At 34.8% G+C, this 114809-nt stretch overlaps 1 protein-coding gene across 2 annotated transcripts; it reads right to left on the bottom strand.

Moving 5' to 3' along the window:
* Positions 1-733: 733 nt before the first annotated feature.
* Positions 734-84782, bottom strand: LOC111050739 (tyrosine-protein kinase CSK). Of its 2 annotated transcripts, XM_039435398.1 has the most exons (12): positions 84619-84778; positions 63154-63223; positions 45943-46118; positions 45158-45318; positions 41903-42122; positions 39687-39821; positions 38656-38792; positions 21617-21778; positions 18663-18858; positions 15153-15239; positions 13329-13421; positions 734-7534 (listed from the first exon to the last, which is right to left on the bottom strand). In XM_039435398.1, exons 3-12 carry the CDS (start codon positions 45982-45984, stop codon positions 7451-7453), a joined length of 1317 nt encoding a protein of 438 aa, XP_039291332.1. In that variant the 5' UTR covers positions 45985-46118; positions 63154-63223; positions 84619-84778; the 3' UTR covers positions 734-7450. The 2 variants fall into 2 exon arrangements, with proteins under 2 accessions (XP_039291332.1, XP_039291333.1); XM_039435399.1 differs by lacking the exon at positions 63154-63223 and having other exon boundaries at positions 84619-84782.
* Positions 84783-114809: the final 30027 nt, after the last annotated feature.

Raw genomic sequence — 114809 nt, 5'->3', positions numbered from 1 at the left:
CTTTTTTGCGAGATGAAGGATATGAAGAATACAATAAACGTAATTTTTGGAAAATATTGTCACGCATTTGCGTCAAGTAAGTTTCTTCAATATGAGTATATGTGTGTATATGTGACCATTTCATACGGGATGAATGAATACATGATTAATTATTGAAATATCTTCATAAACCAACACAAATTTTTATTTACATTTAATTATATGAGTATGCGTATGGTGTATGAGTATGACTCATACTGGTATGAGTCCGTACATCTCCGTATACTACACCGGGTGTTAGTCAACTCCATCCACTACCTCGTACGTTTGTAGCCTACCAGGGGTTGGTGATGAAGGATCACAGCCAGAAGCAGTATTATCTGTAACAATACGTTTCTTTCCCACTTTCCTATTTTGAGTCCTTTTCTAGATTGATACGGTACGTATTTCCATCTATCTTTTTTGCTTCAAAGTATTTCGGGAGATATTCCTTATTCTGAATACTTCTTACATATCTTACATCATCTGGATTTCTCCTGTAACTCTGGTAACTGAGAGAAGAGTATCAGTGCCAGTTTCACTAAAGCCGGTTAAATAAATAAATAACATACATGATTATTTTATATAATCATGAAATAATAAAATAAGGAAATATTAAATAAATAAATACATTATTAATTATTGAAACTTCCGCATCCCACCTGTACAAACCGGATTTCTCGAAAATCAAATTTCAAATTAAAAACAAAATTTATTTAGAATTAATCTGATTATTTTATTTACATTCACAATTTTCAACAATTTTGGAAAGGTCTACATTAAAAATCATATATATAATATTAGAATTCACAATAAAAACAATACTGTATTAAAATCAATTCTATTGCACATTTTTAACCATGATAAACAAACAATACATACCAAGATAAAAATCTGGGAAATATCTTCATAAACTAATACAAAGTTTCACTAGTTGAAATAAAATCAAACACTATTATTAATAATACAATGCAAAATATTTTTATTTATGTATGGTAGGAATCAGTCCATTAAGCACTCATATTTTTTTATTAATTAATATATATATATATAATATATATATATATATATATATATATATATATATATATATATGTGGACATTTTAATAGCGGGGGGGAGGGAATGAATGTTGAGTCATTGTTTGGAAAGCGAAATAAAATTTCTTTCAAATATATAGAATTCTATTCATAAAGTCATAGGCTAGTATTATATTCTCATTTGGACAAGTGTTATGAGTAAGAGTAAATATAAACTTAAATTTAATATCTAAAAATAAAATTCTTTATAGTATTGAGTGATCGAAGATAATACTTCAACTCAGCACAGTACAATGCATAGCTTTTTCAACTGCGCATTTCGTATTGTTCCAAAAAAATTGACAATTTTTTCAATTCGAAGATTTTATGAATAAAATACTAGTATTGTAACAGAATCGGATGAAGAAGCCAAATTGCAATTAGCAGAAAATATCAGAGAGGTACTAAGTTCCAGTGTTTCAGGCGATAAAGCTGGAATTCAACATATCAGCATCAGTGCAAGTGAAAGTAACCGGCACCGAGTACGAATAGTCCTATTGGAACCCATGGCAATTTTAGTCTGATATGTGAGAATCCAGTTTTATACTTGAAACCAATAGTTACTAGTTATACAGAACCTGCATAAAAACCTGACGATTTGTGAGGTATAATAACTAAAGTGTGTTTTGTACAATTAAATCATATATCAAATTAAAGATCAAATTTTGCAATTTATAGTGAATTACATAGATTTCTCAAAAAGTTGTTTATTGGTAGATTATGTCATCCAAATGATTTCCGTTACTTTTCACACACTCACCTAACCTAATTCTAAAATTTGCCATTGCTCGCTCAATCATCACTTGTGAAATTGCTTCAATTTCTCGTTGAATGACTTCCTTTAGTTCTGTAGATTATTGGCTGCTCAATAACGGTAATTTTGTTTATTCACAAATCCCGAAAAATGAAAATGTTATATAGTAACTTGAAAGAATAACGGCATCCTGGTGGACATTTTCGAGAATGATCTCACAAGCGGTTTTGCAATGTGCCCAATAATTTGAATTGAGTTGTTGCACTTGTACTAACATTATCCTATACGGATGGAATTTTAGGTCGGAATGAAGAATTCGTCGTACACTTCGATCAGAAATGGGTAGCGCAACAGCATGTTTCACTGCTGAACGTCGTGGAGACCGTCTAGCAGCTACTCAGGCGTTTTCAGGCGTTCTCACGGTTCGTTTTCGTCCTGTTGGTTTAGTTTTTAAAGCGGACAACGGGTTCCTGAAATTATTTACCCACAACAAGATCGTATTCTTACTGGGGAAACAGGCGCGTGTCGATTTAAATTATTGAAATGTCTGCGACATAAACGCTGGTTAGAATAACTGAGTCATTATTTTAAAAATAAGCTTCGATCACAATCGCTTCATGTTCACTTCACCAAAACATACTGGCTACTGAAATGACAAGAATAGAACTGTCGATGTACAACATTTCCCCCGTTTCAATGACAGTGGTTCGAACATAACAATTACTACAAAATCGTCAGATTAATATGCCGGTCTCTGTATTTATAGTTGATATTTTCACTTGAATGACCAATAATATTGTTGCATTGTCATGTTGATTAGCTTCAAAACACACGCCTCAACCCCACGCCGCAAAAATATGATTTGGTCCTTAGCAATCTCAAATACTTATAACCAAAGAATTTCAGATAACGTTCTCTTAAATCATGACTCTGAAAATTTGTACCTCGAATATTGATGAAGACTAGAAAATTATAATTGGAGACTGACATGATCAAAGTGAATTAAAAAATGGAAATTGATTATATTGAATTGTATTGACCATTTAAATTAGAATTTAATAATATTCTAATCCAGGTAATATCTAAATATCCAGAAAGTTTCTAACTTATTAAACCGTTAGTTCCACGGACGAATATCAATCCTCTTGGAGAAAAAAAATGGAAGACCTAATCCAATATAAAAATACATTGTACGTATGTAAATAGTATGTAAATTATAAAATGTAAAATACATACATGTATTTTTTATTCAGCGGAATCAGTCATGAGTCTCTTCAAATATTGACACAATTAAAAGATTTACACAAGACTTATAAGATTTACACAAACAGTAATTTGGCATTTCAATAAATGCTGAAGAAAGCACGAAAAAGTCTGATGAGTTTAAGGAAAAAAAGTATTAATAATTATTATCTATATAAGTAGATTCATGCTTCTTTGTACAATGTCAACCCTTCCTTTCAACAATGAAAGGTTATTCAGAGTATAATAAAATCTACCCTATTTACATAATAGTATTAATATACATCTTTACACTGTTAATTCATGAGTAAATCTCTGTGTAGTAATTGAAGTGATTAAAGTTTTAAAAAATTGAAATTTTTGAAGTCAAGAGAAATTAATACCTTTGTATCAATTTCGATGCCAATATATTTTATTGTTTTGAGAAAATTGATGAATTATACATTATGAAAGTGCACAAAACAGAATTGCTATGATATTGCCTCTCAATTGAATTACAAAATTCGACAAATTACTTTTCATAGAATGTATTGATTTGAAAAATCTTATATCAATGATTAATCGAAACTTCGACTAACAATAATTTTTTTACAGTGCTTTCATGACTATGCGTGAAAAAATCTTACAAACAGTGGAATAGTACTGAGTTATGAGAATTACAACTCAATAATATTAAAGACTTTGATAGTCTACAATAATTATCTATCAATTCGACATTAATTTCAAAAGTTGACTTGATATAACATTAATTCCATGTCACACTCTATTAATGGCTCATACAAACATTCACGCATTTAAAATAAAAACGAAGGTTTCATGATGAACTCTCATATTTAACACAACTTCTGAACTGGGCAAATTATTGTGCAATTTTTGCCCATTGAATTGCAAGCGAATGTTAACGAGCTCAAGGAACAGGAAAACTCATAACAAAAATGTAATAGCTCTGATCGAGATACAACAATTTAATATACGGTAATTGATTTTCATAATCACTTATATTTCTCAAAAAATATACTAGCAAATGCTGCCTAGCCTAGTTAAGAAAAATTATTAAAAATCTCCAATACCGTAAAACAAATAATATGTTTTACAGTATAGAAAAGTGTTTTCAAGAATAAATTCTTGTATTCGTCACTTGGTTGTAGTGAAAACAGGCTTTAAGGCATGTTTAAGATTACAAAATAACTCTTATAATTGTATTAGTTTTTATAGTCGACCACGATTTATGGAACGAATTGTATGGATTCACGTTACACAGTCTGTGGAAATGATGGGAATGCATTGATGTCACTTTCCCGGTTCCACCGCCTGCTAAAGACCATAGTCGACCAGTGATTCAAGTTATCCCGATCTAATATTAATGATTGATTTCTGTTAATAATAATCGATTCTATCTCAAACTATATTCTATTTACCAAGAAAATATATATTTTTGAAATTGAATATTTTCTTGGTTCATTATATTTCTTCATACAAACAATTTGGCAACGTTGTAAAGTTGGAGAAGGATAGTGTAATCTACTTTCTCTAATGACAGCCAAGGATAGCAAAACAATGTTGATCAGATACTTACTTTATAATATGAATCTCACTATAGTGTGTGTGAGCAGCATAGTCATCTGCTCTATATTTGCGAAAAAAATAAATAACATTTTATAATCCAAACCCCGGTAGACCTATACAACAATCATCATCAATCAATCAATACAATATACAATACACATTATTTAAACTATTGAAAATAGATATATCATCATTCAACTTCAGTTAAATTCAGTCAACTGTTATTGTAATTGGCATAACTTTAAATATAATAATATAATTTCATATTGTAAACGATTTTGTACTGTACGTTATCCATTTTATTGGGAAGAAGCTAGTTCAATAGAATAATCGATCAATTTATTTATTCATTTATAAATTCTTCTATTCATCCTTTGTTATGATGTGATGTAGCCATGAAATAATGGAACAGAAATCTCAGCGAATTTTGCCCATAAAGGACGGGGCTTAGAATCAAATATCGTTCGTTCGCAATTCGCAATCGATAGTTTTCGTTGACTGTTATGAAATCAGAAATGTTATTATTTTTTATTAAATTCCATTGTTGATTAGGAACTTGTTAACAACTGGTATCACTGGAGATCTCTTCTCGGGTGCTTATCGCTATATCAATCTATATCTATAAAGATAGCGCCCTATCTATAGTGGCTGATGTCTACCGCTATATCAATAGTGGCTATATATAGATATAGCGCCCCCCCTATCTACGGTGGCTGGTGCTAATCGCTATTTCTATATATATATATAGCGTCTTAGCGTCCCTAATAGCGGACGTTTTATATCTATTACTTTTCCTCTCACTTCACTGAACGTTTGCAGGCTGTCAATTCCCTAACATTGGCTTAAAAACAAGAGCAATATTAACGAACGGCTAAGAATGCAGGTGTGGTCATCATTTTAAATGAAATTAGAAGGCCAGATAGCCGAGTTGACTCAGGCGTTGCACCCTTCAGTCTGCTAATGCTACCTGGTCGCGGGTTCGAATCCCACCGAAATTCATCGATTAGGCATGGACGTTTGATCATATCATACATAACATACTCTCGCACTCCCCATTACCCACGGACGCACAAGCAAAAAAGTTCATGTGGACATCATCCGCAATTAAAAAAAAGGATTATGGTTGGGGAGACCTTAGTTAAAGGCTAGGTTGGTGTTTTGCTTTTAAACTTCAATTATAATAATTATGCTCAGTTATTTGATAATTTTAGAATCAGGAATTTTGTAATATTAGTTGACTATAAAACGCCCACTGTAGCGCTGAAGTCTGTTCCCCATTTCAAAGCAGACAACACATTTAAATATACAATCTAATTCGAACACTCTCATTTCTGAGGAACCTGAATAGTCTAATTAACTTATTACAATTTCGAGGTGAGCAGTGATCAGTGGACCAAAATAGAAAGTAAACTGACTTCAAAAGAAGACTCAATATGCCATATTGAGGCAAATTGCTGTAATGCATCATGGGAACGTGTCTTGACCTTGCTCCAATTGGATTACAATTTTATGAGCTTGCAATCTCATACGGTCGGCATTTCAACTCTTATAAATTGACTTCACTTAGTCAATGCATAAAATACTTTTTAATTACATTAACTCAATAAAATGACTTTAATAAAAATAAAAACTTACATAAACATCAATAACTATTCTTCCAGAAGGAAGCACTTTCTAATAATGTGATGTTATTAGTTTGGATTAGGTAGCCTATAGAACAATAATTACTACAGTATATCATCTTATCCACTATCATAACCTTGATAAGATGCAGTGGGTATTGAAAATTGTAAGGTTCAGCCAACTTTGATCCATCTTTGCATTTCAATTTTAAATTTCAGCAACTAAATAAAACAAACTCTAGTCAAAATTGAAGTAATGAATTCGCGGTTGAATTTGGGTTGCTATTAATTGGACGTTGTGTATATTTAATATAAAGAGAAGAAACATCAACGTATATAAAGAGATAACAGGTATTTTAGGATTGAAATACATTTATGAATTAGGATTGTTACAAAGGCCATTGCCACCTGACCATCTAATGAGCATGCTTACTGACCATCTTACTAGCCCCTGGAAAGTTTCCCACGTTGCTGTATTTGGCAAGCCGAAAACCATTTTCCAGGCATTTATATTTATAGTGACTCCAACTCCCCACTATAAAAATACTACTGAAAAAGTTCGGTAATTGAACTAAAAAGTTCATTTTCATCAATATATTGACTGTATATCTGCTGTGTTGACTGTGTTTGAAACAACAAAATAGAAAGTTCAATTTCGTATCAGGTTTTCTACGGACAAATTATGAAAGTGCGAAACATTTCCAAATATGTAGTCAGCGTCTAATCTAGGTCTCAAACGAAGAACTTTCTTCTACAATTAGACAATTATGCACCATCTCAGTTCAAATGAAAATAGATCAACTATTAAACTCGGATTGAAAAACATAATGATAAACGCGACCATTTAATTGTCGTTTCATTTGGTTGGTGCAAATGGTCGTAAAAATAAAGAATAAAATAAAATATGTTATTTATTTGTAAAAATGACTCAAAATGTTAATAAAATTGGAAATAATAGGGCAATCCTTGTGAAACTACCCTACGGAAAACCTATCCATCTAGAAACAGTGCAAGCTCTGAATGAATCATCCTGTACAGAATGGTTATTTACATTGAACAACTGTGTTGTTCGCACCAAGCAGTAATGCCACTCACTCAACATGACAGTCTCTGTAGCAACATGACAATGTTCGAGTAACATAGAGTCCGTTATGTTGCAACATGAAAGTCTCACAGTGTTGTCGCCTTCAACTGGACCAGTTTAGACTTGACGTCTTTGAAGTTCGGTCGTTTTTCTGGCAATAGATCCCATGCCTAAAAACAAAAAAATATATTCAACATCTCTAAGGCCCTGTTGCACAAAAGCCGGTTAAATTTTAACCATGATTAATTTCACAAGAACCAATCAGAGAAGATATTTTTGATAAGACGGCTTCTCTGATTGGTTCTCGTGGGATTAATCACGATTAAAATTCAACAGGCTTTTATGCAACCGGCACTAACTGTTTGCCAAGTTCAAATGAAATAACTTGGAATTCAAGTTGACATGCCTGAAAAAATAGAAGACTCCTTTTCGTACTTGGGGCGGTCTGCTATAGTGAGGTTCACGTTATAATAGCAGTGGAGAAAGATAGAAGAACAGCGTTGCCAATTCTCTACCATCAACAGAATATAACTGATACCGGATATCTGATGTAGTATTAACTGTTCAGTCTTGTTTAGAATCGTCAAGAAAATTTATTTTTCAATGATTAAATAATGAATATTTGAAATTGAGATTAAATATTTTGTTAATTATACTTCTACGTTATTTTAAAACGATCTGGCAACGTTGCGGAGATAGAAGAGGATAGCGCTATCTGCTTTGTCGAATGATAGACAAGGATAGCAGCAACCCCAATGTTAATCAAATACTGCCATTATAAAGTGGACCTCAATATAGTGCTTGCCGCAGAGTATAGGCCTACACTACCTTACAATATTGAACCTTCACAAGTTACTATAATAAGAATAGACAAGCAGTTATCAACAGATTTGTGACTAATTGAAGATTATATAATAATTTTGAACGAAACCAAAAATTAATTGCTGCAAACTATACCGAAGTCTTCTGCTACTGCAAGTAGATATATGTTGTTAAATATTATTATATAGGCTGATCCAATGCAACTCTAATTTCTAAAACAATGCAACATGTCACGCCTACTTTCAAAGTGTCTGAACAATATTTATTTTGCGTTTTACAAAGTTTCATTTTCTTTGGCTTGATTATTTATAGCAACAGTAAGCACATTAATAAAATTCTAATCATACAGAATAATATAAATACTATCAAACTCTAGTTATCTTGATCATCGAAGGTCTTTGTTCCAAATAATATTATGAAGATACTGACAAAAAATAATTTGTATAATTGAAAATATTCAATGTGATACTGTACTATAGGTTGGAAAAACATCAGCATTAAGGCTCAACTCACACTTACGCGACTCAAGTCGAGAAGAGACTGCGGCTCTAGTCTCTTCTCGACGCAGCATGTGTTTTCAAATGGTGACACTCAGACAAGACGACTTTAGTCTCCGCGACCTCGCGACTGTGAGACAGAGTCGAGCTTCGACTCGACATGTTGGTCGAGCCTCGACTTTAGTTGCGTAGTACCGTGCATTTTTAATGAAAGTGAGGTTATGTTTAATGAAAGTGATGTTTTATCATCTTAGATAAGACAATAATACGAATTAGATAAGACAATATATTCATAATAGTTATTATAATGTTACTTGCAAATTGGTGACGAGTTGGATCTTATATTTTTAATAAAGTATGCTTAGAAAATAGAGTAGCATGGAACTGAATTAGTGACAATAAGCGAAAAAGTCGTAAGGTCGAGAGACTGGTGTATCCTCGACTGGAGTCGTACGATTCAAGTCGAGGTAGTGTGAGTTGAGCCTAACAGTGTAGAAAAACACTCACACTCACAGACTTACTTCACGTTTATTTTTCAACAATTGATATTATTAATGATTTTCAGAACTAAGACTGTTGAACCACCTACCTGAGTATTAATACAAATTTACCATAGTTTAGTTCGGTTTCAAAAATAACATTATGACTGGCTGGTTCTAAAGCCACCTGTACACTGGGCTATTGTTCCAAAAAGGTACATCCTCGAACTCTTGACTACCATACTTTATTGTCCTCTGATCCCGCTTCATTACACTCTCATTAGAGGCCCCGTGTGCTTTCTTGAAGGCAATTCTAGCTGGTAGCTGGTAGCACCAACTTATCTATTACTTTTCACCATACATCTGTTACTTGAATTTTCTTGCTCACAAGCTGTATACAGACTAACTTGAGTTACATACAATTCGATACTTATTGAACGTACAATTTTTTGGCGTCCTTTCAAATTCTATTAGATTGCACACAACTTGGCAAACATATGATGTGTATGTCAAGTCCCATTCAATATCGTAGAATTTTCAAGGACGGCTAACAAATGTACGTCCAAAAATCGACGTGGGCTTTACACATCACGTACGTTTGACTAAATTTTTATTTATCATCAATAGTAATATGTGTGTTTATTCAATCACTATGCTACCACTAGTTTACAGCTGAAAGTGCCTTCAAGTAACCACACTGGTCCACCAATATATTGCTCGGAGTGGTAAATCTAACCACGTGGTAAATCTAACCACGTGGTAAATCTAACCACGTGGTAAATAGACCATGAAAATGTCGAAATTCAATAACAATAGGTGACCACTGAAGGGTCTCTAGAACTTCTACCTGTCCATCCATTGTTTTCGGCGGCCCCGTCTTATTTCTTCAACCCGTTAAAGAATTCTTCGAAACTAAATTCAGATTCATGGACATTTTCTGCAGATTTGTCATTAGCCAAGTTTCTGTGAATTATATCTATAGATTTAATGTTCCACTTGATTTAATAAGTGATTTGATTTGAACACCGGACCTTGATGTACGTTTACTAGTTACTGTATTGTATTTTCTTATAACTGTTTTGGTTGCCTATTAATAAATTTTTAGTTGGTTATTCATTTTATTCTAGTTCCTATAGTGAGGTCCACGTTATAATGGCAATGTTTGATTAGCAATGGTATTGCTATCCTTGGGTATTGCATTGACATGCTGAAGGAAACTTCAAGTAGCTTTGAGTTTACTAATTTGACGAATTCCTATAATCTTGACTTTATTTTGAAGGAGTCCTCTCGATTAACATTACAAACATCCACTTGTATTGATAATGTTATAACTGATAACATGTTAGATGGTGTCAATGGTAGTACAGTTGACTTGGGAATGTCCGATCACTCGGCCCAGATAATCCAGCTCAAGCAAAAATTAGAACCCACTCAAAAAAACATTTATCTGTCCAAACGAGTCATAAATAAAGCATCAATTGAAACATTTTTGAAATTATTGAGAAACAAAAATGGCATTCTTGCTTTAATGCTTCAACTGCTAAAACTGCATTCAATATTTTCTTTTCGGAATTTCATTCATCCTTCTTATCAGCTTTCCCTGTTAAACATTTCAAAAAGAACAAATCTCATTTGAAAAAGCAGTGGTTAACTCAGGGTATAAGAACGTAATGTGATATGAAGAGAAAGCTGTTTATTGAGGCCAAAACTAATAGGAGTCCGTCTTTTTTAGAGTATTTTCAGGCTTACAAGAAAATTCTTAGAAAGGTTATATCTGTAGCTAAACAACGGAATAACGAGGAATTCATCACCAAATCGTCCAATTTGAATGCTGGTACATGGGCAGTTGTCAAAAATGAGCTAGGATTACAAAAAAACACTAACATAAATATTGAATTGAATGAGGGAGGCAAGGTCATTTCTGATTCTAAGGATGTAGCTACACTTTTCAACAATCATTTTCTGCGGTCTGATAATGAAGTTTCTCGACCAATGTTGTTGAGAGAAAGTATAAATCTTCTGAGAAATGCTCAAGGACAAGGTAGACAGTTTTGTTTCAGGAGATTAAGCAGAGGTGAGGTTGAGAAAATTATTCTGGGATTGAAGAATACCAAATCGACCGGGTGGGAGATATTCCAAGCTCAGTAATAAAAGCTGCATGCCCAATAATTGCTGAACCTCTGAGGCATGCTATCAACTTGTGTCTTATGAATGGTGAATTCCCCGAAAAACTCAAATTTGCAATTATCAAACCATTGTATAAGAAAGAGGATAAAAAAGATGTTAAAAATTATCGCCCTGTTGCCCTGCTGACTGTTTTCTCTAAGATTTTTGAAAGGGCTGTTTTTAACCAGATTACCAGATTTTTAGTAAGTAACTCCATACTTCATGAGAAACAATATGGTTTCAGAAAGGGTTTCTCAACAAAGTCCGCAATTTTTGGTGTGGTAACGAGCGTGTTGAGGGCTCTGGATGGGTCTCAGGGTGCCATTGGCCTCTTCTGTGACCTCTCCCTGGCCTTCGACATGGTCGACCATGAATTGTTGCTGAAAAAGTTAGAATTTTATGGATTTACGGGAAAAGCAGCCAGGTTTTTCAATTCATATCTCTCGGGGAGATTTCAGGCCGTCAGACTTACAAACGGATGTGGCGGGGTAGAAACATCTGATTGGAAAAGAAATCTATGTGGGGTTCCTCAGGGGTCGATCTTGGGTCCTGTACTTTTCAATATTTTTATTAATGACCTCCCTCATAGTATTAGCTCTGACCTCATTCTCTATGCAGATGATACCACTGTGATTGTGAGGGGTGAAGATGATGATGAAGTACAGCGGAAATCAGTACAGGCTCTTAACCAGCTTAGCCATTGGTTCAGCTGTAATCTTCTAAAATTAAATTTGAAGAAAACCCATCATCTCAAATTTTCTACTGGGGGCTCTGGAAGTCTCGCACATACTCTTTACTCAACAACAGGAGAGGAATGTTGCGCTGCTGAGATGATTAGATTTCTTGGTGTTGACCTGCAGGGAAATGTTAAGTGGGATAGCCACGTAAAAGCATTGGATGTCAGAGTGGCAAATAGAAAAACAGCACTAACTGTCTATCATGGCTATTTCATGTCTCACATCAGATACAGTATCTTATTCTGGGGCAGCAACCAGACAAACCTTCAGAATATGTTCCGCAAAAGAAAGCAATCAGGGTTATTGAGGGAGCCGAAACTAGGGTTTCATGTAGGCCAATTTTCAAAAAACTCAAATTATTAACAATTCCAGGCCTTTATTTTTTGGATATTGCATCTTTTGTTTACAGTAATAAGCAGAAATTCATGGAGGATAACATTTCACACAGATACCCCACAAAACATAAAATGTTTACCCTCCAGTACCCCACTCATAGACTTTCGCTCTTGGAGGGGGACCACATTATGCTGGGCTCAGAATTTTCAACTGTTTGACGGACGAACTTAAGAGTGTTGACAGTCATGGTAAATTTTATACATCTCTCAAAGATATACTGACTGAATGCTGACCGTATTCATTAAGAGAATGTTATGAGATTTTCTCATTGAAATCCTAGAGATCAGAAGTTATCCAGACGATTTTGTAAAATGAAAAACTTTCCCTCAATGGAGGGAAACCATATACTTGATATATTTGACATGTCGTACACCGTTTGAGCTGTGCTCATCATATGCGGTTTTATACGATGAAATAACAATAACAATAACTTGTCTTTCATTCAACAAATCGGATAGTGCTAACAATGAAGAATTGATAATTAACAAAATATTTCATCTTAATGTAAATTCATTATGAAATTATTAAAAAAATATAATGTATTGCTTAATAGAATATAATTGATTATTTTAAACGAGAATGAAAAGTTGATATTACATCAATCAACCTGTATCTGCTACCGTCTATAGAAGGCATTGACAAGACAGAGGTTCGACAACGTTTTTCTCCTATCTTCAATGCCATCATAACGTGGACCTTACTATAGTTTGAAATTTATGTAACCGATTTGTTCTCAAAATGATGTGTTCTTCAAAAATATTCGGTGTTTTGAGTGATTCTTTGGAAATAGACGGTTATCAACGATAATCGTTAGATCGGATAGCTTATAATAGATTATAAGATTGGATAGCAAATATTTCAACTGACCGATCTCATAATTTCGTAGACTTCAGGTGGGCAGCCTTCAGGAGCCTCCATTTTGTACCCTTTTTCAACATGTTTTACAACGTCCGCCAGTGGCTAAAGTTTGAACAAATTCAACAATTCATTACAAATTAACATGGATGCATTATGATAGTACAGAGACGACAAAAAATCTAAATACAATATTGAAGAAAATAACTGGCTTATACATGTACGGGATAGGAAATAAAGGAATGACGCATCATCACGTCTCAACTACTCAACTTATTAACTTGAAATCTTGCATAAAGATGATTCACCAAGGATGGTTGTCGGCCTATTTTTAATTCTTCAAGATTTCATTTCGTCAAGTTTCCAATTAGACCCTTGCTAAGCACGGGCTAACTGCTAGTCTATCTATATAAATGAATGTCTATGTGGTTTTTTGTTTATTACCTATAGACTTGAAAACTACTTGACAGAACGGCATGAAACTGTGGGAATATGTTGTGTGAATATTGGGGATGGTTTCTGACCAGAAATTTTAATAGAGGGCTAATAATAACTAGTAGTTCTGCGAACAGTAGACCTCGATCATGAATAGCCTACAACTTTCAAACTAATGAGAAGGGCCATTAAGAAAGTACAGTATATTGTGAAGATTTATCCATGTCATCTATTATTTTCTCCATTGAAAGTGCTAAAGACATTGTTTCCAGGGACACCGGACTTATAAATGTCTCTCAAGGAGGTACCTTTATATCGTCCCCATATTTACAATACTACAACTTTTCTAATAATTAATTACAAGAAATCGGTCAACTGACAGAAAAATGGAATATGCAGTTGGCAATATCTCACAGACGATAGTGAGACGGAAAATGGACCATCTATTGACAATCAACAACTATGAAAACATCAAATTCATCTTTGAAACACTGATTTAACCTATATATTTTTATTAATTCAACACTTTACTGATAGATATTACTACCAATTGATTGAGAAGAATGTTTTCGGAAAAATAAATGCTGGAAGCACATAGGAAGTCCGTATTGAGGTGTAAATGAAAATATTGTCAATTGTCAGATAAATTTCATGATTCACCTAATTAAGTCAAGTGTGACATGAGATACATTGATTTTTGTACTGGTTGCAAAAATTTACATGAATTAATTATTTGATGAAACCCAAGTTCGTAATGAAAACAACTCCCTTCAAAAAATAATTTATAATAATACGTTTCGAGGGGAAAAAATTAAGAACAAAAACAATTAGAACAATCGGGATTCGATCCGAGAAGCATTCGCACCGAAGCCGAGTGTTTTACCACTACACCACAACTACGCTCTAAATTGAATGTCTTGTAACAACGTTATAGCCTCCTCATAAACAATCACATTTTACAACAATGTATGCCATATGAAACTTCATGTCGCATGAATGAAATTTGAACATTAATTCTGAGAAATCTAGAGGGAAAATTGAAATTTGGGCTTCGAAGTGCACGAGATTGATATTTTTAGAATCTATTTGAATAATTTGGAGATCTGAATCATAGCCGTTTTTCCGGTATGCAATCCACAAGTTGACATGTTTTGATGCGAACAAACACAACCCTACTCTCTCTTATTATATAGAAAGCAATGGCTCATATCAGAATCTTATGATGTTTATTTATTTATGCAATGATACATTAAACACTAATCATCAAACTGATTGAAGAAGGACCAACAAGCACAGCCCAAAACTTTTTTTCTTGAATTATTGTTGAGAGTTTCTCTTCAATGAATTAATTTTTAAAACATAATTAATGAAGCTAAATTAAATTTTGATCACCCAACTTACAATTCTCGGGTAAGGCACTCGTCCAAAGGAATAAATTTCCCACAATAGGATTCCAAAACTCCACATGTCCGACTTGTTCGAAAATACCTGCAAACAGACATTTTTATTGATCACCTCAAAAATTACATCAGGGGCGTGCATCTTTTTGAAAGCAGTGGGCCTCATACCGACCCAAAAAATCTGATCTGGCACAACACACTATTTTCCTTCCAATGATTAGTTATCTATTTGTTAAAGCCGGTCCAGACGCTCAATTTTACCATCAGTCTTTTGCTCAAGCAATAGTCGGAGCATAGAAGTCATTGCGTGTGGACGGTGAAACGGATGGGTCGTCAAGCTTAAAAAGTATCGGCCGGGAATCTTTTTCCAACCGACCGTCCATCTTTTGCCTATCCACCAAAACCTAAATCGCTTTAAAATGGATATAGAGAAATTGTGATTTCAGATTCGGATACAGCGCCCTCGAATTAATAAAATGCCTCACGAATACTTGGAAATAAGCAAGTTTTATTTCTCGATTGGATATAACGCCATTTAACATTTTTTTATTTTTCTTGATTCTCATGATACTCTCAGAATTTGATATTTAATATTGTTATTGAATTTGATGTACTATCATGATATATTAAGATGCACTATATAGTTGATATTGAAAATACTATCTACAAAATTTCAATCCATTTACAAACACTGTGTCTCGAGATATGGCATGTAAACAAAGCAATGCAACATGTGGAAAATTTTTTTTTCAACAGCCAGTCCTACTCAAATGAGAACGATGAACTCTACCTTTCTTCCTATTTTTCTCACTCAAAACAAGAATGGCCAAGAGTACTAGTTCTCCCGTAGTAATTGATGACGAACTGAGCTTGTGAGCACAAACATAGGAAAACGGACCGACAAAAGAAGAAGCGTGCGGACGCAATTTTGCATCCTTTTGCTTGAAAGGAACGATCCGTCTTTTGCTTGAGTGGAAGACTGACGGTAAAGTAGAGCGTCTGGACCGGCCTTTAAGAGAGTAAAACACGACTTTATTAACATATATCGCACGAAACGTAGCTAATAATTTAGCAAAGCAATAAATAAGTTTTATGCTCTAAATTCGTTCTACACAACTGTAGTATGGAACTACAAAAATTACAATAATACACCTGATATTGTCGCCATAGTTGATTTTGATTTGAACTTAACCATAATGGAACTTCGATGATTATAATCATAAAGGAAAGATAGCATAATAAGATATCCCATTATATGTTCCAAATATTTCAAGCCGTTTTTTTTTTGTTAACTCAAGCCAATTACTGTCGACTATTATCTATTATTAAGCCTAGTTAATACAATGCCAATTGGCGAAAAAATTGTCCGAGGACAATTGTCATCACCTGGTTGCCAATTGTCCAAGGCCAGTTCAGCTGAGCGAAAAGATGGGGCTAACTATTGCCACGACAGTCGATAACTGTAAGGCAAAAACATGGCCGAATGCTTGTCGTCTGTTGTGTCTCGTGAGGATTGTGTGATCACAATCCACATGATTAAACAAAGCGTGAGAATGCATTTGTAAAGAAAAGGTTTGAACTGGTTGACCTATTTCAGTAGGAGAAAACGTCATAAATTTAGTCTTCTTCAGGTTCATGGTGAGTAGGCCTACATGTCTATCAAACCATGATTTTACAATTCTCGAGCCCTCATTCGCATTGTTATATACATCCCCCCATGACACACCAGAAAAAACAAGAGCCGTGTCATCAGCAAATTAAATTACTCTGCAGTTAGGTATTTTCAGATTCAAAAGGTCATTAACATAAATCAAAAAGAGCAATGGTGAAAGGACTGTGCCTTGAGGAAGACCAAATACAGAACGATTTTTCAAACTTGTTTTACCATTAATTGTCAAATATTGAGAGCGATCCGTTAGATAACTCGCAAACAGATCGTTTGCTACGCCCCTAACTCCACAATTATATAATTTTTGCAATAGTATTTTGTGTGGTATGGAATCAAACGCCTAAACGCTCAAACGACCAATATTGTTTGAAATGATCTAAAATAGCTTACAAATGACATGCAAAGCAGACAGAGACTGTTGCATTGTTGTGGCAGACTTTAGCCGCATGCCTTGGCATGCACTGCAACTAACCCCCAGCGGTCACCTATCACTAGAGCTTCCATATCTCAGTTAATATTGGCCCAATCTTAAAACATCAGGTACCAATCGATAGGTAATTAAATTTACTAAAAAAGTTTTGTATGTTTAACCGTTATTTAGGAAAAAAAGTGAAAAAGCAAAATGGCCGCTGTGTAAGTAACTGAAAACTTCCGGACAATTTAAATATCATATTCAGATATGTTTCTTACCCAGGGACAATGCCCTAGAGAATTGGTTGGGAGTTCGTAAACACTCTGTATTAAGGTGCGTACAGACTTCCGCTCTGCTCCGCAATCGAACGTCACTCGATCAGATCGATTGATGATCAACCGGGGAGCAAGAGTGGAACGCGAGAAGAGCTAACATCTCCCGTAACGTTCATGATCGGAGCGATTGCGGAGCGTGTTGGAGGCGCGTACGCACCTTTATATTCTATTCCAATTTTATACCATTAAACAAGTTTCATCAAAATAAGCCTTTAATAGCACGATTTGAAAAAGTCAAGTCAAAAGGTTTGAAAACCTGGTATCCGTGACTGGAGTCATAAGATTTAGTCGCATTGCCCTATGCACAAACGAAACTTTTTAAGCATGAAACATGATTATTAATATTCTAAACAAACCCCGATTGTGTCCAACCGAGGGGTTTTCATGGTTTTTCGTGATACAGAGGTAATAACACGCCAATTATATTATATAAAAGCCGATGTTGGATACTTGATAAAATATAAATCCCATTTTGCTCGCACTTTCAACGTGTATTGTCTATATTATCATTTGAGGCCCATTGTAAACATATATGTCACATGTCAGCACCAACATTGTATGTGTTTAAGGAGACAGTTGATTTATATAATAAATAATACAATTAATGAATATTATATACATTTAATTCTCTTGACAATACTCTCATGCAAGGGAAGCTTCCCTGTACGCATGGAGGAGTTGCTGCAGACCCTAGAAACTCTCTTATAGTAAAAAAATCAATTTGTTTATCGAATTCCTTACATAATGCATCCAGTAATTAGAACTAGGAAACGAATTACAAGGCTTTCAGAAACAAAAAATAAAAGTCATACAACAAATAAAGAATAAGATGAAAGCTATCAAAAGAAAAAATAGTAAGAAAAATAACTTTTAGAATTTGAGAAATGAGATCTCTCACTGAACAAAAAAAAAAAAACATAGCTTCGACCGCCTCCGGAAGAAGACCGAGGTACTAAAATTAAACCTTATTCTCGACCACTTTCTTACAGACTCTAAGGTCTGTATGCAGATACTCGGTTTAAACGGAGAAATGAGAGCAGGAGGAGGAGGAGGAGGAGAAAGAGAAGGAGGAGGGGTTAAGTTGTGTGAACTCACAGCCTGCCTGAGGGCCTCGGGTGCCGTCCACTTGATGGGCAGTTTGCCGGCGTCCAGCGTGAAGTTCTCCTCCCTGGCCAGCCCGAAGTCGGCCACTTTGGCGGCACCCGACTCTGCGATCAGCACATTTCTGGCTGCCAGGTCGCGGTGCACCACCCGCCGCCACTCCAGGTACTCCATGCCCGCGCACGTATCCCTACAAACCATATTCATCCAATATTTTTACTTGTATAGCCTAGCTACAGTCAAAAATACTTACTACTACTATTTATATTTATGACAGACTGGCACACTGTCAAACGAGAGAAAGAGGGCATTTCGAGCATCTTTTGAAATGAAATGTAGATAGTAGTGAACAGATTACTAAATAAATAACCAGTTTAACCATTTATTTCGTTATTCATTCAAAAAGTCTTGTTTTAAGTTTCATTACTTTACCAATCATTTCCTTAAAAACTAAAACTGCAATCAGCTGTGATTTGGATAAACTAGCATAGAACATTTCTATTAATGTCATCTTTGTTGTTTTGAAAAGTCCTTTGGAATGATTTACCACACAATGGGTGATTACATCTAAAATATTACAAACCCTAAGTCACCCCCTTATGAGGGGTTGAAATCCAGTTGTACGTCAAAAGGTAGAATATTCTTTGAATAACCTATCCTGAAGTTACAGTATTATACCTAAAACAGTCTAAAGCTTATTGAAGGGTTCCCATACATATGCCTCACTCTGTATATGAAATCCATATAGACTATCTCATGATTATTTATTTATGAAAAACATGGAAGCATACAGGATTTCTCCCAAAAATTGCTTCCATAACAACACAATTACAATAGTTCATTATACATAATAAGAGTACAGAAAAAAAAGAATATTGAAAATAAAATTAAATTCCAGTAAAAATTAAATACTACTGTTGAGCGATACCACAAAATAATAATAATAATAATAATATAATAATAATAATAGAAATATGTAGAATACAAAGTACATCATTACAAGTTGTAATATAGCAATAAATTCTAATAAATGACAAAAACTATATATACTGAAGGTAATAATGTGGTGTAGATATCAAACTAAAGAATATTATGATATGGATACTCAACAATATTAGAAACCCAATTATATAAGGAAAATTACCATGATACAAAAATGAAGCTTGCTGATATGTACAACTTATAGCATCCGACAAACTTTAAATTATTTCTAAGGCAGAAAAATTACAATGAAAGAAGAGGAAAAAATATAGAAAAAAATGAAATGAACAAAAATATATATAAAAAAAACAGAATCAGTACTAATCATATCCTCGAGGACTAGTGCAAAAGTGGATTCAATAAACATACAACATCAACTCAACAGACAAGAGACACATTAAAACACTCGACAGTCACACTTGCAGAAGTCGCCTACAATCCCTACGGAAGCGACTGTAACCGAATGACAAGTCAAGATGATCCGAGAAGCAATTGAAAATGAATGATGATACTATACATGGGAGAGTTCTGATGATTCAAAGTGTTGCAATATATAATTTAAAACTGGAACGGCGAGGCACTGCATAAATGTACACATTTAACTAGGAAAGCAAAAACACTGAGCTGATTCTGCCATTGAATACATTAAAGCGAACAAAAGCATACTAAAATCACGTCTCAATTTTAATTATTCCTCACCGAACATCGTTCTGAGTTGTGATGTGGGAAAGTCGAAGGGGCATGTATTGTTGAACTTTTTAAAATATAAATATCTAAGGAATCTGTTTTGAACACACTCCAAAGGATTATCTAGATATCTGAGACTCAAGCTGCGACACCTTTGAAAAAACATGATTGCCTACAATTTCTTGCTCGTTTTGATTTCATACCTTTTAAATTATTGATGGAGAAAATCCATGCTGATAATGAGATTAGAGATCATTGAAATTCTCTTCAATTTTGTGTATTATTCCTTTATTTTAAGCATTTCCCCACGACCGTTGCAGCAGTTTTATTGTTGAGTGTGAAAACTTAACTTTTGCAACTATAGATCAATTCACAAAGGACTTTGAAGGGATTGGTTAGAACTTAATTTTTGACCGCTGCTTTGCTTGGACTAGTTAGGAGGTGAACATATCAAAAATCCCCATCCCTACCCCTGGTGCCGAAGGGATGAGGGTGGTTTTTTCATTTTTTTCTTCCACGATTATATTTTGGGAGCAATGCATTCAACTGACATGACTAACCATTCGAAAATGAAGCTTGATAAGTTGTGTCTTGTAAAGTTTGGTGATATATTCAAAAGTATTCCCAATATATACTCTTGAAAGTGTAACATTTTCAAAAACAATGGATTTCATCCAACGTGTTTGCAGTTTCAGGGCTTATCCTAACAATGAATCGAAAAAATTAATACCAATCGTGAGATTAAAGAGCATTCTTTTCAACTTGATGTATATTTCATGGTTTCCTCAAATTTATATAGAAGCCAAAAATTGTCCTCCAAACGTCACCCTCTATAACTCTTCAGTGACTGGACTATTGAGCATTACGATGCAGTATTTCTATCGTTCATCACCCTTTCATCAGGCTTTCAATGCCAACATTACAGAAACATAATTCTTTACTTCCCTCTTATTTATTGCTTCAAGTCCTGGACTCAAATAGGTCTAGGACTCATAGATCCTGGAGTTTCGAAGATGAGATAAAATCGAATATTTTGAATTTGAATTTGAATAAATCCGTGACTCTGAAAGACTATTTTTAGACCCGAGGGCTTATTTGAGACCTTGACTCTGTAAGTCCCGAACTTATAGAACCAGAGCTCGGAAACCGGCAATCAATGTCAGAAAATCACTAAAGAAGTTTGTCTGCCTAATTCTAGATAGAAACAATCTGTATAGTTTTCATTGTTGTAAATTCCTATTGGAGTTTATTATTAGTGAGTTGTTAATTAGCAGACTTACACGGCAAAATTGATCTGATCCTTTTTGGTGACGTGGAGGCGTCCGCGAGATCTGAGGTAGTCGACAAGACTGCCTTTGCTCATGAACTCCGTGACCAGGTAGATGTGTTTGTTATTGAACACCAGACCCAACAGTTGCACCAGATTCTCGTGTCTCAGCGATCTGTTAATTTACAACAATTCAAGTGAATTAGGTAATAGGGATCAGTTGAAGTCAATTTATCATTGCTTGGTAGAGTTACAAATTATCAATGTATCATTCCTGTGAGGAACTAGAGGAAGTAAACGTCAGCAATTCTTCTTCGTACATACACCGATTGCGCCCAGCGGTCGAATGAGAGTGATACATGGCTCCTATACACAAGTACACTGTTTGCATAGTGACGTCACCACTGCTAGTAACATTATTTGTCCCGCGCTCCCTCTGTCTCTATCTGTAGAACAGATAACGGTATTATATAGTTTCCAATAACCATCTGCTTTATAACGACCATTCCTTCCTAAACGAATTTGGATCCGTGTATAGACATGTTCTAGAGATCTTCATTGTTCAGGGGGTCATTACAAAGTCTTATATGTATTTACTAAGCGGCAAATATAATTCTTATTATGCAGATACTATGTAAATGAAATTCAATTCTATTTTGAGTGAGCAAACGCTCGTTCAACTACCAATAACTTCTTATTTATGAGGTATATGCTTGATAAGCTATCTTCAATATCCAATTTCATGGTATCTTGATACATAACTCGTATTTTATTAATTTTTGTTCAATCACTCGAAAATAACATTAAAAGTCGGAAAATGCTGTGAGAAATTGAATAAGTTATAAACATCTCAATTTCATTTTTAATTTTCATGTAAATATTTGATTCCCTAATGACTATCAAATACTTTTTTTATTACAATAAATAATCAAATTTTCAAAATCATTTGTGATTCATTAATGACAATATCCTTTTTGGTTCTAGCTCAATATTTTAATATCAATTAGGATGGAATTATAAGATGGAAATCTGTATCTCATTAACTAGGCTAATAATGTTGTCATAATACCTAATGTCAGCTGTTTGTGAGAGCGAAATGACGTCATTCGTGGTGACGTCACGGACGTTCACTTTGTTCCGTTCAATATGCGAGTGGCCTAACATATTCTGACCGCTGGGCGCAGTCGGCAGATTCCCAATTTTTCATTTGCCAAAAGAAAGCACTGCGCACTATGTTGAGGTTGCTTACATAAACGATTTGTAAGGATAATTTTGTGTAAATCGAGATACTCAGTGTTCCCTGTCTCTACATTCTTGTAATGTGTGTCTATGCTAGAAGATTCTCACTCCAGATTATTAATAGAAAGCATGGATGTGGTACTCGGAGTGAAGGTGAAATTCTTTAGCGGCGTCTCAAGACGCGCAGCTGTAAGCAGGCGTCTCATGACATAACCTATAAATTCATAACATATGAATCGTAAAAGCATTATAAACTTAGTATCCAACACTTCTAATTCATCTGCCGCCATAACGTTTATACATAGAAATCCTATCAGTCATCGAATTTCATAAATTTATAAGATAAGATATGATCTTTATTCGTCACATTTGTTTGCATAAATACAATATTTATCAAGCCATGACATGTCAATAATAAGAATACAATAAAACAATTACAAACATTACAATCATAACACATAGAAACATGTCAAAAACTATGAAAAGTTTCATAATAGGATGAAATTTACATAATATTATGAAATTTACATAATAGGATGAAAGTTACTTGAGTCAAGAAACAGTTGGGCATAAAAAACGAGAGTTATGTGATCTATCCGCGGCGGCTCTAAACACGTTTCTTGAGCATGTGCAGTAGTCTGTTTCTTCTTTTATAACTATTGTATTGTTTGCTCTATCCAATGAATAAATAAATCAATACAATTTATATTTGATCATTTCCTATTGTGATTAAACGTACGAAGAAGGGCCCCACACAGGATTATCTTTGGAGATTTATTTGGACTTTGGTGATGAGCATGGGGTTAAATAAATGAGACGGGGCCGCCGAAAACAATGGATGGACAGGTAGAAGTTCTAAAGACCCTTCAGTGGTTACATATTGTTATGGAATTTCGACATTTTCGTGGTCTATTGTCAAGGTTTCCACTCCGAGCAATATATTGCTGGACCAGTGTGGTTACTTGAAGGCACTTCCAGCTGTAAACCAGTGGTAGCCTACAGTGAATGGATAAACACACATTACTATCGATGACAAGTACAAATTTAGTCAAACGTATGACAATATGTGAGGTGTATAAAGCCCACATCGATTTTGTTAGCAGTCCTTATAAATTCTATGAGATTGAATGGGACTTGACAAACACATGATACACATCATATGTTTGCCAAGTTGTGTGCAATCAAATAGAATTCGAAATGACACCAACAAATCGTACGTTCAATAAGTATTGAATTGTATGTAACTCAATTTAGTCTGTATACAGCTTGTGAGCAAGTTGAGTTTCATCAAATGAACAATTAGGAATGACACAATAATTACAAGTACTCGATCACTGATTCACATTCAATAATTGCAGAAAATACAAGTAACAGAGGTGAGGTGCAAAGTAATAGATAAGTTGGTGTGTCCACCTACCAGCTAGAATTGCCTTCAAGAAAGCACGACACGGGGCTACTAATGAGAGTAATGAAGCGGGATCAAAGGACAATAACGTACGCTAGTCAGGGAGTAGAGTTAGAGGGCAAGTACAGTTAGAGGGTGCACCTTTTTGGAACAATAGCTCAGTGCACAGGTAGCGCAGCCCCGTCTCCTTTCTTTTACCTTAAACATGCATTGGGCATGCGTGGGTGTTTGCTACACCAGTTATGTTATTTTATTTCAATTTGTTTGTATACAATGATCGTTTTTGGTCGAATAAATTATCATTGTTATAAACAATAAACTCATTAACATGAACCTGAACACTTTCTAGTGGAAAATATTAATAATTAGAAATATATAGTTGAATGCATAAAATCTGTTGATGTATCTCACCTCATTCATGATTGATCTCATCTTTTGTCACCTCCATTTAGATTTTAATTTAGTTTTGTATCCCTATAGTACAGCACTAGGCAGCACTACTGTTCTTTCTATTTTTCAATATTGATCTATCGATGGAATAGTGCCATAGTACTATAGTACTATAGTGATATAGTAGTATAGTATGATATAGTTTACTTTCCTTGCCCTATTACCAAGGTAAATGAAAGGAAAGGAAAATATTATTTACCAAGATAAGGAAAGTATTGCTTTCCAAAAAAAATTAAGGTTTGCCCAATTTCTAAATTACTATACGTTTCAAGGCCCCTTGAGTCCAAAAAAGTGTTTTTTTTTTGGGGTATTGGCCTGTGTATGGTGTAAAGTCGTATTTTGACTTGTACGTGCCCAGCTAGCTTTAGTCGATATATAACAATTGAACTTCAGGGAATTTATATATTCGCCCTTGATGAAATAATAATAGCACAATGTTCTTACCCGCTCTCTATGGAGCTTATACAAAATTCCGCTCCAATATGTTGCAATCTGCTGCGGCTGTGTCAGTTTAAGAATTTCTGAACTTGATATCAGCTTAATCTGGTTTATACAGATAGTCATTATCTACAGTTGTCGACCTGATAACGGTGCGACTGGAAATATAGATTTTAACTTTCGTTCACTGAGACCATAAAATTATCATTTAAAGTATTTCAAAGGTGTATCAAAACACATTGTCACAGTGGGTATGAGTGTATGTATGTCTGTGTACACGATATCTCATCTGCCAATTAACGGAATGCCTTAAAATTTGAAACTGAAGGTCCTTACACTGTAATGATCCGACACGAACAATTTCGATTAAATACAATTTAAGATGGCGGGGCTAAAATAAATAAGTGGGATGAGGATGATAAAATCTTGTATTTACCCCTCTACCTCAAGAAAACAGCATTGGCAATTTTCGACATATTTTCGGATAAAAATGAAAACGCGACATTTCTTGATGCAGTAGGCCACTTAAAAAGTAAACTTGTAGACCCTGTTCATGAAGAGACAACCAGACAAAAACTCGAAAACAGAAACAAATTACCAACAGAAACATACACAGAATACACAGCAGATATAATAAAACTTTGTCACATTCTTGAGCCTCAAATGTCAGAGAAAAGAATAGTAGGATATGTTTTGAGAGGCTTAGACGTAGGAGCATTGCAACATGTTGCTTTCATGGACAATGCATCAGTTGAAGATTTAGAGAAAAATCTCGCCAAATATGAAAGATCTCGCTTCCTTCTAGACAAAAAGTTAGGAATGCATAATGCTTCAATCGAACAGCCTGTCCAAAAAATAAATGTAGTAGATACTTTAGAGAAGAAATTGAACGATCTGAGTATTGTGGTGAAAAATTTGAGTAGAAATGTAGGTCAATCACAAAATCCCAATCCTAATAGACAGTTTGGAAATAGGAGCGGAAACTTTTCCCCACACGAAACAAATCAGAACAACTTCCAAAGACAACCTTATTCAAACAATAATAATTACAATGATCGCGACAGAAACACACAATCACATAATCCTAATCCTAATAGACAGTTTGGAAATAGGAGCGGAAACGTCTTCCCACACGAAACAAATCAGAACAATTTCCAAAGACAACCTTATACAAACAATAATTACACACAATCAACATCAGTCAATTACAGGACACCAATCAACCCTAATAGGACTAGATTCTGTACATACTGTAAGAGGAATAATCACTGGAAAGACGATTGTTTTTTCTTATCAAAAAACTCGAATACAGGATCCCGAGCCTAGACGAATCGGATATGAACTTGGGATCCGGATTTGAAAAACAAAGCGCTGAATTTCCATTTGATAATTATTCTCCAAATTCAATTGATAAAGAAGAAATCACATGTAATATAATATCTTCTGTATCAATGAAAGATGAACAATCCAAAGCGATAGAATTTGTCAGGCAGTTTTTTCTCAATGCCAATAATAATCAGTTATACTCAAATGAAAGTGAAATTAATTGCTCTAACGAAATAGAAAGTGAAACCAACTTCAAACAGCTATTGTCTTCCGAAATGCATGCTCAGCACGAACTTGGAATGAATGGATCATTGACTAAAGAGAGAAGAATTCAAGTCCCAGTACTTACTATTAATGGAAAATTCAAAGGAAAAGATGTATCAATTACCATTGACACCGGTACGAACGTAAACATAGTTCAAAAAAATCTTTTAAGTAGCGATGATCTAAAACATTTGAAAAATAGTAGTATTGCTTTATCGGTAGCTAATGGTTCATTAATGCCGATCACAGGAATGATCTCGAGTGAAATTCAAATACATGACAGGAAATTCGAAGTAAATTTAGTAATTTCTGAAGACTTACAGGCTGATATTATTGTTGGAAATTCCTTCTTCTCAAAATATAAAATGAAATTAGATTATGAGAATAACATCATTTCAATGACCGATAATGGTAAAATAGTCGAATTAGACATGGATAAAGAGTGGATTTGTACATTAAATAGATTACACAACGATTCTGAAACAAATATTACAAAAGAAGTCTGCATACCCAATCCCGTAAATTTCGTCAAATGTGCTCTTGAAACAATAATCCCCGCTCAAAAAGACGTGAATGTCAAAGTCAATCTAACACAAAAATTGCTCAAAGTATCCCATTTTACTCCAAATGAATCGTTATTACATAATAAAAAATTGCATGTGCTTTGGAATGAGGATGATTTTGAAACAAACATGAGTGAAATTAGAATTTTGAATCTAGGAAGGCAAGATATAAGATTGTTGCATGAAACTATTATTGGTGAAATTGAAGGAGAAGTTTGTAATTACGACGAATCTGTTTCATTAGTAGACTCTGTTCTATTCGATGGAGGGGGTTGTGAAATAGATATTAATAAAGATCTTACACCAGAGCAAAATTCCAAAGCGAAAAGACTCATCAATAAATACAAACACCTATTTTCAACAAACGAAATTGATTTCGAGGAAGCGAAATTACCCGAATACAAGTTCAAACTTACAGATTACACACCCATTGCTAAGTCACCGTACAGATTACCTATCGCTCAAAGAACAGAAATAGACAGACAAGTAGAGTTATTGATAAAAGCAGGAATAGTTTGTGAAACCCAGAGTCATTATGCTTCTCCCGCATTTTTAGTTACTAAAAAAGACGGTGGATTCAGATTGGTTGTAGACTATAAAATGTTGAACGAGAAAATATTACCGGATAGATATCCCCTTCCCCTTCTTCAAACAATTTTTGATTCTCTTGACAATTCGGATTACTTTTCCACCCTAGATATCAGACAAGCATTTTTCCAACAGCCATTACACGAAGATTGTCGAAAATATGTAGCATTTGCAACTCATAAAGGGCTGTACACGTTCAAAAGACTACCTTTTGGTCTTAGAACATCTCCAAATGCTTTCCAACGAGCAATCAACCAAGTATTCAATGATTATTTGTATAGAGGAGTTTTGATTTACTTGGACGATATCATTAGCTATGGAGAATCATTTGATAAGCAATATCAACAGCTCGAGAAAACCTTGAAAAGATTGCAAGACGTAGGACTAAAATTGAATACATCTAAATGTCACTTCTTCTACCGAAAAATTAAAGTACTTGGACACACTGTCTCAAAGGAAGGGATACAACCCGCTTCCGAAACCTTGGAAGCTATCGAAAAATACCCTATACCCAAAACTGTCAAAGATGTCAGAGCATTTCTTGGTCTTAGTGGATTTTACCGAAAATTCATTCAAAACTACGCTATAATTGCAAGACCCTTAACAAATCTGATATCTAAAAATAACGAGAATAAACCAATCACTTGGGAAGAAGATCAGCAGAACGCATTCTCGGAAATAAAAAGCAAACTTTTATCACAACCCGTACTTCATCATTTTAATAATGATAAGGAGGTAGTGGTACACACAGATGCTTCTCGAGTTGGAATAGGGGGCATTATCTCGCAGCCTGATGACAATGGAAAATTACATCCAGTAGCTTTTGTTTCCAGAAAACTGACAAAACATGAAGAAAATTGGGCAGTAGGAGAGATTGAACTTCTATCAATAGTGTATTGTGTAAATTATTTCAGACAATACTTAATTGGCCGATTGTTTACAATCTACACAGATCATGCTAGTTTACAATACTATAAAACTTGGAAAAACCCCAGTATTCGAGTCAGTAAGTTACTTATGAAATTAACGGAGTTCACGTTCGATTTGAAATATAAACCAGGAGCCCAAATGCACGTACCTGATGCCCTGAGTAGATATCCACTAGAGAAGGATATAACTGATCTCACAAAGGACGAAAACTACAATATATTCGAAATAGAAGAAATAGACATAAAGACTTTACAGAAAAATGATGAGAGTATAAGAAAAATATATGATGCAATACGAAACCCTAATCATAGTGATACAGCTACGATTAGAAAGGCGAGAAAATACACGATCGAAAAAGACATTGTCTATCTGAAGAAATTTGATGGGCATACCAATCAATTGAAACTTCTCGTACCCGATCTCTTATCAATAAAATCCTTGAAACATTCCATGATGATTCCTTAACAGGTGGACATACCGGCATTTATAAAACCCATGAGAAAATATCATCGAAATATTATTGGGAAAATATGTATGAAAACATTGCGAATTATGTAAGATCATGTAAAAATTGCCAAGAGAGAAAAACCCCTACTACGAAGCCTCAAGGTTTCTTATCACCCATCAAGTGTGATAGTAAGCCTTTCTCAAGTATCATGATGGACTACATCGGTCCGTTAGAGAGCTCAATGGGCTATTCATACATTCTAACGATTGTTGACTTAACGACCCGATATATTTTAGCTGAACCTTGTAAACACGCCGACGCAAATAATACCACTAAATGCTTATGGAAATTAATATACCGATTTGGCGTTCCAAAAGAAATTCGATCCGATAGAGGTACACATTTTGTAAATAAAAAAGTCGACGACCTTATGGTTGAGCTTGGAATCAAACACATATTAGGATCATCAAGTCACCACCAGTCATGGTCTGGCCGAAAGAGCCAACCGGACAATTCAAGAGATGCTAACAGCTTACGTAGCCGATAATAGGAAATTGTGGGTACAAATGCTGCCGAAAGTTTTATTCGCATACAATACTTCGAAACAATGCTCTTTGAAATATACACCTTTTTTCTTATTGCACGGTTTTGAAGCCACTACTCCTTTAGATTTGAAAATCTTTCCCGAAAATGACGACGTCACTTATCATTTAGACGCGAGATTAGCAAATCTTAAAGAAGTGCGAGAACAGATACCATCAATCTTATCAGATGCACAAGAAAAACAGAAATACTATTACGATAGGAATAGAACAGATTGCATTTTTGAACCAGGAGATTTAGTTATGGTCCACGATCCTGATGTAAGACAAGGACAGTCTAGGAAATTAGTCAAAAAATATTCAGGCCCATATGAAGTAGTAAAGAAAGTAACAGATGAAGTCTATGAGATATTTTTTCCGCTACGAGGTACTTATAAAAATGTAGCTTTTCATGTAGATAAATTGAAAAAATATTTCATACGAGATCCCATCAATTAAGTGTTTATTGTTTTATTGTCTAACTGTATTCTTTATTCCAGCACTTTTCTTTATGCTAGCAATTATACCTCGCTCATCCTAAATCTTTGCCTTTCATTAATTTAAAAGACAATTGATGAGAAGAAATCGAGATGAAACATTCATGTAATTTATTTATTTTCCAAATCATTGAAAAACAATATCATGCTTACAACTGAATTTTTAGAGAATTTTGTTTGCGAGATCAGTATTGACTTGTGAAGCGATCAAATCCATTTTCTCACGACTAGATATCGAGATGATTCTCAAATCACAATAGTATGCAGTTTTCAATCAATCAATTAATTGATTGGATTTCTACTTCGATGAAACAATGAAATATAATTGAGCTCTGATAGACAATTTTACTAGACATTCTAACGATGATTCATTATTAAAAGATGTGAATTGTTCTCACGTTTTTGTTTATGAATGAATGCTATTTGAAAATCATCAAATACGATTTATGTTTGAATATTATTTTCTTGACTCGTATGTAATAAAATGTTTCTCTTTTTCAGAAACGGATGATTCTTGATATAATAATTTATTTATTTATAAGATTATTTATGTGAAAACGTATAATTTAATAACAATATTATCTGTATTGATGTTAATGAAATAATCAATTCCAGTAGGTGATTACGATTGGAATATAAGAAATAGCTATTAATTTGACCATTTACATAATCTATTTGTAGGGTTTTTGGGGATTTTACTAGTAATTATTGTTTATAAAATTGATATCTTATACGAACTGCTCATTGATAGATTAATATAGAGTACTAACTGATATAATATTTTTAAAATGAATACCATAATACTTTGTTCCTTAGCATTTGTAGAAATATGTTGTACGGTATTGTCTCAAGAAATTTCTCTTTTTCACGGAGCTCTATTTAAAGAAATTCACAATGTAGTATTTTACGAGTCCACAGTTCCAATAACATTCAGTATTCCTAGGTCAAATCCTTTATTTGTTATGAGGAACCTTCTGAGTACTCCTTTAAAAATTGACTCATGTCCTTTCCCTTCCTCATCGGAGTGTGCAGTATTTGATCAGATTCATCGAACGGAGCTGCAACTTCTACAACTACAAGACGGCATTTACATTGGCAGCGATGACGACAACACTCCAGCTGAGAGCGAAAATCGACTACCACGCCGCGAACGCTCTATCGATACGATCGGGGCGGTCCTAAACTGGTGTTGCGGAGTAGCTACCGACGAAGAATTGGGCGCATACGTGAAAACCGAAACCGACATCACTTCTCATCTCAGTAATCTTCAAGACTTCGTTCACGCTGAACATGTCGAATTGATAGACAACACACGCAAGATGAACGGCATGGCAGAGAACGTGAAGAAAGTATTGAACAACATGAAGCATGACCTTATTCTTTGGCAAGAATCATTCACCCAACAGAATAAGTTTCAGAAAGGGAATACTACAACCGATGTACTGAAAACACAACTGAGGACTACTATTTTCATGTATATGATGACTCTATCTAACAACTACAATGAAATCGACATGAGATGCTACAATCAACAACTTTCTCATCACGTCATTTCAAAAGAAGACCTAAACAATCGACTTCAAGAACTCGAAAAGAAAATAAACAAGAGAAACTTCACCATATCAACAAAAGACAACGATAAAATTCGAAACTTGAAACTAACATCCTGCAGAAAATCCGACAACGAACTATTGGTTACCCTCAAAATACCAATAAAGAAGAAAAATTCAACTATTTCATTATTCCACCTGCAATCTATCCCGCTTCATTGGAATGGTCATACCTGCCGTTTGACCTCCCAACATCACCTGATACTTAGAGAAGAAAATAAACTGCAAATCCTGTCAGATGACGAAGAAGACGATTGCCAGTTCAAGCAGAAAGGCCTCTGCTTGATTCCGAGGAAAAAGATGTCGAACTCCGCCACCCAAGCCACTTGTCTCCACCTTCTAACATCAGAAGCAGACGTATCGGAGCTACGAGAAGTCTGCAAATTTGATTGTAAAGCAACTGACAATCAAACCCTAATCACTCGCCTACGAGAAGACACCTTCCTATTCCACAACACCGGCAAAAAGACGACAATTCGCTGTAAAAACTCAAAACTGAGGTCCCAAGCAACAGTCCAGGAACCCTATCACTCCACATCCCTTGCAACTGCGAACTTCAAGACGACAACGGCGACGTACTGATAAGCACTCTTTATCCTTGCGACTCCCGTTCCCATCCTTCTCCAGCTATTAATAACTTAATTCCTCACATGTGGACAAATTTATCTAAATTGAGCATCCCAATTTTTAAACATGAGACTCTGCCTCAGTACTTAAACCTTTCGGAAATTTTAAATGAAAATTGGCACTTGAATTTTTCAAAATTTGAAGAGCACAACTCATTCTCAGAAGACATTTTCCATCATGTTGAAATGCCAAATAACTTTGATTTGTTAGGGGTGAACAATAAACTGATCATTTATATTATTATTGTCTGGCAAACACTGATAACTGTTATATTCTTGTATTTATGTCTTCAAAATTATATTAAGAAGAAAGCAAATCAACTGAGAGTCCCGAAACGTACTCCAATTGTGGCTACCCACAGGAGCTTTAAGAATATACTATTGTGTTTTAGTAAAGTAGTATGTAATGAAATCATTAAAATAATGGGTTAGGATATAGGAAACTATGCAAATAATAATTACTTATTCACTATTATTGTATCCATTTACTCTTTTATGCTATCGATTCAAATATTTTCCCAGATTAGAAGATAAACTATTTCAATTATTATTATTATTCTTATTTTCAAGGTCCACAATATTATTTTGCTTACTCGAATACTATTCGGACTTGATGTTTAATTTTTGCATTATGATTCAATTTTATTACTTTCGTAGATTTTGTAGGTTTAATTTTATTCATCAATATAATTGAAATTTTTCCATTCAATTCTTATTCAGATATGAATGTATTGAATTGTGAAGTTGATTGATGTGTTAGGCTAAGTTTGATTTTTTATGAATTAGTTCACTATAATGTAATTTATATCACTTGCATTTAGCTTATGAATTGGCACTCACATAGATTTAAGGTATTCATTGAAAGTTATGTTACATATAAATATCCAATTAGAATAATATTGTGAATAATAATAATAATAATTTTAGCTTGCGGTAATTTTGACTTTAATTTTTGAAATATTATTGAAATGTGTAAAAATTAACTTAGAGAGATGCCGTTTTTTCGATAACTTCGGGTCGAAGTTTAGGGGGACCCGGGGATGTAATAGAACTACATAATTTTTATTATTTGTCATGAATTTTCACAATGAATAGATAAATTGTTGACGACGGTGAAAATTCATGACAAGTAAAATTATGGAAAAATGAGAGGCTCTAGTCAGTCGGTTACGAGGACGGGACCTGGAGCTATCTACAGCAGATAATCGGGCCCGGCTCTACCCTTCTTTTCTGAGACACCATTTTCCTGGTTCAGTGAGTTCAGAGAGCTAATATTATCAATTTTATTATTATATATTATTCATCTTTTTTTATTGAAGGCAAATCCTGTAATTATTCTATTGTTTGTTTAAAAAGTTTTCTCAATATTATTTTTATTTAAGTTTCCAGTTTCTTTTTGAGTTACAATTTGATTAAAACGATTACTTAGTTCTCCAAAATATAACTGTTTTGTTTATTATTTTAAAATATAGTTCCTTTCTCATGAGTTATAGAGTTAGATCAATTTAACCTCTCGCAAGCCAAGCGATTCCCCTATTATAAATTGTTACCATAATGTCTAGGGTTGTTCTCACAACCTTATAATACCATCACAATACCATACGTAATATAACCCCAATATATTACAATTTAAATACCCCATTACAAATGGGACTTGACAAACACATGATACACATCATATGTTTGCCAAGTTGTGTGCAATCAAATAGAATTCGAAATGACACCAACAAATCGTACGTTCAATAAGTATTGAATTGTATGTAACTCAATTTAGTCTGTATACAGCTTGTGAGCAAGTTGAGTTTCATCAAATGAACAATTAGGAATGACACAATACTTACAAGTACTCGATCACTGATTCACATTCAATAATTGCAGAAAATACAAGTAACAGAGGTGAGGTGCAAAGTAATAGATAAGTTGGTGTGTCCACCTACCAGCTAGAATTGCCTTCAAGAAAGCACGACACGGGGCTACTAATGAGAGTAATGAAGCGGGATCAAAGGACAATAACGTACGCTAGTCAGGGAGTAGAGTTAGAGGGCAAGTACAGTTAGAGGGTGCACCTTTTTGGAACAATAGCTCAGTGCACAGGTAGCGCAGCCCCGTCTCCTTTCTTTTACCTTAAACATGCATTGGGCATGCGTGGGTGTTTGCTACACCAGTTATGTTATTTTATTTCAATTTGTTTGTATACAATGATCGTTTTTGGTCGAATAAATTATCATTGTTATAAACAATAAACTCATTAACATGAACCTGAACACTTTCTAGTGGAAAATATTAATAATTAGAAATATATAGTTGAATGCATAAAATCTGTTGATGTATCTCACCTCATTCATGATTGATCTCATCTTTTGTCACCTCCATTTAGATTTTAATTTAGTTTTGTATCCCTATAGTACAGCACTAGGCAGCACTACTGTTCTTTCTATTTTTCAATATTGATCTATCGATGGAATAGTGCCATAGTACTATAGTACTATAGTGATATAGTAGTATAGTATGATATAGTTTACTTTCCTTGCCCTATTACCAAGGTAAATGAAAGGAAAGGAAAATATTATTTACCAAGATAAGGAAAGTATTGCTTTCCAAAAAAATTAAGGTTTGCCCAATTTCTAAATTACTATACGTTTCAAGGCCCCCTGAGTCCAAAAAAGTGTGTTTTTTTGGTATTGGCCTGTGTATGGTGTTGAGTCGTATTTTGACTTGTACGTGCCCAACTAGCTTTAGTCGATATATAACAATTGAGCTTCGGGGAATTTATATATTCGCCCTTGATGAAATAATAATAGCACAATGTTCTTACCCGCTCTCTATGGAGCTTATACAAAATTCCGCTCCAATATGTTGCAATCTGCTGCGGCTGTGTCAGTTTAAGAATTTCTGAACTTGATATCAGCTTAATCTGGTTTATACAGATAGTCATTATCTACAGTTGTCGACCTGATAACGGTGCGACTGGAAATATAGATTTTAACTTTCGTTCACTGAGACCATAAAATTATCATTTAAAGTATTTCAAAGGTGTATCAAAACACATTGTCACAGTGGGTATGAGTGTATGTATGTCTGTGTACACGATATCTCATCTGCCAATTAACGGAATGCCTTAAAATTTGAAACTGAAGGTCCTTACACTGTAATGATCCGACACGAACAATTTCGATTAAATACAATTTAAGATGGCGGGGCTAAAATAGCGAAAATTATGTCAAAAACAGGGTTTTGGCGATTTTCTCAAAAACGGCTTCAACGATTTTGATCAAATTTATACCTAAAATAGTCATTGATAAGCTCTATCAACTGCCACAAGTCTTATATCTGTAAATATTCCAGGAGCTTCGCCCCATCTATGCAAAGTGATTTTAGATTTCCAATCATCAGGCTTCAGATACAATTTAAACGAAAAATTTCAAGTGTAAAAGATTGAGCCTGAAAAACTTTACAATTGGCCAGTAACATTTTCACCTAAAATTGAAAATGACCTTGAAATTCGAGAAAATGTGATTATTCAAATGCTAACTTTTAAAGAGAGGCAACTATTGATTCTATTGAATCGGTTGAGTTCGAAGCCACTGATCGGTGTGTGAACGATGAGATCGGTGAGTGAAAGCGTGGCTCTGAACGAAGCACTGTTTGGTCTAACAAAGGTTAAAGGCTTTGTCAAAGATACATAGACTCACATGCAGCGCTAGTATAGTTGGAATTGAAATCGGCCATTGAGGGGACAACCTGAAAGATTATTACATACTAAAGATCTTTAAGATTTTTGTAATCTATAATATTACAAAAATATATATATTATATAATATCTCGCGCTAAAATACCTCAATGGCAGCCTTCAATTTCAAGTAAGAGCTAGCAATGGGAAGGCATAGCCATTATGAGTTTATACCTCTTCAAGGTCTTTGGTCTAACTGATAAGAAAAAAATACGTCATAACCGGTTCGTTAATTGATCAACTCATTATACTTTTCTAACCGATGGAAAAGAACGTAGAGTAGCTGAACGTAAACAGACATGGCTGAATACGAGGTTGTTTACAATTAAATTATAATGTATTTAGAAACACAGAAATGCATGATTACATAAATTCAATAACATTATTTTAAATATTATCCAAAACATTTTTAACAACTCCAATCACTTGATGGTTTACAATGAGATAGGTTAGGTTCTAGTTTTGTTTACAAAATAAGCAGCAGAGAAAACATCTGTCAGTCATGACTCATTTTTAACAACATTTTAACATTTTTAACAACTCCAATCACTTGATGGTTATACAATGAGATAGGTTAGGTTCTAGTTTTGTTTACAAAATAAACAGCAGAGAAAACATCTGTCAGTCATGACTCATGAGCAACCGTTCAGCCACAGAATACATACAGAATGGAAGGTATCAATCTAACCAAGACTTGAGTACACCAAGACACATGACTGCATCATCTTGTTAGAAATTAAAACTACCGCTATATTACAATGCTACACTTTCTTTCTAGATGGTGGATTTTGGCGTCAGGATACTAGCCGACTTCCCATTCTGTGGTTCATCTGTGATCAGGTTTTTTACTGAACGTGAAAAAAACACGATGGAACTGATCAGTGGCTTTGAACGCAACCAATTCACTGAACTGTTCACCGCTCGTAACTTGGCCTCTGGAAGGAATGCAGTCGATCTAGTTTTAGGCGTGACATATGGCACTGGAGAGCCAGGTAGCGAGTACACAAACGCTGTGGTCTATTTGCCTTCGCCAATTAAAATGTACATCCCACCAAATTTGTAATTTAACCAGCGATCTATAAGTAAAATTACATCCTAATGTTTTTAGACGTTACATAAAATAATAGATATAATAGACTGATTTGGTGAATACCTAAAATAAAATTGTGATTTTGTGAATTTCAACAAAGTTCTTTTTTTGTGTTTCAGTCAAAAAGAAAAAAAATCTTTCAATGATTTGAACTGAGCTCATTGCTAGCGATCAGACACGTGTCTCTGCTTGCAATTATTGCCGGTAAAATGAGTACAACTGGGATTTCAGTTATGTTATATCTAATTTATTTTTATTATTTCTAGAATCGAGTATATTCTTATTTTCTGTATGATGTACCCAATTATTATGTGAATTTGTAATTGTATAAATCTTGTATATATGACAAATAAAATTGAATTGAAAAAAAAATTGAATTGAATAGAGTTTAAGATTCAAGTTCAATTTTCAACTCAGAATTCAACTTTTCCGATGAAACTAAAAAAATCATTGTTTTTTTCTGAATATCACTTCACTTAGACTTATAAGATGTACTAAAAAGGGTGGATTTTATGACAATATAACGGGGATAATGGTCAAGTTAAAGGGTTATTGGTTTTCAATATTGTTCATCCAACATATATTTTACTAAAAATAAATTAAAATGTACATCCATGTCGTGACAATTAGAAGTTTCCTTAGTCTGTGACATTGTAAAAATGCTAGTTCTACTGAGGCTATTCCACAAAATCACTATAAAAATTTTAAAACTAATTTAATCAATCGCTATAACTATTTCAATAATTATTTTAAAACGGCTACTAACTTAATGAAAAAATAATACAACATTTCAACGTTTACTCCGGTCAGCTGCTGTTTAGGGTTTGTAGTCACACTACCGAGTCGTCAACAACATAGCGCCACTCGTTAATTTCCCCCCTACGCCTCAGACCTCAGAAGCCAAGTTATGAGCGGCGAACAGTACTGGAAGAGATAGCGGAATTGATCTCGTCAGCTGATCAATTTTAAATTATATTTCCGAAAACTCAACTCTTACGCTGGAGACACTTAATATACATAACGGCAAGGAAAGTTGTGTGATTGCGCCACACCAGATTTTTTTCATATCTATAGATCTATAGATGGAATAGTACTTATCAAGATTGGTTGATGCTCTTTGCAGCACATAAACCTCGGTTTTGCAGAGGTTATGTTAAGAAGAATGCATTTATTTCATGTCTATGTTCAAGTATATCAATATTGTTTTTGCTTCTAAAATTGTATGGTATAATGACAAAGAAGAATTTGGAAAAATGAATGTACTGACGTCATGAGCGAGGCTTCGGTTAGGAACTTTTGCGCTGCCTCGCTCGAGTCCTTGAGCATCTTGACAGCCACCTTCTCGCCTCGAAGCAGTCCTAGCATCACGTCCCCAAACTCACCCTTACCTATCGACTCGCGCAACTGCCAACACAACACAATGCATTAAATACAATACTATAGTCAGGTCCACTAACAACTGCTAATTACAATTTTCCAAAATAAATGAGGAATAGATTTTTGTTAAAAGCCTTCAAGGTTGGCGCATATGTGAATACACGTATCTTTCATTCACAATCTAGTTGAAATTAATTATTATTATTTGTACGATAACTCAAATCTCTCATTTACCGAAATAGTGTACTGCACCTTGATTGTGACACACCAATTTGCCGCTGGAAATTTGACAACTTCCAAATAGAAAACGTATTAAAAATGTAATAATGAATCTACAATGGTATTCCTATAATAGTGTAACATCCAAATCATCAAATATAAAAAAATAAGACACAGAAACGTCGTCAAGATGATTGGTACATCAACGTAATTATGAAATAGAAGATGCTATCTATAGTGAGGTTCACGTTGTAATGGCAGTGTTGGATTAGCAATGGTATTGCTATCCTTGTCTATCATTCAACAAAACTAATAGCGCTATCTCTTTCTCGCTTTGCTCTGTTGCTAGATCGTCTTTCAACAAAGCACAATTAATAATTAATTAACAAAATATTTCATCTTAATTATGAAAATTCATTATGAAGTTATAGAAAAATATAATTTCTTGCTTGATAAAATATAATTGATGTAATATTAACTGTTCATTCCAGTTTAAAATAATCAATTATATTTTATTAAGCGAGAAATTATATTTTTCAATAATTTAATAATGAATTTTCATAATTAAGATGAAATATTTTGTTAAAAAACGATCTGGCAACAGAGCAAAGCGAAATAGCGCTATCCGCTTTGTTGAATGATAGACAAGGATAGCAATACCATTATAGCGTGGACCTCACTTTAGTAAAGAATGAAATTTACCTCTAATTGCGACTCATGTATCACCCATCCAGCTTCCACAAACTTTTTCGTATCTATACAGAAGTCCTGTTTACCTTTCTTCGGTAAACATTTTACAAGTTGTGTACAAAGTCCATCGGCATCTTGCTCGTAATGCTGAAAAACAAATTCAAACCAAATTAGGAAGCTGAACTGAGCCGCTATCACCTCAAAACCCCATTTTCTAACTTGATAATTTCCAGTGAATAATTAATATTCATACTAAATGGCCAATTTTATTTGTCCAACGCCTTCTATAGTAGCCCGATATAGGTAATATAAATATTGTTGATTCTTGTTCAATTATTATCAAAAATATAAAATCAAATCATTTGATTTGATATCGATATCTCAAACCGTTCAGAAGATATTCACATTATTAATCAATATCATGCATATCAGAAATGAGATATGTAAGTGGTATTGATTTGTTAAACACATAAGAAATGTTACAACAACGTCAAGATATTATGTTCTGAATATATCATGAAAACTACAATAACCATGTCATAAAATATTTTTCATAATTCAGTAATACATTTTCATATTTTATGTTAAATATTTTGGTAATTCATCATGGATTAGTAACCGAAGAACAATTTTGAAACGGTGCAAAGGTAGAAACGCAAAGGTAAAGCTACTAAACTTTATAACCTGAATCTTACTATAGGAGTAGAACCGAAGTAAGTAGCTTATACATGCTTCACTGCAGTCACCTTAGAAGATGGAAAAATCTCAGTTTCTAGGTGCCAGATAGATAGGAAACACTTATGTTCCATTTGTTTTCGCACCAACAACTAACTTGCAGCAACCAAATCACTGGTTTGCCCTCACCCTGATACGGAATGTGACTTTGGCACCAATGTACCAGATAGATATGATAATATGCTTGTGCACTTGTGATGCATTCCTCACAAAAAACTAAATTTCAGCTACCAAATCAATGATGTGCCCTCACCCAACACCTACAAAATTTACAGACCATAACATTTGAACAAAATGGCCGCTCACATTTGCGAAATGTTTGACAGTTGAGATGTCTGCTATTATTGTTTACTTTGTGTTATAGGTAAATAAAGTATGTCTATTATCATAATATATGATAATAGTTTGTGTGTTGTGACCAATTATGAGTAGTATAATGCATTATTATACTGACCTAATGATAAAAAAATGTTCAAATTAAGATTATAATGAACGTGATTAAACTTCGGGAAGATAGTTAACCTCACTTTCTTACTAATTTTTCAAGCACTTCGAAAAAACTTGAATTTGCATCTTCATTATTAACGCAGTCTTTTGTTTTTGATTTTAGTGAATGAATTCTATTGTGATGATCAATAAATTGTCTACTGTAACTGTAGTTACTCCAGACCTGTAGACTTGGTGTACAATGTTCACTCATGTAACTTTCGTATTGATTCATTGAACATAATTTATTTTGAACATACACAACATTACGCTTTAATATATTTTCCAATAGAATTGATTTTATCCACTTTTTCTTAGAACGGCGTTGTTTGGACGTTTAAAAGTTTTATATTCAAGTTAGTAAGACTTTTACGGTTTGATTTACAACCTGAAACACGTACCATTTTTTAAGATCCAATTTAATTTTCCATTATTGTAGAATATGAAAATTATAATTTTTATAGACTAATGTTTCATACTTTGGAAAAATCGGCCTAGACATAAAATAACGAACGTTTAAATAATCATCTATTGCTTTACAAGCGCTATTGTGCAGTCACAATGCCTTGTAGATCTATTCACAGAATCCACCATCTTATTAAAAATGATTGTCATTGTTATGGTATGTATGTCTTGTAGGTCTTGCCTCACCCTAAGGCTAGGGCCACACGAACGCACGCGTCCGTTGCAACTTACTTTTTGACGTCCGTTGTAGAAATACATAGAATTGAATAGGTGACAGCAGACGAGGTACGTGCGTACCAAGTAACGGAAGTCGTAACGGACGGTGATTTTTGAACTGCGCAGAAATGCTACAACGCACGTTGAGACATGCAAAAGTTATTGCTTCGTCTGGTTCAATTGCGTAAAGCCAACTGACGTTGACGCACCACACTCAACGCTCGTGTAGTGTGTCATTGGTGACGGTGGCAAAAAGTAAGTTGCAACGGACGCACTATGTGCGCTCGTGTGGCCCTAGCCTAATGCAGAATGTGACAAAAGCGCACCTCGACAAGTTGTGCCAGATTCTCGAAGAACTCCTCGTCGTCGATGGTGAGTTGATTGCTCTTGTATTTGACTCGATAGTGCTCGACCTTGCCCTGGAAGCAGACGCACAGTGTGTAGTCACCCGGGAAGTTGGTCGACTCGCGGACGAGGAACAGTCCGTCCTGTTTCGGCTGCAACAGCTGTTCCGCCTGTTCCCGAGAGATTTTGCCATGGAACCATCTGCCACATAAAAATAAATAGATAAACATTGATAACGGCTCATGGCCGATGGCTGATGGCAATGCGTTTGGTCGGGTTTGGTGAAGCTATAATGAGGTCCACGTTATAATGGCAGTGTTTGATTAGCAATGGTATTGCTATCATTGTCTATTTATTTATTTATTTATTTATCAGGTTAGCACAAACAATACAATGATCGGAAAAGAAAAAAAACAGGCTAATTCCCAAAACTTTCTCAATTTCCTAATTCAGTTCCGAATTGTCCAAATATTATACATAGGTTATGTCCATTTCAATTTTCTACACCAAATCACAATCTGAGAATATATATTACAATAAAACAAACAATTTTAAATTAGGATAGATTGATAGTAAAACTTCCGTGAAAACATGAAACAAACTTTAAATTCACAAAATAAAGAATAAAACCACTTAAATTTTTGAGCTTGAAAATATCACGGGCACCTTAGCTACATAACAGCTGTTTCATGGATAGCGCTATCTCTTTCTCGCTTTGCTCTGTTGCCAGATCGTCTTTTAACAATGAAGAATTTTCAATTTTTCAAATTTCAAATTTATTTATTCCACACTCATAAATACATATAGGTACATGAATCAAACAAAGCTCAACATGACAATACAATCCAACCAAAGTGTAATAATAATAAAGTGTAATAATTAATTGATAATTAAATAACAAAATATTCAATCTTAATTATGAAAATTCATTATGAAATTATTGAAAAATATAATTTCTTGCTTGATAAAATATAATATTGATTATTTTAAATCGGAATGAACAGTGAATATTACATCAATAAACCTGTATCAACTATCGTCTATACGGCAACGTTGATCTCCTATCTTTCTCCACTGCCATTATAACGTTGACCTCACTATAGGTATCGAATCGGAACTGTTCAGCACGAAAGCCCGTACACTGCACCACAGTATAGATACAGTATGGAAACTTGGCTAGTACCCTGACGCAAAAATCCGCCATCTTGTTAGGAAGCGCCGCATTGTAATAGTATTGATGGTAGGTTTGGATCACTTTAATGATCCGGATCAATTGATCTCGTTCACTGCCACGAGCCAATCAGAAGACCAGGATTGGAACTTCCCAAGGTCACGTGACGTGTCTAGTATTTGCGTAATGTAAAAAGCATTGGTTAGATAGGCGTTTGATTACAAGTTTCCATTCTGTACCTATTCTGTGACTGCACTCTCATACATGAACATTGGGCTTCTCCAATACTCAATTCACACAAAAGTGAGGTGGCGTTGAGTTTTGTCACTTCCACGCCACTTCCTATACAAACATATGGTTTAATGCAAACAGAAGTGACGTTTTACCACGCCACTTCTGTTTACATTGGACCATTTATCTATATAGGAGTGAAAAATGTAAGTGCCAAGCCAGCGTCTATTTCATTGCTATTTCTGTGTGAATTGGGCCTTAGAGAGATTATTTACTTTTTTATTCAGTCATGTACAATTATTACAATTATGTGAGAAAGCACAACAGGCCATTATTACCTGGTCAATATGCGAATATTTGCGAATCAAAAGATCTTGAGTTACTTGCTCACGATTAAAAACAGTTTGCACCTTTGATTGCTTCAGTAACTTATCATCAATTGTTTTGTTTGTTCTGTTTTAGTTTCGTAGTACTCCTTTTCATTTTTCTTACTTTTTAGTTAACTTGTTCATAGTATCATAGTAGTACCGTAATGTAAATAAATATAATTATTGTCATCGTTGGTAATCGCAAAACCATTAGGTATCATAAGCATAACTATTGAATAGTTATGTGAACTTTGTTGTTCAATTAGTCTAATGCTTGTTTTATTCATAATCTTGCTTTCTTCTTAATAATTATACTCTCTTTCACCTCATCACTGGAAAGTTTCGACTTTTATTTTTTTAGGTACCTGCGTTAGCTATAATTATCAACTCGTTTGTAATTTTCTTTGTGTTTTTGTTTGATCTTTTTTTAATAACCTACCTGCACACAGGTTTTAAGCCTATGCAGGTATCATTTTCCCTCAAATATTACCCGTAATTATTTATAATAGACATAGTAATTATTCTAGCAGCAATTTACTCTCTTTTTAATAAAACTATAAATATATAGCTACATTTAGCATCAACTTGTAATATGCATGCTAATGCAATAAGTAAGTTCCCTTATTGTTTTTCGTTTTCTTTGTAATGTTTTTTGGAAAATAAAGTTCATTTCATTTCATACTAAAAAAAATTACAGTATGAAACATACAGGGTTATTTTTTCATGATCTTTCCAAGTGATCATTTCTACAATTTATTGACAAAAGCTCATTTAGTGCACTATTTTCATCAAATCATTATGAACCACTAATAGTCTATAGTCTACAGTAACTATATAACCAGAGTATGAACATTGACTGTCGGATTTTTGTTAAGTAGCTCGATCACGTGGTACAAATCCGCCATTAAGATTCTAAAAAAATGAATAATCCTATCTTTTGCATTGGAGATTCGGAACTTATCACTTCTTTTATCGATTGGAGACATATTTGAAACTTACGATGAGTTCGGTATGACATTTTTTAAGGGAAATCGATAATACTTCAATATAGACCAATAAAGATGATTTTAAAACACTAATGAAACATAAAACATATTTTTTCTTCCCTCTGGCTCCTCACGGACAACTTCCAGAACTTTCGCGGACCACTTAATGAGAACCACTTATCTAGATAGATGAGATTATTTGATTTGGCGAAATAGCTGAAAACTGAGAAAAGTGCCAAGAATACAATGTTTTGGGCCAGCCTGTATCTATCACAAGGAAATTTTGCATGAAAAATTTGGTTCTGGACTTATGTATCCAAACAATATACTAGAAAATCAGAACTTTAATATAAATTGCAAGCACACCCCCTTCTTCATGTCTATATTGACTAGACTATTATTTATTGAACTAGGCTCGAAATCACAAGATAAAAATACAAAAGTCATAGGAAAGCAGGTGATTATCAAGTTGATACTTACGGCATAGCTGACAACTTGACTTCAAGTTTTTTGTCTGGAAGAGATGGTGTAGGAGAAAGTTTATCTTTCTCCCTGTCTCTCTCTCTCTCTTTGTCCATGACATCGGGGCAATGCTGAAGCCACTCAGGCCCCAGACCCACTATTGTCATTGGCTGAAACCTCTGCAATCACCAAACATTTATTCATTTTATTCATCACAACAGATTTTATTCCGTATAAGTATCATTCAGGAATAAACCAATTCAAAATTCAATGGAAATTCAATAAACATTAAAAAATATTAAAACATTTTATTAAAATAAGCCTAAAATATTTAGGCTTATTTAAAAAATCGAAAAAAATGAATAGATTGTCAAAAATTTCATGTTTTCTGCTCGAAATGTCACGACATTGATGAACATAATCATTAACTAAGAAATAACTAAAATGATCCAAACAACATAAAAAGGAGACACTTCCCTGTTATTTTGATATGAAAATATTACACATTACGACGCCCCATGATTCTGGAAGGATTGATATTCAAAAGAAAAACAAATCTTCGCGATGTTTCTAATTTTTCATAAAGTTAAATTTCCTTTTAATCCTTCAACCCTGAGGCTTTTTTAGTACTACTTGGATATCGGGGATGATATTCTACATCCAATTCTGACGTTGAATTGGAAATTTGAGAAAGTTGCAATTTTACACGATTTGGCAACCCTGTAAATTCTTCGAATGGAGGGCCAAGTCTCAACTTATTTTACACAAACTATAGTTATATTTTATGGAAGTCTAAATGTTACCTGGGTGAGCGGTGCGGAGCTCTGCAAACTATGACTCATCATTTAGTGGAGGGTTGAGGAGCGACTTTTGAAAACGCCATCAAAGCCGGGTCGACACGACTGAAAGGGCTCATGCACTCTCTCCATTTCAACAATTAACATTTCAGAGCCTGAATCACAGCTGTTACACACCGATTCTGTAAGAGAACAAAAAATGAAAATCAGTAATTTTCAATTATGCTGTAACAAGGATAGTACGGTGTGAAACGTATTATCGAATCAAAATGTATTCAAAACAAATGAAATATTCTATACGTACAGAAGGTACGTATTCAGAAGAGTACGTGGCCTTCATTGTGTGTTATTTATTGCAAACAAGTACGATTCCACGATTGGACAAACGAAATCGGTGGCATAATTATCGTAAGAGTGCAATAAATAACTTCACGGATGAGTTACATACGATACTTTTCGTCATACTGATCTGTGAAAGATCAAAACGCTAACATCAACTGGAAATACCACACTCTACTAACCTAACCTATAATCACAGACAATAGGCTTGTATCTGCGCTAAAACATCTAGTTTTATTATTTTATTGATTCAATGATACACAATTATTCTTCTAAAATAATCTGGTGGAGGATCAACAGGCACAACCCGTAAAACTGTTCCTCCCCCGATTTTCGATTCTGATTTTTAGCCAGCAAACTGAGCTATGAGGTTGATTAATTTGAGATCGTTGAAGTGATTCAAAGGCAACGAATTCCATGGCACTGATATGGCTTCTCCAATAAAATATTATAGCTCAAGCATTAAATTTTTTGCAATATTCCATATAGTAGAGTTTTCCAGTTGGAATTCAAGTTGGTTGTGAAAACCAGCACTGACACTAATAAAAGTGAAATCAAGTCATAAAATAAGAAAATTCAGAAAAAACAGAACGATAAACAGTAAATAATAAAACTATGTTGAAGATTTGAACTGAAAGCAGATGCCCATGAAGAGTCATCTAAGGGCCATAATAGGTATTCTCGGACGAGTCGGCAGGGCAGGAAGCTATCCGATTGGCTAATCAGAGTTGGGTTGGCTGATTGGGTTGGCGTTCGGTAATCTCCTGATAATAAGCCGATCGGAGAGCTTTCTGCGCTGCCGACTCGTCTGAAAAAAACCCTGATATGGTCTCGCCCTAATTTTCCAACCCAAAATCATCAGCGGAACATGGTCCAACAATAAAATTATTGCTTCAAACCATCATTGCTGCTCATCACTCATCCTATTCTCTCTCTCTCTCTCTCTCTCTCTCTCTCTCTCTCTTTACTGAAAAGAGACTGCTGTATATTACTGAAAATTGATTACCCTGATCTACTTTCAGCCTACTCCATTTTATTAATCAATGATTTGATCTTATCTACCTATATAATTATTTTACTTTATTAATTTTCCGTTTTTTTCTCTTAAATATTCATATAAATTAAAACTTTTACAATATTTCCATTTATAAATAAATCCTTACTTTAATTAATGAAATTAACGTTTTGGTAGAGAGTTAGTGGGAAGGATATTTTAAATATTCTTTCCGAAGAATGGACATTGATATGTCCAAAGCTCCGCCAATTTATTAGATGCATAACAATATAATTATCTACAGTTATTACAGATTGCTTTTTTCATATCATATACAGTTCAATAGTTATTTTCTTAGTCTATATTATGTAAATTCATCTATAATTTTGCTGTATTGTAAGCTATTGTATATAAGTGTATAAGCCAGTATATATTGTAATCTACATAAATAAAGTACTCAATCAATCAATCAATCAATCTCTCTCTCTGGCAGGGTTGTGTGGTAGAGAGGACCAGGAGTCCTAACTCCGCCCTAATAAAGGCATATAATCAATCAATCAATCTCTTTACCCGGTCGTGTGTTAATGGGAAGGATATTTTATATCCTTCTGAGAATAGACAATTATTTGTTGAAACACCGCCGATTTATGAAGTTACATCACATTATTATATTATCGTTACGGTATTCTAATTGCATTCTATATTTATTGTCATTGATTAATTATTTATACTTTGTGAAATTCGTTGAATAACTAGAATTATCGTCATTTAATGTAAATTAGTTTATAAGCCAGTAAATATTGTAACATACATGAATGAAGAAATCTAATCTCTCATAAAGTGTTGAAAACTCAGGCACCCAAGTACGTAGCTGAAGACTTTTACTTCTTCAGTGACATTGGTCGGAGTCAGAGTGGTACCCGGAATGGTTCCCATCTGCTGGCTGTCCCAATTCATAGGACAGTCATGTTCAACAAGTCCTTTCTTGTGACGGCTTGTGGATTGTGGATCTCATTTCCTGTTGTGCTGAGGCGAATTGAGGAACCTCGCCGGTTTAGCGCGGCTGTTTTCAGGTGGATCAGGGGTGGTGTGGGTGGCAGGACCTAGCATAGGGTTCATTGGCCAGTTTTCTTTCTTTTTTTCTTTTTTCTTAAAACTATTCAATATCTATTCTTCTTCTTCTTTTGTATTATTTTTCAGTTTTCAATTTTTAATGTCTATATTTATATCTTAATTATAATTTAGGGTTTTAGTTATTTTTCTCCATTGATTATTATTTCGTATTTCAATAATATTTATTAACCTTGTTTGTAATATTATATATATATATATATATATTCAATTTTTTTATTCAATATATATATATATATATTGTATATATTGTTTTTCTCAATTTGATTTGTTTAATCTAGTAATTATTTAACGTTGTATTGGAGGGTTGAGTGTAAGAGAGGGTCGGCTGCGCCCTATCTCCGCCCTCCTAGGTAAAAAATAAAGGCTGCGATTCTATTCTCTCTCACGTTCATTTATAACCAATATTTTAGTTATTTTTTCACGAACAAGGGCTCTTCGAATGCTTGAATAGAAATGTATTTTCCTACAGTTACCTTGAAAAGTGACCATTCCTGCACTGATTAAATAACGCAAAGAATCACTTTTCCGCTCTAGTGTGCAAAGTATTACTTTGCGTATTATCTTGCAGCCATCCCAATCAGCTGTTGACATTGTTGGCGTGTATTTTGAATGCGAATTTGTTCTATCTATATTTTTTCTGATTTTCAAATAAATAAAAATGAGAACTAATTAAATTATACATTTTGAATATTATTAATAATTATTCATTATTTCAAATAATATTTTTTTCATTCATAAATTGATTGGTTGAAAAATGATTTAGAAATTAAGATTTACTCAAACTTTCAAATTAATTGGATTAATTTAATTTTTAATTTGAATAAATTATCGATTATTAATTTTCAATTCGATTATCAAGTTTGAAATGAATTAAAGTTGTTATTAATAACAAAATTATACAGACAAACATTTGATGGATTTCAGCCATCATTTTACCCATAATAAACCATTTCTCATATTCAATGGTAACTGTGGGAAAAATGTAATGTGAAATACGTGAGCAAAGTTCCTCTGCTGCACTCAAGAAACCATTCCGCCCTCACCTACGGCTCGTGCGTAAACGTTTCTTTCGGTGCAACAAACTGTCACTTTGCGCACTAGTTGCACAAATAACTATTGTTCTGAGCTCATCAGAGGCTTGTAAAAATGAGGAATGAGGTAACTCTTCAAGTTTATGTGAGTCAATTAATGTCAATCAAGATTCTGTCTCCTCAATTCAAAACTGATCATTAGTATTGTAAGACAAAATTTTCATTGTGTTACTTCACAGAGTAATCAAAGCATGATCAGAAGTGTTCGGAAGCTGATGAGAGTTGCTGAATTGTTCATTGATTTGAAATAAATTCCATAAAATTAATCTTATTTCGCCACCTAATCATCAGTCTTATGCGCCACGAACACGCACATTTCGCTTTCATCAGCTATGCTCATCATATCTGTATTTGTTTTTAAACAGTAGGATACAGGGCTACTTTATTGTATTTATAAAATATAATTATAGTACCCTTTGAAATTAATAAAAAAAACAGAATAAGAATACAAATTATAACTACTAGTTTCGGTGATCACACCATCGTCAGGTTATAAAATAAATTTCAAATAAATGTTTCAAACATTTATCAAATAAACATTTATTAACAGACGATGGTGTGATCACCGATATTACAAGTATATCATCAGCTGTAGAAAAGTGAAATGCGCGTGTTTGTGGCGCATACGTCTGTACGCACCTCAAGATTGGCTGACAAAACAAGAACACAAAGCTAAACATCAAACAAAATCATAAGATGAACAAATCGAAATCATTTGGTGACATCCACCACTACCTCCGTAAACAAAGCCGTAGTGCATTCGTGTGACGTCAGCACAGGTAGTGCTCCTACACGAATAAAAACACTTGCTGATATAGAACAGCTGAAATCAACGAATTTTTATTGGTGTAGGAGCCCTACCTGTGCTGACGTCACACGATTACACTACGGCTTTGTTTACGGAGATAGTGTATCCACTCCATCAAGATCTCAGCTGATCAACAGAGACCCGGGTAGGCAACTTTAGTACGTAGCGTTTTCAGTTCGTCAAGTTCCTGTTTCTTTCATCACAGGTAGGACTACTCACCACCTACAACAATGAAAGCACTAACTCACATTTGTTGCTTTCTGCTGATCTACATGAGCTAGTGTTTTTATTGGTGTAGGAGCCCTATCTGTGCTAACGTCAACAGAATGCACTATGGCTTTGTTTACGGAGGTGGTGGTCCATGGTGGATAGCTTCACCCTATCCATGAAACTTTTTATATATATTAAAAATTCAAATTAATTTTGTTTGAAATTGAACTATTGAACAGTTCATCAATAATCTAAAATCAAATATTTTCCCACAGCTGTACGAAACAATTCCGCGGTAAGCTATTCATGGAGAACCAGGCTCTCAACTTTTTCAGACCCCTCTCCTTCCCATTACTCTTCCTTGCAATATGCACTGTAGGATGTGGGCATCTCATAATTCGCCCCAAGTAGCCTACTTGCAACTTTCTCGCTTTTTCACAATTCATCAGCTCTCTTTCTTTACCCATTCTTCCAAGTATTTTAACATTAGTCACACGATCCATCCATGAAACCCTCAAATTCCTCCTATACAGCAACATCTCATACGCCTCCAATCTTATTGTAGCGGTTTTTTGTCATGACTCTACCCTATATAACAATACTGGAAAAACATAGCAGCGCAACATTCTAACTTTAGTATTTGAACCCAGATCTCTACTTATATATGTTCTGGCAATGTTGAGGAGATGGAAAAGGATAGCATTATCTGCTTTGTCGAATCATAGACAAGGTTAGCAGCACCAACGCTTATCAAATATACTGCCATTATAACCTGGACCTCACTATAGCTAAATCTGTGTACTATAGACAGAGCAGCTAGTTACCACAACGCAACTGTAAGGTGCCTCTAGAGCAGAAAAAACAAGAACAAGATGAGCGACCTTGCCAGCATTGGGCCACAGCAAATTTATTCAAAGAACATCCCATGCAAATGAGGTCGACCTATCACTTATACACAAACTGACTGGATGGATGACAACATTATTGCATGTGTGTCCCCACTCCTACTCCAAAATTTATTTCAAATCTTTATTGAAATTAGTTTTGGAAAAATCTTTATTCCTAATATCATTCTCCTGTCAATAATCTCACTCCCAGGGAGCTTTTGCAGTTACACGTAAGATTGTACAAGTCAATCTTTCATGCTTGACGACCTACTTTTATTATGTTTTAGTATATATTTTCGTGACCCATTAAAATACTGAAAAAATCTGGTGTGGTGCACTCACACAACTTTCCTTGCCTTTATGAAAATTTCCATTATAATTTGAAATCAATCAGCTGACGAGATCAATTCTGCTATCTCTTCTAGGGAATGATTTAATAGAAAGAATCAACCAAGGTACCTAGAATACACTCTGGGTATATTGGAACAGTTGACTCTCTCATTGAGTTTGCATTTGAATAATCACATTTTCTCGAATTTCGAGCTTATTTTGAATATTAGGTGGAAATGTTACTGGGCATTAATTGTAGAGATTTCCATGCTCAAACTTTTCCACTTAAAATTTTTCGTTTAAATTGTATCTGAAGCCTGATAATTGGAAATCTAAAATCAAACTTTGCATAGATGGTGCGAAGCTCCTGAAATTTTCACAGACTTGTGGCAGTCTTATCAATGACTATTTTAGGTATAAATTTTATCAAAATCGTTGGAGCCGTTTTTGAGAAAATCGCGAAAACCCCTGTTTTTCATATCATTTTCGTCATTTCAGCCACCATCTTGAATTGCATTCGATCGAAATTGTTCGTGTCAGATCCTTATAGTGTAAGGACCTCTAAATTTCAAGTCATTCTGTTAATTGACAGATGAGATATCGTGTACACAAACATACATACAGACCATTACCCAAAAACCACGTTTTTGGACTCAGGGGACCTTGAAACGTAAATACATTTAGAAATTTGGGTACCTTAATTTTTTTGGAAAGCAATACTCTCCTTACATGGGCAAGGAACAACAACATTTATCTACAACATAACACTATATGCATATAAGTAGAGAGTATAGAAATATAAATATTATAATATTAATATTAGGAGAGTAAGTATTAGAATGTAAGCAGAGAATGTAGAATTAAATTCTATACTCTGCGTAAATTGTAATATGCATAAAGTTATTCAATCAATCTCTCTCACTCAGTTGATAGGAAGGATATTATTTTAATAAGATTGTAAGAGAGATTGATTATTTTATAAGAGAGTCGACAATTATTTGTTGAAACACCGCCAATTTATGTAGTTCATTACAATTTTTTACTATCGATATTCAAATTACAATTTAATTAATAATTGACCATACTTAGTAAACTTCATCGAACAATTTGCTATACTGGAATTGTTATTGTATATAAGCCAGAATATATTGTAACTTGAATAAAGAATTCTGATCTAATATCTCTCATTGTAAGAGATAATTTACGTATGAATAGAGCAATCCAACCCAATTCATTCCCAAATTGTTTTCTCACTCTACCCCTGAAAGACTACTTCAAATAATCTCTCCTTTTCTTGATAAAATTGTGCTATATTGTGCAACTACTCCATAATTGAAAGAACACGGCTGTATTTTTGTAGAAAATAAAACTCTGTTTTCTCAATCTCTCTTTTTCTATTGATGAAAAGTCCAATCTAAACATACTCGTACTAGCAGTGTAGCAGTGACGGACAGAGAGCATCGATAACCTTGAGATTCCTGTCACAACTGTCAAGAGGTTTTATAGTGAGGTCCACGTTATAATGGCAGTATTTTATTAGCATTGCTGTTTCTGTCCTTGTATATTATTTGACAAAGCAGAGAGCGCTATCCTTTTCTAGCTCAGTAGCGTTGCCAGATCGTTTTTCAACAATTTAGAAATATAATTTATTGACGAAATAATTATTCACAATTATTATGAAAATTTATTATTTGATCATTGAAAAGTATATTTTCTTGACGAATAAATATTACAATTGATTATATAAAAATAGGAATAAACAGTTAATATTACATCAAATATTCCGGAATCAGCTATCATCTATAAATGGAAGTGGCTAGACAGAGACAATAGGCAACACTGTTCTCATATCTTTCTCCACTGCCATTAAAACGTGGACCTTTACTGGATTGGGCCGTTTACATTACATTTGATAAGTTTACTTGAATAATTCAAGTTTTGTATAAAAAGAATGTATTTTGAAAACTTGAATTCAAGTTTAGTTTAACATGGACTTATACCAAAGAAGACCCCCCTTCTTCAAGTTTTGTAAATGAACATGTTCGACTTGAAACAATCCAACCAACAAATGAAAAAATCTGGTGTGGCGCACTCACACAACTTTCTTGCCGTTATGAAAATTGATCACCTGACGCTAGTGTTCACGCGCATCTCAATTCTACTATTCAAAGATCTGAGCCAGCTGGTGACAGGACAATAACGCTGGAGACACACATGAGGTCTGCTATCTCTTCATAGTGAATGATTTAATAGAATCAACAATAATTTTATTTGCAATTGAATAATCACATTTTCTCGAATTTAAAGCTTATTTTCAATTTTAGGTGAAAATGTTACTGAACATTAATTGTAGAGATTTTCATGCTCAATCTTTTCCACTCAAATTTTTCACGCTCAATTTTTCGTTTAAATTATATCTGAGACCTGATAATTGGAAATCTAAAATCAAACTTTGCATAGATGGGGTGGAGCTCCTGAAATTTTTACAGATATGGGACTTGTGGCAGTTGATATAGCTTATCAATGAATATTTTCGGTATGAATTTGATCAAAATCGTTGGAGCCATTTTCGAGAAAATCGCGAAAAACCCTGTTTTTGACAACATTTTCGCCATTTTAGCCGCCGTCTTGAATTGCATTTGATTGAAATTGTTCGTGTCGGATCCTTATAGTGTAAGGACCTTAAGTTCCAAATTTCAAGTCATTCCGTTAATTGGGAGATGAGATATCGTGTACACAGACGCACATACACTCATACACACACACACACACACACACACACATACAGACCAATACCCATAAACCACTTTTTTGGACTCAGGGGATCTTGAAACACATAGAAATTTAGAAATTGGGGTACCTTAATTTTTTTTCGGAAAGCAATGGACTTTCCTTACCTATGGTAATAGGGCAAGGAAAGTAAAAACTAAATAGAAAAGTATGAGAAATAAGAAGAAAACCTTGTGGTTTATTAGATTTCTCTATTTATAATTCTTCATTTTCATTTTCATTTTCAGCATGAATTTCCCCAAATATGTTCCATAATGTACTATTATTGTAAATAATTTTTTATCATAGAAGTGTTATGATTTTGTTTATTATTACAAGTGTTCGCCATAGGTCTTGCCAGAGCTGGCAATGTAAGATATATTAATCTTCTTCTTCTTCTTTTTTCTTCTTCTTCTTTCAGCCGGAGATTAGGCCATTGCCTGTTCCGATTCACATTCAGATTGTAATTAGAATAAAAATAATAAATGTATAAATAAATAACATCAATATAATCTGATCTAATAACATCACAGTCATCATAAGCACCACTATAATCTACTTTTTTTCATTTTATAATAAGTAATAATCATTGCCATCTTTTGTCACTTTTGCCTACCGATTTATACCTGAAAATTCTCAGTGGAAGCCTATCAGTTGACATTCGTCCCACGAGCCCTTTCAATTGCTGACGATACGATGCAACTCTCTCATTCAGGCAGAAGATAATTAGCTCCTTCCGTATATCCTCATTCCTGATGTGATTTCTGTCACAGCCCTCTGCCATAGAGAAACAATAGCGTAAGTAGATATCCCATGATATAGGGTTTTTATGTCGCAACTTTTACTGTTATCCCAAGCCGATTACTGTTGATTATTGTTGATTTTTACTGTTTTGACCGGGTAAGAGTGTATGAACGGCACAATATGAGAGACTACCAGCGTCATAAAGCTTCACGGGGAAGAACTACATGGACTATCGGCTTGAGATAACAGTATAAGGTGCGACATAAACGCCCTATACCATGGGATATCCACTTATGCTATTGTTTCTCTATGGTTCTGCGAAGAAATCTCATCTCAGCTGCCTGCACTTTACTCTCAAGTGGTTTTGATGTTACCTACGATTCACTACCATGGAGTAGAAGTGGAGCTGCCATTGCCTTATAAAATTTCATTATCGTGCTTGTGGTAGCTTTCTTCCTCCTACTGATACTTGCACGAATCTTTTGGAACCTTCCTATTTTTTTTCCACATCCAATTCATTTTTATAGCTAATTTTACAAAACAGATGTGTGAATTGAGACACTTGCTCCAATATCTTGTGTTAATTAATATTTTCCAATACCATATGTTAATTGACCGAGCGAAGTGAGGTCTAAGATTCAAGTCGACGGTTTGGCATTTCTCTTAATGTTTAAATGTTTGAATGTTTAAATGTTTATATGTTGCGCATTTACGGCGAAATGCGGTAATAGATTTCCATGAAATTTGACAGGTATGTTCCTTTTTTAATTGCGCGTCGAAGTATATCCAAGGTTTTTGGAAATTTTGCATTTCAAGGATAATATAAAAGGAAAAAGGAGCCTCCTTCATAGGCCAATATTAGAGTGAAAATCAGACTATAGAATAATTCATCATAAATCAGCTTACAAGTGATTACAAAGATGTGTGGAGAAGCCAGTCTATTGATGTATTTCCATAAGGTCCATAGTTTCAATCAGGTACTTGTGGATGAGAATACTGCGTGAGGTCTACTGTTCGCAGAACTACTAGTGTATTAATTAATACCAAATATCTCTCTATCTTCTTACTCTTTTACTCTCAACGCTAGAATTCGAACGGTCATAGCTGTTCAGTCAAAGAGGTATTTGTGCTCATCGCTGCTTCTTGAGGAAATGATGATGATGATGATGATGTGGATATATAGGAGCGTGAATCCGGAGAACCGCAAAAAGCTGTAAAGTGATATTCACTAGTAAACTGTCAGCATAGGTCTGATGTGAAGCATTCATGCTCTGCTACAAGGAATGGTGACCGTAGAAGTCGGTCAGGGGTCAGTGATTGCATTTCCTTTTGACTCCATATTCGCCTTCTGCCTTTTCCTTATCATTTCCTTTGTTCTCTTTTCTCTCCGTCGTCTTTTCTAGTAAGATTCACATTCAACTTTAACTGACCGAGCGAAGTGAGGTCTAAGATTCAAGTCGTTGGTTTGGCATAATATATAATATGTAATATTATAATACATAATACATAATATGTTTATCATTATGTTGCGCATTTACGGCGAAACGCGGTAATAGATTTTCATGAAATTCGACAGGTATGTATGTTCCTTTTTAAATTGCGCGTCGACGTATACACAAGGTTTTTGGAAATTTTGCATTTCAAGGATAATATAAAAGGAAAAAAGAAGCCTCATTCATACGCCAATATTAGAGTAAAAATCTGGTGTGGCGCACTCACACAACTTTCCTTGCTGTTATGAAATTTGATCACCTGACGCTAGTGTTCCCGCGCATCTTAAGTCCACTATTCAAAGATTTGAGCCAGCTGGTGACAGGGCAATAACGCTGGAGACACAAATGAGGTCTGATATCTATCTCTTCATAGTGAATGATTTAATAGAATACACAATAATTTGCAATTGAATAATCACATTTTCTCGAATTTAAAGCTTATTTTCAATTTTAGGTGAAAATGTTACTGAACATTAATTGTAGAGATTTTCATGCTCAATCTACTCCACTTCTCCACTACTCCACTTGATTTTTTTCGTTTCAATTGTATCTGAAGCCTGATAATTGGGAATCTATCTGCATTGATGGGGCGAAGCTCCTGAAATTTTTACAGATATGGGACTTGTGGCAGTTGATAGAGCTTATCGATGACTATTTTAGGTATGAATTTGATCAAAATCGTTGGAGCCGTTTCCGAGAAAATCACGAAAAACCCTGTTTTCGACAACATTCTAGCCATTTTAGCCGCCATCTTGAATTGCATTTGATCGAAATTGTTCGTGTCGGATCCTTATAGTGAAAGGACCTTAAGTTCCAAATTTCAAGTCATTCCGTTAATTGGGAGATGAGATATCGTGTACACAGACGCACATACACTCATACACACACACACACACACACACACACACACACACACACACACACACACACACACACACCAATATCCAAAAACCAGTTTTTTGGACTCAGGGGACCTTGAAACGTATAAAAATTTAGAAATTGGGGTACCTTAATTTTTTTCGGAAAGCAACACTTTCCTTACCTATGGTAATAGGGCAAGGAAAGTAAAAATCAGACTATAGAATTATTCATCATAAATCAGCTGTCGAGTGGATTATCCTATACTATTAAACGAGCAATTTCTGTTTATATGTTTAGATGTTTATATGTTTGTATTCCACCGGATCTCGAAAACGGCTCTAAAGATTCTCACGAAATTCAGAACATAGTATAAAGTTTATAATATGAAGATTCGATTGCACTATAGGTTGATGATGAAACTTTACAAAAACATGAAACAAACTTCAAATTATCTAACAATAAGATAAAAATAGTCTTGATTATAATAAATAAGTCTATTTCAAATTGGGCAATTCATTTAGAAACACTCTGTATATTGGACTAAGGCTTATTTCCAAATTGAATAGGCAGATTCAAAGGCAGGAAGAGTCATGTGAAAACGTGTGCGAATGTTTGTGTGTGTATGTGAGGGAAAGAGAGAGCAGAAAGTCCCCAAGTTCCCAATAGAAGATCTGAGAGTGTTCGACCTGAGAGTGTGTAATAATATTCTATGCATGCTCGATGCTCCACACATACATACACACACACACGCAAGGAAACATAATATGAATGAAAGCGGCATTACTTCCGCTGTATAGCAGGAAAGTACTCAGATCTCACTTATCCTGTGAAGCAGATCCTGGAGAAACGGCTTCCTCCTTTTTTTCGACTATCACAACTCAAATAGAAACCAACACTTTTGCATGTGTCCTAATGGAAATGATTGAAAATGGGAGAGCTTCATCAATATCTCAGTTGATAAAGAATCAGCCCGGATGGGCAACGTCAGTACGTCCAGTTTTCAGTTCGTCAAGCTTCCTGTTGCTTTCAGAAAGTCTAGTGGATACAGTATCAGTATTTGATTGATTGATTATACATATACTAGCAGGTAACCCGTGCTTTGCAAGAGTCTATTTTAAAACTTGACTAACTGAAAACTTGACCCGAATGAGATCTTGAAGAGTTTGAAATAGGCCTAGACCCATCCTCGGTTAATTGAGAATCTATATGCAAAATTCCATGTTAATCAGTCCAGTAGTTTAGACGTGATGATGCGTCAAACGTAATTTTTCTATCCCGTACGTGTATGAGCCAGTTCTTTCTTTTATTATAGTATAGATAAGTTCTTCAACTTGGTGCTTACCTAATAAAGAGCTCAAACCATGTTAAGAAACCTTCCGCAACTTAATGCCAACCAGACAAAATTGGACTGGTTATTTATTTAGTTACCAATTTTAACCATCTGTTCTGAAGAGAAAATATCTCTAGATTTTAGTTCTATATTAACATAGCACAATGTATCCTGTAAGAAATTTCATGTCCCATGAATGAAATTTGAACATTAATTCAGAAAAATCTAGAAGGAAAATTGAAATTTGGGCTTTGAAATGCATAAGTTAATATTTTTAGAATTATGTGCAAAATTTGGAGATCTGATCCATTCCTGTTTTTCCGGTATGCAATCAACAAGTTGACACGTTATGATGCGAACATAAGAACAAACACAACCCTACTCTCTCTTATTATATGATAGATCAAATATTTTTACTCTATTATTAAATCATAGAATAATATCAGGTTATTGCCTTTTAAAAGTGAAAACCCAACATCTAAATCAAATTTTAACTTTCAATTAACTTCTCCCTAACCCATTGTCATTAATCCCTAACTTGTGTGTAACGGTGTAGCTGACTGTGTACCAGCCTGCAACGAAAACTTGACGAACTTAAGTAGAGCGTGCACTAGGTCGGTGGAGCGGCGCGACGCGGCGCGGAGAATTTCCGACCTGGAAAACCCAACACATGTGATCAAGTGCACCTCTGTGTACTAGGTAGGGAGCGCGGTGCGACGCGGATTTCAAAGTCTCTGGACTTACCTCTAAGTCTCTGGTTCTCCTAACCTAGCGCCGCAGTGCAGGATGGTTTCTCACAGCTTGGCGTTGTTGTCATTTGAGATGGGTGTCTGGCTTGGAAGTGTTTCGGCCGCATTGCAGGATGACTATTAACGGTTGCCGGAAGATCAACAGCTGGGTTTTTTCGTTATTTTTCGTGATAGAGAAACTCAGATTGCAGATTCGTTCTCAGCGACCCCAAGTTTAGCCTGAAGGCTCAGAATGTCAACAATGTTTTTAAATAATTAAAAATGATCATGAAAAGTCATTAATTTGGTAGTACACCACGTTTCTGGAAACTTTTTACTGGTGACTGGAGTTATTATTGATTATAGGTAACACAAAAATCAAAATAATCGTGAGAAAGAAAACTGCTGATGAATGCGAATAAGACCGCCACTCCATTGTTCTATTGTCTCGGCTGCTTGGCTGAGCCTGGCTGGAGGGATCAAATAACCAACTGGATTGATCTTTCGTCTGTCCGCTAGGCGGAACTACGCCGACCATTGCTGGGTGGAAGATGTTACTGCGGCGGCTTGCATTCTCACCAACGCTGCTATTATTAGCTGTCTCAGCGCCTAGTCCGAGTCAGACAAGCATCCAGCCTGCACTGCGGAGCTAGGTCTAGTGCACGGAGGTCGGATCGGAAATTTTCCGCGCTCGGGTAACTTCGTGAGGGCTTGGCAGTTTCTGATCTCTGCTTTAATAAACCTCCTGTTCTGTCGTCTTCCAGTTCACATTCTAATCATTTACCTACGATTACGGTAAGTTAATGGGATGTACCAACATTTCCTCTTTTTTGTATGTTCTGATTTTCTTCTTTTTTTTCTCTCCTTTATGATTACTTTTTTTCAGTACTGTACTCAATACTTTTGACGTGTCATATACTACCAAGCTTTGCTTGATTCTGTAGTGTTATATGGCGAAAACTTAACTAAACCGCTTCATCCACAACTGCCAAAAATAGCATTTCTTCATCTGAGTAATCCATCACTTACATCTAACACTTTATCACAACCTCAAATTAGAACTGACTTCAATTAGAACTCAAAATTTAACAACTATGTCTTAATTCAAATCGCATTATTGACAAGTCTACGTCACGACTAACTAGTCGAAAACAGCGCCACGCCGCGCTCACAGTGCATTTTCTGCTCTCCTGCGCGCCGCGCCGCGCTCACAGTGCATTTTCCGCTTTCCTGCGCGCCGCGCCGCGCTCACAGTGCATTTTCCGCTCTCCTGCGCGCCGCGCCGCTCCACCGACCTAGAGCACGCTCACCTTCTACGGGTCAACTTCCCACTTTTCTCAGTATCTCAAGAAATGGTCTCAAGAATATTTCTCAAGAAATATAGGCTCTCGGTGAACTGAGATCTTGACAAACTATATGGTGAAGTGTGACCATAACGAAAATTTGTTCGGTAGTGAAAAAAATTGAATAACGTGTATTATTGCGAGCGTGCTGATAAACTGAAGAAAAAAACCTAAAGTAGCCTACCTGCTCTACCGACTGAGGCATAACTTATCCATCCAAGGACAAAAATCTAAAAGCCGGTGAGTCCGTTCCTTTATCAAAATTATACACAATAAGGACCCTTAGGTGGAGTCAGTTCCCACAATATTTCAACACATGCAACCATAAAAGAAGGTGAATACTGTAAAAATAATTTCCCTGTTAATCCTGTGATCTCCCTAAATACCTTAGCCTGTTGCTTCTAAAATATAGTTACGCAATCTCAAAGCGTTCACCATGAATTTGTAAATGTCTCTAATTTTATTCAAGGAAACATTTGAAAGGAGAACCATTACTCTATCGTCGTGTTCAACAATATTATTCGTATACTCTGAAAGAACTGTTACCTCAAATCAGAATACATAGGGCACCTTTCTAGAAAATGAGCTGGTAATTCCTCCTCGCGCATATTGCAGATTGGATAGTGCCTGTCACAAGCTATGTAAACTCCTTTTTCCATAAAATACAGATAAAACCCGCTTACAGTTGCCAAACGTAGCTGATTTATGCATCTCACCCCTGAAAACACCGATTTTTAAGCTATGCTGTTCGCCCAAAACAAAGTTTGAATTAATCAATTATCTTATAAAAAGGACTTGAAGTTGAATTAATTGCTTGCTGTATATCTGCAGCATAGAGTGCTGTACTGTGCTCAAGAGCTATTTCCCACTTTTATGTTAACAGATTCTCACAATGATCCCAATCAATTGTGACTGAAGTCATAGAAAATTGACTTTGCATAGTCTTACCCAGTTTAACGCGTTTCTGCTTTCATAAAGCTGGTTACCAGACAAGATAATTAACCTTTTCAAACATATTTTTGGGTATCTATGATCTGGCATGGCTAATATTTTCAAGAGAAGCTCTAAGCTTTTGAAGAATATGAAGTTTGCTACTTTTCTTCTACCAGTGTCCAAGCTTACTGCCCAATTTGGAACTCTATTATTCAAGAGAAGCATCTCTTGAAATAATGAAGCTGTACTTTCTCAATGTGCTCTGCACAACTCAATCCCCACAGAGTATAGTTTTTTTTTGTATATGGCTATCAGGAAGGATCATTATTTGAATCACCCCACCAACCGGAAGGGAGGGTCTCAGTACGTCGAGATCTCAGTTGATCAAGTGCCTATTTCGACCATTTCTTGAGACACTGAGACAAGTGGAAGTTGAGCCGTTTAGTTCGAGAAGTCTCATGACATTAAGTTTTCGTTACAGGCTGATACTCAATCAACTATAGTGAGGTCCACATTATAATGGCAAGGAAGAAAGATAGCAGAACAACGTTGCCGATCCTCAGTCTTGTTAATGTCGACGGTAGCTGATACAGATTTATTGATGAAATATGAACTGTTCATTCTCATTTAAAATAATCAATGATATATTTTATTAAGCAAGAAATTATATTTTTCAATAATTTCATAATTAAGATGAAATATTTTGTTAATTAATTATTAATTCGACATTGTTAAACGATCTGGCATCGGAACAGAGCGAGAAAGAGATATCGCTATTTGCTTTTTTGAATGAAAGACAAGGATAGCAATACCATCGCCAATCAAACACTGCTATTATAGTGTGGAGCTGACTATAAGCATAGAGAAACAATAGCGTAAGCTATTAAGCTATTGTTTCTCTATGCTATAGGTTTCCCTAAGTTGAGTGAGTTAATCTCCGAAACAAGCAAGTTTTCTTTATATCTGCAATAAATTATGTACTGTATTACAAATATTACGTACATCTTATAAATTTGATCGCTTGTTTGTGTTTCAAAGGAAATACATTTATTCATCATTAATATTAAACTATAATTTATTATTATTAATTAAGTCGTCGAATATCGGAATCTTTTCACTTACAGTTCCTGTATTACAAAGACTAATTCTTATCGAACATGCAAAAAAAAAAAATTAAAAAAACATGCAGTAAAGCTTGATAGAAATCAGTTTTCTTATCATACCTTGTTGCATTTTCCATTATCTCTTTGTAACAGCAGTTAAACGTGATGCCACACCTCACCTCGTGACTATCTGCAATTGGATGAATGGAGTTTAAAGTGAAAAGCCATCTTAAGCCATTATTCATGACGAACTAATATTAATTAATGGTACTTGTTCATTATAATGGTCAATTCTATCTCAAATATATTACTGCAACATGAAAATATTTATTGTAATGATAAAATTATTAATGCTTATTGATTAAACAATTGAATAAGATAAAATAGCTGATTGTGAATATTGTAGTGATTCATTATATTTCTACATGACCTACAAATCTAGGCGCGAGTTTCAAAAGCATTCATACAACAATAGGTAAAACTACAAATTGATATGAGTGAGAGGAATGAGAGGAAGAGGAGGAAGTTGAGGAGGAGAAGGGGGAATAGGAGCTGAAGAGCGAAGCCGAAAACAGAGAAAGAAGAACACTACTATAGTGAGTTCCACGTTATAATGGCAGTGTTTGATTAGCAATGGTATTGCTAATCATTGAACATCATTGAACAATGCGGATAGCGTTGCTCTTTCTTGATTTGCTCTGTTGCCAGATCATCTTTTAACAATGTAGAACCAATAATTAATTTTATCTGGGTAAAAGAAAGGAGACGGGGCCGCGCTACCTGTACACTGGGCTATTGTTCCAAAAAGGTACATCCTCAAACTCTCGACTAGCATACTTAATTGTCCTCTGATTCCGCTTCACTACTCTCATTAGTGGCCCAGTGTGCTTTCTTGAAGGCAATTCTAGCTGGTAGCTGGTAGCACCAACTTTGCACTATACATCTGTTACCTACTTGTATTCTCTGCAATTATTGGATGTAAATCAGTGATCAAGTACTTGTAATTACTGTATTATTCCCAATGGTTCATTTGATGAAGCTCAACTTGCTCACAAGCTGTATACAGACTAAATTGAGTTACATACAATTCGATACTTATTGAACGTACGATTTTTTGGCGTCCTTACAAATCCTATTAGATTGAACACAAGTTGGCAAATATATGATGTGTATCATATGTTTGTCAAGTCCCATTCGATCTCATAGAATTTATAAGGACGGCTAACAAATGTACGTCCAAAAATCGATGTGGGCTTTACACACCATGTACGTTTCACTAAATTTGTACTTGTCATCGATAGTAATGTGTGTTCATCCAATCACTGTATGCTACCACTGGTTTACAGCTGAAAGTGCCTTCATGTAACCACACTGGTCCAGCAATATTTTGCTCGGAGTGGTAAATCTAACAATAGACCACGAAAATGTCAAAATTCAATAACAATAGGTGATCACTGAAGGGTCTTAGAACTTCTGCCTGTCCATCCATTGTTTTCGGCGGCCCCGTCTCATTTCTTTAACCCCTTTTAAACGAGAATGAACAGTTCATATTACATTAATAAACCTGTATCAGCTACCATCTATAGAAGCCATTGACAAGACAGAGGATCGGCAACGTTGTTCTCGTATCTTTCTTCACTGCCATTATAACGTGAACCTCAAATGGCGCAGATCTTTGAGACTCGAATTCCAATGCGAACAGAGGAGAACAATAAAACAAGACAACATTGAGAAAAACAAGATAATTGAAAAAAGGCTGGCTATTCTGGCGAATACTGGCTGAACTCAACGAGAATAATAAGTGAGGCTTACATGGGTCGAGTTTTTTCTTGAATCAAGTAACTAACAGAAACTTGAATCAACTTGACTTGTGTGTAAACCATTTTTCAAGTAAATTTTCTCTTGTTCAAGTGAAACTGTCTCCATTTGTTTATTCTTATAGATCACTTAGCTCAAGTGAACTTGCTTCAAGAAAACTTGAACATTCACCAATGTAAACGCGGCTTTAGCGATAAGGTGAAATAATGGTGATGCACTTATAGTCAATGAATTAATAAAGAATAAAGTGAATGGTGGATGGGTAGGAAGAGAAAGAGAAAGAGAAAAAGAAAATGGTGAAGAAGAAAGTAATGGTGAAGGATAAGAACGAAGAAGATGTGGAGGAGGAGTGAGATTAGAAGAAGATAGAAAAGGAGGAGGATAGAGAGAAGAACAAAACGAAAGACGACAAAGACGGAGGAGAAAATATATTATATAGAAAAATTTATAAAAGGTAAAACGTTTGAGAATTGAGTAGAATAAAAGGAAAAATAAAATGAAACATTAAAAGATACCAGAAAAAGTGAAAAAAATAGAAAAAGCAGTGTCTGAGCGGAGAAGAAAATAAGAATTACATTATGTTGAAAACGAAGAAAATGAATACTATCAGTGATTTATAAGAGCTAGGAAGATTTATAGATGAAGAAAGGAGAAGAACATAAGAACATTCAATTATTGATTTATAGATATTTTAATTCATAGAAAACTGATTCAATATAGTATAATACTATTTATATATTAGAATATATTCCATAGAAAAAATAGGAAGGAGAGCATTGAATTTCAAATTATTACCAGATAGGTATAAATTTGTTATCTGTAATGATTTAAACAGAATTTTTGAGTAATTCTGTCTCAAAAATATCATCAATAAATTATTAGCCGAATTATTCCCCATTGACTATATATCAAGCACCACGTATTCTTCCTCAATTTTGCAATTGTCACGTGTGATTTAAAAATTAATTCAGATTGACGCTTGAAAACGACAGGCTAGTTAATTATTGAATGGAGAAACACATATTGTACGCTTTGACAATGACAAGGCTCTGTAATTAATATTGACGGTTTTTCACGTCTGATAAACAGACCAAACAAACGCCTTTTTTAGGCTTTTGATGATCTCAATTGCTGTAGATGACACTTTTTGATTCGAGCTTGAACAAATATTAACAAGCACGAAACACTTTTTTATCGCATATGAATAAACTCCTTTCCTCCCTAGCGGTTAACATGTCCTTCACATGCTCACCACTATACAAATATGACCCATCTTCTTCTTCTTCTTCTTTTTCTTCTACTTCTCCTTCTTCTTCTTCTTTATTTCTTATTTTTCTTCTTTATTTCTTATTCTTATTCTTCTTCCTCTTCTTCTTCTTCTCTTCTTCTTCTTCTTCTTCTTCTTCTTCATTGTAGGGTTTAGGCATCTCTGCCTGTTCCGAACCTCATAATACCCATCCATCTTGTCCCTGGTCGTCCTCAGTCTCTCTAGCCTTCTGGGATGTAATTGAGTACCAATTTTGGTAACCCTTCTTCCTTCATTTTATTCCTATATTATATGAACCATATTAATTATGAATAATCCCAGCTATTTGGAATATTACTGTATTTTATTCATTGATTTTCCTCCACCAACTACCCAAACGCATAGAACTCTGGATCACAATATACGATACAGGGACCTGAAGTATCTACTTTATCTCTCCAGGGATTAAAAGTAGCTATTCAACTTTGTCGTTAGTTTTTTTTACTTTTGCTACGTGCAGTCATTGCTTCAGTACGGTGTGCTGGCGTTGGAGTCCCAGCGGCCTCTTTCTGTCACTCAGAAAACCCTAATAAAAATAATTCTAAATAAACCCTTGCGATACCCTTTAGAACAACTTTTCTCCGAATTCCATCTCCTTAACATCAGACATAAATCTACATAAAACCCCTCCTCACCTTTACCAAATCCTACAAAACAGAAATATTTGACTGAGCGAAGTGAGGTCTAAATTAAAGTCGACGGCTTTGCATTTCTCTTTATGTTTGTATGTTTATATTCATGTTCCGCATTTACAGCGAAACGCGGCAATAGATTTTCATGAAATTTGACAGGTATGTCCCTTTTTGAATTTCGCGTCGACGTATATATAAGGTTTTTGAAATTTTGCATTTTAAGGATAATACAAGAAGGAAAGGAGTCTCCTTCGAACGCCAATATTACCGTAAAAATCAGACTATAGGATTATTCACCATAAATCAGCTGTCGAGTGGATTATAAATTGCATGCGATGACGCATGTAATTAATATCTCAATGTAGTTTAGTAAAAAATCAGCTGTCGTGTGGACTATTAATTGCATGCCTCATTGCAAGTCATTTTTATGCACTATTAACTAGAATAATATTGTTTTCTCTCGACCTTTCTCTGTTTCCACTCGGGCTGACCTGTTGTTGCCAGTATGTCTTGAAGGAGATTAGCTCTTGATTATTAGCATTTTTGATACACCAACCTCAACAGCCATTTGCCATTATCATACCGACATCTCGCCGACACGACATACAGACTGGATTTACTCTGATGGACAGTATAAGAGGAGGATGTGGTTTATAGCTGCGCGAGGTCTACTGTTCACAGAACTACTAGTATATACACATATACAGTAGTCTGATCGTAGTTTCAAATATGTTGCCGCCAATCGTCATTATGTTATTCCCCTAAATTATTCTCGTTTAAGAATTAGGATTACAGTTCAAGCCCTACATTTATAAGCCCTATCAACTGACATGAGAGTCTCATTTCTGGGAAAATTGCAGGAGCTCCTTAATATTCTTGTGAAAAATGGCGGATAATTACTAAAAAAACATTTTTCACGGTTTTCTCAAAATGACTTGACCGATTTTTTTCAAATTCATACCCTGTAAGTTATTTATCAGCTCTATCAACTGACATGAGTCTTTTTCCTGGGAAACTAATGGGGGGGGGGCTAACCCCATTCTCGAGAAATGGACTTTGTATCCTCCTCGTGCATGAGGTAGGTAGGTAGAGCAGTTTATGAAAAGAACACATAGTCGAGATATTTAATCTGTAGAACAGCTGTTTTGACGAATTTTAAAAAAATCACCGAATTTCACAGCTTACACAAAGGAAAAAGTACTCTGAAACAATAATTATTAACCGAGCGAAGTAGAGGTCTGAGATTCAAGTCGACGGTTTTGGATTTCTCTTTATGTTTATATGTTGCGCATTTACGGCGAAACGCAGCAATAGATTGTCATGAAATTTGACAGGTATGCTCCCTTTTAAATTGCGCGTCGACGTATATACAAGGTTTTTGGAAATTTTGAATTTCAAGGGTAATATAAAAGGAAAATGAGCCTCCTTCATACGCCAATATTAGGGTAAAAATCAGACTATAGAATTATTCATCATAAATCAGCTGTCGAGTGGATTATGAAATGCATGCAATGCATGACTCATGCAATTCAATCAATATCTCAATGTAACTTGGTAAAAAATCAGCTGCTGTGTCTATTATTAATTGCATGCCTCATTGAATGCAATTTTTATGCACTATTAAAGCTCGGGACACATTATAACCGCACCGAGCCCGTGCCGAGGTATGGCCGAGCTACGTCCGTGACACGGTGATGGTGGTAGAAGAACACACATATCCGTGCGACAGCCGAGCGGCAGCAGTGTCTCACTTCTGTAGTGCTACTGTCGTCTGATTACCTGTACTAATTACCTGTAGACGATGAGAATCATATAGTGCTGGTATATATTTCGGTGTATAACAATACTACAATCAGTCATGTATCGGAATAAAAAATATATATCAGCAATAAAATTGTTATCTTCTGCCTTAGGTATCTAAACGTAATTAGTTCTAAATTTAAAATTCAAGACACAGTCACGGGTTCCTTCTTTAATAATTTTTGTTGTTTATTTTATTATTTATTATATTATATTATTTATTAAAAGTAAACTGAACTAGTCGGTGACGGCGCGGGCACGGATCGGGCAAGAAACACGGTGACGGTGCTGACGCGGTGCGGTAACTAAAATAACATAGTATTGTCTCTCGAACTTTCTCTGCTTTGAACTCGGGCTGACCTGTTGCCAGTAAGTCTTGAAGGAGATTAGCTTTTGATGTTTGCATTTTTGATACACCTACCCCAACAGCCATTAGCCGTTTTCACACGGATATCTCACCGACACGACATACAGACAGGAATTACTGTGGTGGACAGTATAAGAGGAGGCTGTGGTTTATAACTGCGCGAGGTCTACTGTTCACAGAACTACTAGTATATACACATATACTGTATGTTGCCGCCAATCGTCATTATGTTATTCCCCTAAATTATTCTCGTTCAAGAATTAGGCTTACAGTTCAATGAGCAAGCAAAGTTGTGTGAGTGTACCACACCATTTGTTTATAAGTCATTAATGTTTCCTTATTTATTTTTTTTCTCTTCTTGCTTGTATTTTAGTTTTTTGTTTCTGATGCAGCGCTCTTTTGACTCTCTCGACCTTATAGCACCAACCTATTGTAATAGTAATAGATTTAATTTTTTCTATGTTTGATATTTGCATTTTATTGTTGTTCAATTAAATTTATTTTTTAGGTTTGAAAAAAAGTAAAATTCATAAGTTAATACTGAATTGAATTTGATTTTATTTTATATCTCAAGGCTTTTTAGATAAGAATTATTTCCCCACACACGGATTAATAGTCTTAAGTGGGGAAATATATTTCCTTGATATGTTTTTGTTTGTAACTATTATTAAATATATATTATATGTATTTTTGTGGAAATAAGTTGAATTGAAAAAAAATGAATTAGGATGGAAAAATCCGGCAACACACCCACACCAATTACAGAATTTTTTATAGAATGCAATTGACGGCAAAAAAGGGTCTTCCTGTAAGTGCAGGTTTTGCTTGGTTAGAGAAGAAATTATAGAGCTAGATGTGTTTTATAATTAAACACAAGGATAGCAAACCTTAGTTAATAAGGTGCTGTCGACTTTATAACATGATGGTTCTCACTACAGTATTCTATAGATATTTGTAAGCTATGTGAACGTGTCCTTGATCAGTTGTTTGTTTGGAAACCAGTCACATCGGGCCAAACCCTAGGGAAATCAGAGGGAGAAAAGATTGAGTTCCACGGGGAAACTCCCTGGCAATGAGAGAGGGAATTTTCAATTTTCCCTAGCGGCAGTCCTGCAGAAACCCCGGCTAAACGTAATTCCCTCCCTCAAACCCCACTATGCAGAGTACAAGCACCACAACAGCCCCCCCCCCACCCCCTAAACTCATAGTAGTAGTGAGTAGTGGTAGTAATAGTGAGTATCGATAATTGTGGTAATGGGAGGGGTGGGGGTAAGCCAGGCGTATTCATGAATTCAACCGTTGACGAACCGGGTGGCTTTCACTTTATCAAGATGTCAGTTGTTCAAGAGTTGGCAACTTCGGTACGTCCAGTTCTCAGATCGACAAGCTCCTATTGCTTTCAGAAAGTACAGTGGATACAGTATCATTTATATTGAATTATTTAAATGTTATTGAAAATGTATTATTGATACTTTTTATTCCCATTCATAAGTATATTCATTATTTTAATTTATTTGTTTCTGTATTAGAATGTAATAAATTTATAAGTATTATAAGTATATTCTTCTTTTCATTTATTGTTTCTGTATTAAAATATTAATTTTTTTATTGAAAATGTATATTGATACTATGGTGAGGTCGACGTTATAATGGCAATGTTTGATTAGCAATGGTATTTATTTATTCATATTTTTTTTACATACAAAGGCTCACAGAGATACATTCATCGCTATCGCTATCCTTGTCTACCATGGACTTATACTATCTCATATTAGGTATGCTATTTTAGTATGGGGTAATTCATCTCAACAAAATATGGACAGAGTGTTTAAGATTCAAAAGAAGGCACTCAGATGTATAGAGAAAGTGAATAGGTTAGACTCTTGTAGGCCTTTATTTAAAAAGCTTGGTCTATTAACTGTGCCATCTTTGTATGTATATGAAGTTGTAATGCATGTGAAAAAGAGTGGTGTGATCCAGAATTCAGATGTTCATGAGTATAATACGCGAAACAGAGCAGATTATCATATAATGGGTCACAATAGTAGGTTATTTGAACAAAAACCAGATTATATTGGTAGGAAATTTTATAACAAGCTATCTCATATCTTGAAAAGTAATGATGATTTGAAGATTTTCAAAAAACAAATGAAAAAATATTTAGTTGATAAAGCTTTTTATAGTGTACAAGAATTCCTTTCAAACCTAAACTAGGTTGAACTACTTAGTGTTAGAATTATTATGTAATAACATGACTTGTCTTATACTCCATGACTGGAGTCTTTAGGACGTAATCTTTAAAAAAAAAAAAAAAAAAAAAAAAAAAATTCAACAAAGTGAATGGCGCTGTCTCTTTCTTGCTTTGCTATGTTGCCAGATCATCTTTTAACAATGTAGAATTAAATAATCAACAAAATATTTCATCTCAGTTAAAAAAAATCATAAAATTATTGAAAAATATAAATTAAAATAATATATAAATATTGCTCAATAAAATATAATTGATTATTTTAAACGAGAATGGACCGTTAATATTACATCAATAAACCTGTATCAGCTACCGTAAATACAAGGCATTGACAAGACAGAGAACGTTGTTCTCCTATCTTCCTTCACTGTCTTAGCTGTCAGCACTCAAGCTTCGGTTTTACAGGCAGCGCCTGATATATTTTTTTTACAAAGTTACTTTTTTTTATTTCACGATTTATTATTTTTCTCATATTCGTATTATGTATTATTTTTGTAATAATCGAAATAAAATTTGATTTGATCAAATTATAGAATGATACCAGCATATTACCAGTGATTATAGAATGTAATATTCTAGAATTTTATATTCCATACTCACTGCATATTACCAAAACATATTGCCAGCATAACAGCAAAAATCTAACCTTTAGGCTAGGCACACAGTTAGTCAAGACAAGACAAGACATGAACAGACACAATACTTCTCATAGTTGCTTATGAAGACATGTGTAATTGTAATGACTAATCAGTGTGAGTAGCGTCACAAGCAGCTATGTAAAGTATTGTGTCTAAACGTGTCTGATCATGTCTTGTCTTGACTTGACTAAGCGCACACCAGGCCTAGCCTTAGCTTTCATTAAATTCTCGCTAACCCATTCTCACTGATTCATAACTAGTGCGCAACGGTATAGCTTTCTGTTTATCAGCTTGCAACGAAAACTTGATGCCGTGACGAGTTTAATTTAATTTAATCAATTATTCTTTGCATGTACATATTTTACAAATATTTGGCAGTTGTTGCAACAGCAAGAAGAACAAATCAATCAATCAATTACTTGAAACAATCATTTGCTGGAATTCGTTTGCTCAACTTCTCATTTGTTCCAGTGTCTCAAAAAAGATCGAGATATGCACTTGATGAGCTTGACGAACTGAGGCCCTCCCGTTTAAACTAAAGTGACTCCCTGGGTTGGAGAACTCGCTCATGAACTGTTGTAACACGCTGAACTGTCTTTTAATTATAGGCCTACAGAGTTGGCGGAAATTATGGAAACAGCTAAATAATTTGACAGGAGTATTTATTGAGGATCCTATTGGAAATGAAAAATTACTCTGTCGCTTCAACATCTTTGACCCTCATATGAACCCAAATTTATTTTCTTTTTATGAGAAGGTGGTCAAGTGATACATGATTACAGAAATACTGAATAAACTTTGAGAATTTGAAGTGATAAAAAATACAAAAACTCACTCACTTATAATATGTTGATAGATTAGGCCTATAACGTGGAGCTCAGCTCACTATAGTGAAGGGCTGGGCTTATAATAGGGCGGGCATGACTGCGTGATTGGAGGTCTGATTGAAACTGTCATATTCACACGTCATACCACAAGGCAAATTGCCACAACGCTGGTCTCTATTGAACTCGTGGTACATGTAGGCTTGGGGCTGTGATTGCGTTCAGTCATACAACAAAGTGAAACTTGGCTTACATCTGTCTAGCCGTGTCTCTACAAGCCTATCCGTATAGGTTAGACCTACTCGTACCCGTATAAATAATATTGAAAAGTTATTTCAGAATTAATCCATTGAAATTACTTATTTTTTAATAAGATTTCTATTATTTTTAAAGGAAATTGGAATAGAATACCTACCAAATAACTCAATTTCTGTTGTTTTGAAATTCAGATTGTTGTATCACAGCTTTTTAAATTAGCCGCCATTTCAGGTTTGTATAAAAATAAAAATCTGATCTCAGTCATGAAAGAAAATTTCTGAATCAAATTATGAAAAAATATATTTTCTTGATCAATTTGACATTAAATTGATTATTTTATCAAGGAAATGATAATTATTATTAGATTAAATTTAATCGGATGAATTGAGTAACAGCTGTGTACAGTCAGTGGCAAAATGGAGAGACTTGGCAACGTTTTTCTCCTATCTTTCTTCACTACCATTATAATGACGTTATAATGACAGTGTGTGATTGATAATAGTGTTGTTATCCTTGTCTAGCATGCAACAAAACAGATAGCACTATCTCTCTCTAGCTTTGCAATGTTGTCAGTTGGCCAGAAATATTTTATTTCACTTTTGACAGTGACTGTACAGAAGTAGACAAACAATCCTCAGCCGCCATGTTTTATTTTGATTTATAACAAAATGCTAAAGTAGAGGAGTCGTATAATTGATTTTAAATGCATTTTTGGATAAATGAAATTATTTTTAGATATTACCGTATGAGAAACACAAATTATACTTGAAATGCAACTTTAAAAGTTAATAACTTTGAGACCATCCTAGACTTCACCCATGCTTCAGTTTACTGGAATAGGTTAGGCCTACACTGGTACCGGTAGGCTATAAATAATATTGAAAGGTTATTTCAGAATTATTTCCAGCGAAATTATCTTATTATTTATGGGATTTCTATTTTTAAAAGAAATTGGAATAGAATACCTAGCGAATAACTTAATTGCTGTTGTTTTGAAGTTCAGATTGGTGAATCACAGCTTTTCAAATTAGCCGCCATTTCAGGTTTGTAAATCTGATCTCAGTTATGAAAGCAAAGTTTAGAATCAAATTATGAAATAATATATTTTATTGATGAATTTAATTAGTTTTACATGATTTAATCAAAGGAATTAAATTTAATATCATATCAAATTTAATGGGATGAATTGAATAACAGCTGTGTACACTCAGTGGCAAAATGGAGTCAATTTGGCGACGCTGTTTTCGTATCTTCCTTCTCTGCCATTATAACGTGGACCTCACTATATCCTTATCTATCATTCAACGAAGTGGATAGTGCTATCTCTTTCTCGCTTTGATTTGTAGCCAGATCGTCTTTTAACAATGTAGAATAATTAATAATTAACAAACTATTTTATCTTAATTACGAAAATTCATAATGAAATTATTGAAAAATATAACTTCTTACTTAATAGAATATAATTGATTATTTCAGACGAGAATGAACCGTTAATATTATATCAATAAGCCTGTATCAGCTACCACCTATAGAGAAGGCATTGACAAGACAGAGGTTTGACAACGTTGTTCTTCTACCTTTCTTCACTGCCATTCTAAGGTGAACCTCACTATAGCATCCTCCATTTCATAATAACGTTGATGTACCAATCATTTTGACGACACTTCAGTGCCTTCTATATCTTTATTTTTTATATTTGATGATTTGGATGTAACATTCAAATATCATTCTATAGTGAAGTTCACGTTATAATGGCAGAAGAGAAAGATAGGTGAAAAACGTTGCCGGTCCTCTGTCTTGTCAATGCCTTCTCTATAGGTGGTAGCTGATACAGGTTTATTGATATAATATTAACTATTTATTCTCGTTAAAATAATCAATTATATTTTATCAAGCAAGAAATTATTTTTTTCTATAATTTCATAATGAATTTTCATAATTAAGATGAAATATTTTGGTTATTAATTATTAATTGTGCATTGTTGAAAGACGATCTGGCAACAGAGCAAATCGAGAAAGGAAGACGCTATTAGTTTAGTTGAATGTTAGACAAGGATGGCAATTCCAAAGATGGCGACGTTGTTCTCGTATCTTCCTTCACTGCCATTATAACGTGAACCTCACTATAGATAGCATCTTCTATTTCATAATTACGTTGATGTACCAATCATCTTGACGACGCTTCTTTGTCTTATTTTTTATATTATTTGATGATTTGGATGTTACACTATTATAGGAATATCATTGTGGATTCATTAGGCTTATTACATTTTTAATACGTTTTCAATTTGGATGATGAGGATAAGAAAACTCATTATTTAGCGTCCTTTCTTAATAAAAAAAACTAATTTCAAATAGATGAAATGAAAAATAATTAAAACTAATTTCACAGTGACACTGACCTCTAGGGCTCCAGGTTTGAAGGTATAGAGAAGATAAATATTTAGAAGTAATATTTAATATAGTTGACAATTCACAGTTTTTGATGTTGTGTCGTCAAATTGACCAATGCTTAGTGATCTATAGTGAGGTTCACTTTATAATAGCAGAGGAGAAAGATAGGAGAACAGCGTTGCCGATTCTCCACCTAGCCACTGCCTTATATAGAGGATAGCTGATACCAGTTTATTTCATGTAATATTATCTGTGAATTCTTGTTCAAGATAATAAATTATATTTTAATCGTCAATAATTTTCAATTATTAGAAATAATAAATTTGTATAACTGATATTGAATATTTGTTAAATTAATTATATTTCTACATAGTTAGAGAACGATCTGGCAACGTTGAAAGCTGGAAAAAGGTAGCACTATCTGCTTTGTTAAATAATAGACAAGAATAGCAACACCAATGTTAATCAATTACTGCCATTATAACGTGGACCTCACTACAGGGAGCAGGAAAGCATTTCTTCTACCCTGTTTACAAGTTACAACAGCACAAGTAACCCATATTATTAGCAAGTAAACTATGCTATCCTATCAAGCAATAATGTACCTTGCTTCACAATTTCACTCATCGTGCAAGCTATAGTGAGGTCCACGTTATAATGGCAGTGAAGAAAGATAGGAGAAAAACGTTGCCAATTCTCTCCATTTTGCCACTGAGTGTACACAGCTGTTACTCAATTCATCCCATTAAATTTTATCTAATAATAATTATAATTTCCTTGATAAAATAATCAATTTAATGTCAAATCAATCAAGAATATATTTTTTTCATAATTTGATTCAAAAATTTGCTTCCATAAGTGAGATCAGATTTTTTTATACAAACCTGAAATGGCGGCTACTGAAAAAGCTGTGATACACCAATCTGAATCTCAAAACAACAGAAATTAAGTTATTTGGTAGGTATTCTATTCCAATTTCTTTTAAAACTTAGAGAAAAATAGAAATACTATTAAAAATAAGTAATTTCAATGGAAATAATTCTGAAATAACCTTTCAATTTTATTTATACCGGTACGAGTAGGTCTAACCTATACGTGTAGGCTAACTGAAGCATGGGATGAAGTCTAGGATGGTTAGTTATCTACTTTTAAAATGTCATTTCAGGTATTTTAATTGGTGTTTCTCATACGGTAATGTCTAAAAATTATTTATCTGTTTCAAAAATACATTTTAAATTAATAATACAACTTGTGTACTAAAGTATTTTGATAGAATGAAGAAAAAAATAGCGGCTGAGAATTATTTGTCTACTTTTGTACAGTCACTCTCAAAAGTAAAAATAAGATATTCTGGAAAACAGAGAACATTGCAAAGCTAGAGAGAGATAGCGCTATCTGTTTTGTTGTATGATAGAAAAGGACAGCAACAGTATTGTCAATCCTACACTGCCATTATAACGTGGACCTCACTATATGTCAGAATGTTCATATAGTCCAGTCAATATAGACATAAAAAAGGGGATGTGCTTGCAATATAATATTGTAGTTCTGATTTTTTATATATTATTTGGATACATGAGAGAAGTCCAGAACCAATTTCTTCATGCAAAATTTCCGTGTACTATCACCAACTAAATTGTCGTCACATTGATATTTCACACAATAATATAAGTTCATGAGATTATGTTCAATGTGAACCACCCATCAGATGTACTTCATTTCAGTATTTCCTAGAGGAGAGGCGCGCATAACGACACCTTAACGATCAAAATTTGAAACACTCATCAGTTTTGACACAATGCTCGGATCTCATCGTACCACACTTCAATATATTATATTGCAAGCACCAATGTATATAGTGACTGTACTAATAGAGTTGATCATCATCCATTCATGGTAGAAATGAAACAAATAGCGAGCCAAATGAATGGAACAGACAGGTTAGGCTACCAGCCGTTGTCATCTATGGTCCGGCTATTATTGATTAATAAGGCTCCACTACACCTCACTCTACATGATTGTCATGTAGGCCTACACATCTCACACACAATGTGTGTGACACTTTGTATTTGCTCACTGGACGGTCAGTGTGGAGTTGTAATAGTAAGTGAATAACATGTGTATAGTGAGGTCCATGTTATAATGGCAAATATCGGGGGACCGAGCTTCGCTCTGGAGTACAAAAGCATACAAATTTTATAACGAAAGAGGAAATTATAATATATTTATAGCTTATAGAATGATATACCATGTTTGCTAGAATATTTGTTAATTTACCATTTACTATTCTACACTTAAGGCGCGTTTACACCAAAATTATCAACAAAATGTTAATAGCTAAATCCTTATAGATTCTATAAGATTGAATGAAACTTGACAAACACATATGATCATCATGTGTATGATAAGTTATGTTAATAACATTTTGTTAATAACTTTGGTGTAAACCCAACCTAATAGCATCTAGTTACTATTTAGCCCAACATTCACAACTATATGATGAAGTTTTTATTTGAGAATTACTTCTACTATCCAAAAAAGGAATGTTATTCATACACTATGAGGGTCGATGTCAAACGAGGCAAAAGACAGAAGAGTCCTGCGACAGTCGAGACCAGCGACGGTAGAGAGACCGGCGACATTCGAGGCCAGCGACGGTAGAGGACTCCTGAAAAAGTGGCCTCAAATGTCGCCTGCGTTAGGCGACAGTTGAGGCCACTCTAATTTTTGTACAGCCCCGACAGTCGAGACCTGCGACGGCAGAGGACTCCTGAAAAAGTGGCCTCAAATGTCGCCTGCGTTAGGCGACAGTCGAGGCCACTCTAAATTTTGTACAGCCCCGACAGCCGAGACCTGCGAAGGCAGAGGACTCCTGAAAAAGAGGACTCCTCCAATTGAGTTTCGTCAACAAAGGTGGTCAAGTCATATACATTCCAGTACTTGGATGATGGTCCCTAAACATATTTTTAAGTAATGGGAATCCATTACTACTGCATTATGCCTCCTTCATTGACAAATATAAATATTTATCTATCTTCTATCCATCTATAAGGCGAGATGGTTTCTGTCTTTCTGTCTGTTTGTATTTGAGCTCATCACGCTTGAAATACTTGACTGATTAAGCTGTAATTCTTCACAAAGATGATCGTTCTGAAAATCCTTCAAGGATAAGCACTATCTACCTTCAAAGTTCATATTATGCTTTTTTTATGAAGGAAGTTTCCATTATTTAGTTTTCAACAAATTAGAAGTTATAATCATTGTAAAATGTATTTTGTCTGGAATCGCAGTAGGATGTGTCCTCAACTGTCGCCTGCTGCAAGCGAGTCTCTAATTTTTGTACAGGCCCGACAGTCGAGACCAGCGACATTCGAGGCCAGCGACGGTAGAGGACTCCTGAAAAAGAGGCCTCAAATGTCGCCTGCGTTAGGCGACAGTTGAGGCCACTCTAATCTTTGTACAGCCCCGACAGTCGAGACCTACGACGGGAGAGGACTCCTGAAAAAGTGGCCTCAAATGTCGCCTGCGTTAGGCGACAGTTGAGGCCACTCTAATTTTCGTACACTCCCGACAGTCGAAGCCTACGACCGTAGAGGACTGTAAAACAGTCCTCTACGGTCGTAGGCCTCGAATGTCGTCGGTCTCGACTGTCGCGCCCCCCACTATGAGCACTGAAAATGTATGGTCATTGCTAATACTATGTCTCATCACTTTATAAACAAAATACTACACATGCAAAGGCCAACCAAAAGCTGTGTGCATCTTCTGAAAACAGTTTTAGTGTTGAAGAACTAAAATGAAATTCAACTATTTGATGAATTTGGAGACATCACGAAAATATGTTTTTTTTAAATATGATAACTTATTCATTTTTGATTAATTATAATTAATTTCACCGTTTTCATCGTTTATTTCGTGTTTATATTTTACAGTTTGACTATACGTCAGCTTGTGAATTTCGGGGATGAAATATTTTGATTTTCCACAGACGCACTCGCTCACTCATTTTCATATCCAAAAACGACGAAAATATCAGCTGTTTTTCCAAGAATTATCCTTTCAATGTCGTTTAGCGAGTTTTACTAGGGATGAGACCTAGTGCAATCGCATTTTTTATATCATAAACCTACTATATTCCAAATTTCGTGAGAATCGTTAGAGCAGTTTTCGAGATCCGGTCACATACAGTCCATACAGATACATATATAAACATAAAAACATCTAAACATATAAACAGAAATTGCTCGTTTAATAGTATAGGATGAAGAAAGATAGAAGAAAAGCGTTGCCGATTCTCTGCCTTCTGTAGAGGATAGCTGATATCGGTATAACTCATCCTATTATATTAAGCAAACAATTTCTGTATATATTTATGTATGTATGTCCAACGAATCTCAAAAACGGCTTTAACGATTCTCACGAAATTTGGAACAGTAGGTTTATGATATAAAAACTCGATCGCACTAGGTCTCATCCCTGGGAAAACTCGCTGAAGGACATGAAGAGGATAATAATTATTCATCCTTGGAAAAACAGATGATGATTTCGTCGTCTGTCGATAACGGAAGATGCGAGTTCCTGTGTGGGAGTGAGACAGAAATATGTTCAGCTGTTGATCTATTGCAATCAATCAGCGGATGACAAAACCAAGTTATATTCTATCCTGTGAGTGAACTTGAATGAAAGCTGATGTACTTAAATAGGGAGTAACCGACTACACCTGTAAAACGTTAAAGAGCATAAAAGCAGTAGGTCAACTATCATCAAGTTATTCAGCAGTTTATCAAGCAGGCCATTTGTTGCCTGCTTTAAAATATTTTACCAACCAAAAAATTTTGAAGAGCAGACTCATCGCCCGTAAAACAAAAGAAAAATATACAAAACATTGGTAAAGCCGGTTGTAATATATGGGGCTGAAAATTGGACGATATTGAGCAAAGATGAAAGAGCACAGACATGTTTTGAGAGAAAGATGTTCAGAAGAATTTGTGATCCAATATGTGACGAAGGTATATGGAAAGGCAGATATAATTGTGAGATAGATGAAAAATCGGGGAAGAAATATTATACGCACCATAAATGCAAGAAGAATCGAATGGCTGGGTCATGTAGTGAGAATGGCTGAAGAAAGAGGACCGGTTAGAATAATAGATGATATAGTGATTGGGATGAGAAGAGGAAGGCCAAGGAGAAGATGGATTAGTGAAGTGATGGGTGATCTACGTGTGCCCGGAGTGACAAACTGGCGGCAGAGAGCACGAGATGGAGAGACGTGGAGGGGACATGTTGCGGAGGCCAAAGTTCATCATGGACAATAGAGCCACATAAAGTAAAGTAAGTTTAAAATATTTATTTGCATAATCCAAAGAGCATTAAGCTGCGTTTACACCAAAGTTATTAACAAAATGTTAATAACTTAATCCTTATAGATTCTATTAGATTGAACATAACTTATCATAAACATGATGAACATATTATGTGTTTGTTAAGCTTCGTTAAATCTAATAGAATCTATAAGGATTAAGTTATTAGCATTTTGTTAATAACTTTGGTGTAAACGCAGCTTACAGTGCTTTAGAGTTTGATTTTTTTATTAATGGAGGTAGGAAGAGTGAATGAATGACAGTTAAAAGGGACAATGGAAAATAGAAATGAATAGTCAGACTACCGTAGAGTATATTAGAGTAGATATACTAGTAGATAGTAAATAGTATAGATAGTAGATATATTAGAGTAGTATATTAGGTAGAGTTTTATTATATGACGACACTTCCTACATTTGTGGATCACAAGATGTGAATGTTTTAGAAATTGACACTTTTTTAAACATAAATGCCATAGCCCAATACCTTCAACAACTTAAGCTTGGAATAAATGAATCGAAATCACAATACTTACAGTTTAGACATAAGAATAACTCTAGGCCAACACATATTATTAATGTCCAGGTAAATAATACAAATGTTGACAAGCCTCTTTTTGTTAAGTTCCTAGGGGTAGCTTTAGACCAGTATTTATCATGGGATTACTATATTAATCAGCTTTGTAATAGAATCTCCTCAGGTGTTTTTGCACTCAGACAGATTAGAAGGTTAAATGATTCCAAACTGACAATGGCAGTCTTCCCTTCCCTAATTATGTCACATATTCGCTATGCCATTGTTGTTTGGGGTGGGTCCTGTCTGAATTTGGAGAGAGTTTTCATGCTGCAGAAAAAAGCTATACGGTCAATAAGAGGAATTATGCCTCTCGAATCTTGCAGGAATCATTTCAAGGAGCTAGGCATTATCACCGTTCCCTCTCTTTACATTTATGAGGTGATTATGTACTTCAGGAGAAATAAGGCTTCGGCTAGAAATAGTGATTCCCACAGGTATCAAACCAGAAATAGAGGAGACTTTGCTTCCATGTACCATAGGACAGCTCTTTTTGAAAAGAAGCCAACATATATGGGTCTTAAATTTTTTAGAATGCTTCATGATGATATGAAAAACGTTGAAGATCTCAATTTATTCGGAAGGAAGTTAAAAGAGTTATTGATGGAAAGTGTATTTTATACCGCACAGGAGTATATGTGTAGGGAGGGGCCCCTTGTGTGTTGATATGTTTATATGTGTGAATGTGTATGTATGTATATGAGTATGTGTCATGTGTAATTTTTTCTTATTGAAAGTAATGTTTTCAAGCATTTCTTTTTTTGACAATTCTCATACTCTGTTAAGAGTCTCTGGGAAGATATTAAAAACAAACAAACAAACCGTTCTTATATTTGAATGGAAAATAGATAGGCTTTGACATAAAAATAAATTGTTATTACTAACTCTATAGTGAGGTCCACGTTATAATGGCAGTGGAGAAAGATAGGAGAACAACGTTGCCCATCCTCTGTCTTGTCAATGTCTTCTATAGACGGTAGCTGATGCAGGTAGTTCATTCATGTAATATTAACTGTTTATTCTCGTTTAAAATAATCAATTACCGTATATTTTATTGAGCAAGAAATTATATTTTTCAATAATTTCATAATGAATTTTCATAGGATGAATGATTGTAAATTAATGATTAATTCTACATTGCTTAAAGACGATCTGTCAACAGAGCAAAGCGAGAAAAAGATAGCGCTATCCGCTTTGTTGAATGATAGACAAGGGTAGCAATACCATTGTTAATCAAACACTGCCATTAAAAAGTTATTTGTATAGTGTCTTCAACACAGGCAATAATTTAAGGTCACCGAATCTTGTGTCTAGCAATTGCTACACCACAACCTACACTTGCAAAAGCACATCATTCTCACACAATCAATCATTAAACAAATCAAGGGTGTGCAAGAGTTTATGCCTCCTGCGATTTGGACGATTGTATTAATTTTTGTACTGACTCTCTCAACCTGGTGTTCTATAGTGTTCATTCACACACTTATAAGTTTGAGGTTATAACACCGAGGACTCATTATATGTGTGACGTCTCCATCTGGGGCATTGCTCAAGTAAAAAACCAGGACCCCCCCCACCCCAAGGAGCGTTACTAGGACGATATAGTGGACCTCACTATAGTGTTGGAGAAGTGTTTGATTGATTGAGTACTTTATTTATGTAGATTACAATATATACTGGCTTATACACGTATATACAATAGCTTACAATACAGCAAAATTATAGATGAATTTACATAATATAGACTTAGAAAATAATTATTGAACTGTATATGATATGAAAAAGCAATTTGTAATATAATAACTATGGATAATTATATTGTTATGTATCTACATAAATTGGCGGAGCTTTGGACATATCAATGTCCATTCTTTGGAAAGAATATTAAAAATATCCTCCCCACTAACTCTCTACCAAATGAGATAGATAAGATAGTTTAAAATGCGAACGGTGAAGGGCCCCCACATGAGCTCCAATTTGGTGCGTAGATGATGAGAAATGAGTAGACCTCCTAAAGCTTTAGGTGAGTTCCGAACCAATGGAAAGCAATTTTTTAAATTATAAATTATTCAGAGAAATCTCCATTTTTTCATTTGCTGGATTTTGTTTTGCATTAAGGTTAGTCAAACAACAAAGAGGTTAGACTTTTAGTCTGGGCTAAAGTCTAGGTCCATTGCCGATATACCTTTCATCAAATTTTTGTTTGGTATCAATTTAGATCACAAAAATTAAACTGCGGCCACTCATCACAAATTTCAAAATTAATAATTTGGTTTTACTAACATTACTTTGATCAACACTTTTTACACACCTCTGGACCTATAATTACGCCGGTTAGAGATTATGTTGAGTTTAATGTTTCAAAGGTTAAAAGGTAGGTTAGAAGGTTAGGTTTTTGGTTTTAAATGTCAATAATATGCTTGAAGGGATTATGGATCAGATCAGTTCATCTATACCTACTGTATCAACCTATCAATAGTTTAAAAAACAATATTGCTGACACGGTAAAGGTTAAATGCATGCAAAATTGTGCTACTTTGAACTTCGTTGATTTTTAAAACAATAGTGGCCGCTGTTTAAATTTGTTATCAAATACATACTAAATCGATCACAACAAAGAAATTGATGACAGGTTTATCGGCAATGGACCTAGATTTGCACCATTTTTAATGTCATTGCGAGAAAGTGCCATATTAAAAAAGATGCTAATTAATTAGTTGAACAAAAATAAGTTAAGTTAGAGATATATTGTAATTTTAAAATTTAAACCAAAAATTAATATGTCAATTCAATGTTAAAACCATACACGAATTAATTGAGAGATACTTGAATATTAGTTTACAAATCAGATAGAAGTAGAACAAAATTTTAGAAAACAACTGACACACTTATAGCGTATTCAGTTCGCATTCCAATGTTCCTTAGGTGGGACTACATTAAAATAGCCTATTAGACGTATTTAAAAAATGAAATATAGGTACTGTATTCAAGTAAATTTTTTATTAGTGAGCAAAGAATATTATTATCAGCATTTTACTTCGATAATATGAATTTCCCAAACCAAGATATCGTAGGCGGATGACAGGCTTTCATTCATGAGAAGAGATTTTATTTCAATGTCAACTTATTTGTTGTAGGCTATGTTTTAAACTGAAATACCGTAATCGATGAAGTAGAGTTTACTTAATATTTCAAAAAGAATTAAACTTAAAAATTATTGTGTTGACCAATACGCTTTCTAATAATAGGGAATATGGGTGACATTTAGATGATATCTTTCACGACTAGAAAGAACTGCTAGCTATAAATACAGAAGTTACACACACCAAGCAAACGTTATTTGTAAAAATTTTAGTTGACGTACCTCAATATTGACATAAATTAAATTGAAGACAATGAATAACTAATTGGCAAATAATATTTACACAAAAAACACACCAACACTGATTATCACAAGTGTAGAAAAATCACGTCACGACACAGACACGTACCTACGTAACTACGCTCAATTCTGGTAAGCAGCCATATTGAAAACTAATGACTCAAGTCAGGCTTGCTTTGTAGTAAGCAGCACGTAAAACAAAATTTCCCTTTGTAGCTCGGAATAGAAGTTCAAGATTTATCATGAATTCTATTCCAATAATAAACTATTCACAATTAATTGTGATTATGAATAATCCTATAACAGTTGAAATCATAGAATGATATGAATCTGAATTAAAAAATTAATTTTTAAAACCGGCAATTTCAAATTTCATTTGTGAATGACGCTTTCATTGTTATAACATTCTACTATAATATTCTGACCGAAATGCTTACCAAATGAATGTTATTATTCTTATTTTTTACTTTCCTTGCCCTATTACCATAGGTAAGGAAAGTATTGCTTTCCAAAAAAATTAAGGTACCCTAATTTAAAGTTTTCTATACGTTTCAATGTCCCCCGAGCCCAACCAAAAACGGGGGCGCGACAGTAGAGGACTGTTTTACAGTCCTCTACGGTCGTAGACCTCGACTTTCGGGAGTGTACGAAAATTGAAGAGTCCTCTACAGTCGCCTAACCACAGAATAGGTACAGAATGGAAACTTGTAATCAATCGCCTATCTAACCAATGCTTTTTACATGACGCCAATACTAAACATGTCACGTGACCTTGGGAAGTTCCAATCCTGGTCTTCTGATTGGCTCGTGGCAGTGAATGAGATCAATTGATCCGGATCATTAAAGTGATCCGAACCTACCATCAATACTATTACAATGCGGCGCTTCCCTACTGTATGTATACTGTGGCCTAACGCAGGAGACATTTGAGGCCTCGTTTTCAGGAGTCCACTCCCGTCGCTGGCCTCGAATGTCGCTGGTCTCGACTGTCGGGCCTGTACAAAAATTAGAGACTCGCTTGCAGCAGACGACAGTCTGTAGTTGAGGACACATCCTACTGCGATTCCAGACAAAATACATTTTGTAATGATTATAACTTCTGATTTGTTGAAAACCAAATAATGGAAACTTCCTTCATAAAAAAAGCATATGAACTTTGAAGGTAGATAGGGCTTATCCTTAAAGGATTTTCAGAACGATCATCTTTGTGAAGAATTACAGCTTAAGTGGAAGTTACAGTGGCCTCAAATGTCGCCTGCGTGCAGGCGACATTTGAGGCCACTTTTTCAGGAGTCCTCTACCGTCGCTGGCCTCGAATGTCGCCGGTCTCTACCGTCGCTGGTCTTGACTGTCGCACGACTCTTCTGTCATTTGCCTCGTTTGACGTCGACCCCCAAAAACATGATTTTTGGGTGTTGGTCTGTGTGTGTGTATGTCTGTGAACATGATAACTCCATTCCTAATCGACCGATTGACTTGAAATTTCAAACTTAAGGTCCTTATACCATGAGGATCCGACAATAAGAAATTCAATAAAATTCAATTCAAGATGGCGGAAAAAAAGGCGGATGATTACTAAAAAACCATGTTTTTCACGGTTTTCTCGAAAACGGCTCTAACGATTTCCTTCAAATTTATACCATTCTGAGTAGATTTTTGCCCACACCTTCTTCTACTAGAATTCCCAGTGTCGCTCTGGGACGGCTAGACTCAGTCGCGTCTGGGGTGGGCCGCAGCAGGGGATGGGAGGCTTGGTGGGGCGACCGTCAACCACCCTTGTTAGAGTCGGGGGTTGGAACAGGGTCTTGATTACCTTGGAGAAATGTTTCCCTCTTTTAGGTAAGAGGGGCCGTGCTTTCGCACTGCCTAACAGGATTGGGCGTGGAGTGAGAGGAACAGGAACGATCTGGTGTCTGCCGTGAGTGGGGTCTCTGATACGGGAAGAACGTTCCCGATTGCTACTAGATGCCCTCCTGCTATTAGGTTCCGAAATAGCAGGGTTTAAGATCCTTGGAACTGGTTGCTGTAGTTGGTTACCAGGTCCCTAACCACGGGCACCGGCTATTTCCTGTGGCCAGGATCACGTTTCGGGGTCGAGAAAGGCCTTCCCAAGCCTTACTCGAGGTCCTCTTGCTATTCTAGGACGGAATAGCAAGGTATGGGAGCCCTTGCAACGGGCGTCACAACTGATCACCGGGTCCCTAACCTCGGGCACCGGCTATTTCCTGCGGCCAGCCTTACTCGAGGTCCTCTTGCTATTCTAGGACAAGATAGCAAGGTTTGGGAGCCTTTGCACCGGGTGTCACAACTGGTCACTGGGTCCCTAACCTCGGGCACCATCTATTCTCTGCGGCCAGGATCACGTCTCAAGGTCGAGAAAGGCCTTCCCAAGCCTTACTCGAGGTCTTCTTGCTATTCTAGGACGAAATAGCAAGGTACGAGAGCCCTTGCACCGGGTGTCACTACTGGTCACTGGGTCCCTAACCTCGGGCACCAGCTATTTCCTGCAACTAGGATCGTGTCTCGGGGTCAAGAAAGGCCTTCTCAAGCCTTTCTCGAGGTCCTCTTGCTTTTCCTATTGGAAATAGCAAGGTAGGAAAGTCCCTTACACTTGCTGTCGCTGTCAGTCACTGAGTCCCTAACCACGGGCACCGGCTATTTCCTGCAAGCAGGATCGCGTCTCAAGGTCGAGATATGCCTCCCTGAGCCTTACTCGAGGTACTCTTACCTTTCCTGGTCCTCACGATGATGTACCAGGGTCCAGTCAGGTTTTAGCCAAAACCTGACTTGTTGCCACTGGTTGAAACAGGCAGGCTGCTGCCCAAAGTTGTTGAAGTGGTCGAATAACACTCACCTGCTGTGAGTGCTTAATCTCGGAGCTTCCGGTGCCTTTGGTTGACTCCAGTTAACCTAAGACACAACTCCTAGTAGTCGAAAAAGTTGGAGTACATTCAGGATACAAGCTGTACTATCTTGGTAGCTGCATGCTGCTTCCTCTTGTTCTCTGCCAACTGCTTTCACTGGATACCCCTGCTAGACTGACTCCTACTAGCTCTTCACGAGCCTCCCTCAGTAGCCGAGAGGGAGAGGGTAAGGATGCATGGCACTGTTGAGCATAGCTCAGTGGCTGGCCCGCTTGCTGAACAATGAGATCTCATCAAGAGATTACCGAGCATCTTTAAAACTAGCCCTAAACTTTATTCCCCTCACTAGTTACAATATACATCGTGACACCATGGATAGCTATTTATGAGTCCTATCAACTGACATGAGTCTCATTTCTGGGAAAATTGCAGGAGCTCCGTAATATTCTTGAGAAAAATGGCGGATAATCACTAGAAAACCATGTTTTTCACGGTTTTCTTGAAAACGGCTCTAACAATTTTCTTCAAATTTATACCATGGATAGCTTATTCATAAGCCCTATCGACTGACATGAGTCTCATTTCTGGAGAAATTGCAGGAACTTCGTAATATTCTTGAGAAAAATGGCGGATAGTTACTAAAAAACCATGTTTTTCTCAAAAATTACTTGACCGATTTTTTTCAAATTCATACCCTGTATAGTTATTTATCAGCTCTATCAACTGGCATGAGTCTCCTTTCTGGGAAACTAAGGGGGGGTCCAACCCATCCTTTGAGAAATGAACCTTAGAACCTCCTTCTCGTGCATGAGGTAGGTAGATAGAGCAGTTTATAAAAAGAACACATAGTCGATATTCCATCTGTAGAACAGCTGTTTTGACGACTTTTGAAAAAATCATCGAATTTCACAATTTACACAAAAGAAAAAGCACTCTGAAAACAATTATATATACACATATAAAGTAGTCTGATCATAGTTGCAAATATTTTGCCGCCAATCGTCATTATGTTATCCCATAAATTATACTCGTCTAAGAATGAGGCTTACAGTTCAATGAGCAAGGAAAGTTGTATGAGTGTACCACACCAGATTTTTTCTTATTCATAAGTAAGATTTAATTTGACTTCTGATTTTAATTTAGAATTGAGTTTGAAATGTGTGGTAGTTGCGTGGAAACTAACTGTATAAGTTAATAATGCACTTGAAAGCTAATGACCTATAGTGTGATCCATGTTATGATGGCAGTGGATAAAGATAGAAGAATAGCGATGCCGATTCTCTGCATTAATTAATTATATTTCTTTATTGTCAAGAACATAATTCGCACGTTGTGGACCTAGAAAAGGTTATTACAACTGGCTTTGTTGAACGATAGATAAGGATAGCAAAACCAAAGTTGATCAAATACTGTCATTATAATGACAGATAGTGAGGACCTCACTATATATATATATATATATATATATATATATATTGCCGTGCTACCAATTTTTCCTAAATCGGCTGGATAGCATTCCACCTATTAACCTAAGGAAATTTATCGGCTCCAACATAATAGATTCTTGATAAACTATGAATGGATCTATCGCCTATGAATGAGAAATCCAATTTTCAGAGCAAATGAACTTATAATCTTCAGATGAATTTTGGCAAAATATTATACAAATACACAAAGAACTATATCTTATAAGCCTAAGCATCTAGAGTTACTACGAGCTAAAGTACTTATCCAATTTGTAGTTGAAAAACAGTGGCTATTGGCTTGTATACACAAATAGCAATATACGGACGAAATAGAACACTATAAACTGTTTAAAACTCAATTTAAAACATTAATAAATTCACTTAAATAGAAAATTATTCAGAGAGCAAAAATTTACAACACATACAGCCAGCCATTTTTCTAGAGAGAGAGAAGCCACAGGAAAAGCTACAAGTCAGGAAGAGAGCAAAAGCTTCTAGACACCTCAACGTTACAGACACGTCACCAAAAAATTATAAATTACAAGTTTAGAATTCACATTTTATATTTGTTCTCAATAAAACTTTATTTTGAAACTGTTATTTTAAATTTTTATATATCATCTCTATTTAAATAAACCATTTATCTATTAATTCTGTTAACCCAGCCTCGGTGACACCATGGAACAATGCAACAATCATTTACGATAAAAAATTCTCAGTCGAAAAGTTTGTCCGTATATCGATGACTCTGATATTTACTATACAGTTTCATAGATCTCGAATTGAAGATTCGATTCCAATGTGAGAAAAAATGTAATATTACAAATACCCCCCTCTTGACATAAAAAATTTTACTGTTTGAAAATTTAAAGAAAAATATTACATTGACCCTAATGAAAATTTTGAATTGTAAATTCGAGAACAGTAACAATTTTTTTTATAAAAACATTACATGTCAACTATAATTGAAAATTATTATAAAAATTCATCAATAGCATTTGTTATATGTTTCCAAACAATATTTCAAAGTATAGAATATCAAAATTACTTTTGATTTAGCTTTATAATTTAAAGGAAAATATCTCAACAGAAAGTTTAATATGTAAAGAATAGTTTTTTGAAATTGCACATAAATTTAATAGATAGAAAAATTCAATTTTTTATTGCATAAAAAAAATTAGTATGTTGAATGTAAAAATGTATTATTATTATTTATTTATTTATTATTTTTTTTTAAATGAATTGATGAATTGTTACATCTAATTTTCACATAAAATTTCAATAAATCAAAAAATGTTCATTTCTTTCACTATTGACGCGGTTGATTTTATCGATGCACATTTTGGAAAACAGTCCGTTAAGGCACTCAGTATGATTTTCAGTTAAGTGTGACTCCAATGTGATGACGTTAGTGTTGGGCTGATACGAATACTCATAGTGTTGGGCTGATACTTGTAGTCGACTGATGCATATCAAACTCGATACAGGTGACATCTCAGTTAGCATTGCCTCATGCTTGTAGTAGACGGCTGCATACCAAACTCGATACAGAGTCACGTAAATTTTGTATCATATTTGTAATTGTACAATGTACATTTCAGGCTTGAAATGACAATGTAATTCGTTTTTTGGAAAAGAGATAGATGCTGCATACAGGATTAATTTAGGTGAGGATTAATTTAGGTAAGGTTTGGTTTTTTGATACTTTCAGTGTTCAAGGTTTAGAGTTCTGCATACAGGAATAATTTAGGAGAGGATTTTTTTTGAATCAATTCTTTCATGATACTGTGACTGTTATTTTGAATTCAAAGTTGCAAATGTGAACATGGATGGCAATTACCTCCAGGTAATGTAGTAGTGTTGAAGTTTGAGATACAAAGTCAGCAATAAGCGTTGGCATTGCTATTGGCGTATGCTTTGGTGTCGGCATTGGCATCAGCGTTGATATTGGCATTGGCATTAGCATTGACGCAGGCATTGGCATTGGCGCAGGCATCGGCGTAGATTTTGGCATTGGTATCGGCATTGGCGCAGGCATTGGCATCGGCGCAGGCATCAGCGTAGATATTGGCGTTGGCATCAGCATTGGCGCAGGCATTGGCATAGCTATTGGCATTGGCGCAGGCATCGGCGTTGATTTTGGCATTGGCATCAGCATTGGCGCAGGCATAGGCATTGGCGCAGGCATCGGCGTAGATTTTGGCATTGGTATCAGCATTGGCGCAGGCATTGGCATCAGCACAGGCATCGGCGTAGATATTGGCGTTGGCATCAGCATTGGCGCAGGCATTGGCGTAGCTATTGGCATTGGCGCAGGCATCGGCGTTGGCGCAGGCATTGGCATAGATATTGGCGTTGGCATCAGCATTGGCGCAGGCATTGGCGTAGCTACTGGCATTGGCGCAGGCATCGGCGTTGGCGCAGGCATTTGCATAGATATTGGCGTTGGCATCAGCACAGGCATCGGCGTAGTTATTGGCGTAGATGTTAGTGTAGATATTGGAGTAGTTATTGGCGTTGACATTGGCGTAGTTATTAGTGTAGGCATCAGCATAGATTTAGGCGTAGTTGAGTCACACCAGTTCGAAAATCACCCAAATGTTCTTAACACTCTTCATGGCGTTCACTTGTTGCCGATTTCGAGATTCACATGATAATTATTTCAATGTTAATGTCTGTGCTGTACCTGTTATCTTAAAATGCTTATAAACTAAGAAGAAAAACTTGATTAGGCTATCAATACAATCTAATACACATGAACATTATTTTTAAGTATATAGTCAATATAAAATTGAAATTTGTTAACATCTTATTATACAGTCAGCAATACATAAATTGTGAAATATGGAGATATCAATTATAAATTTCAATATAAAAAAATTTCATTTCCATCTATTCACTGTTCAAATATCAAAATTTAATCCATTCTTCAAAATAGAAATAGAATTTCATAACACCCTGTATCATTATCAAAATTGTAAAAAACATCAGATCATCACAACAAAAATTAATTTCAATATATATTTCAATAATTTCAGACAATTGGTCTTCTATTCACAATCATTTCATAATATATCTGCATTTCATTATCATTTCGTATAACATTTCATTTATAGCAAGTTCATTTCACATTTATGATTTATCATTCAGGGTTTCAAAATTATTTAGTTTTAACTTTGTGTTCAAAAATTGTATAAAAAGCAAATTATTTAATATTATTAATCATCGTTTGTCGGATACTATAGTTTATTTCGACTTTTCAATGTTCTAAACACAAGCTACATTTCATGACAAAACTTTACTATCAATCATTAAACAAGAAATCATTCAAAACATCAATAATATTTTGCTTCAAAGGCAATCAATATTCATAATTAATCATCTGCATCTATGGCAATCAACATAATCATTATTTTGCATCTATGGCAATCAACATAAGTAATCAACACAAAAAATATTATCTCATTACTGCCTCTCTAAGTCATAAGCTCTGTTATTCCTTCTTTAGGCAATAATGGGTTTCCATCTCAAAAAACAATCACATACCAGCAAAATTCTAATCAACAAACCCCACTAAAAATTCTACATACACTCCAGCATCCATTTCAAACGATAATCAATCATATCAAAATTTATAGAACGAACAATTTTTTTTTTTAAATTTAGAAAAAGACATCAATCACAAAAACTTATTCCAATTAATAATATAACAAAACGTTTTTATTCAATGAAAACATTATTATTCAAGTTAACTTTCATTAATACATCACATATATATGGCTACACAATTCATTAATACTTTCAAATTTTGAAGTTTATTTATTATAACAAAAGAATTTATACATAAGAATAGATTTCAGCATGTTCTAAATTGAACCATTTATTTTTTAAAATAATTTAAAATTTAAAGACTGTATAATAAGTACAAACATTTCAAGATTATAATACAAAGACGATCAAGATGAATAATGGGTAAATAAGTTCCCTAAAAAATACAAACAAGAGGAAAAGAAAATTGGGTAAATAAATTTCCTAAATAATACAAAGAAGAGAAAGATTAATTAGAGCCTATCCTACATGTCAGTACTGAACTTTCATGAGGAAGTATATTTAATAAAATATACTAAAATGAGAAAATGGGACATAATTTGCTCTGAAAAACCTAATTACCTAATATGATACCTGAAAAAAAATAGACATGATTAAAATATGTAATACATGATGAAAAAATATACCGCAAGCAAACAATTATTTACACTACAATGGATAGATTTTAGAAAAGTTAAGTTTTATCAACAATTTAAAGATTAGGAAAATAAGCTACTATTTTAACTTCTAATATTATTTCAGAAAAATACAAATTAAATGACTATGGACAAGATTGGTTAAGATATGCATCATAGAAGAATTTTACTGAACATTACACAAAGACAGGAAAGAATCGAAATTTGAAAAGATTAAGGGCAAAGAAAAATAGGCTACAGGAGAGAAAAAAGATACAATTATGGACTCTTACCTTACGTAGTATTTATGGTCATTGCTATTCTGAATCCCGGCATGACACAGGATTCCTAATCATTGTGTGCTGGGGAATACCCTTTCATCATGTGATTCACTGTCATCATCTTGTAAATAAGCAACTTGAAACAACCTTTGAATACTAACACATCAATGGTGACTTTGTGTTTTGTTTTCTTCAAGAACATGATTTTATTCATGGGTTCATTTGTTTCAACAAAGCCATTTTGCTTACAAAAGTTAGTCATGTTCACTTGAGAATGCATTGCATACACCTTTTCAATTCTCAGTTGGAAGTTGAACTCATCAACTTGACTCAAAGCAACATTCATTTTGTTTACATTGTTCCTAACCTCCTCAGAAACCTGTCTCATGTAATCATTCACTTTGTTTATAGTTTTCCTAACCTTCAATGTAGCAATATTACTTTCATGATAGTTAACTTTTAGTGAAGACAACTCCCTACCTACTTCTTTACTCAATTGTACTATCTCATTAAGGTTGACTTTTTCAACAACAGTAACTAGGCCTACATTGTCAGAAACTTGAATGAGTTGATCCTGTATCTTAACACTACAATTATCCTGCTTCAATTTGTTTTCATCTTCATGATTATCACTCAATGTTTCATGTGCATTTTTCAATAGAAGGTTTATACTAACCTGCTCTAGTCTAATGCTAGCAAATTCTTGCTTCATCTCATCAAACCTAGCATTAAACTTAGCATTTTGCTCATCAATCTTAGCATTTTGCTCGTCAAACCTAGCATTTTGCTCATCAAACCTAGCATTTTGCTCTTGTTTCAAATTATCAAATCTTTGTGTTAGGAACGCTATAAGATTTATATCATTTTTAGCTCCTACCATACTTGTTTCATTTGATATTTCTACTACTTTCTCATGACTTGTTACATTTGAAATGTTTTCACTTACAGCTACACTATCGTTTGAGTCATTGTTTAAGGTTAGGTCTAAATCTTGTGATTCTTCATCTAAGTTTTGAATGTTTTCACTGGATAAAACTTCATTATTTTTATTGTTCTCCATCTTGCTACTGCGTAAAAAATATTTACTCATTTGAACCTGAACTTTCTCGAACCGATTTCCCACTCAGCAGCATCTCCCATTCATAATTCATCAAGATATCTATCCTACCAATAATTTTTTATAACCAGGGATATATTTTGTAGTTTGAGTCCCACACCAGGGTGTACCATTTGGGACATATTTATTTTGTAATTCTGTCCCACAACAGGGGCAACATTTGCCGTGCTACCAATTTTTCCTAAATCGGCTGGATAGCATTCCACCTATTAACCTAAGGAAATTTATCGGCTCCAACGTAATAGATTCTTGATAAACTATGAATGGATCTATCGCCTATGAATGAGAAATCCAATTTTCAGAGCAAATGAACTTATAATCTTCAGATGAATTTTGGCAAAATATTATACAAATACACAAAGAACTATATCTTATAAGCCTAAGCATCTAGAGTTACTACGAGCTAAAGTACTTATCCAATTTGTAGTTGAAAAACAGTGGCTATTGGCTTGTATACACAAATAGCAATATACGGACAAAATAGAACACTATAAACTGTTTAAAACTCAATTTAAAACATTAATAAATTCACTTAAATAGAAAATTATTCAGAGAGCAAAAATTTACAACACATACAGCCAGCCATTTTTCTAGAGAGAAAGAAGCCACAGGAAAAGCTACAAGTCAGGAAGAGAGCAAAAGCTTCTAGACACCTCAACGTTACAGACACGTCACCAAAAAATTATAAATTACAAGTTTAGAATTCACATTTTATATTTGTTCTCAATAAAACTTTATTTTGAAACTGTTATTTTAAATTTTTATATATCATCTCTATTTAAATAAACCATTTATCTATTAATTCTGTTAACCCAGCCTCGGTGACACCATGGAACAATGCAACAATCATTTACGATAAAAAATTCTCAGTCGAAAAGTTTGTCCGTATATCGATGACTCTGATATTTACTATACAGTTTCATAGATCTCGAATTGAAGATTCGATTCCAATGTGAGAAAAAATGTAATATTACAATATATATATATATATATATATATTATATATATATATATATATATATATAATATATATATATATATATATATATATATATATATATATATATGTATATATATATATGGTCACAACATACACAAAAACAGTAGCTAAAATAATATTATCGTGATAAATTTTACTATAGTGAGGTCCACGTTATAATGGCAGTGTATAAAGATAGGAGAATAGCAATGTTGATTCTCTGCATTAATTAATTATATTTCTACACTGTGAAAAACATAATTGGCATCGTTGTGGACCTTGGAAATGATAGTACCTCTGGCTTTGTCAAATGATAGACAAGGATAGCAAAACCAAAGTTGAACAAATACTGTCATTTTAACGTGGACCTCACTATAGTTATTATAATAATATGTTCTTAATTGTTGTTCTATCTATGTTCTAATCTATGTTCTTTATTGTCAAGAACATAATTCACATCGTTGGATATATATATCCTTGTCTATCGTTCAACAAAGCCATTTGTAATATCCTTTTCTAGGTCCACAACGATGTGAATTATGTTCTTGACAATAAAGAACATAGATTAGAACATGGATAGAACAACAGTAAGAACATATTATTATAATAACTTGTAAAGCATCGAATTTGGGTAGATAAAAATCCCTAACCGAAATAGTAATAGGTCTGAAAATAAAGTAACTGGCTAATATCGCCAAATAGATAATAACTAAGATTAGATAGCATCAGCTTGTTCTGGCTAAACGGTACAAAAACCTAAAAAGGATTTGAAGGAATTTGTTGCTAATAAATATATTATTATATAAAATATTTTGAAGATTGAGGTTAGGTATATGTATTCAGGGATCGGTGACCTAGAGATCGATCAAATCGAGCAACGTAGAATCTGACCAAAACCCCTTGGCAGAGCTCTATTGCAATTAAACAGTATGCAATGTGAAAAAACACATGATCACGTGGCTAACTATCAGGTAGCATGAAACAAATATTAGTGTATAGAATATTAGCTAGCATGTAGAGAGCATAACCAAAAAACCAAATAAAAATAATTAAGTGTATTCAGGAAATAGGAGGTACCAGGCGCATGAATACCGAATAAAATTTGCATGCACCAATAGTAAAACGGCAGTCAATAGGCGGCAACTGTAGGCCAATTCAAAAATATTTCTATATATTTATATAAATGTACTGGATTTGTGTTAAAACATTGTATAGTCTATGTTATCGATATGGCTCGAAGGCAAAGAAATTATTAAACGCACAACCTGAGTAATAATTTGATATTTTTTGTACGATCTATTTGAACCTAAATGGCGGAGGACTAAGATATTCAAATTTTATGTTAATTTGAAAGTCGGAAATAAGATTTGTAAAATTGAGAAAGGAGAACCAGCACTCGCCAGCCAAATGCCACCATGAGAGGACCCCAAATATTTTAGAGCGTAGTACCTTGCTAATAAATTTGTAAAAGTTAAAGTTAAATCAAATTATTAAATTTCTTAAAAGACTTTGTGATGCTATTGTAAAGCAGAAGTCATTTTCAATTTTCAAATAAATTTATAACCCCTTGGAAGAGACGATTCCGGCTACCATATTCCAGGACCACATGGAGTTGGATCGACATCGGCGGCTTAGAAGAAGATTTTCGACACGTGAGTGATAAATATTGAATTAGTGATGGGCGCCCTAGTGCTTCGAATTAATCTAATAATCAAAGCTAGCTCGTCGAAAGGGTTTTTAGTATAAATTAAGAAATTAATAAGAGTAATACTTGCGCAAGTAAAATTAGTATTAAAGGTATTTTATTGAAGAAAAAATATAGATCAATACATTTCAGAAAATTCCATTGGATCAAAGAAGTATAAAATCTAGGCTATTAAAATACATTAATATGCTCTTCAATTTTTGCAATATAATTTGCGATAGTTTGTCATAGCTCTAATTCACTAGATGAATGGCTCTACCTATTCCGTCAGGTGCCGAATCTTGCACCCTGAGATAAAATATATTTTCGATACAAAAAAAAATCTACTAAGTACTAGAGATTTTAATATATATATATATTTGGATTATTAGTGGCTAATTTATCAAGTTGATCTTAAAGAACCTATTTTTTAATTGAATTGTCCAAGTCAACAAGTATTAACAAGAGCATATCGCAGCTACATGCCAAAGGATGCATATGAATTTTAAGATAAAGGCACATGGTAATGATTCGTGCCATAAATCTAGAATATAAAGTCTAGCCTGTGATATTTTACTGATTTCAATTATTGTTCTATTTTTATATTATATTTTTTATCGCTCTTTATATATTTTTTGCCTCGATCTATTTTTTGCATTATTTGTTTAATATATGTATGAAATGTTATGGTGTGCAATTTATTTTTATTCCTCAACACTATAGTATAAGTATCATATTTATATATATATTTATTTTTATTGAATTACAAGAGTTATAGGAGAAGCCCATACCTAGGCCTAGAAAGATTTTTATGAGACTGAATTCTATTAAAAAACCACGACCTAATTATATGATTATATCAAATATCTCATGCTTTACCGACTGATGCCAAGCAGGAGGCTAATCGTTATTTAAATATAAAGAATAACGTCACAGAAACATGCCGTACCAACGTGGGACTGATGATGAGAGCCGAGCTCATTGAATAATTATTTGAAATTAAGTCAATAACCATATTGAAAATTATAGATAACTTATACGAGTATTGAGGAAAACTGGCGAAGTAAAATTTGTATTACTTTTTGGGGAATCAATAGCTTTAAATAAAGAGAAATTATATGTTTTAAAGAAAATTTTATATTATTAGTACTGTAAAAAATACATGCTTATAGAGAGAGATTATATTTTATAAGCCTAAACTGCTATTACTTTCTAGTCAAAAATATATTATGTGTTTAAGCCGGTTGGAAAATAAGTCACAGCCTGTAAACTAGCCAAGAATTAAAACAAAACATTGGGGGCGCTAGAGCATTATAAAAAACTTAAGTATAAATACCTGTCTATGAGTATCCAAACACTTTGCACATCACTGTTTCACTGTAAGTCCCGGTTTGTGTCTCTTTTTTAAGCATTTTCGCTTATCATTTTATCACTTTTTTAATTAGCATTTATCATATTTGACACAATGAATCACACTCCCGCAAACTCTGAAGTTTCATATATGTACGGCGGTTGCACAGATCCCACTTTGTCGACTCCAAGCACATCAAACCCCACCACGGTAGATGCCAATACGCCACGAGAAAGGAACCAGGAAGCGTCGGGTCGATAGTCTTCGATCCACAAGGTCTGCAACCTCTATCATCCACTCGAATCGACGCCGCTGACACACCATTGAATCAACGGATAGCAGAGATCAACTTTGAAGGGGGCGAGGAGCAGCCTGCAGAACCCGCATCGCCGGAGGCCGAGTCACACATGGGCAAACAAAGTATATTTTCAGTCACAGAGTTAGATCCGTTTCAAAAGGTAATAATGGAACAAACTAGCAGTATGTTCAATATTATGTTACAAAACACAATGGATAATATGATGCAGGAGATTAAAAAAGAGAATGCTGCAATAAAAGAGGCAAATAAAGAAACAGTGGAACAGGGCATGAAAGAAACAGCAGGCGCTATAAAATCAGTAGAACGACGGTTGGATAAGATTGAGACTAAAGTAGAGAATCATAGGGAAGAACTGAAAGCAATGATAACTCTACAGAAAGAAAGTCAGGATAAAGTTACGGCAGGATTATCGGAAAGGTTGGATACAGTTACCTGTGAACTCAACGAAAGGATAGATAACCTAACCACACAAATCACTACACCCATTCAGGATATAACCAATAACATTAAGGCCGATTGCCATCAAGAAATCCACAAACAAATTACCGTTGCCAATCAAAATTTAACAACTACAGTTGACAAAAATTTTAACAGTATTAAAGAAACACAAAATAAACAGATTAATATGTCCACAAAAATGAACCAACTGCAAGGTAGCATCAATCAAAATACAGAAACCTGTAAAGCTTTAAACGAAACTCTACTAATTCAAAAATCCACTCTGACTCAATTAAATCAAGAAATAAACGCTAATAAAATTACACATAATAGTCAATGGCAGATGACACAGGAAAAAATAACAGCATTAGAAAATCATATTCAACAACGACCTCAAGGGATTCAAACAGACAACCTCAACGCACATAGTATATTACAAGGACTGGGCAAATTTGATAATACTGATCGCCATTTGCAACCTCAACCATTCATTGATCAGATAAAATTAGTACAAACTCTTGCACCTACCTCTTGGAGCATGTGGCGTCTTCGTTTGACTAGTTTATTGATTGGCGAACCCCTGATGTTCTTTCGGAGTAGAGCCCATGAATTTACATCATTGGATGAGTTTGTAGCTGTCTTCCTGGAACAGTATTGGAGCAGAAGTAAACAGTTGGACGTGCTAGCGGACATTATATCATGCGATTTCAACCCTAACTTAGACGGTGCATGTACCACTTTCGTCACTGCCCTACAGTTTAAAAATTCTCAATTGAGCGAGCCCATTAATGAATCGGCATTAGCAAGTATTATTTTAAAGAAGCTACCGTATCAAGTTAGAATGGCACTCGCCACACAACCCATTACTGATTGCAAACAGCTGATAAATCATTTATATGGCATACAGTCTGTGATGGCAATATCAAACCACCGTTCAGACCAGAGGTACGCACAAAATCAACATAACTCAAAATTTAATCAGTATAACAGCCAAAATTATGAACCGGTATCATATGATCGCTACCGATCTGCCCCTCAATTTGAACACCGCTATGAGCACAAGCAAAATGGTAACTGGAATAATGAAAAATTTCAAAATCGCACAACCAACCACTATACCCAGCAGAGCAACCGTAGGAATCACTATGATGGCCGTGATCGATTAAACTCAAATAATAATCACACACAGAACAATTACAACAGAAATTATAGACCGCCACCTCAACAAGTAAGCACAAATTATACATTAGCGCATGCAATAGGATTGAATCAACAAAAAACCCGGAACCCAGCACCCAACGACCCGCCACCAGATATACAGAAAACTACAACTAATAAACCAGGATTATATGATACCCCCAATATCCAACCACAAAAAACCGCCGCCAAACATGCAATTAAAACATCCTGCAAACATCAATCCCTACTAAGCATCCTCTTCACTACCGAAGACCAATCACCGCCGGAGAACCCAAACAGTCACCAGGAGGAGACCGCCACCATACTACCTGTTTTAAACACCATCAAGCATCCGCGTACAGAATCCATGCACCCGCACCAATGGACACCACCGAAGCAGACAAAGGACCAAGAGGATGACACCAGGGAGGACGGCATCCAGGACAAGAGGAGCGACCACCGCAAGGCCCGGAGACGGAAGCGCCCGAGGACACCGGACGGCCGACATCAGGACGAGGAGGACGACATTCGGGAGAAGAGCATGCACCGCAAGGCCCGGAGGCGGAAGAAGCGATGAAGGAGGAACCGCGCGCGCGCATACCGGCCGCATGCACGATTTAAACGCCCGAGGAGGACACCGGACCGGCACCGAGGAGGACAGGAGCGGATCGACGGCGTGCATCCGCGGCACATACGCTTTAAAGGCTATGATCAGCGATGTGACCAGAAGAATGGGCCAAAGAAATGGTATAGAAACGGAGCTACTGATATGACAAATATGGATTCATGCCTGGACAATAATGGAATGGATTACTTGTGGATATTGATAGACAGAAAGTGGTTAATAAAATCAAAAGAAATAAGGAATAATGGCAATAAAATGGAAGTACCTGGCTACTATCTGATGAGAAGTTATACTATGCAAAAGATTATAAATGTTTTGATATGGTGTGTAATGTATGTTATAATGGCTGTGATATTGATAAAAGACTGTGTTGCAGATATAATGGAAAATATTGTATTATTATTGATAAATGAAACTACTATTGATGATTGGAAATTTAATATTATAAAAATGTTTATTGTTGTAAGCCTAATGAGTTATAATGAACTGAAATCAAGAATATTAAATGAGCATGAAAGGCAGGACGCATTAAGACTACAGGATAATTGGGAAAAGAATGGATTAAAAGAAACTACCATAAATGAAGCTTGGAATTGTTTAAAAAGATATACCAGATACAAGGGTTTTAAATTTATGATGAAAATAATTATCAATTAGGACAGCCTCAACAATCAACAACCAGACAGCAGATAACCGAACGGCCTACAGCAGTATAGCTACAAGCAAAAAGCCAAGATACGGGAAAACCACAACAATTCTACATGAAATATCATCGAATTTGAAATAATATGATAAGAAGTCAAAGGAAAACACCACTATCAAGCCAATTACTAACCTTTCGTAATAAATTTAATATTGGTGAGGCCACCTCGTGTCAACAAATCAGATTTTTCGTTTCCTTCCAACTATCAAAACCTGCAACAAGCAAGGGAGTAGTTTTTAAATATGTAATTAAATCAGTTACATCAAATAAAAAAGGACACAAGCGGGGATAAAATATTTAAGAATTGTTAATTACCTTTAAAGAGGAAAAATGTAGAAGCTAGGTTACTTGGCAAGACTCAACAACCAGTTCTGACGTAAGCAATGTAAAACGAAGAACCAACAGTCAGCTGGCCAAAGCCACCAGAATCAAATGAATGTAACGTCTGTTAAACACATGATTATAAAAAGAAGTACTATACCCAAAAAGTTATCTATTATTGTTATTTATCATATTTATTAATGTTGGTATACTTGTTTATATGTTTTATATTTATTACCTTTAGTTATGCCACGTTTGTTACCTGAAAAAACCTAAAGTGAATGCAAGCTACCAAAAAACCAAAGAGTCATTGGCAAAAGAAAAGTATTGTACCTGATGTATAGAAAATTATTTATATTAAGACCTAAGAAGTACTATAAGATATAAGCCCAGAAGTTTTGTAAATCGAAATTATTGTCTGAAAGGAATCAATTGTGAGAATCATGAAATGTGTGTAGTTAGGTTGGCGGCCCTGCGAGCGGCGAATTTAAAAATATTATGTTTTAAGTGTTTGTAAGGAGGAATGCGTTTGGAAGATTATGTTTATGATATTTTATGTGTGTTGAGGAGGAGAATTTGTTATTGTATTTGATAAAGGTATAAAGGAGATGCAGCAGATAGGTCTGCGAATTGTGATAAAAGTCTGAGAGTATAATTTATAAATAAAGTATAGTATATATCGATGTATTGAAGGGTGGGTTTTCATTAAAAACATTGTGATTCTCAAATATTTTGAATTCAAACCCAGGGGCGCGTGTAAAGCATCGAATTTGGGTGGATAAAAATCCCTAACCGAAATAGTAATAGGTCTGAAAATAAAGTAACTGGCTAATATCGCCAAATAGATAATAACTAAGATTAGATAGCATCAGCTTGTTCTGGCTAAATGGTACAAAAACCTAAAAAGGATTTGAAGGAATTTGTTGCTAATAAATATATTATTATATAAAATATTTTGAAGATTGAGGTTAGGTATATGTATTCAGGGATCGGTGACCTAGAGATCGATCAAATCAAGCAACGTAGAATCTGACCAAAACCCCTTGGCAGAGCTCTATTGCAATTAAACAGTATGCAATGTGAAAAAACACATGATCACGTGGCTAACTATCAGGTAGCATGAAACAAATATTAGTGTATAGAATATTAGCTAGCATGTAGAGAGCATAACCAAAAAACCAAATAAAAATAATTAAGTGTATTCAGGAAATAGGAGGTACCAGGCGCATGAATACCGAATAAAATTTGCATGCACCAATAGTAAAACAGCAGTCAATAGGCGGCAACTGTAGGCCAATTCAAAAATATTTCTATATATTTATATAAATGTACTGGATTTGTGTTAAAACATTGTATAGTCTATGTTATCGATATGGCTCGAAGGCAAAGAAATTATTAAACGCACAACCTGAGTAATAATTTGATATTTTTTGTACGATCTATTTGAACCTAAATGGCGGAGGACTAAGATATTCAAATTTTATGTTAATTTGAAAGTCGGAAATAAGATTTGTAAAATTGAGAAAGGAGAACCAGCACTCGCCAGCCAAATGCCACCATGAGAGGACCCCAAATATTTTAGAGCATAGTACCTTGCTAATAAATTTGTAAAAGTTAAAGTTAAATCAAATTATTAAATTTCTTAAAAGACTTCGTGATGCTATTGTAAAGCAGAAGTCATTTTCAATTTCAAATAAATTTATAACCCCTTGGAAGAGACGATTCCGGCTACCATATTCCAGGACCACATGGAGTTGGATCGACATCGGCGGCTTACAAGAAGATTTTCGACACGTGAGTGATAAATATTGAATTAGTGATGGGCGCCCTAGTGCTTCGAATTAATCTAATAATCAAAGCTAGCTCGTCGAAAGGGTTTTTAGTATAAATTAAGAAATTAATAAGAGTAATACTTGCGCAAGTAAAATTAGTATTAAAGGTATTTTATTGAAGAAAAAATATAGATCAATACATTTCAGAAAATTCCATTGGATCAAAGAAGTATAAAATCTAGGCTATTAAAATACATTAATATGCTCTTCAATTTTTGCAATATAATTTGCGATAGTTTGTCATAGCTCTAATTCACTAGATGAATGGCTCTACCTATTCCGTCAGGTGCCGAATCTTGCACCCTGAGATAAAATATATTTTCGATACAAAAAAAAATCTACTAAGTACTAGAGATTTTAATATATATATATATTTGGATTATTAGTGGCTAATTTATCAAGTTGATCTTAAAGAACCTATTTTTTAATTGAATTGTCCAAGTCAACAAGTATTAACAAGAGCATATCGCAGCTACATGCCAAAGGATGCATATGAATTTTAAGATAAAGGCACATGGTAATGATTCGTGCCATAAATCTAGAATATAAAGTCTAGCCTGTGATATTTTACTGATTTCAATTATTGTTCTATTTTTATATTATATTTTTTATCGCTCTTTATATATTTTTTGCCTCGATCTATTTTTTGCATTATTTGTTTAATATATGTATGAAATGTTATGGTGTGCAATTTATTTTTATTCCTCAACACTATAGTATAAGTATCATATTTATATATATATTTATTTTTACAGTTAAAAATAAGGAGGAGGCAAAACAGACTTCTGCCCAAAATTTCCCCTTTTCAAATGTATACTAAAGTTCAAATCAAAATCTAGATTGAGCTACTATCACTCATTAAAATTACAATATAGTACTTTATACAATAAGTCCGGTAACGATAATTTACCGCATAAGTATGATTGTTTCTGCCCAAAACGTAGTTGAGGGCAGAATTATCATACGAATGTGGTAAATATGTTTCCGTACAAGTTACGTACAATAAATTTTTGTCATACTTACTCAATTGCAGCTGTTTTCCATGCATTGAATCAAGCCGGTAAACATCTGTTTGCAGAACAAGAAAACATGTGATTTCCATTACAGCATACTATACTGTAAAGAGATCATATTATGTTCTTTACAGTCGAGTATGTTAGGACACTACTGAGTCCTAATAACATCTGAGTAATTAATATACTAACTCAAATAATTAAAGAACTCATTCAAGGATTTTCGAGTTATAAGAAATCATCTGAAATCTTATAATTTAGGCCTTCATTATTTTATTTGAGCTCGCAGGGTGAGTCTGTTATGAACTAGGTGCTACGGGCTAGGTCATGTTTATAGAATGCAGTAGCTCAAGCAGCAGCAGGTAATGGTTTCTGTTTCTCAGCAATATTATTCTTTCTCAGATAAGTATGACAAAATTTTTTTCCTACAGATACCTTGAAGAGTGACCATTTCTGCACTGATTGCAGGCTGCAAAGAATCACTTTTCCACTCTAGTTTTCCGAGCTTATTTGCAAATCTGGAGTACGCAAAGTAATACTTTGTGCACTCCAGATTTGCAGCATGACAACGCAAAATAGTAGGCTATATGGAGCACTAGTGCAGGAAAATAAAAATTAAGTTGGTAACAATGTCTGTGGTTGGATGAGAATCATCAATGGCTGTATGGCTACATATTTATGATAAAATCCCAATCTAGAAATCCAAAACAATAATAATGTTTATTTAAATCATAATTGAATAATAACTTCTCATCATTTAATAATGAATAATGTTTCTTTTCTATTGACAGTAATAATTATTTCAACTCCAAGCAATGAGAAATGTAGCAAACACACATTATGAAATTCGAATTTTCAGGTTAAATAATTACCCTTCAAAATCCATGTCAATAAAAGTAATAGAATAACATTAGAATATAATAACATATTTTCTGTTGTTTATGTTATTTTATAAATATTTTTTAGTTTACTTATAGTATTTTTCGGTAATTTTAGTTAACCATGAGTCTAAATATCTGAATACTTTTTTTAGCTAGATGAAACGAAGTTAGTTACGATTCTTCCTGTGCGCTTGTCGGTTCAGCCATCTTGCAGACATCCCAATCAGCTGTTGGCATGTATTTTGAATGTGAATTTTTTGTTTTATCTGTATTTTTCTGATTCTTGAATGAATAAAAATGAGAACTTTGGCTGAGAATTTTCAACTTCAATTGGATTATTAATTTTTAAATGAATTAAGGTTGTTATTAATAACAGCATCACACACACAAACATTTGATGGATTTCAGCCATAATTTTACCCATAATTACCCACTTTTCATATTCAATGGTAACTGTAGGAAAAATTTAATGTGAAATACATGCGCAAAGTTCCTCTGCTGCACTCAAGAAGCCATTCCAAGTAAACGTTTCTTTCGGTGCAGCAAACTGTCACTTTGCGCACTAAAGTGTGTTTTAATTTACTTCGTACTTGGAGGGATACGGTGAGTAGCGAAAAGGTAGGATGCAGCTGCCGCGGTGTTGCCGTATTTACACGGTCATTCACGAGTGAGAATAATGAGTACTCTCTTATAAGCCTACAGATGGGGAAAGAAGAGGCGGTCAGTAGGTACTTTCCATCAAATCAATTTTGGGTACAAGAAAACTCTATAATAATGATGATGGTTCCTTGATCCATTCCGAGCTGCGATGTATTAAAACACTTTTTCTCTATGTATTTAACACGACATGCAGTCAAAAGATAAATTTTGACTGCATGTCATGTTAAATACATAGAGAAAAAGTGTGTCTGTGATGAAGAATATTAACTGATTTACAAAACACAAAGGCACACAATATGAGCCTACATAGTCGACATTACTTATTTTGACCTTATGAGTATAAATAATATTCATAGCTGAAGTAGGCCTATACGTCTGTGAGACGTCTTAATAAGACGTCTCACATAATATGTGAGTATTTCCCTTCAACTACGGAGTAATGAAGAGATTAATAAGTAATAGTTTGTGAGTCAGGAGATGAAATTTAATAAAAAAAATGCATTTGCTAATGCTAATTAAGTAAGTAATGCTAAGTAATGAGCAATAAGCACTTCTTTATTCCGTGCTTCTATGAAACTTACTATAAAAACTAGTGAGACCCTGGGCTGAAGTACTCGCTCGTGAGCTATATCATTCTGCTTTTAAAATCTGCAGCTTGTTGGCTATTCTGAGAAAGATTTTTAAAAACCTATAGAAAATGTTTTGCAGAAATTACACAATTGTTGTGGAGAATTACACAACATGCAAAGGTCACATCTCACTTTCACTACAAGTTCACGTGTTTGACTTCGTAGAGCAGTTCCTTGGCCGATTTTAGAATAAGGAGGTGTTTTAGCTGGCTGAACACTAGAGTGACCTCTCTTTCTCCTAGCTTCTCCACTTTCCATCACGGATAAATATATTGAATACACAATAAAATGATTGTACACTTTAAAAATTTTAGTTGTAACTTATATTTAAGAAAATCTGGTGTGGTACACTCACACAACTTTCCTTGCTCATATTTGAAACTACGATCAGACTTCTGTATATGGTGTATATATAATTGTTTTCAAAGTACTTTTTCTTTGTGTGAATGTGAAATTCGATGATTTTTTTTAGTCGTCATTTTTTTAAAGTCGTCAAGACAGCTTTTCTACAGATGAAATATCTCGACTATGTGTTCTTTTTATGAACTGCGCTACCTACCTACCTCATGCACGAGAAGGAGGTTACTAAGTCCATTTCCCAAGGATGGGGTGGACCCCCCATTGGTTTCCCAGAAAGGAGACTCATGCCAGTGGATAGAGCTGATAAATAACTATGCAGGGTATGAATTTGGAAAAAATTGGTCAAGCTATTTTTGAGAAATCGTGAAAAACATGGTTTTTTAGTAATTATCCGCCATTTTTCTCAAGAATATTACGGAGCTCCTGCAATTTTCCAAGGAAAAAAACTCATTTCATTTGATAGGGCTCATGAATAGCTATCCATGGTTTGAATATGAAGAGAATCGTTAAAGCCATTTTCGAGAAAACCGTGAAAAACCTGGTTTTTTGGTCATTATCCGCCATTTTTCTCAAGAATATTACGGAGCTCATGGAATTCTCCCAGAAATGAGACTTATGCCAGTTGATAGGGCTTATAAGTAGCTATCCATGGTATAAATTTGAAGAAAATCGTTGGAGCCGTTTTCGAGAAAACCGTGAAAAACATGGTTTTTTAGTCATTTTCCGCCATTTTTCTCAAGAATATTACGGAGCTCCTGAAATTTTCCCAGAAATGAGACTTATGCCAGTTGATAGGGCTTATAAATAGCTATCCATGATATAAATTTGAAGAAAATCGTTAGAGCCATTTTCGAGAAAAACGTGAAAAACATGGTTTTTTAGTAATTATCCGCCATTTTTTCCGCCATCATGAATTGAATTTTATTGAATTCCTTATTGTTGGGTCCTCATGGTATAGGGACCTTAAGTTTAAAATTTCAAGTCGATCGGTTAATTAGGAATGGAGTTATCGTGTTCACAGACATACACACACACACACATACACACACACAGACCAATACCCAAGAATCATGTTTTTGGACTCAGGGGACCTTGAAACGTATAGAAAACTTGAAATTTGGGTACCTTAATTTTTTTTGGAAAGCAATACTTTCCTTACCTATGGTAGTAGGGCAAGGAAAGTAAAAACACACTCACGCACACTGTACAATCAAAAGACACACTCACAACTCTATAAATCTAATGATAGTGATTATTTTATGCAGAACACTGACCATACGCAAGACAAACGCAGAGCAAACCTTCTCTGGCGAAGTTATGGTTCAGAATGCATGTGTGCGATACTGTGCGTGTGGGTGAAACAATCTGGCATCTATGCCTGTTGCCATGACTACCGCGTGGTTCTATTCCCGTTCCAATTGGCTGAACTGGTTTGTCAGCTCCCACCAACGTTAGTTCGCCCCTCCAGGCGAAGTATGAAGTAGTTTTAAACAAACTATAGTTACACAAATAACTAATTTACACTTCAAAAAATCTGGTGTGGCGCACTCACACAACTTTCCTTGCCGTTATGAAAATTAATCACCTGACGCTATGGTGTCCGCGCATCTCAAGTCTACTATTCAAAGATGTAAGCCAGCTGGTGACAGAACTATAACACTGGAGACACACGAGGTCTGCTATCTCTTCATAGTGAATGATTTAATAGAATCAACAGTTGCCAACAGTTTGCAATTGAAATAATAACATTTTCTCGAGTTTCGAGCTTATTTTTAATTTTAGGTGAACATGTTACTGAACATTAATTGTAGAGATTTTCATGCTAAATCTTTTCCATTTGGAATTTCTTGTTTAAATTGTATCTGGAGCCTGATAATTGGGAATCTAAAATCAAACTTTGCATTGATGGGGTGGAGCTCCTGGAATTTTTACAGATATGGGACTTGTGGCAGTTGATAGAACTTATCAATTACTATTTTAAGTATGGATTTGATCAAAATCGTTGAAGCCGTTTTCGAGAAAATCGCAAAAAACCCTGTTTTTGACAACTTTTTCGCTATTTTGAATTACATCAGATTGAAATTATTGTTCGTGTCGGATACTTATATCGTAAGGATTTCAAGTTCCAAATTTTAAGTCATTCCATTAATTGGGAGATGAGATATCGTGTACACATACACACACACACACACACACACACACACACACACACACACACACACACGCACACACACACACACACACACACACACACACACACACACACACACACACACACACACACCACACACACACACACACACACACACACACACACACACACACACACCACACACACACACACACTCACACACACACACACACACACACCACACACACACACACACACACACGGACACACACACACACGGACACACACACGGACACACGGACACACACACACACACACACACACACACACACACTGAGGATGTTCAGCTCCAAATTTCAAGTCATTCCGTTAATTGACAGATGAGATATCGTCTACACAGACATACATACAATTACACACACACACACACAGACCAATACCCAAAATCCACTTTTTCGGACTCAGGGGACCTTGAAACGTATAAAAAATTAGAAATTGGGGTACCCAAAGACCTTAAAGATGCATCTATTTAAGGTCTTTGGGGGTACCTTAATTTTTTTTCGGAAAGCAATACTCTCCTTATAGGTATACCTATGGTAATAGGGCAAGGAAAGTAAAAATCAAGTCTCAGATTTTGACATTCAATAACTCTTTTATGTGTGCATCGAATCATATGATTTTATCCTAGTTGTGTTCGTTATGTTCAGGACCAGGTTTATGGCCTAACAAATTCATAATCCAACTTCAGGACTCTTTCCTACAATCCTTCAAAGTTTACATGTAATTCTCATGGGAGAAGATTTGTGAGTAGGCCACACACAGAAATAAAAAATCAGCTGTTATAATCATTTGCGTCATCCAACAGCCGTCGGTAGATCTGTTTTTCAATTATTCTCTTTCTACAGATTTACACAATTTTAATTCTTAATAATGCCGTGGTACGAACGACGTCCAAACTTGGGTAGTAGAATTCAAAATGCTGTAAATTTAGAATAATTATGCACGGGAAAATCAGCAGCAAGGAAATATACCAATTAATTCCCAGCAAGCTGCATTCAACTATAAATCAAAATACAAACTGCTGCACAACTAACTAAGCACATAGGAGGTCCATATTGAGATAGAAATGTAAATACTGATTGTTGGATAATTTCCATAAAAATCCAGTGCATAGGATTAAGCTAAGGCTAAGCACACCTGAGGAGGCGCGGATTATGGTGATACAAAGTGTTGATCTTATGGAGATTGCCTTATCACACCGTTCCACGTCATGCCCGATTCAGTGTGTGTGAGTTCTTCCATTCAAACCAATAAAAGCAAGAAGCACCTGGATGCAGAATGCCGCATCGAGCCTCCTGAGGTGTGCATCCAGCTATAGTTTGTCATGAGATGCATTAACTATTTGGCGGTACGAAGTTCGCCGGGCCAGCTAGTATAGACATAAAAAAGGGAGTGTGCTTGCAATTCATGTTGTAGTTCTGATTTTCCAATATATTATTTAGATTCATGAGAGGAGTCCAGAACCAATTTCTCCATGTGAGGACAATGTAGTTGGTGATGATGGTTGAAGCTAAAAATTAGGTGTTTTCAAAATACAAGGAGCATAATAATATTGTTGTCAGGTGTAGCCTACCTGGAAATCTATATGAGATAGAGCGCTCTAACTGATCTTAGATTGTAGAGCACAAAAATACGTCCAGAGGAATAATTTTGAATTTATGCATCTTAATGGTAACAATCAGGAGATAATGTTGATTAAAAACTAAAATGTATCATATTTTATTTTTTTCATTAAATTTCACTCATTTTTGAAAAAAATATGTCTTTATGTTTTTGTCCTCTAAAGCAAAAAAAAATGTTAGAATAAGTTGTTTTTTTCAAAGTGAATTTTCATTAGTATTTTTTATTTTGTATTTTTAGCCGGTACAATGTTTTGTACAGTAATAATATTATGTTGTGCGAAATAAATAAGGAGTTTTGAATTGAAAAAAAAATGAAATCATAACTCAGTACTCATTACAGATAGAGAGCACCGAATGATCTCATTTAATTCAGAATTTATTAATCCAAAAAAAGGCGAGATCAAATTTTCTGTCCGATTAACGGAATTTGCGAAAGTAGCTGAACACTGGAAAATGAACCGAAAATACGAGGTTTTTGGGCCAAGGAAATTATTTAGCACAAGGAAATTTTGCATGAAGAAATTGGTTCTGGACTCCTCTCATGTATCCAAATAATGGATTTGAGAACTAGAACTACAATATACATTGCAAGCACACCCCCTTTTTATGTCTATAATTATATAGACTGGACTATAACAGTGAACAGTAAAAATATAATTTCCACAATGCCACGAGTTGTAATTGGAGTATCACCAATCAACCCGGCCGAACGGGTACAATCATACTATTTGTAATAGAATTGGACTCAACACGAGCTTTATTCGACATTAAATATGTGTCTTAGTAACAGAGATAACAGATTATAAATATTACAGCTGTTTTATCATCACAATCTTCCCCCCTTAATATCAATCGGCACTCGTGGGGTATGGGGCGAGCTGGCGAAGTGAGACTGTCGATTCTCTGCCGTCGTTGTGGCGAACAAACGCATATTCAGGGTTACTCTCGATTAATTCAACTTTTTCAACTTGCGATTCTTGTTTTGAGTTTTTTGTCATCTTCTTCAACCATACTGGTCCAGGTGTCAATAGCCAGGTTGGTAATGGTTTTCCATTACTTGAGTTTCTTGCATGTAAAAACATCCGCTCATGTGGTGTGCAGTTGGTGCTTGTGCATAATAGGGAACGAATAGAGTTAAGGGCATCGGGGAGAACTTGTTCCCAGTGACTGTTGTTCAAACCTCTCGATTTTAGGGCTAGCATCACACTTTTCCATATAACTCCATTGTACCGTTCGACTTGCCCATTACCGGCTGGATTATAGGGCGATGTTCTGCTGCTGGCAATTCCTTTTGATAGTAGGAAATTTTTCAAAGCTGATGACATAAACGATGTTCCTCTATCGGAATGTATGTAAGACGGTACACCAAAAAGAGAGAATAGTGATGTAAGGTGTTTTATTACTGTATTAGTAGTCATGTCAGGACAGGGGAAGGCAAATGGGAATCTGGAATATTCGTCTATAAGAACTAAAATATACTTGTTCCTTGAACTTGATTGTAGTGGGCCTTTGAAATCCATATTAAGACGTTCAAATGGTCGAGTTGCTTTGATAAGGCGGCCAGTTCCTTTGGCATAGCGTGGTTTCATTTCAGAACATGTAATACATTTGGAACATACTTCTTTTACATCATCTATTGAATATGGTAAGTTCTTTGTTTTGGTCCAATGATGGAGTCGAGTAACTCCTGGATGACACAGGTCCTCATGAATTTTTATCAGTTTCTTTATATCTGTATGGCATCCAGCAGTGGCACAGACTCTTGATAGTGTATCTGCTGGTATATTCTCTTTTCCAACTCTATAAATTATATTGAACTTATATTCTGACAATTCAAGGCGCCATCGTTGGATTTTGTCATTCTTAATCTTGCTGGTTTGTTTATTACTAAACATGAATGAAACTGATTTCTGGTCTGTGATAAGTGTAAATTCTCGTCCAAGTAAGTAATGTCGCCATTTCCTGATTGATTCCACAATGGCATAAGCTTCTTTTTCCACTGCAGAGTGCCTAGTTTCAGATGTGGAAAGAGTTCTTGAGAAAAACGCCACTGGTCTCTCATTCTGTGTTAATACTGCTCCAATAGCGTAATCTGAGGCATCAGTTTCCAAAGTGAACGGGACTTTTTCATCAATGTGCACTAGAACTGCAGATCCTATTTCTTTCTTTAATGATTCAAATATATTTCTGCATTCTTCATTCAACGGGAAGTGAGTATTATGCACAAGTGGATGGATCTTTTTTGAAAATTCTTTTATCCATTTGGAGTAGTGTGCAAGCATTCCAAGGACACGCTTCAATTCTTTCTGATTTTTTGGAGCTGGTAAGTCAAGGAGTGGTTTCAATCGATCTGGATCGGGCTTAATCATATCCTGACCAATTTCGAATCCCAGAAAGGTTAAATTCTCCATAGATATTTTACACTTTTCTTCATTAATCGTGAGGCCATATTTTTCTGTTGCTCTCCAGAAATTTTCTAAATTTTCATCATGTTCTTCTTGGGTCCTTCCGCATACAATAATATCATCTAAATAGGCATAACATGATGTCAAATTTTCTTGTTCTATGATTTGATCAATCACTTTCTGGAAAGCAGCTACTCCATTCGTGACTCCGAACGGAATTCTTTTGAATTGATACAGTTTGTGTCCAACTTCAAATGCGGTGAAATGCCTTTCCTCAGGCAAGATTGGTATCTGGTGATAGGCAGATTTCAGGTCAATAGATGAGAATATTTTATATTGCGCTACCTTATTGACTAATTCTTCCATTAGTGGTAGTGGATAGGCATCCAAATTCGTGAATTTGTTGATGGTCTGTGAATAGTCAATCACCATACGTTTCTTTTGGTTCTCTCTTGAAATAACAAATGCTTGAGCTCTCCAAGAAGAATGACTATTTTCTATAATATCAGCATCTTTAAGCCGTTTGACTTCATTCATCATAAACAAGTAATCCTCTTCTGAATGTCGTCTCGATTTAGTTATTATAGGCCGACAGTCCGGTTGAAGATCACGAAACAATGAGACAGGTTCTACTGTAGCTTGGGCTAGAGCACACTTTTTAATTTCATAAGTAGGCCTTCTTGCGTCATTGTCTTCATTCAGTTGTAGTGCTGCTTTAGATCCACCAAAATCAAAAGTGATGGATGAAAAGTTCTTTAGAAAATCGTGTCCCAAAATTACACTAGCGCAACATTTGTTCAATACGATCAAAGGAAAATCATTATATTCTTCGTTCTGGAAATATATTTCACTCAAAGCGCACTCAGTTGTTTTAGTGTTGCAGGCACTTGAAGCAAATGTAATCAAATTGGAATATATTTTTTTTTTGTTATTTCTATTAAAACTAGTCACTAGGACTAACCATTAATTTTGTTCTGTTATTTCTTATCCTAAATTAATTTTTATTGCTAAAGTCTTCCAGTGAAGCCTA

Source organism: Nilaparvata lugens, chromosome 9 (genome assembly GCF_014356525.2).
Source record: "Nilaparvata lugens isolate BPH chromosome 9, ASM1435652v1, whole genome shotgun sequence".
NCBI lineage: Eukaryota > Metazoa > Arthropoda > Insecta > Hemiptera > Delphacidae > Nilaparvata > Nilaparvata lugens.
The sequence above is the reverse complement of the archived record's forward strand: the minus strand, read 5'-3'. Positions and strand labels throughout refer to the sequence as shown.

Coding starts and splice junctions, on each gene's coding strand:
- LOC111050739 (XM_039435399.1), bottom strand. CDS start 45,984: ATGATGAGTCATAGTTTGCAGAGCTCCGCACCGCTCACCCAG. Junction 42,123..45,157: donor GTCAAGTTGTCAGCTATGCC/GTAAGTATCAAC, acceptor TTTATGTGGCAG/ATGGTTCCATGGCAAAATCT. Junction 21,779..38,655: donor ACCGAAGCCTCGCTCATGAC/GTCAGTACATTC, acceptor GTAAATTAACAG/ATCGCTGAGACACGAGAATC.